The sequence below is a fragment of the Aulonocara sp. 'chitande type north' Nkhata Bay genome, linkage group LG9 (genome assembly GCF_057382095.1).
Source record: "Aulonocara sp. 'chitande type north' Nkhata Bay isolate Kocher_YH1m ecotype deep benthic linkage group LG9, A_spYH_male_GT1.1, whole genome shotgun sequence".
Taxonomy (NCBI): Eukaryota; Metazoa; Chordata; class Actinopteri; order Cichliformes; family Cichlidae; genus Aulonocara; species Aulonocara sp. 'chitande type north' Nkhata Bay.
The window spans coordinates 5,499,527-5,614,493 of record NC_141352.1 but is presented as its reverse complement, the minus strand read 5'-3'; the positions used below and the strand labels follow the sequence as shown (position 1 = coordinate 5,614,493).

Genomic DNA, 114,967 nt, shown 5'->3' with positions numbered 1-114,967 from the left:
TAGGAGCAGGCTAAAGTGATACCTGTTTTTATTTTCAGCCATTATCCATTGCCGAGGACAACACGTTTCAAGACTTATGACGACTTTGAAACCACGTATCGCTCTTACTCTCAACAAGCAGCGGGTGCTGCTGTGGGCACCTCGCCAAAGCGCTCACAGGCGGCAGATAGTCCCCCCAGGTCAGGGGTCTGCAACCTTTAACACCCAAACAGCCACTTGGACCCGGTTTCCACGCAAAAGAAAACACTGGGAGCCGCAAATACTTTTTGAAATCTAAAATGAAGATACCACTGTATATATTGTTTGTTTTTTTTTACCTTTATGCTTTGTGTGAACAACTAAGTAAGTAAAGTTATTTATTAAGCGCTTTTCACAGACAGGCAGTCACAAAGCGCTGTACACAAATATTAAAATAAACAATACGATCAATAGACATTATACACAATGTAAAATATCAAATGTAAATAATGTAAAGAATATAAAATACGTAGATCAACAAAAGGCTTGTTTGAACAGAAAAGTTTTTAACTGCTTTTTAAAAGAATCCACAGAACAACTTAGGTGTGTTGCTTATGAAATCCATGAAGTGCTACAGAGGAAATTACATTTTATTCATGTAATTAACACATTTTGAACTCTTAAAGAAATATAACAAAAGGAAAGACACCCAGCTGAACTAAAATGATCCATGTAGCAAACAAAACTGTTGTGAGCCGCCACCCTTATATCGTCTTTGGGCTTTTGGAGCCTTGACCTGACTTTTAAAAAATAATTGGAAAAAAAGCACGACGATGCTAAAAAAAAATAGATATTTGCAAAATTCTGCCTAAATATGTATTTTACCTGGTTAATGTGTGTGGCGGGGCGTGGTCTGCAGCGCCGCTGCAGGGGAGGCGGACGCACCTGAGCGGGACCCGCAATCACGCCTCGCTGCCTTAAAGTCTGTGCCCTCTCTGCTGTTGAAAAGCTACAGCTGGCTGTATGCTACAGCAACCGTGTGTGAAAAGGGGTCAATAAAGAGATGCTGAAAAGCATGCTCATGAAATCATCGATATGTTTACAGTAAGACTTATGGTCCCGAACCTCTGTTCACAGCGTCTGCAAATCGGGGCTTTCATCTTTACGCAGGACATCTGTGAGGCGTGAGCGGTGTTTGTTTTTAACATAGTTCACAGTGGAGAATGGCTGCTGACATAATGAGGATCCGAAGATCCATAATTGGCCTACCTGGGGTTGAAAGTCTCGATAAATGCACGGCGTTTCGGCGGGTACACCGGCTTCCGCGAGTGTGACGCTTATTTTGAGCGATGAAAAAATAATAAGATATAATTTTATTTTTATATTTCAAAATCACAATAATCTTCCAATTTAGAACTACAAGTTAAAAAAAGAACTAAACACAAATAAAATACACTTCAGCTAAATACTTCTAATTTATTTTCCCAAACCACCCGGAGCCGCAAAATAAAGACTAAAGAGCCGCATGCGGCTCCGGAGCCGCGGGTTGCCGACCCCTGCCCCAGGTGCTGTCAGAGCAGGAGGAGATGTTCACACCTACGCGTCCAAACTGGCAAATGAATCGCGCATGAGCGAAGCCGCTGCTCCCGCCCTGACTGTAACGCAGTCAGTTCTTTTACTGTTACTTTTTGTGGCTCACATAGTTTAAAACTACTTAAAACACACACACACACACACACACACACACGTATCTATTTCGGGTCACTTTTGCCGGTCCCAGGCCCGGACAAAGGAAGACGGTTGGAAGTGTGACATAAAAAAAAACAATAATTGCTAAAATAAATTTAATGTGTAGTTCTAAATATATTCTAAATGCATTTAGAGTGGGATTTTTTTTAAACTCACTTCATGTCTCCTTCACGATGTTATTTCTGTATCCAACAGTAGGTTACAATTACATAAGCATAACCAATTAGGCAACTTAGGGATGACGTCATCTTGCGATTTCTAGCAACTTTTAGGACAGCCAATAGGGATTTTTCTTACTGAGGAGTTGGCAACACTGCAGTTGTTTGTGACACAACCCCCCTGCTGACAGCAAACAGCTACAACATGTAAACAATATTCTGCAAAGTGTAGGCTCTGCACAGGACTAATGCAAGACTGCATATCAGGGGGAGTGATCTGTATATAACACGAAACAAAGAGAACAATGATCAGTGGGGATCTCTCAGTATGGTATTTCTGTAATGCCAGATTCACATGGGTGAATCTCACATGTCCTGGTTCTGCCCTGACCCGGTTAGCAATGAATTTGTCAAACTTCTCCATTGCTGCACCAATCAGTCTGTCTGTCTTCCTCCTTACTCATGAACAGGACCCAAAGATACTTTAATTCCTCCACTTGGCAACAAGTCATCCCTGACCTGTTGTGGGTACTTCAAACGTCTGTGGGTCAACTTTGGAGATGTTAATGCTGCCGTCCATTTACCTCTGAAGTTGGATGTCAGAGCCAAGAGTGACACGACTCCTGAGTCGACAGCGCTTGGAAGCTGCTCCAGTAGTAAAAGTGAGGAAAGATAGAATTTGTTTTGCTCTTGGTAAGCAATCTTGCATAACACCTGTTGTTGGTTTATTTTTATTTGTAGAGTCAGTTCTCTGTGCAAGACAACAGTGGTAGTACAGAGTAAAAGTTTAAGTTTTACTCCTGTTTATGTGCACTGCTACCATCCTGAAGCAAGATTCCAGTTGGAAAATCTGACTAAGAAAATGAAAAATACTGCAGGTTTTTTTCATCACTGCAGCCAGGCAGACAAAGTTGTTGAGCCAAGCATTCCTTTAACATTAATAATCATGAATTTCTTCATAAATAAAAGTTTACCCATTAGAGTAAACTGTATAACATCCCAAAGACATGTCATTATACAGCTACTTTAAATCCTATTGATATTTATTTAAACTGTTCTCTCCAGTTGATCTTTCTGAGTAATTTCAGTTACTGCTTCATTCAAGCCATTCAAGCTGTTCAAGTTCTATTAGACCAAAATGTCCAACAATTAATTAATGCTTTAATATTAAATATGATCAAAAACCTATGTATGCCTTTAGGGTGGCTTTAATTGAAAACATTCCTGAAAAAGCCATCACCTGTCTTAGGCCAATCTCCAACCTTCCTTTTATCTCAGACATTCTTCACAGAGTAGTTGTAAAACACTGATCGGATGGAAAGGAACGTTTTTTCTTTTGAAGAGTTTCAATCTGAATTCCAAATTCATCACAGTACAAAAACAGCACTTGTGAAGGTTACAAAAGATGCTCTGTTAGCCTCTGTTTCTTCACTTCTTTACATTTCTCACTCTCTGTGTCATCCTTATACACCTCTCTGCATTTAATCATTAGTTATTTGTAATCTCTGGTTCTCTTCCACAGCGTGTCTTTGGCCTGTGTTCCTCCCCTCATCCCCACCCAGTCGCAGCAGATGGCCACCCCTCCTTGACCCTGGTTCTGCCAGATGTTTCATGTTGTTAAATGGGGGGTTTTCCCTCCCACTGTTGCCAATGCAATTGCTCATAGGGGGTCACAGCTGGTTGTTAGGATTTCTCTGTTTTCTAATATTGTAGGGTCTTTACCTCCCTGTGGAAGACAAGGTCATTGAGGCAACTGATTTAGTGCTATATATAAAAAAAAAAGGAAAAAAGTGAATGGCTTGTTTTGGCAACATAGTGTATGTCATAAAAGAGAAACCCGTGTCTCCATTGTGGTCCCTCATTTGCGTCTTTATTTCTGGTTGACAGGGTCCAGATGCCAGACGTCAATACACAGCTGAAGCTCGGTGAAATTTCCCTGCTTTGCAATAGTGTTGTCTAATTTAAAGAAAATGACTACACGGATCCATGTTATGGTTTTGCTGTTATGGTTATACCTGATGTTTTTAGATTCACATTATGTTTCAATAATGTATTTCACAGTATTTCAATATTTAATATTGAGCTCATTTTCAACGTTTTACAGTATAAGCTATAACAAGCTATAACGAGTTTCACAGCATGAGCAGTGCCATTGGCCGACCTTAGCTTTCACAACTTTTAAACGATGCAATAGGAAACCTTTCTTTGGTTCACCATTTCTGATCTATGGAGACTGCATCATTTGTATACAGTATCATTTGAAGGATTTAGCCGCTGAATTGGGACACGTCTGTCTCTTATACGTTGGTAAACTTTCACAAAGAGGTGATGGTCAGTTTGATACCAGGGAAGCAGAAGTCTCTAATGCAACAGAGAAAGTAGTCGGTAATCAGGGGCTGTGATCAGTTTGTAATTTAATAAATAAATGGATACAGAAATCAAAAACACACACACATGAATGATTCATCGTCATTTTCGTGGAAGGTTTAGCGAATGGCACATTACTATTGCATTATGGGTAAATTCAAAGCAGAGTTTTAGCTGTTTTTTCTTGTTAGACAGGAAACTGTTTTGATCAGCTGGTGATAGTACGCATCAAGTTTCTCAACAGGTAAAGCTCGAAGCACTATCTTTCAGATGTCAGGCTAAATGTTTTGAAAAGCTGCTGTCTCCCAACAATAGAGGAGCAAGCACACCTGAGTCAGCTAGCCAATCAGATGCCCACCTTAGAGTGTTGGGGAATGAGATGTGGGGGAAGGCTTATATAAGTAAATGCTTCAGAAGCTGATTCATAGTGAAGGTCCAGTGTAGGTTGTCTGTTGCTATGGAAACACGTCTTTCTCTCCCATCTCTGCGCTGCATGTGAAACTTTCAGTTAAATCTACTCATCTAGTCACACTATCGAACTAATGCTAACTCAGCCATTGGTTCCACCCCCTGTGAGATAGGCAGGCGATGCTGTATATATGTGTGTCCATGCATGAATGTGTGTCCAAATCCTCAGTTCATCCATGCTCGGTGGATGCTGCAGCCAACAGTTTTGTTTCTGGCAATGCACTCTATACTAAACCCCTTGGGCGTCCAGATTCAGTCCTGAAAATGAGACAGAAGGAGCAGTGAGACACACTGTAGTTCAAAGATTCCATGGCATTATTCTCAGAACAGACCCTGAGACTGATATTTACAGTGTGGAGACATTTTTATTCTTAGATTATCACTCTGATCATGTCTATGCTAAGCTAGTTAAGAAAAGAGCAGACTGATGTTAAGTGCATGCTTGCATAGCTTAGTATGTTAGGAAAGTGTAGCTCTGTAGCATTGTGCTGTGTGATCAAACTGCATATTTCAGAGTGGCCTTTTATTGTGGGCAGTCTAAGGAAGCGGTCTCCAACCTTTTTTGTGCCACGGACCGGTTTATGCCCGACAATATTTTCATGGACCGGCCTTTAAGGTGTCGCGGATAAATACAACAAAATAAAACTAGTACCGGTACCAGAAAAAAGAAAATTTATTCATAACACACGTGAAAAGACCCAGGAAAACCGAGTTAACGATAAAAACGATAACAAAATCACACTGAAAACCGATAAAAACCCTGAAAACTATACATTTCACACCTGAGCCTCAACTCTCGCGGCCCGGTACCAAACGACTCACGGACCGGTACCAGTCCGAGGCCCGGGGGTTGGGGACCGCTGGTCTAAGGCACACGATATTCATGCTGTCTAATCAGCACCTTGACATGCCACACCTGTGAGGTGGGATGGATTATCTCGGCAAACGAGAAGTTCTCACTAACACAGATTTAGACAGATTTGTGAACAATATTTGATAGTAATGGGTCCTTTGTGTATGTAGAAAATGTTTCAGATCTTTAAGTTCAGCTCGTGAAAAATCGGAGCAAAAACAAAAGTGTTGCGTTTATATTTTTGTTCAGTGTAAGACATGCATGTTAGGTGATTCCAAATTGGTTGCAAATGTTGTGGTTAATTGCTTAAAGTGCATAAAATAAAATGCTCTGTGTATGAGTGAATGAAGCTTGCCGTTTTTTTTTTACTTTTTAACAACCCTTCTGTCCTCATCCCTTGAACACACCATTACAGAAACAACAACATTCAAGCTACCTGGTTGTGGTCAACTTCTGTATCTCCAGAAATCACAATCCTCTTTTCTATTCTGGTTTCAGAAATCCCCCCTTTTGCCATCTGAAGAAGAAAAGGGAGAAACATCCGAATTCAGTCAAGCGTCTTTATCTTTCATATATGTCTTCTATGCCTTTTCTCAGCTTTTTAATGCGGTTTGTAAACCCTTAATAGTTTCAACAAACCTTTTCAGCCATGACAATATTACCATGGTTTGCAGTGGGATTTCTTAGGTTATGGTTTTACCATGGTGACATGTGTGGGGCTCATGTAGTAGCAGTAGTGCTCCCATAGTTATCATGTCATTTTGTTGATGGGTGTGTGGTGGTATTGCCATGGCAGTAATGTAAATCTTGCGTATTATGGTGGTACCTTGGTCCTGTGTTACCTTGGTGATGTGAGTGGTGGTAGTGGTGTTGGAGGTCTCGGTAGTGTAGCTGTGTGAGCTCAGCAGCAGACCAGCAGGAGTATCAGATTCTACTTGGCTCTGAAACAAGTATGAACATCAGCCAATGAGGAAGAGTAATAACCAAATACCAGCACATTTTTGTACTGATGAAAAATAAATGTTGAGGATAAAACACAGGATGTCAGTCTGGGGAAAAATATTTATGTATCCATCTATTTCTGGTACTACTCATATTAACTACACATCTTTTGATTGATTAAACTACGCAGTAAACTTTTACATCACTTCAAAGTAATCCTCTGAATTCTTTTCACCTAATTAAATAGTACAAACTGACCTCTTAAACTAAACACTTAGTCTTCCTCATTCCCAGAGTGTTTATCTTCCTAATCAATGTTGCCTCTTAAAAGAGGCAAAATTGAACCCTTTACAGCCAGCACCAGCACTGGTTAAGACATCCTGAGGTCTCAAACTGAGTGTTCTTGCCTTTATCATCTTAATATTCTGAAACAGGTAATGCTGAGCTAAAAGGGGGTCTAGTTCTTAGCCAATGGTCATACTCTAGTTTACAAATTAATGAATTTTGTCTTCACAAACTAGCCACTGAGCCCATAAAGTCACCAGGAATAAATAAAATTACTAACATTAAGAAGCAAGAGAGCCGAGGGAGGTTTTCCCACAAACCTCTTTAAAACCACTCATAAACCTTTTGCAGTCGAATGAGATGTTGCTTGGTCTCCATATTGACTTCCCTTTCAAGACTCAGAAGCTATGCCCATCTGATATACAATCTATGTTTTAAGCAAAATTAGGAAAACGGGAAAGTCGGCCTAGAGTTTGAAAATATATCAAACTCTCGTCTGACTGACATAATATTTCGATGTATTCATGTGAACAGAGGGTAGATTAGATTTTAAGGAAGAAATGGGCCAAAGGTCACTGGGTCAGGTGGGGTAGGTGCAGTTTCAGGGTGGTGAAATGGGGCAAGGGTAACTAGTATAGGAGTCGCAGATGCCATTTGGGCAAGTGTCTCAGGTGTTACCTCCTGTAGTGGTTTGAACTCATCGTCATCCCTGTGGGCAGATGGTTGCATCTGATGGGCCAAGTGCCTGGATGTGGGATGGAGTAAAGAGGGCGGAGGGGAGTTTTCTTCAAACTGCCACCCTCCTTCATCTTCCTGTGAGTCGTCTGAGTCTTCGTTGTCAGTGTAATGCAGAGTCCCAGGTGTTTGAGAGTCCAGGACAGAGCTAGCTTGCTCCTGTTCACAAAAGCTAACTGCTATCTTGTTGTTAATGTTATCCTGATTAGTGTCATTAGCGTTGGGGGCCTGAGTCTCTCTGACTGCAGCTTCGATGGCCTCCTCCACTGCTGCCTGTACCAGCACACTGACGGCATCCTCACTAGTCTCACTAGCATTGTCATCGCTAGCCTGGCTGCTGGGCTCGTAGCTAATATCATCATCATCATCATCATCATCACTTGTTGGACTATTAGCCCGACCATCATTAAAACTGTCACAGGCCCATTGCTGTGTGCTATCGTCAACACCTGCTGGGTTGGCTGGTAGATTACTAAAGGGCATGCCCACATGACTTTCTTTTGCTACCTTTTGCTGGTCCACCATTGCCTCGTCCTCGTCATGTGGCTCTGTCACCAGCATTATTGTCTCCACCTTCTCTGAAGTCTGAAAAACGAAGTGAAATCACAGAACATTAGGTGATTATTTTAACAAGTGATGTCTCCTTGATGAGAGTGCTGCACATGTGTGTCATTCTGCTGCAAACCGATTTGAAGGACTGATGTAAATGGCAGTTCTTTGTGAATTGAATTGAACTGACCTTCTCGAAATACAGAGGTTAAGCAATATTTGGTGATTATTCATAGAGTAGGAAATGGAAATGACCCCACCAGAGTCCAAATGCTGGTGGTGCTGGAGATGGCATGACATGGACATAACAGGTTAGCTATGGCATAATATATGAAAAGAGTATCGACATAACTAACTGAAAGGAGTATGGTGTAGAAAGGACGGAAAGCTGTTGAAGGCCAGGAAATAGAACAGAAAGCCTACGATGAAGGTTTGGTAAACAACTGCCTGCCAGTTACCCCAGTACCCCTCAAAACATGTCCACAGCACTATATGTGTGTAGAATTTCACCAGCTATAAAACAGCAAGGACCAGAACTTTAAATCTGTGCATAAACCTTTTTCAAATGAAACTGTGACCAGCAGATTGGGTACTGAGGAGCCTCGACTGAGTAAGTGACACACATGACTTTACTTGCTTACATTTAAATTATGTGCCTCTGATATTAGTTTTGAACAACCACGCGCCACTGCCAGCTAATTTTACCAGTGAGATGGACTGTACACTAAAGTGTGATGCAGTAAAAATCTGAATATGGGCAAGCTGGAAAAGATGACCTGTTAAACAGGGTTGTTGTTTGCAGTGTGGAAACACAAGTTTGTGAAAGTGAGATCAGAGAATGAGGCGATGTAGGATTTTGAAATTTACAACATAGGTCCATCTTCTAAAAGTCTCAGATGAATTTGAATTTTAGTGACCTCGACCTCATGGTGAAGGTTCTTTCAGGTACATGCACTAGAAATCTTAGACCAGTTCAAATCCTGGTGACCTTGTCACCTCAATTTACGTATTTCTTTCCCAGAGCTGTGAGACCATTTTATGGTCTTTAACAGCACAATTACAATTCTTACATAAAAATAAGTCATGCATGGTCTAATAACAACAAACCTTTGTCATAGTCCACGTATCAAAAGAGCTACAAACAGGTGATCTTTTAATTCATTTGCTGGAACGTGAACACTGAGATGAAAAATGTATTCTTGAATTCTTTATAATTAGACTCTTAATCAGTGCTAGTTATGTGTTAAGCTCGAACTAGTTAAACTGTGCACTTCAGGATCTGAGGATTTTAAATTAATTTATTTTACTTATAATATTTTTGTGAATATGTAGCCTTGAAAATGAAAGGACAGCTTAGAATAACCAGAAACCACTGAGGTGAGTATGATGGGTGAAGCAGCTGCTACAGGGTCATGGAGCAGATCGGTATCAGGGTTGTTCTTTATGATCTTGCTAGAGGATGCAGGGGAGTGTGGATGTCTTGCAGGGATGTCATAACAGCCTGGAGGACATGAATCAGATCAGTACTTTTGGTGAAGGGACAAGGAGAACCCATGCTCTGCTTATGTCCTTAGTGTTAGAACTCGGACCAATAATTGTGGCAATGGAGGGTTCTTGAGAAGCTGAGATGATTTGTTGCTCAGAATGCACAAACCTGGAGACTGAGACTAGCTTTTGAAACTGTAAAGCATTGAGATAGGATGCTGGATTTCTTTTACTGGCTGAGAGAAGCTGCAGTGAGGAGAACTGATTGTAGGTTTGACAAGATGCAGTGCTGGTTCTCATACATAAGAACACTGAGATTAAATCCACAGAGAAAAGAGACTTATTAACTCACAGAAGGCAGGCAATAAAATACCTGAAAGAGGAGTTAAAGAGAGCCAGACAAAAATACAACTGGACAACAAGGAAGACAGCTAGTGAAAAAGGCACCTTGAGCAGGTCGTGTTCTCTGAAGGTTTGTTGCTCTCTGGCTGATTTCAGCAGAGCTGTCAGCTCAGGAGACATATCATCAAATGTAGGTTTAGGCTGCACATATCAAACACACAAAAAACAACAGTTACAGTGAAAACAAAGAAGAAACTTGTAATTAAAAGTCTCAAAATAAAACTCCAGCCATGCAGGGGACACTGTGGAGCCATGGTGGGCTTATTTAAAATAGCCTTGAATTATGTTGATATTTTCCTATCTAAAGCCTCCTTGTCTTCCTGCCTCAGTTTCCAAAATGCATCCGGAGGAGAGGACCTTGATGGAGGAGCTTTGGGTAAGAATGTACAAGTATGTCTTTGTTAATTATAATACCACTGTTAGTGGTATTATAACAAGGTGGAAGCAGCTGGCAATGACAGCAACTCTGTTTTAAAGCAAAATCAGAGATTCTCATAGTGCACAGAGGTCTCCAACTCTCTGCAGAGACAACTAGTACAGACTTCCAAACTTTATGTGGCCTTCAGATTAGCTCAAGAACAGTTCATAGAGAGCTTAATGGACTCTCTAGAGTACCAGATGGAGTGGTGTAAAGTGCATGGTCTCTGGAGTTACAAATCACACTTCTCCATCTGACAATTTCAACTGATGAGTCTGAGTTTGGTGTTTGGCAGATGCGTTTATGGTGTGGGGTTGTTTTTCAGGTGTTGGGCTCGACCCCTCTTCTTAAGTAACTCTTCAGACATTTTGGACAATTTCATGTTCCCACCTTTATGGGAACAGTTTTTGGATGGCTTGTTCCAGCATGATTGTGTGATTGGCCACACAATGATCACCCTTGATGTGATCATTGTGTGGCCATAGCTCTCCATTTTGTGGTTGGTCACTAGTATGCTTGATTTACTGAACTTTTTGGATTAAAGTAACTTGTTGTGGTATAGGGCCGCTTGTATGTGACTGTTTGTGTGGTGGAGACACGCCCACACAGGCACCTTCAGGAGGAGGCCCTGCTAGGGCCGTAACAACCAGTAAACAATGCAAGGTTCACAGAGCCATGGATGAGTGATTTTGGTGTGGAGGGACTTGAACGGCCTGCACAAAGTCCTGAGCTCAACACGACAGAACAACATGAATTAAAGTGGAGACTACAAGACAGTCTTTCTCATCCAGCATCAGTGTCTGACCTCACAAATGCACTTTTGGAATAATGGTGAGAAATTCCCATAAACACATTCCTAAATCTTTTGGAAATCCCTTTTAGAAGCCAGGCTGACACAATGTCAGAACTCTGCTGAGCCAAGTATTCCTTTAGCCTTAACTCATGTAAAACAGCTAACTCATATGCAGAGGAATTTTATTTGAAGAGTTACAGTTTCAGAGCTCATCACAGCACAGAAACAGCTTTAGTGAAGGTTAAAATGATCTTTTTGTGGCCTCTGACAGTGGACTCATCTCTGTGCTTGTCCTGCTAGACCTCAGTGCAGCATTTGATACTGCAGACCATAATATATCATTACAGCGATTAGAGCATACTGTAGTCAATATCTCTGAAATTAGAAACATCCTGTGTCAGAGTGATGTTAGGCAGTCTTTTAGGCTAGACTACTGTAATTGATTATTAACAGGATTTCTTAAAACATCCTTAAAAAGTCTTCAGTTGATTCAAAAAGCTTCAGCAAGAAAACTGACAGACTGGCTTACTTGTGGTTGCTATATTAAGGCTTATAGAAAATATTAAATTTCCTTTAAAAGAACATGAAACAGAGTTTGTCCTGAAGATCTATATTTCTTAATGATGCTCATTTGGTAAATAGACTGGTTCTTATATAGTGCTTTTCTACTCTTCTGAGCACTCAAAGCGCTGTACACAAGCACATTTTTTCTAGGTGCTTTCTAAGTAACATTCACACACACTCACACTCCGATGGATGCATCGGAGAGCAATTTGGGGTTAGTATTTTCCCCAAGGATTTTGGCATGCACACTAGGGGAAGCCAGGAATCGAACCACCAACCTTTCGATCAGTAGATTACCTGCTCTACCACCTGAGCTACAGCCACCCCTTTGGGAAAGTTCACAATATAGTAAACTGTAATGTCAACTAGACACTGGGGTGGTGTAGCTCAGATGTAGAGCAAGCCATCTATTAATTGAAAAGCTGGTGGCAAATATCCTTGGGTAAGTTATTAACACCAAGTTGCTCTTATTCATCCATTAAAGTGTGAATTGGTAAATGTAAATGTTAGAACTTATACATAAAAACAAATGCTGTTGTGAATGGGTGAATGAGGGATGTTGTACAAAGTGCTTTGAGTGCTCAGGTAGAGTAGAAAAGAGCTGCATAACAACCAGTCCAATCATTATTTACATTAATAAACAATGAAACAAAAACAAGACAATCCCCACCTAACTAGTTCTTTCTCTTCCAGTCTTCATCATCTCCCCTCAGTTCTAAGCACTCCTCATGAGGCTTCTTAAACAACAACGTTACAGGATTAACAATTAGTTTTGACTTTTTAAATAAAAGGATTACGGGTAACTTCAGAATCCCTAAGTTTGCTTAAGAATAAGTCCAATTTGCTCTCAGAGAAAAGTGTCTTTGGCTCAGGGTTGGATACTTTTTTTGTTCCAACTGAATTAATTGATCAGTAGTGGTTCTCTTATCAAAGTGTGCCATGGCAACATCAGTGGAACTGAGCCACTTTGGTGACAAGGTTAAACTTGCATTTACCTTGCTAAACTTCTAATCCTGCTTTGTGGTACAGGCCTCATGAAGTACTGAGACAACTTATTATGAAATCTCTCATTGTGGTGGATTTGTGACTTGCTGTCTCTTTGCTTACACCTCGCATGGACAGGAATGTTAATAAAAAGGCAGCAGCTTCCAACAAAGTAAAAAAGCATTACAAAGTCAAAGTAACCAACCAAAACAGAAGTGAAAAATAGCAGTAAAATGGAGTTAAGCCACACCCCCAAGCTCACGAAGGATAAATAAACAACAACAAACAGAAGAAAACAACTTGAAAGATCAGCTTCCTGTTTTCCATTTTGATCAAAGGAGAAGACACAAAATGGTTTCTGGGAGGAGGTGAAGCAAGAAGCTGGGCAGAGTTTAAACTGAACACTGCAGCTCACAGGTGCCGCTTCCTGGAGAAGAAGGAAACCCAATCAAAAACAGAGAAGGACCAGCACCACTAGATTGGATAAGCTCTGTTGTGATTGATTGCTACATACTCACTGACCATCTATGGCAGACAATGAAATAGGATGAAAGCACTATAAAAACAGTAATATCAACAAGTCACACTTTTCCATTTAAGTTTTATAATTTAGAAGATTTGTCAGCATCAGGACACCGTCGCACATTTCTTTTAGATGGGTAGATGAACCTGCTGGAATCATGTAATCTTTAAATAAGAAAAACTTTTGGTTTTTTAAAACTACCTGTCAGCAACAAGACCGTCTAAGACACACATTACGTGGAAATCAGCTAATGCCACAAAAGATGCAAAACAACCAGTCACAACAGAGCAGAACATCCATTATGATCTAATCCAGCATCAATTGTGATTAAAATCCTGTAATCAATTTTTTCTGATGGAAAATCAACTTTTCTGCAGCATCTCCTTTTCAGACCACCAGGAGACCTAGTTCACCAGGTGGAGATCCTGGTCTCCTGATACTCTGGTCCCTCAGATATCTACAGTCTTTTGGAGCTCAAGACATTCAGTTTGAACTAGCTCAGACGAGCCAGTGTTAAGCCACGCTTCCTGTGTCAGTGCTGCAGAGGTTAACATTTTGCTGCCAGGTTGTTGTTTTCATGCTTGTTTTCATGCTGACCACCAACCAACCAATCAGCATACCACTGCTGCCATGAAAGGTGATTTCCTGCCAGAGACGGGGCTTAGCTTGTCCAGTGAGGATGTAGGGGTGGCAGGGAAGGACTTCACAGAGACTCTGGCCCCACAGAAGTCGAGACCTTCAGCCACACTAATCATTTGTCTGTTGTCAACAGCTGGCAGGTCCGAAGGTGAAGTCGGAGTCTTTACCTCAGGGATGGCAATCAGCGGTCCCTCTGTGATGTCATCGTCAGCAGTGAGCTGTGAAATGTGTTGAACTTGTTGGCAGGGTTTGACACTTGCTGTTGTCATGGTAGCATCAGAGCTGTCATCCATGATCGTCATGGTAAAAACCCTGCCAGAGACTGTGCAGTAAGTCTGCCCCACTGTGTAGCTCTTCTTTTTGAATGGCCGAGGAGGAGCTTGGTTTGTCATGAACCCGCCCTCCTGGAGCGCACAGGTAAGCAATATTAAATAAGCACAGACTCAGCAAGAAATCATGTGACATACGAGACCAGTTTCCTGAGCGCAAAAGAAAGATATAGCCATCATGACAGCAATAATCCAGTCATAACACCTGATTTGGTTGCTGCCATATTTCTTTGTTTTTCCTTTGTTTGATTGTTGCTAGAAGTTACTATGTTTTGTTGAGAGGATGTAGTGGTTAGATGTAGTGTTATAAACAAATAATATAAACAATACAAGCTTCATACATACTGTAAATGGCATGAGTGCTACTGGCTAACTAGTGCTAAATTACAGACTAATAAAACAGTAGAATTTCATTCTCTGAAACTATAGTGAAACTGGTTGGGCTGTAACACAATACACAAATCCAGTGGGAAGGCCCAGTTTCATGACTCAAAGTAGCAGCGGTGAAGCCAGACAGATGCAGATCAGCTCTGTCTGCCTGTGTGAATGTTGACGGGCAAGATACTGAACGCTATCTTTCTCACCAAGGCTTATTCAAAGTTTATTTGATATTACATTGAGGTTTTATTCAAGTTCCACCAGTTTCAGCTTAAATTCTACTGTTGTTGAGCTGAAGAGCAACTAAACTTCTAGGAAGTTTCTACTGATCGTAAGGGTCATAAATTAATCAGCTTTGAGATACAGATCAATATTTCCCGTTTATAACTGTCAACAGGAGGTAACAACAAGCACATAGACATGTGACCTGTAGATCTATTTTCACCTCCTGCTATTGGGGGTTTTCCTCGGGGCTGGTTAACTTGGGCCCATGAAGAATTTTCAAAACTATTGAGACAGTCTAAATGTCTGCAACCCCGACATCTGAAAGATAAGATTGGGATTCGTTTTCTTATCAACATGCTAACAGCAAATTGGGATAATGGCACCGGCTCCTGTAGTGCAACACTTTTATGCAAGTGAGCACAGCTTTACACACACATTACCAAAAAAAAGGTACCTGAAAAAAAAAAACAGTTTAACTTCAAAGATGTGTATTGTAAATATTCAACCCACAAACTGTGGCAATGTACTACATCACAATTAATGGAAAAAATTCCAAGTCACAGCACTGAAACAACATTTACCAACTGCAGGTGTCTGTGAACCCAATGCCACAAGATAACCCATCCATGACTGTCTCACCTCATCGGGCTCCAGAGGTTCAATCATTGGGGAGTCATCGACCCTTCGGAGAGGTGACGAGGCCAGACGCTTCTCCCACTCTGTCATTCCTCCTCCTTCTCCTTCTCCTCCCTCTAAAAAGGAGCGTCTGAGGGCGCTGATGGTGCTCTGAGGTTTCTGCATCTCCTCAGGACTACCCTAAAGACAGGGCAGAGAGGGGGGGGGGGGGGGGGGGTGTAAGATGAGACAGAAGACATCAGTGAGGACAGAAGAGGGATCAACACATATGAAGAAAAAATAGTTCAGGTGTTACCTGAGTTTTCAAATCTTCATCTTGGTCAGACTGTCAGATAGATAGGTAGGCAGAGAGACAGGTTATGTTAACAAGTCTTTCCACAATGGAATTATTAACCATACGATCACAGATGTGTACCTCAGTAGCTGTCAGGTCTTCGTCCACAGCAGTATCAGTTAGCTCAGTCTGAACAAGAAAAAGTAAGTAAGCAAAAAAACCCAAAAACGTTTAAGTTGAATTATCAGTGCAAATATAACCTCCAGATCAAAACCAGTTAGTTCGCCTTCTGCTGTGAAATGAAGTGTGGTAGGATCTGAAATAGTTTCAAAGAGCAACTTGCAGGTTTGGGACCTCAGAGGGAAAATTAAGCAATGAGGCAAAAATGCACATATTGAAATAATCCTTTTAAAGTTGTTTTTGTAGCAGAGTTTCTGTCCACCTCTAAAATCAGCTTGACTGCAACAGGAGAGAGAGTAGCTGATGAGGTCGATATCAGCAATAGGAAATGGGTTTTTGTTAAACTGTGTCTCTCACCCACCCATGACACTAGTGAAAGAACTACACCAGCTATTAGTATCATACAGTTCTGGCTTCTAAATTCTAATCAAGGCTTCTTACATCCAGGAACTTAAATTAACCGCGCATGTATTTCTTTCATGACTGAAAGAAAGTCCTTTCTTCCCCTGCACAAACCACCAAATAACTCTCTTGCAAACCATGTAAAATGCATGTGTTCACTTCCAAACTGATTCCTAACAAATATTATATGCAAATAAAGAGAATCTTTTGCCTGCAAGCTGCTCTTTAACCGAGGATTCAAATGGTAAAAACATCTACTTTTGTAAAAACTAAATATAAAGTTGAGCACATAGAGAACTTCAGTAGGAATGTCAGATTATTATTACGTTTGTATTATATGTATTTTTCTGATTTTACCAGCTGCTGGGAGTAACACAAACTTGATTTAATGAGAAGGATGGCACCTGTATGGGGTTAACACACCATTTTAAATGTTTGTGGGCCTTCATGGTTTCATGGTTCTGGATGATTTTGACCCAGCATTTTTAGTTTCTTGGATTTTGCTACTATTCTGTATCCTATGTTTCAGTTTAATTCTGGTTAAGAGTTTAGTGTAGGTTTTGTTCAGTGTCTGTGCCTGTTGTGCTTCCTGTTTTACTTTGAAAGTCCGTGTCTCATGTCAGTGTGTCTAGTTTTGCTTCCCTTGCCTCGTTAAGTTTGATTTCTCCCAGCTGTATTTAAGCCCTGTGTTGCGTTGCACTCACATTATTGTTTCTGTTTGTTTCCCAGTTTCTAAGTTCCTGTCCCCAGTTTAGTGTTTGAAGGTTTTGGTTTATTTTGTAAAGATTATTTCCCATGAAGAATTAGTTTTCCCAGGATTAAAGCTGTGTTTAAGGTGGATCGGGGTGTAGGTGGGTCCTACACCCTACCTGCCACACAGCACAACATCAAACATGGGGCCCAAAATCTAGTTTTTCACACAGCAATAGAAAACTGGTCAGATTGGGTTGACAGGTGAGACAATTACTTTGGTGTCTATTTTCTGAGGAGTGAGAGTACTCTGCTGTGAAATCTCTGTTTCTTTGTTTTCCTCTTCCTCTTCCTCCTCCTCTTGCTCCATTTCATTCACATTCTCCACTTCCTGCACCTCCTCAACTAGGGTGACATAGGAAAAAAAGAGAAGTTTGTGCAAGGTCTTAGATAATTTGACAGATTAAGTATCTGGTTCAAGATCAACCACAGACATTGTTTCTTACCTTGAACTTCACTGCTCTCTTCCATTCTCTTCTCAGGTGTTACTGTTGTGATGAGGTCACTGATGGCGATGGCTTTAGATGCTCCATACAGCCCAGAACCCATATCTATATACACACACAGAAGTGCACCAGCCCTAATGTCATCACAATAACATCAACAGGTACAACAGTAAAGACAGCAACCACTATGATGCTCATTCAAGCTGTGTTTGTTCTCATCAGCAGCAAAGCATCACGACTTCTCTGTCAGAGTAATGGCACACTCAGCCAATTAACAGCTCAGGGTGCATGCACAGTAGCCTGGGCCAATCAGCATTCAGAACCACCACCAAGCCATGACCGCATATTATTTTGAATATCATGGCTCATTGAGCTCTGTTAGCTGTGTGGTTAATGGGGCTAATAACTAGTGTCAACATAACCGTGCACTGAGACTGATAAATTCTGTCAGATAATTATCTGGACATCAAAATATTGGCAACAGGTTTATTTGAGCGATGTGGTTGTTTAACCTTACATGTGACAAACATGTAATAGTCTTGCATTCTGCTGAAAACAGGATGCAAGTCTGAGGGCATGTGAGCAGAATGAACAGAAATGTACAGCTGTTATCAGGTGTATCGGAGTGAAGCAGAGTAACCAAGTACACGGCATTCCTGAACAAGCTGAATAAAGCGATCGGAGCCCAGTCACAGAGCAGTACCACAGCAGCCAGTAGCAGTGCAACTGCAGTATTGAGCACTACCTGTGTGAGTGCCACCATTGACTTTTGGGGAAGCTGTGATGGCTTGAGAGACAATCGGAGAGGAGGTAGGTCCAGTCTGTGAAGCTGAGAACCAATCACAAACTGGTCAAATACTGAGGAAGAATGAACTAATCAGTCAGTGCTGAACCTAAACATAAGGCTAATGGGTTAGTGAGGTATGCTAAACCTAGAGTCAGAGTTCTTAGCATCAGGATGGTTGCTTGTTTTCAACCTGGCTAGAACTGTAGAGTAACCTATGCTGAACAAGTTTATCTTTATGCAGGTTTATAATGGCTCTTTTTTCGTTGTTGTTGGGAGTATATAGGAAACAAAAACAGGATATAAATACAATAATATACCCCCATTTAAACCAAAAAAAAGCAAAAAAGATTTTCTCCTGGACTGTACATACAAATTACACTTAAAATTATGCAGTAGGCATAGAGCCAGCACCTAACAGTCTTCTTCATATAATTCATTTCAGTCTGATTGAAAGAGCGCCAATTCACAGCAGCTGTTGACTCAATGTCCCACAATACTGGAGAGAAAACTCCAAAGAACAGACAATCCTATGTGAGCAAGTACTTGGTGACAGTGTGGAGGACGAACTCCCTTTTAACTGTCCGAACCAGGAAGGGCAGCCATTTGTCACAAACAGTTGTGAGGTAAGGGGAAAGTTAAGAGGGGGGAAAAGTATAGGTAGTAAGCATAAAACAGAGTTTATGGTAGAGAGAAGACAAACTCACAATACAATGCAACAATGAAACCCATTATTCCAAATGACTTGTGCTGGTCATGAGCAGTTTGCTACTGGATTGAGCAAAGGATGTGTTCACATGGTGAAATTTGACTGTGGCTCACTGCATTTGTGCGACAATTGGAAAGAAAGAATGACATGGAGCATACACACATAGAAAACATAGACACAAACCTTGGTTCAGTTACTTAACCAGCTGTCAGCACAGTGCATACTACTCCACACAGAACTTTGATAATACTGCTCAAGTCATTTTGACTTTGCTGAGCTAGCTAACACAAAAACATATCCATATGTTTTTGTTATGTGGCTTCACAAAAATCCAGTAACCAAGATTACAATTAATACTTATAAAACAGCGAGTACCATATTCATATAAATGGACAATGTTGGTACAACATTAAAAAATATGGACTGACCTAGTTGGCCTTGGAAAGAAAAACAAACTCATAGTTCAAATTCCCCATTCCTCCTTTGTAGTACAGGTCTAGTACTCGGAATATTCCAGTAAATACAAGGAAAAATTTGACTTCCAAACTTGGTACAGTTGGATGCACTATTGCCACTAGTATTACTACTTGGACCAGTATGATACAGCTAGAGCTATAGTGACCAGTTCTCTCATTGCAAACTGTTTACAATGCGCAATACTAATAACCCATATTAACCCTGTTAGCACTCTGGGAAACATAACTGATGCAGAATTCACGAGTACCTCCATCTAAACTGCGGCTCAACATGCTCCTCTTGCTGATACATCGTGGGAAATGCGGTGCTGGTCTGGATATCTGAGCACTGGCTCTGCGACTCTGAATCTGAGTCCGACCGCTGTAACGAAACTTTGAACCCAGAGTCAGGAACTTCTTAGGAGTTTCTTCTGGTGATAATAGCCTGAGAGAGGAGAGACACACAGGGAAGAGAATAAGATGGAGATGAGCAAGGGGAGATGAGATGAGGAGAATTTGAAAAACAAGCACACAGACAGGGTGGAGGGCAGACCAGAGAGAAGTAAGGAGACAAAAGATGGCTGTCACAAAACTGATCGCATGATTTCTGAAACAAACCACACGTTGTGACATGATCTTGACTGACCTGAAAAAGGAGTGATGTTCCACACACACCTTCCAGAGTCTCTTAGCAGCTCTATGGTTGAACAGCTTAAAACCAATGGTGGACTCAAACTGCTCGAACTGAAGACGGGGAGAGACAGATTATTTATCAACATCTTAGCTTTAAAATAAACCCATCAGTAGGTGTCACTCTCGCACATCCTATACCAATATCACTAAACTAAATTCAGACACATTTTGAATGTGATGTCTGAATAAGGTGGGGTGTTTCTGGTTTACAAGCCTCTACAACATTCTTGCAGGTCTGGAGCAGTAACTCTGGACGGGGAGACTGGAGGCGGGGTTCCTCTTTTCAGGAAAGAGGCCCAGAGAATGTGTTCCAAATTTCAGGGGATCATACGTCTTAGTCTCCCTGGAATAATCTGTGCCAGGGTCTCAGGGAGGAGTGTCCGTCCATCAGTTGTAGTGATTAAGAGCAATGGGTGTGGACCAGCTCTTGACCTTACTCAAGTGTGCACGGGAGTTCAGCAGTGGCTGATGGACTCTGCCAGAGCTGCTCTTTGTCAAAGATTCTCTTTGTAATTTTTATGGAAAGAATTTCTGTGTCCAGCCAAGCAGCAGAGGATGGTCTTAACCATGGTCTGTGGTCTAGTCTTCATATGATGAACTTCAATTAGCAGTGAAGTGGTGTGTATCTGAATATAAACCACACTGGTGAGAAACATCCAAGATTAAGGCCCTGGTCCTCAGATAGAAAACGGTTCCACGCCCACTCTGGGTTTGGAGTGAGTGGAAGAGTTTTATCATTTTCAGCTCTTTTTTTTGTGAGGTGGGAAGAGTGGAGGGCGGTATTGACAGACAGAAGGATCTGCAGTAATGTGAACACTCTAATCTGCTGTTGTGGTGTGTGACCTGGCGTCCACATATGTGGACATCACATTTTGGGTTATTTAGACCAAAATACTCAATTTTGCTCTGCAAGGGCCTGATATCCTTTTACGAGGACATTATACTGCTACTGTTCTATCAAAATTTTAAACGAATATCCTCATATGTGGCTCTTATTTTTCTTAAAAACAAAAATAAGGTAAAAAAAAAAAAAAAAGCTGGTAATTCTTTGTTTTTGCATTCATCGGGCCTCAATATGCCCAAATATCAAAGAGAAATTAAAAATGCATGCTGTGGAAAAGTTCAGGTCTTAGGAGGTTAAATCAAAACTTTTGATTTACTGGTTGATCTACGTTCCAGTGTTCACCTATGGTGACAAACCAATAAGCTGATACAAGCAATGTAAACAAGTTTTCTTTGAAGTGTGTCTGTGCTTAGCAATAGGATGAGCAGCTCAGCCACACTTGTTTATTTGTAACCAGGTTAAAAGTGACTCCCACATTGCGCACTGTGCAAACAGTTTCACTCAGGATTTAGAGTCCACTGTAATACAGACACAGCACTAGAGAAGTTTATGAATGACCTAATTCTTTTTAAGCAGGAATACGCAGCATGTTTATTTTGCCACTCCCTGAATTTTTTCAATCTTTGAAAATTATGTTTTTTGCTCATTAATAATAATAATAAGTTTTATTTGAAAGCGCCTTTCAAAACACTCAAATTATTATGTTTATGTTTTTTGCTAATTATGAGACGTAACCAAATGCTATCAACTCAAGACCATTTATTTTAGAAAACTGTTGTAAAATAATGAGGAAACAGTCTACACCTGGATATGAAATGGCTTCTCATTCAGTGGTCAAACTATGCTTGAGCATTTTGCAGGGACTAAGTAACATTACAGAAACATTACGCTGCTGAAGTATAGCATAAGGGTCAGTGTAACATAGATATATCAACATAGATGTATCATAATACTCTTTAACAGTGAGTGAAATAAAGCCACCTTGTGGCCAGTCATCAATGTGTGTTCTTACCTCTCCTGGTCGGATCTTGATGTAGAAGTTGTTTCTTTTGTACGAAATCTTCAGGATCTTTGGCCACGAGAACCTGTTGATCCTCAGTCTATCTCTGTAGACCAGCAGACCACTATTGCACACACCCAGCATAATGGCCACACCCTCTGAGTCCTGCACAAATACACAAAAACACCCAAACTAACACAGAACTCTCCAGTCATGTTTATCATTGTAGATGGCTCCTAAAACCAAGAAAGGGTTTTAAAATATTTTCGGGCACTTAAATTGGGATTGAAATAACACTTTTGGGAGAAATGAATCGTGCTTATTTGGGAAGCTATTTGAAGCAGTAGCTAAACATCTTTCTAAGTCAATTCCAGCAGTCTGTATTACATGAAGATGCAGCATCACCAGTTTGATTAAAAAAAAAAAAACAAAGCTTAGAAAATTTGCTTATTTGGTTTTTTCAATGTTTTTAGAGGTTCTTATGAAGCCGCTGTTATTTTCCTTTTCGGTGCAGGTCTGAATCTGAGTTGAGCTGTTGAAATCTGCGGTTCTCAGTTTCTGTTGAAACTATATCGCTCAAAACTTCTTTAGACTGCAGTTCTATCTGGACACATGAGAGATTTAAACTGTGATTACAGCTCTGAGAGAATCAGAATATCAAGTGTTACATTAGACAAGCAGCCTCAGTTTTCTCAGTTGCGTCTTTTAATCAGCACTACTTGATGCTTAAAATGGGAGCATGGGGGTGGATTTAAGGCTTACTGTGAAGTCAGGAGCTGTTTATGAATAACTAACTCTACACAAAAACAGTAACATCCAGATGGAAATGTTTGGATTAACACACACATACACATTTAAAATACAACCACATATAAACACGCCTACACACAGGAAAGAGTCTTACCTCTGACTTAGCTGAAGACAGGCAAACAAAGCCGCTTCCTATCATCTACTCCATTCAGACAGACAGACAGATGACAAACAAATAAAAAAACAAACAAACCAAAAAACCGAGCAACAACAGAACAGCTGGTCTAAAGTTATACCAGTTTTATACCATTACAACACCATTGTACATAAAAACATTAAAGGGTAATGCTACCGTCCCTGCAAGCGCTAACCATCAGTGTTTAGCTTACTGTCATTCAGTGCAAGCAAGTTTCTTCATCTTTGTGGTGCTCTTTGTTTAAATGAAGCTGCTCACTGATCACATGTACATGCGCCACTTATAGCATGTTTCCATCAAACAGGATATCTTAGACAGGTGCACCTATCTCCTACGGAGCATAATAACACCACGGCAGCAAAGATTTAAGTAATGACTTCAATGATATTTAACAGCTGGAAAAATACAACAGCGCGGGAGTGACGACTTTGTCTCTTACAGCCCGCAAAATTCTGATTTTGTGAAGCACGTCATTTCATTTTACACGTTATAAATTTACAAAAGAGAATTCACAGACGTTGCAGCCTTGCTGGAGAAAAAAGTGGTTCTCTCTGTTTGTCAAATGGTTAATAACTGAATACAGCAAAAAGGTAAAATGAATTATCAGCATGTGCATGGACTTCTGTGCAAATTCACATCCAGTCTGCAACACGATTTTATTAACAACCAGTCACACAATTTCTTACTTAACTTACCAAACAACGTACTAAGCCTAAAGGCCCTTCCACAATTCAATTCAATTCAATTCAATTTTATTTATATAGCGCCAAATCACAACAAGAGTCGCCTCAAGTAGAGTTACTGGGAGAGTTTTCTTAAGTTTTTTTTAGAAATGTATAGACTAAAACTCTCTGAGAAGATTCTTTGAATGTTTGTGTACACAGATACATTTGAGCCATAGACCTTGGCCAGTATGTCCAGTCATTTTGCAGTTTTTTGCCTCATCTTCATATTTGAATCCACTAATTCTCCACCCTCAGCTTCAGAAGTGTGCTCTTGTTCAGATGCTCTGCCTTTACTTCTATGCAATATTAGGCAGTGTCAGTGTTTAGCAGTCATTGGCTACTAAATTTTTATTTATTTTCCTATAAGTGTTTGCAACATATGAGATCCTTGCTATCGTTCTCCATTATATCAAAGAAACATGTAAAAAATAAAATAAAATAATGTAAATGGTAAAGTGGTAAAGTCAAGGGGAAAAAAGGCCTGTTGTTCTTGCATCAAGATTGGCTGGACACCCATTGAGTGGAATAGGTCCCAGCCCCTCTGCAATCCTGAAATAGATAAGCAACTATGAAAATGGATTGATGTATGAATGACTCAGGAGAACTAAGTAAGTCGAGATGGATTCAATCATCCAAGATAAGTGCACATGCTCGTGTCTTATAATAAATCCTGGAAACCATGATCAACAATTCTGTGATTGCAGGATTTGAGCTTTGCCTCAGCAAAGCACAAACTCCGTGGGAAATAGGATGAATCATGGTAAAGGTGGCATAAAAAACAAAGGCAAAAACGAGAAAATTGGGGTGACAAAAAGTAACAATAAGATGAAAACATAGTCATTATATAATTGGAATTAATTACATTTAATGGCATTTTCCTCTATAGCACAACAAGTATAAACTGCTGAAAGAAAGGGAATGTCATAAGTTTTTTTTTTTTTCTGGTAACATGGTGAGGATATTACAGCTCAAGCACCTGGTTTTTTTTTTTGTTTTCATATGAAGTTGGCTTGTGTTTTTCCTTTACACATACAAAGTGATGAAAAATCTGCACAGGCCGACAGTTGTTCTGCCTGGAGCAAGGCCTGTTGTCCCAAAGGAGCTATGGAGGAGACAAAAGCTGGAGCTAAATGGAGAGCTAAGAGGAGCATATGTCATCATGGGGATTGTACACTCACATTTCCTGCACTGTGGTGTGACCTTTTTTTTTTTTAACAGAGAGTTAATCTGAAGAAATGTGGAGGGATGGCACTAGCAGATAAACGTGGTATAATTCCAGACAAGTGCGGCAAAGTGATTACTCTGTGGCCTGAATATTGAACTGCTAGCTGTAGGATGCAGCCATATTACTTGCTGTGGGAATTTTCTCCTGTCATTGCTCTGGCTGTTTGAATTCAGTTTGAATCAATATACTGGTTAGATTCCTCCATCAACTGGACATAGAGGTCATCTCCAAAATCCTCCAAAACTGTAGCTGCACTAAATGGTAACACACACGCACACACACGGCAAAATGACACAAAATGCAGAGAATGACATCCATTCTTCAAAAATGTCATTCTGTGATGTGTGTTTCATACACAGTGAATCAGTGGAAAACAGCCTTGATGGAAAAACCATTACTGTCAACAAATATGCACACACATGCATACAAACACACTCACATGTAATTGACTCTTGACAGGAACTGGGCCATCCATATTGATCAGATTGTTGGGTCCAGAAACCAAAACACACTGTGTGCTTTCATATGTTCATTCAAGGACGAACACAGTCTGAGCACATTTAATAATCGTGGGGTCAGGATAAAGAAGACGAACAGCGCTTTAATCTAGTCGAGTCTGACAACTGACATCAGTTAAAATTAACGGTCGAAGCCTCTGGATCCTAGCTTGGCTACCAGTAGTTAAATCTGTCATTTTCTTTCACATATACATGTTTTGTTCAGTGAAATCAATAAGTGCTTTGCACCTGACCTGGGAATCAGCTGATTCTACACTGCTTAAAACATTAAATAACCACTTTGAAAACATATCAAATCTCAATATAAAAAATAAAGCATGCTGGTTGTCAGTTACTGATAAGGCCTGGGTAATGTGTTGGGAATGAAAGGATCAGCCTGCAGAGGCCTGAATTCAAAGACACCAGGAAAATCAAATTCTGTCACATAAGCTCAGGATGAACCAGCTCTCATCTGTGAAAAGCTAATACCAGCGGTGGCCCTGCCAGTTCTGGTATTCTGTGGGAAATGCCAGTCTCCATGGTACCGGGCAGTGAGGACTAGAGGACGTCGGGCCGCCCTCGTGACAGCCTCACCCTTTAAGAAAATGCTTTCTAAAGACCTGAACGAATCATGAATTGCTGTATCACTACAACATCTATTAAGAATATAATGTTGACACCTGTGTATTTATGAACTGCTGGAGTCGTTCCATTTCATTTGTAAATGCTTCATAATGCATAGCTAGTCCTTGTCACACTAAATAACTGGTAGCTGCCTGAATTATCTATGACTTGCAATATTGCTAAGTATTTAAAATGCCTCAATTTTATCTGTGTGCAGGTGGAAACATGCAGGTTTGGTATAGATAACCGATCACTATTGTGATGATTTAGGGTAGAAACTAAGTTGTTGCTATTTTTTAAATAACAGGGCTTACTGTCAACAGTGTCTTTACCTTTGCATGATGGAGGTCGACTCCATACATGGAAAGTTTCTTTACATTTTCCAGGAAATGCATCTCTGCTTCAGCTGGAGTCATTCCTCTAAAAACACAGTCATACACTTAAAAAATTTTGCTGCTCTGAATATTGACACCGTTTAGAAAAAAATATGTGCGGTGAACAACCTGTAGGTTTTGTGCAGCTCTGTGATCTTCTCTTCCATTTCTTTAGTTTGATTCGGAGCAAAGCACAATTCACTGATGTAGTCTGCACCACAGTCATCTGAAATATGTAAACAGACGCACGAGCGGTCAGAGTGAGAGAGAAATGTGGACAGAGAGGTCACAGTAGTATAATAGGGCAGAGTGAGTACCGGGATCATAGTCTCCAAGCTCTGATTGGACTGTGTAGGAGCCGAGGATGGTGTGAGTTGCAAACGAACAAGGAAGACGACCAGAAACTATATCCTGTCTGAGCTGGAGACACAGGAAGTACCTGAAGGCAGAAAAAATTATCAGCGTCATCATACATGGAAACAAGTGAGACATGCACTATAAAGCTTTGATTGACAGGTGTGTGAGCCTACCTGGTGATGTCCTCAGACAGCTGTGCAGGATCAGGAGGGTAAAACTTCACATTAAAAGAGAAGTTCCAGGGAACACCTGTGAGACACACAGCGATGAGTTGTATAACACACAGGGTTAACCTGCCCAACTTGCTGTGGGACCATACTGACCTCTGACCTGCTTCTTCATCTCCTTTCCTGGATCCAACCAGTTCTGCAATGAAAAGGTCAGAGGTTAGAAAGACAGGTGGAAGACAGTAAACAGATGGACGGGTGGACAGGTACCTTGTTATTGTCAGCATCTCTGAAGGACAAAGCGAAGTAGTCTCTCTCTAGCAGGTTTATGTGTTCACAAACCTTCTCAAACAGCTGCAGACCTCGAGCTCGTTTCTAAGCACAGACAGAAATAGGTCAGTGATTTTACTGTTTGTCATTTTGGGCTCTCTCCCTCCTGATTGTTATTTCTGTTGTGATTTATATCTTTTATCGGTACTCCATCTGTCTTCACTCTTTCCTCATCTCCATGCCCCTTTACACGAACAAGCCATCTCACCTCCACGGTGCAGGTGAACATGGAGCCATCTAGCAGGGTCACTCTGGCCTGCATTGTTCTAAAGCTCAGTGGGTTTCTAGCAGGAGAGCGAGCAATCCAGCTGCTTGACGACAGGTTACTGGATGAGTCCTCTGCCAAGGAGCCCTGAGCTTGGGACACCCCACCCTTCTCACCCTAAGGAAGCAGGAAGTGATGTCACAGCAGTATTGATCTCATGATGTTTACTGATCCTTCTATCCTTTGTGTTTTTACCTGTTTCGGTGTGGAGTGGTTGGCAGCTTCAGGGAAAGACTCCGCCTCTGTGGGCTGGGCTTCACCTAGCTCTGTCGTCATGGTGAGTCACCTGCCATATATTAATAACATGGTTACCATAGAGTTTTGTGGTGTTAAAGCACGAGAAAACACTGTCTGAATGTCACATAAACGCTGGGTTCAGATATAGTAGTAATAAACATTATAATGTGGTTGAAAGGAGTAGAAAAGGACCAAATAACTGCTGGCTCAATTTTTTTTTAAAAAAGGTAAATGATAAGCTGTGTATGTGACACACTGCATTTAGCAGTATTTTCACACTTTAACAATAAAGCATCGGTCACTGCCGGTCAAAACGTCACAAGTTCAAATATTGGTGATGTAGGATAACCAGTCAGTGTTTTCACCAAAGATATTTTATTTACAGTCACAAGAGAAACAAGTAAACCTGATTCAAACACAAAGTTTGAATTTGATTGAATAATACCCGATTATTCTGTCTCATCAAACTGAACAGCCTGACCCCCATCCAGCTGTCAGGTGATGGTTTGCCATGGCAACATGAGGGAGCGGAGGGAGGGATTAAGGCTAAAATACAAGCTGATGTAATGTGGTTTGGAGTCTGACAGACAATGGCGATGATGTTGTTGTTTTTTTTTATTCATTGCTTTTATCAAATCCATAGAGTCCATAAAATTACTGTGTTAACTGGCTTGCACAGAGTGCATGAAACTGTGTCCTAAATCAATATTCAAACTTAATAATAACTTGAACCAAACTAAACCAGAATTAGTTCAGACTGGATTGAGGTTATTACTGAACTGTTCAGGGTCAAGTTGTTCTTCAGTACGATAACAGAAATTACACACATCATGTTTCCTGTAGGTACTCTGTATTCTGCACTGGGAGCAGGCACCGCTCAAGCTCCTGCCCTTTTGGCCTCTTATTTCATAAGCGCCTTTTTTGTGACACAGATTTTTTTTAGTTTCTATTTCAATGTTTTGATATTAAATTTGGCTCATGGAATCAGTTTCTAAACAAAATGTCTGTTTTTGCATCTTCTGAAGTCCTTGTGGATCCTCTTCACTATATCACACAAATGTAGAAAATAATATTTGAATGTAATTACATGAAAAACTAACTTTGTTCCATGGTCAAAACATTTGGCCCCCGATGATGTGCAAATACTTGGACGTTAGAAATGTTGTGATCAGTGGCAGGTGCAAGAATACATCAAAGTCCATCAGAAATGAACGGCAGCATGTATTAAAACGTGAGTATTAATTAAATACAATGATAAACATTTCTGAAGCTAGACAGAAATGCATCAGTTTGTGCAATGATGCACCAACTACTTTGGATCATTTGTGAATATTACCACACATGCATAAGGACAGTCTGAACATTGAGTGAGTATATAAAGCTAGCTCCAAGTACTCGTCATTTAATATGTTCACATATTCGCTTTCTGCTGTTTATCTGGGAAGCAGCTCCCAAATGACCAAGCTCCTCACGTTACCTCTAATCCTGAGCCCAGGCACTCTTTCAGCCCTTCTCATTATTTCGATTACTACACAGAGCTTGTTGAGAGTAAGAATGTAAATCAACGGGTAAATTGACAGTCTCACTTTTGTACCTAGCTTGCTCTTCACCACAACAAACAGATACAGAGTCTGCACCACTGCGCGTTAGTCTTCTGTCATCTGCCACTCAAATCTCCCCACACTTGTAGCCAAACTTCTCTACCCTTTTCCAACTGAGAAACCTTGCCAAAGACTTCTCCCTAATAATCACCCAAGTCACTTCTAATTTAGATGCAAATGACCCAAGTGCAAGCTGGAGGTTATTGCTTGATGAAGCCAACAAAACCACATCATTGGCAAAAAACAGAGATGAGATCCTGAGGCCACCTTTGAAAAACTCAGGACGAAATCTCATCCAACCACAGGCACTGCCACTAAGGAGTTGTTTAACTACCTCAGGGATCTTTGGGAGGCTGTGGATTAGATGATAGTGAGTCATCTACTATTTGGAAGGTCAGTAAATTGATTTGAGTTGACTCAATTCGAGTTGTGCTAAATGACAAAGACTCATTCGGTCTAATGAAAACATGTTGGAAATCTGTCTGCATTTACAAATTACATAGCAGTTGTTTCCAAACCTTCAACAGTCTCTCTGAGAGTGAGTGCAGTCTGTCAGTCAGGCTGCAGCTGAGAGGTTGCCTCCTATCGCCTTACAATCAGAGGTGCTTGTTAGTTTTGCATTAGTTATGCAAAACATTGCCCACAACAATGACATAAGCCCAAACATGTCTGAGACCAAGAGCAGCAGGTCTCAAGGTAAAAAGGTCATGTTAGTAATGTTTTTCATACAAAGCTTTTCTGCACTTTTCTCTATACTTCGTCTACATAAGAGAGCACCTTAAGGTTCAGTATTGTGCCCAAGGGTACTTTGGCATGGAGACTGAAGCAACCAGCGATCAGGGTCAGTACATGACAGCCACCCACCAAAAAAAAGGGGTTGGTCTAAAAATACTATGCAAGAACAAGGTAACATGGTGGGAAAGGTGGTTTTAAAGTAACCGTTTAAAAAGAAAATAAACCTAGATGCAACATCTCAGGTAGAAAATATTCTTCAGTTTCTGAAGAGTTAAGTTACTTTATGTATTGTTAATGTGTTAAAATAGTTATGGTACATTTTTACTTAAATTTTCCAGCACCTGGGATATTTTAGTGCTTACATTTGACCTGCGCTTTATTGCACCTGCATCCTGACAAATTTACTCATCGAGTTAGGTAGTCTGTCATCAGTGAACTTATTGGAAAAGACAGAAAATGCCCTTCTTTTTGTTTGCACTGATCCTGCTGCCTGCACTCACTGATAAGACATGTTTCAGTTTTTCTTTTTCTATATTATCAAAAATATCATTACATCAAATTTACCTGAATATCATGATAAAACTTTACAGCCATAACTAAGTAACATTAGTTAATAAATAAAATAGTTTCTGAAGCTAATGAGCAAGGCTCATTCCCCATGACACATTAGAAAAACTAAACAGTCTCGAGTATAATGATTTACTTTATAATGCATACCTGCACACCTTATCTAAATTGCAGAGTTGGGGGTGTAGCAGCTATTGTATGGTGACAGCTGTCTTTAATATTGACGTTGGTCCCTGACACAAAGAGAAGAGAATTTTTTTTTTTAAAGCACTTCAGTCCAACACAGTCATTAACCATGACCTCGCAAATAAATACATCATTTAGTTTACTGGGTTCATTAGAGGTCACCTTTATAGCAGAGCTGTTGCACTAAATTCGAATAGTTTACACAGACCGGTGTACCTAATAAAGTGACAGATTTTCACAATATCAGCTGATTCATCGAATCTGCTGCCAGCATCCACAGACCCACAGACACAGAGCCTAAACCGGGTTTGTTTAATATATCACATTCATTCTGGATCAATTACTGGTGTAATTTCATATAAAAAGATTTTTTATATCCTACGGCGGTTTTTCCGGTGGACGAGACTGTCCCGGCGTGTTTGAGTCTTTGTGGTCCTGCAGCAGGAAACAAACACACACCCTGAGCTGCAGTGTGATGAAGTACTAATGATGCTCCTTCGCGCCGTCTCTCTTATCATCGATAACAAACTGCTCATGGCTTCAGTCACTGATCACTGAACAGTAATCGCTATTCTTTCTCCCGCTCTTAAGTAAATCATCCCGTCATCTTTACCTGTCCTGAGCAGGACGCTTGCCCTCTTCCTCCCGGTAACGGACAGCTTTTTTTCCTGATCACGTCATCTCTCACTACGACACACCGTGTCGCCGTGGCGAACCGCTGACGTCAGGACGCAAGGTGCTTTCAGATGTAATTTGTTTTTTAAATAAAGATGAAAACAGTGTTACGCTGAAGAGTACGGACCCCCAAGAGTGCCAAAATAAAATAACTAAATACACCATTAGCCCTTTATTTTCCAAGATTCATACAATCCTAATATCATCCATTTTAACCATTTTAATTTTCTATATAACCCGAAATGGTAAATAAAAGGTTAAGAAATTGGTTAAACGTGTTGTTAATTAATTAAAATTGAAAATGAATAACTAATTGATTAAAAGCATCATTTTTATTTTAAAAAGATGTAAAATTATTTCGCCTTTTAATTCTTATATATGGTCCCCGTGCTGCAGCGCTTCTTGGATTTATTTTTATCTGACAACCTCACCCATCGCTCTGCAGTTGCTCTTCCTTGGGTGTTTCTCAATACCAGCTACAAAGAGTTTGTACTCGCTACTTCCTGCTTGGAAAGTGCACTCAGGAGTGCAGACATCTGATTATAGGGGGACTGTGAGACAGTAGTATACTAGAGGACATCAGCTCAGCTTTACTATGTGCTTTACTAGTTATTTAAAGTTTTCCAAAGCCCCACAAAGCCAAGCTGGCAGCACCCACCAGCCCCCAGTCATTCCCCGGTTGCACCGCTGCCAACACCCAGCACCACATCCGCCCCACCTAGAACCAAGAGACGACACAACAGATGCAAATATGGAGCCACAGCACCTACCCAACCACAGCAAGCTAACCCTCATGGAGACACCAGGAGGCACACCAGGCCAGCCCCCACCCCCAACACCCACAGAGGTCCAACCCCCAGAAGGACTGGGAAGCGAACAGCAAGAGTAAAAGAGTTAGAGACGCAGGGGGCCGACGGCACAGTTCCACCTGATTGTGTGGAGGGATTGGTGAGTTGCATTATCATGGCAGTTGGGGTAGAGGAGAGCAGGCAGTCAATACACATTATTGCCAGTCAGACAGTCAGATGGTAGGGTCTGTGCTGCAGTGACAGTTCAAATAATTTCATGATGGACTGAAGCACAGGAAGCATGAAACAATTCAAATAGCGTAACAATCAAATATGCCTTAAAATAAGTTGATCGTTGAATAAGTTAATGCTAAACTTAAAAATTGTGTTTTTAATAAAATGTTATTTATTTATTTCTACTGTAATTGCAATTAACACAACAACACATTTAATTAACTATTTGATTATGCTTTTGTATGTTGCATTTAAACAGGAGGAGTTATATAAAATGTATAATTAATAACCTATGTGATGAATGATTTAACAACGCCATGTGTTCTGTGCATAGACTGTAAATAAAAGACTCTGTAAAATTCAGTCCCTGAAACCTGCATTCTTTCCCGTCTCATCGCAAAATGTATGGTTGTATAGAACTTGATGAGAAAACAATGCAAATGCTGGTCTATTTATTACTATTGATTTTTAAAATAAACATTTTATTTATACAAAGCTTGGCTCTGCAAGATGTTTGCATGAATTCAAATGTGCATGTACTACTCTATATCTGTCCAAATCTTAATTCAATAAAATCTGAATATGTAAAATAATCTATAAATTAAAACGAGATAATAGGTTAGAATAGTTTTTAAAAAATAAATAATACTCATGCGTGTAACAGCCAGGTCTGTCTGCACAGCTGCTATGGTGTGTGTGTGTGTGTGTTTACTTACCAATACAGTTGAAACAGGAGGTGATCCATCCAGAAAAAAGAAAAGGAAAAAAAAATTATATTATTGAGTATTGATCAGTGAAACATCATATCATAGTTACGTGCAAACTTTAAAGTAAATTCAGAAAAAAACAAATGTAATGTGTCGCAAAACCATTCCTCTGAAACCACACTGCTGAATTCCAAGACAGAATAAAAACGCATAAATAATACGCTGCTTCAGTTCAGCACCATCCTGAAATGTGTTCCCATAACAATATGTAAATGAGACAATTTGATATATGGTAAAAGAAAAAATCACTAGTTACTCAGTTATGCATCAAAGAGGTGTGTAAAAACCTTGTCATGACACGATTTAACATAATTGTCCAAAACACAGTGAGAAAGTTATGAATATAATCAACTAGGGTAGACTAATATATTCATGTATTTACATAGTCACCTACCCATTATAATGGCAATCAGTCATTCGTCCCACCAGAACACACAAATCTCATTTCATATTATGAGTACAGCTACAAAGATGAACTGTACAGATCTAAATGTCATGAACGTCTGTTGAGTCAATGCACTGATTCAACAGCAGAATGTTTCCTGGTTGAGCTGCTGTTGGGGACAGGAGAATTACTATCAATATGAAATTCTCCTACATATGTCAATGCAAACATTTTTCAGTCTCATTACATTTTTCATTCTTCGTACAAGAGAATGGTTTACTCAACCTTCCCTCGTACTGCTCTATCTTACCTGTGCTTACAGTCTCTCTTCTGAATCATGCTCAACTCTTGCTGAACATTTCAATGTTTCTGTCATTCCTTGAAAGTCTCCTAAACGATTCTGCTCATACTAATCCAGTTTGTTTAGCTCCTCAATGACACTGGATACTTCGTTTAGCCAAACTGGATTCCGTCTTCCTAGGTGACCATCTGCTTTTTGGTTTGATTCCTGGCTGCTCTAGTCTACATGGCAAATATCCTTGGGCAAGATACTAACCCCAAGTTGCTCACTGACACATCCATCAGAGTGTGAATGTTAGATAGAGAGCACTTAAGCATGAAAAAAGGTGCTGGTGTGAACGTGTGAATGGGGCATGTTGCATAAAGCACTTTGAGTGCTCAGGAAGAGTAGAAAAGCACTATATAAGAGCCAATCCGTTTACACCTTGGACTAACACAGCAGATGGTTAGAAAGAACATAAGTGGTGCCTTTCAACAACCACTGTCTGCCATCTACAATGCAGTCTTGAGATCTCTTACCAGACACCTCAACTCCCCTTTGGACTTTGTCAGGTGAAATTCAGTAGGTGACAGGTGACGGGTTGGGTAAGGTCTCATAGCAGTTTCACCCAAAACCTCAGGTTGTAATGGCCCACAACCTTTTTTAAATACCTGGAACTTTCTGCCTTTTGGATGAGAGAAACAAGTTATAAAAACCTTAAAGAAGTCCAGCTGTCTTTGTCCAGCTCTTAAGACTATCACCCTCCCTTAGTTATGCTGCAATAGGTGTGGGTTCCTGGGGGATTCCCATGATGCATTGAGTGTTTCTTCTTCAATCACCTGTCTCACTCACTATGTGTTAATAGACCTCTCTGCATTGAATCATGCTTGTTATGATTGTGATTTGGCCCTGTATAAATAAAATTGAATTGAACTGAATTGAATCATGATCTGGATGACTGAGAACTTCAACAGAAATATGTGAATTCATAAACTGTTTTGGAAAAAAGATTGGAAGTAAAGCAGGTGAAAATTTCAAATAGGAGAGTCTGTAATTGACATATTCATTTACTCCTAGCAAATTTTTGTCCTAGAAACACCAAACAGGATTTTTATTATCAGAAGTTTTGAGGGTTCTGCTCATTGTGTTAGCTGTTCCTAGACAGAGACCATGGATGTTGAGCCACTCTCCTAGTTTTGTATCAACGAGGAGATTTCCATGGAGTTACTAACCCAAAACCTGGCATATCTCTGCATGGTGTGTCCTTAAAGCTTTGAGGAAACTAAAAATGGAAAATGATTCCCTTGGGAAAAGGCTGAAGTTTGCCAAATTTCACTAGAACTGGATTGAAAATCATAACTGTGCTCATTGCTGTTGTAAGAGTATGTGACCTGTTGAAATTGTGTCTACTGTAACCCAAAGTTGAGGCTCTGTCATGGTTTGAAGATGCACTTAACTCTCTGAGGTCTAAGCCATCGTTGGTAGTAACCGTTACGCTACAGAACCCCCTCCTACCAGCACATCACCCCTGTTCTTCAGGAACTTCACTGGCTCCCTGTGAAATTCCGGATAATTTTCAAACTTCTTCTGCTCACCTTCAAGGCCATTCATAACCTCGCTCCTTCTTACCTTTCTGACCTGTTAACCACCACTTGTTCTGCCCGTTCACTTCGTTCTTCTTCTTCTGTCCAACTTACTGTACCTTCCTTCCGCCTCACCACCATGGGAAGCAGAGCTTTCAGCTGCTCTGCTCCCAGGTTGTGGAATTCTCTGCCCCCTGAAATAAGAAATATTGGTTCTCTCCCCCAGTTTAAATCCCAACTCAAAACTCATCTGTTCAAATCTGCATATTCACTGTGAATCCACTGTTTGTTCATTTTATCTTGTGCTTTATTTTATTGTTCTTATTCTGCCATTGTTTTACTAAGTGTTTTATCCTATTGTAAAGTGTCCTTGGGTGACTTGAAAGGCGCTCATAAATAAAATTTATTATTATTATTATTATTACACTAACCCTGTATCTTGGAGAAAAGCACCTGCTCACCTGACTACCACAGGACTCAGAGCCTCTAGTTGTTCTGCCCTGAGACTTTGGAAAGCACTTCCACCACATCTCCGAACTACAAACTCTCTCTACCTTTAATTCATGTCTTAAAACCCATCTATTCAGAATTGCCTTCCCTTCATCATGACTTTGGTCTATTTTTTACCATGATTAGCTTTTGTAGTTGGTTTTTATTTTGTTGTACTAATGTGAGGTGACCTTGAGCCTCTTTAAAAGTGCCTATGAATAAAATTTATTATTATTATTATTATTAATAATAATAATAATAAAAGCAAAACAGACATTTTTTTCTGTGATTGTCAAGACTTAGGAGAACAATGAAAAAAACATCTACAATTCTGACTGTCTGTGGTTAACGTAAGGTAAGTAAGTCAGTGCTTAAAGAAATAAATATGGCTAAACATTATCACCAAAATGTCAGCTTAAGGCTGACACACACACACACACACACACACACACACACACACACACACACACACACACACACACACACACCTTTAAAATGTCCTATTTTTGTCTTTTTTGTTACACTGCATTTAAAAAACAGGAGGCATTATAGAGCAAATTATAGAGCAAGCTGTGGAATATTTAATCATTTTGCTGAACGCATACTCTTGATATCACAGATGATAGTGACAAAGAAAAACAGATCACTCATGAAACAGATGACTTCTATGCTTTTGTGGGTTGTATCATACAGTAAATAAGAACAACATGTGTTTTACCTGTGCAGGTAAGTCCTGTTAATGAAGCTGGTGAAGATAAAATTCCTTTAAATGGTTTTTGTAGATTGTTTTCTTCTTTCTCTTGCTCTTTAGAACTGTCTGTTGTTTGGATGGATTATTGGTTTTTACTCTGATACATCAGGCCACGCCCACACAGATTAACCCCCCCTCCCCCTCCTTACAGCTGTCAACCTCAGAATGGGGGGAAAGGCTTACAGCTGTTTTGGATTTACCCATGGTGATGGGCTCCTGTGAGATTGGGGATTTGTTGTGTGTGTGGAATGCATCCTGGGAATAGTAGTTTCCCAGGATAACTGACTTTTTAAAATCACAGAAAAGGTTATTTTCGAACACTGCACAAGAGCTTTTGTCTGTCAAGGGTTATGAAAAGTGTAACAGCATGTACTGTGCAAGCAAACAGAAAGCAAACCAAAGCCAGCAGAAATGCCCCTCAGAGTAGTTTCTTTTATTATGAAGGTGTACTACAAAGCAGGATATTCAGGTAACTTCAGGTTAACTCTGGGTTTTCTGTACTACAAATGTTGATTCATTTCTTGCCTTATCACCATGGTAACTTGTACTACAAACCTAACCTGCTCTGGGTCAGGTAAAAGCACACTTATACAGTACTTTTAAATTAATGCTTATCTTCAGACACACACACACACACACACGGTTCACTGTTTTTTCTGGAGGTAACTACTAATGGCTACCTAGAACTCAGTCTGTATGGTACACTTTTAACTTCCTTTCTAAAATAAGCCTTTATGCTGACAGTACAGTTACCAATCAGGTGCTGCCGATACCAGCCTTTTCCTTGCCTGGCAGGAGGAAAACAGGAAGACCACGGTTAAACTTTACGGATGTAGTGAAGCAGCACATGCAGAAGGTTAATGTGATGGAAGAAGGTGCAAGTGATAAGGTGAAATAGAGGCAGTTAGACAGAGGCAACTGAAAGTGAACATTTCAAAGCTCTTTTCTGCACTTATTAACAACAGAGGGCAGAAGCGAGGGGGGAGACAGGACAAAAGACCTCCTGTTGAAGAGAGCCAGAGATTAATAACTGGTAATGATTTAATGCAGACAGTAGATTATTAGTAGTAAATTCATACATATTCATAAATTCAGCTGAAGTATATTATTAAAGCTGCAAGCAGCAGTGACAGTGAGAGTCCTTGCACACTCAGCACATGTTCAAGCAAGCTGTGGCATGCTGTAAGTGAGGAATGCCATGTGCTCAAGCGGATGTTTTCAGCCCAGGATGCTAATTGGGTGTTCTGTAAATCAGCTGCATAACAACTCCTATCCCCATTAGGTGGCAATGAAGAATACTGGGTACCTATATGTCACGGTGTTAAATATTATTAATGGGCCCACCAAGGAAAATATGATTTTCATAGAATAATAATTGTCACCTGAATATGAATATGAATATGAATATTCTTTATTGTCATTGTCACAGGTACAATGAAATTGAAAGATGTCTCTGGTCAGTGCAACATCACAAAAGATAAATACTTAAAAACTATAATTAAATACTTAAAAACTATAATGATAGGATATAAAAGATAGAAATACATATAAAATACAGTATTCTCATACCGTAGATACACCCAAGCAATCCAGGCCTAAGGCCCCATACAGACACTCAACATACGACCTAGTTGATATATCACTCAAACAATCAATCACTCAATCAATTTGTTAGCGCATCCAACAAAACATGTCTGAAAGCATTCCAACATCAAGGGCACAAATGACAACAGGGGCAATGAAAGTCATCTACTTTTAGTAGCATTGAGACATGATATTGCAATTGGGTAGAAACTGTGTTTGAGTCTGTTAGTCCTTGTGTATGTTGTTCTATACCGTTTACCTGAAGGCAGCAGTTCGAACATGGAGTGTCCAGGGTGTGAGGTGTCCTTTATGATGTTATGGGCTCTTTTGAGGCAGCGGGAACTGTGTAGGTCTTTCAGTTTGAGGAGAGGGCAGCCGATTGTCCTTTGGGCAGCGTTGATTACTCCCTGGAGTGCTTTCCTCTGAGCCACTGTGCAGCTAGCGTACCATATGCCTATGCAGTATGTTAGTATGCTTTCGATGGAGGCTCTGTAGAAAGACACCAGCAGTCTCTGTGTGATGTTGTTCTTCCTAAGCACTCTCAGAAAGTACAGTCTCTGTTGTGTCTTTTTCAGTAGCTCAGAGGTATTCACACTCCAGGATAGGTTTCCCTCTATGCTGACTCCCAAGAAGCGGAAGTCTGCCACCCTCTCCACATAGTCGCCGCTGATGATTAGTGGTTGGATTTCTGTCTTGTGTCTTCTGTAGTCAATTATGAGTTCTTTGGTCTTTTTCGTGTTTAGGAGAAGGTTGTTATCCTTGCACCATGAAGACAGCCGCTCCACCTCATCTCTGTAGGCAGACTCATCTCCCCCAGATATGAGCCCCACCACAGTAGTGTCATCTGCGAACTTTACAATGGCGTTGCTCTGGTGGGCGGGGGTGCAGTCGTGTGTATAAAGCGAGTAGAGCAGTGGACTAAGCACGCAGCCCTGTGGCGACCCAGTGCTTAGATTTAGGGCTGGAGATGTGTAACATCCCACTCTCACTCTCTGTCTGCGGTCGGTGAGGAAGCTATTGATCCACTTACAGGTGCTGTGAGGAAGCCCTAGGTCTTTTAGCTTGGCGTCCAGTTTGTATGGAAGAATGGTATTAAATGCCGAGCTATAATCCACAAAGAGCATACGCACATAGCTTCCTTGCCTCTCCAGATGTGTTAATGCTACATTGAGTGCTGTTGCTATGGCGTCCTCTGTCGATCGGTTTGCTCTGTAGGCAAACTGGTGTGGGTCAAGGCTGCTGGGTAGGGCTGCTGTAATGTGGTAACGCACAAGTTTCTCAAAGCACTTCATCACCACCGGGGTTAGTGCCACTGGTCTATAGTCATTTAGGCTAGAGATATGAGATTTCTTGGGCAAGGGTATTATGGTGGAGGTCTTGAGGCAGGGTGGGACGTTTGACTGTTCAAGGGATTGGTTACTGCATATTCCCTGTTACCACTAGGTGGCGCCGTAAGTGTTGGGTTTATATGGCTCCAAGAGACTTGTTTGCATGTCTCATAACATTACATGACACCGCACAATATGAGACACGCAGATGAAGCATAGTGTCAGAGCTGCTTCTGTAGAACATTTATAGATGGTGCTACAGAGCCAGTTTGCAACACTAATAAATAAGTCCCGTAAAAATTTAAAGCCTATTCACCTTGAAGGTGTGTGCCAAGTCTCATGGTTTTTAAAGCTTTCCAAGCCCCTGAAAAGTACGTTTCTGTTTCACAGTGTGCTGTTGGGTGAAAACTCATAATTTTCACAGCATCAGCAAGGTCTGAGGTGTATTCAGACTGCTTTTGAGGTGGATGCAGTTAACATGGGTGAAGAACTCTAAAACATTTTGGAAAACATAATTTAATCGTACAAACTGTTTCCCAAATTGTCTTTTCCATTGCTGCTGTTCAGCAATCCAGTCGTCCAACTTCAAGGACAAACCTGTTTGACGCGTAGGGGTGGCTGTAGCGCTGGAGGTAGAGCAGGTCACCTACTGATCAGAAGGTTGGTGGTTTGATCCCTGGTTTCTCCAGTCTGCATATCAAGTATCTTTGACATGCAGACATCCAAGTTGGTCTCCAATGCATCCATTGGAGCGTGAATGTAGTTAACGAAAGCTCTAAGTATAGAGCAAGTGCTTGTCAGAATGAGTGTGTTTGGGTGAATGTGGCATGTTGTATAGAGTGCTTTGAGTACTCTGGGAGAGTAGATCAGTCCATTTACACTTGAAATGTTAATTTGGACCCAGATTTTAAATCAGATCAACTGTGTAATCTTGTTGTTTTTCATCTGTTTATCAGAGTCTGAGTTGTTGCTGTTGTCAGTTTGAATATTGAAATCACCTGAAATAATACCATCAAATTTTAGTGCAATTTTGGAAAGAAATTCAACCATTTCCTCCAGGGAAGAAATGTCTCAGCTCCTGGGAATGATATATACAGCAGGAGAATTCATTGCCAACCTTGGTGATGAATTGTTGTTTTTTTTTAAGGCTTAAGACATAAGGGCCTGAATGACGTTGAATTTTAAATCCTTCTTCTCACATACAAAGGTCTCAGTGATTATTCCAATGAAGATATAATAGAAGCATTTTATCCCAATAGAGCATTCTCAAAATGCAGTAATTGTGATACCTAGAGTTTCTAAAAGTAGACTGGAGGAAGATCTTCACTTATCTTGTGATAACCATTTGGGCGCTCGTGGCTCAAGAGTTGGGAGTTCGTCTTGTAATCAGAAGGTTGCCGGTTCGAGCCCTGGCTTGGACAGTCTCGGTCGTTGTGTCCTTAGGCAAGACACTTCACCCGTTGCCTACTGGTGGTGGTCAGAGGGCCCGGTGGCGCCAGTGTCCGGCAGCCTCCTGTCTGTCAGTGCGCCCCACTGTGGCTACAATGTAGCTGCCATCACCAGTGTGTGAATGTGTGCGTGGATGACTGGATATGTAAAGCGCTTTGGGGTCCTTAGGGACTAGTAAAGCGCTATATAAATACAGGCCATTTATCAGGCCCCTCTCTTGTGGAACCAGTTCCCAGTTCTAGGCTGGGAGACTGACACTCTTGATTTTCATGCTTAAGTTTCCTTGTGATAAAGCTTATTGTTAGGGCTGATCCGTGAATGATCCATTTTTTAAGCTTGTTAAGCTATTATATGCTCAGGTTTCTCAGCCTTATTTCATGCAATGAGCAAACATTTTAACTTCACTTCTTTTTTTTCTCTACATTTGAATTTGCGTACCATTCATTTTCTTCATCAGTGTTCCATAGTTTGCATTTTGTCCTTGTTTTCTCTTTGCTCTTCTTTTTTTCACTCCTGTGTATGCCCAGGACAGAAAAAATATTCAGCTTATTTTACATTATTTTACCCAGTATCATGGCAAAACATTGACATGCCGCTCCATTGGGTCCGTTTATATACATGCAGAAGTTGCAGTAAATTGCATTACCAGCAGAGGGGGATATTTTATTTCATGAACATGAAAATAATCAGGAAAGTGTTTAAACAGACATTATTAGCAGATTTACATGTAAATACATATTAGCCACTTAGCTTAACTGTTTCTGGCGATTAAGGACACTTTCTTGCTCACTAGCAACTTCTCGCTTTTAAATATATTATCTCCCCTTGCTGGTACTACAACTTCTACATGCATATCCATTTCACACTTTGCCTCTCCAAACCATGAAAGGAACAAGTTGGACTGACGTGTGTAATCTATGCTTTGCTGTGATATTGGGTTTTGTAGCCAGGGTGTACCTCAAACATACGTTACGTACATCCAACATTGAGCTATACATGTTAGCTCAATGTTAGCCTTAAGCATTGAGGCTTATCTTCTGCCAGATAGATGTTTATCTATTGCTCACCATCTATTCCACTTCACATTGGCTGCAGTTGAGGTGGATGTGCAGAAGGGAGACCTTGCATCTAGTCCTCTGTAAATAGAAATTAACTATACTAGAGCTAAATGGCTAAAAAATATGCTTCATATCCAGAACAATATCTTAGTTTTTACAGTTATTTGTCCTTAACAACAAAAATATCCAAACAGAGAAATGAAACAACTTTAGTTGTTTTATTTTGAACTGGCAAACACCAACATGTTGACAGACCAGAGCTGGAAAATCTGGGGCTCGTTGTCTTTGGTTCTACCTGCTGAACAACACGTGACTGGTAATCCCAAGTTTAAAAGAATTAGCAATAAATACATTTAGAATAAGACAAAGATGAAAAAAGGTTTAACATAATGTGCTTTATTTTCAGTGATATTGTGCTTAGATTAAACTTAGGTTAAGCAGGTTAGATTTTCAGTGGAAGACTCCATGAAGCTACAACTTTGTAGTTTAGGATCAGTCAAATCTAAGAAGTCATGCTTCGTCTCGGCAAGTCAACAACAACTGGGAAAAGTGAGTACATTTCTTTTTAGGTTAACATGTACACTTGATAGAAAGTAATGAACCCAGCTTACAGGTATTCCAGGGTACAAATGATAAACTAATAGAAATAATTAAAGACATTGGGCATCCTCCCAACAATTTAAATTAAGGTTTTGTAGTGAGATTGCTTAATGCTGACTTATCCTGATTCATTTTGATATGCAGTCAAAACTAACTCACAGCAAAGGTCGTAGAAACAAAATGGGAAATCCTCACTACAGTGAGTAACTTATATGAACAACAGGTATGTGTTACCTGTACATTTAATTTTTTACTTCAAGCAATTTTCCATAATACTGACAAAAACTGAAGCTATTTTACAGAAGTGCACTGCATTCACAAAAATAAAAATAATACAGGTCTTCTGGAAATAACATCGAACCTCATACACAAAACACTTACATTCAGCTTGACTTCAGATTCCTCAGGATATCATTACCTGGGCATCCATAATAATAACCAGCATGAAAAGGCTGAGGCACAAAACACTTTGGTGGATACAGTGCTCTTCTGCAGTTATGTGGTCATGTAGTAATGCAGAAGACTAAAGTGATGGATGAGTCTGCACTTTTTCATTTGGAACCCAGAATACCGTACATTGAAAGTCATTCCACACATTTTCCAGATGATGGCTAATATCCCCTTATTTGAGAGCTACCACATTAACACAGAAACATTTTGTTGCACATTCTCTGCCGGCAAAAGGTTCCATACAAACTTTTCCAGTGAGAGTTTAGAGAGCTGATCAACACAGCTAAACAGCAGGTTCTTGAATATTGTGCTGTTGCTTCTCTGGAAGACTCCTTATTGCTAATTCAGAAACCAACAGAGCCACATTCGCACACCATTTCGACGTCTTCACACAGTCAGTGTTTACACAGTCTTTGAATGTGGCCCTAATGTTTCTCGGTCATATACTGAGTTGTGCTGTCAGTCTCTGAGTCAAGTCCTGATTGGTCTTTCTTCTGCGTCAGACCAGAATATTTCTGTGAGATCATCCTCAACTTCTCCTTGTTAGAGTACTTTCTTTGTGATTTCACTTCCTCTGACATTTGATGCCTACCCTGTGATATCACTTTGTGTGATGATGGGGAACATGAATCGTTGTCTCTGTGTTTTAATTTGCTATAACCTGTGATGTTGATGCTGGTCGACAGGCTGTGCCTCCTGCAGGGCGGCAGTGGTGTGGATGAAAATGAGGAGAGGGACAGGTGGGAGGGGGTGAGGGAGGAAGAGGAGAGGAGGAGCAGGGCCTGGGAGCCTCCCGGTGCTTCCTTGTAGAGGCCGGAGGAGCTGCAAGAAGCTGTTAATGAATCCTGAAGGGGTCTATTTAGGGGGGGACTAGAGTAGCGCTGAGGAGGTGGGGGGCATCCATAACCCTCCTCCCCTGGTTTGTCGTCTCCTATGTCCCTCCTCTGCTGTTCCTCTTCTCCTTTGTCCCCTCTCCAGCCCTGGTTGGTCCTGGCTCGAGCCGAGTGCCTTCTCTGCAGCGCAGGGGGTTTTGGGCGGCGCAGAGGTAAGGTGAAAGAGCTTAGCATATTCTTTGTGGTCCAGCAGGTGGAGGGGTGGGTGGGGCTAAAACTTTGGGGGAGGGAAAGTCTCTGCGAGGTAGAGGGAGGAGGAGCATCTGTTTGTTCCTGGTATATACTGAAGACTGCGTGTCCTCCTCCATCATTGCCCCAACCTTCCCCTGCTCCTTTACTGCTGCCAGGTTGCATGGTTAACAGCCCACCTCCCACCCCACTGTCTCCCACACCTTCTCCTCCCCCCTTTCTGTTTATCAGGGAGTCAGGGTATGCCCTGGGTTTGGCTTCCAGGCTCTTTGATTGGATATAGTTAACAATGCTGTTGGGGGGATTGGCTGAGCAGCAGGAGGAAGTGTTGGGTTTCCGGAGGCTGTGGAGGTCAATAACAGTGGAATAAATGTCCCTCAGGTTTATGACTTTTGTCTTCTTGTCACGGTTTTCATGCAGAACAGCATTGGCACAGATGAAGAGGAAAATGCCAATCCCCATGATGAGTGGGCCAAAGACCTTCAGTCTATCAGAGTACAAATACCTGAAGAGACAATCAGAAAACAGACCAATCCTTAGGAGAGCTACTTAAAAACACCCTGAAGTACTTTTAGGACCATGCTGAGTTTTAGAAATTCCAAATAGACTGCCAAAGCTCACTAGTATCAACTTTAATCTCCACCAGCACAGTCAAGAAGCATTCATACAAGAAGAAATTAGCTATTGATCTAACAAAATGAAATGTTTATGATGAATGAAATAGCCATTGGTGGCATGTGTGCAGTACTGATTACAGTATTGAGCAGGGATGAAAAACCTATCGAGGATGTTAAAGAAATGCATGAACGTAACAGCAGACTATACACTATGTGGACATCTGCAGAAAACCCATTCCTTGAAGCTTATAGCACAGTTTTTGTGCTGAGGCAACCTTTATATTGGGGTATATTGGGGCGATCGTGGCTCAAGAGTTGGGAGTTCGCCTTGTAATCGGAAGGTTGCTGGTTCAAGCCCCGGCTTGGACAGTCTCGGTCGTTGTGTCCTTGGGCAAGACACTTCACCCGTTGCCTACTGGTGGTGGTCAGAGGGCCCGGTGGCGCCAGTGTCCGGCAGCCTCGCCTCTGTCAGTGCGCCCCAGGGTGGCTGTGGCTACAGTGTAGCTGCCATCACCTGTGTGTGAATGGGTGGATGACTGGATGTGTAAAGTGCTTTGGGGTCCTTAGGGACTAGTAAAGCGCTATGCAAATACAGGCCATTTACCATTTATGAACTATGCCCCACAGCACTTGGCACTTGCATTACGTAACTTCATGTGGACTGCCGCTGGGTGCTTGTGGTTCCTGAGCACTTCCACTTTGCAATAATGCCATTGATTGTGGAATATGTTGGAGGAAGGTATTGAAGGAATTTCCCCAACTGGCCTGTTGGAAATGTTTCATCTTCTTACAATACTATGCTTGAATCCAGTGAATTTCAGAAACAATGTCCCCTTTTTTCACAAAGAAGATTGCTGGGTGCTTGATTTTCAATACTTGTGGCATTGGGACTGACAACACCTGAATTTAAAGGTTTGGGGCCACATCTTCTCCATATGCAACCACAATCTGCAAAGCAGTCGTGAGGCAGTGAATTGTTCCATATTTACACAGAGCTTTAGAGTAGGAACTAAACTTCTTTCAAAGCAATTTCAATTTCCTACTAATTTCTAACTGATTGCAGTGACATGGTATGAATGTTACCCTGCTATCTCATCCACAATATGAAGAGATATTTCCCCTGCAAGTCCAGAACTTCCCAAAGGGCCTTTACAGCTGTTCTGGCAGCCTCGGCTAAAGCAGACAGGCTAGTTTGTTTACCTGTCCAGAAAGTCCTGTAGAAAACCTTGTGAAAGATGTCTGGTCGTCCCATTTATGGTTTCTGTCTGGTTAAAACCATCATCGCTTCCTCCATTATCCTGCACGTCATCTGATTGCAGTACACCTTCTCTCATTTCTCGCTGGAAACAGTCAGACAGATGTTCAACTTGACTTAAGATAAGAAACACTTCATGACAAAATGTGAAAAATGACTGCATTACAACAGTCAAAATATGAAAACCACCTTTGCCCAGTAAAATACACACAGTGTCAGTGGTGTAGTGTCTCACTTGGGCATCAGCAGGTGCAGTTGTTGGGGTGTCTGAGGAGACAGAAGCCATGGCGGTGCCCTCCTGTGGCTGAGAGCTGAAGAACAATCCATCACGAGGCCAATAGCCCAGAGCTGCCATGACCACACCCACAACCAGAACCAGAATGCCAAGTGCAGCCACGAGACCCGAGACTGAACACAACTTCAGCTTCCCCTTTACCACCACTACCTCACTCCTCCTAGGGTTTGGGAGGCGGGGACATTGGTTAATTGCGTCATCGTATCACTAACCCCCAGGTGTGTCGAAAAACACACGCAGCCAGGTTACATCACCTCTGAATGCGTGTCTGTTTGTGAGTGTGCATTACCTCTTCTTCTTCTTCTTCTTCTGTGCGTGTGGTTTATGTGGTCTGGATAGCGAGTCCTGTCGGCGTGCGTTGATTCTCAGCAATCCACCTGTTGCGATCATCACCACCCACCAATCAGATGGTGGCCCAGCAGGTTAAGCCCCGCTGACCTCTATCTCAGCTGGACTGTGTCACACCAAGTTCTTGTCAGAGAGACACAGAGTGTCAGATAAAGAGATGTGTTATGATATCACACGCTGCCTGTGTTGTTTGGAGGGACAGACATAAACTAGTTTGATATCAGTTCTGTTCATCTGTGCACAATCGATACTGAAACTCAGCAAACAGTACAAAGTTTGGTATTCTTAAGTGAGTTTTCACCACTAATATTCTCATAGTGACAGACACGTGATGGATATTAAACCCATTTGCCTGTTCAATTTTTTATTTAAGAGTGCAGGAACTACACCTCCCAGCATGCACTACTGCTCCATAGCAGAACCTTTACACCGTGTGATTGACTCTCCTAATTCTGACTCCTACACCCAGCCATACTAATACTGAAGGCAAATACTGGCTGGTACATGTTACTGTCTAATAATGACTGATACAGATCAGTATGAATGATACCTACTGATGAGTGCTATCAAATCAGTACTGTTCAACACCAATCAGTAACAAATCAAAACAATTTGTTCTTAATAAATGAATCTATTGTTGAAGGTAAAAATCATGAACACTGTTCTTTGTAATCACTACTACTGTGACATATGATCACTACTGCAGCAAATCAGTCACCACTTCAAAAATACAAATCAATAATCAATCAGCAAATATAACACTGATACATATGATTTAATATTCTGACTGATCTGATCACACTGCTCAAGCCTTAATGAATCACTGCTTGTTACTAATCAATAACAAAACACACATATACACAAAAGGAGAACTCACACACAGCATAGCCCTACAGTATTGATCACTGGTGTTGAATATCAATTGAGCACTACCTGTCAGTACTGATCAGGGTTGGTTAGTTCACATAAATCAGTCATGAGAGCAAAACCGACACAGATAAGTACTGATCAGAAACACTGTGCAAACACTTAGATACACGTAAAATAAAGCGTAAGGTGTGTTTGTTCTCACAGACACCGCTGCTGTCGGTTCTGTTCTCCTGCGCTTCGTGCTGCTGCAGTCTCTAAATCTCTCCTTGTCTCATCGCCTCCTGCTATCGTCTCTCCGGCTCTTTTCTCTCTCTCCCTCTGCTCCGCCCTCTCTCTGTTTCTGCAGTGATGCTAAGAGTCGTTGAATCTCCTCCCCCAAAGAACGAAAGGCACAGTGAGAGTGAGCGATAGAGCACCAGAGGAACGAGTGTCTCTCGCTCACTCTCTCTCCTGCTGCTGTAATTCAGTCCATAAGTCTTTCATGGCATGAAACCTGATTAAATATCATTACAGCCAATTATAATTGTATAATTTTATACAGTTATTACAATAACAACATATGTTGCTGTGTCTGGATGAATGCATGTGTTTATGTACTTTAAACAAAGATTTTAGCAAATTCTATCAAATCAGTACTTAAATTATTTGTTACAATAAATGATCCTTATGTGCTGATAATATTACACTACTAGAGTCTCATTGCTTCAGCACAAACCATGGTTTGTTTTCTGTTGGGTATTTTTTCAGTTTATGGTCATTGGTTCTTGATTAGAATCTGTCTCTGCTTCAGATGTTCTCTGTCAAGAGGAAATAACTTTCTTAAATTATACTACTTTTTAAAAAAGTAAAGGAACACTTTTTTCATCAGTTTTAGCACCTTTGGTGTTTGGCATCAACAGGTGCACTAGAGGGGCAACAAGTTTTCACTAGTTTTGCATTTGGCTAAGGCCAGTGTCACTACTGGTAACATGAGGCGATATGTGGACCCTACAAAGAACAACGAGGTGGAAGTTCATCCAACTCCTCCAGGGTGGCACATCAATACGTGCCATTGCCAGAAGACTTGCTGTGTCTCCTAGCACGCCTGACGCCTTAACGCCCACTCACATCCTGGGCCATTTGACCTCAGTAAATCACATGATAGGGTGGGGCTAGGTTTCACCCGAAGCCTTGGCTGATTGTGACCTACACCCGTTTTCACACTCTCTCTCGTGTGATTAGGTAGAGGATCACTAAGGGGTCCATGACCCTCTTGGGGACACTACCATATTGCTCTTAAAACTGAAGAAGCTTCTCGGATTAGAGGTGAAACGTCTTCAAGGAAACTCAAAGAAGTCCAGATGCTTTTCTTTTCCAGATCCTTAGACTATGATGACCTGGATGACTGAGAACCTCCACAGACGCTTGTATGAGTATTTACTGATCTACTGAGAGTTTCCTAAACAACCATCTACAAGGTTGGCAGAGAATGGTCCAAAAAATAGAAAATTTCGATGTAGCATGCTTTGATGGGACTGTCGATGTGATTTGGCACTATGTAAATAAAATGGGTTATAATGCCCGTGAGATTTGCCACACTGCTTTTCCCCACTTTTGATGAGAAGGTCAGAAATTGGTTAAAAGTAAATCAGAGCTGCAGTCATATAATTAATGATACAATAAACCCACAGTTATTCATATTTTATCATTTTTTTGATGGATCTTGATCTTATTAACCTCTTCTTTCTTACACTATACATTGTATTTTTCTTTAGTTATGCGTATTTATGATAGTGTGTGCAGAGAGGCACACATCACACACACTGTCTATAACACATAAAAACATTGGCTGGTCTGAAGAGTCTTGATTCCTGCTGCGATATTGGTCGGGTCAGAATTTGGCATAAATATGAAAGCATGAACCACACACTTCGGGCACACTGGGCACAGTTTAAACATCACAGCTTACTTGGGTACCGTTGCTGACCATGCCCATCCCTCCAGCTGTCAGAAGATAATGCATCATATCACAAACCTCAAATCAATTCATGATCTCCATAGTAACCAGATCTCAATCCAATAAAGCACCTTTGATATTTGGTATAATGGGAAAATTGTATCACACATGATCCTGAAGAAAGCCTAGTGTTTTCCTGTTCTTGCTGGATACAGGATTTAAGGAGCTCTACTCCTACAAAGTCAATCAGTGAAAGATGACGAAAATGCAACTTGCTGAAATATATATATATGGGTTCTTCCTTGTGCAAATGAGAGATCACAGCACACAGACCAGATCAGAAGCTTTATTGGTCTCAACAAATACTGACAAACAGCAAAGAGAAGTTAGACAAAGGCCCTAATATCAGCCCACTGTTGGAAACATGAAAATACCCGCCTGGACCTGTTACAGTGAAAACCTGAGGAAAGCTGTTGTGTAAACTAGAATTTGCAAACTCAAAGTGTGCAACAGACCACTGCAGGCCAGGATATGCTGATCTGAGTTAAGGTCTACAGCTCAGCTCCTGCTGCGCCATCACAGAGGAGAAGAGGTCAGAGAGAAGCGAGACGAACTGAAGTACAAATCTATAGATCTATGGTTACTCTAAAATAAAACTCTATACAAACACGGTAGATAACAAAACAGACTGTAACACGAGAGAATAAAATTATAAATATAGACTTTGCAATTATTCCAAAGTTAAAAAATTTCTTCTGAAAATTCAGAGTTATTGAACAGTTATTTTATTGATTGTTTAAGAGACGCAGCCAATTACACATTTCCACAACCTGACAGATCCCAGCAGAGGTGGCAGGATGATGTTAAAAGTTAACAGGATTAGTAATGTAATGAGGAGAGAGCACATAGTACTGTGATCATGGTAGAAATCTGACTGATGAGGCCTGAATGAAGACAATGGTTTTGTTCATCTCAGCATGGTGTTGCATCTCATCAAGACACTGCGAAGTCAAGAAGAAGTCTAATAAAGTTCACCCCAAAATTAAATGGACATGGACCTTTGGTCTCTAGGGCTACGTGTGCACGCAGATGCAACTTACCCAGTTTTGGAGACCTATGCAAACATCTCCATGAATAATATCTGTTTATGTAATTTTGGGACTTTTGATGATGTATTTGATGTATTTTGTGTAATACTATTTTAGAATGTTCATTTTTCTCTTTTTTGAAATTCTAATGCCATTCTGTAATTAGGAGAGTTTTCTCATAACACTGTAATGATGTTTAAGATTTTCTAGGAATTACAGGTTTTGATTTTTACACACTCAACACAATGATGAGACTCGTGTTAATTATGGAAACCTTTTCAGTAAACCGGACTTTTGTCACTGTGAGACCGAAATGCAGTTGTGAATATTTCAAATAAATGTCTGAATTTTTCTTTTCTTCATGTGAGGAATAATTTCTGTCATGTTTTTAACTCTCTTTCGTGGAACCACTGCTTTACTAAAATCAATGCAACACTTTTTGTTCACAGAACCCTTTTCTTACAATAAAAATCTGTTGATAACTTACGTTTGCATTAGAGGACAAATAAAAGGACTTGACTCTGAGTAGCGCAGTCTGTTTAATGTTCTGATGGGGCCTTTTTTAATTTGACATGCGTGTTTTGATTTTTTTCCCTGATATCTTAACATTACAAGTAAATATGATCAAATAAAGCAACTTGGATCAGATAACGGTGAAACTACTTCCCAGGACTGATTTACAGATAAAATAACAAAACTGAGAAATCTATCTCAAGATGTTTTGATGCAGATTTTTTTTGAACATCTCAGACAATCGACTGAGCACAGCCATGTTTCCTGGCAGAACTGCCACTGCTGATCATACAAGTTGTAAGTCCCACTTAAAGCTTTGCCTCCAGTTTTTAGTTCACCTGAATAAAGCTGTGCCCCATCCAAAGGGCAGTTTCCCTAAGTGACGGTTGGTTGTTTTCACATGAAGTGATAATGATGACAGTAACTGAATGTCGAAATGACGTCACAGGACCTGCCAACAGAAAGGTCACTGTAACGTCAAACAAATTCAGGTGACAACAGGATGGAAAACATGGCTCGTCCAGATCAGAGAATAAGGGGTAGATGCCATGGTAATGGGGTCTATCAGGTTTGGATTTGGTCAGTTACGAGCTGCAAATGTCAAGTATTGGTATGCTCAACATGTGATTGGCTCCTATCCTTAGCATGTGATCGGCTTCTGTCCTCAGCGTGTTTGAACATCAGGATGGAATTGTAGATCTTGAGGGCAGGGCCGAGTTTGATTGACATAATCCGGATGATGTCCCGCTGGGTGAGCAGGAGGAAGGCCCGTCCATCAATTTGCTAGAACAGAAGCAGGAACAGATCAGATCATTGCCACTGTCACGTCATTAGCTCTACACCACCAGATCATCTCGTCCGGTCATCTCACCTCGTCTCTGAACTGTTTGGCCTGTTCCTCACAGCCGGGGAGAGACTCTATGAAATCTGACACCTTAGAGGGAAAGAGCGAAAAAAATCCATTTGTCATACATACAGTCAGTAAAATGTGTGCAACGCAATGTACGTTAATACAAATAAATTGAATGAGCACTCTTATTTACTATTAGTGAACTACATAGCTGCAGCATCTCTTTGCTCTCTGACCTGTTGGACGCTCCAGTGTTGGACAGTCTCAGCGTGGACTCCTGCAACACCTGGCAACAATTTGCGGTGTTGCTCCCAGCATAGTGACAGGTCGCGGCTGGGCTGTGCTGACATGGCTGAGAGGAAGACAGACTGGTGGAGGGCGGCCTGCAGACTGGATTCTAGAGGTCAGAAACACCAGTCAATGACAACCACACGGCAAAACCTCAACAACAAAAATGACAACACCTTAGTACCAAACAGCAGTGGCTTCATAAACAAACACAACCAATAACAGTGAGAACAATTTTAAACTCCCCAAATATAGAAATTTCTATTCAGTGGTGAAAGCAACCAACAGGGGAGTGAACAGCAACATTGATTTACAATATGAAATGTTAATGTGGTGAGACGTCATCCACAAACACTGTTTTTCACAGTAAAACACTGCGAGACCAGCAGAAACCCCGCAGAGACCTGCCACATACCAAATATGAACTTATTTAATATGTGAAGAGTCAGCAGGTCTCACCACTAAACACTAAGATGGGCATCACGTGATCCTGATCAATCAGCCGATTGGTAATTGGAAAGACTCGGATGTCCTTTACAGGATTAAGCACACAGAGAACAACTAAAACAGCAGCTACCATGGTGAAATGTTTCCATAGAAACAGCCACCTTATCTGCCTGCTGTTTCCATGGAAACAGTGAAGAGAGCAATGTTGTTTCCAGAGTGTGGATGAGTTTATATGTCAGTGACCGCTTCCACCATCACAAACAGCAGCGTTGTAGTTTCACCTTTTTTATGCCACAAAACAGCTGGAACACATCCTGTGATGCTGCAGCTGCAGATATGTCACACCTCACTTTTATTTCTGAAACATATGTATCTGCTTTCTGTCTTATATGTAAGCTCCCATTCAAAAAGAGGGGCTGATGCATCTCAAGCTGTGTGCTAACGGACCCTGACCTGAAGAAGTTCAACACATAAAAATCAGGTATTATCAATGACAGATTGCATTTTATACAGGCTTAGGCTGATTTTAATCTAATTTCAGGTTTATTTTAAGCTTGATTATAATAATAATAATAATAATAATAATAATAATATATAGTATGAGGCTAATTTTAGGGGTAGACCAACTGTGGGTGTAGGGAGAAATTGATAGGTTACACTGCAGAACATGTTAGAGTACTGCTACACTTTAAACTGCTTATGTCTGTAGTATGTTTCTGCATACAGCAGTTCAAACATGAATATCTGTGTTTGTATTCAGTAGTTTAGCTGCTGTTGTCTCTCTGAAACCTGACGTCAGCGGTTTGGTGAATTCTGCAGTATAATGCAGAACAGTGAACAGTGAAGGAGCAACTCTCCACTTTAAACAGCCCACCACCACCCTCCCCTCTCTCCCAACTTAGTACCTGGGCTGAGGACTCTGAGATGAGGCTCCTCCTCTTCCTGTTTCACACGAAGGAATGTGGTTGGCTGGGGCATTCGGGTGGTTCTAGCCATAAAGGAGAATACAAGACAACCATTATGAGTGGAAAAAAAACAAAGGAAATAAAACAGCATTCTACTGTGAGTCCACTGTATTTTCACTCTACTGTGAGTCTATATTAAACTTAACTATTCAGAATCACTTGTGTATTTGAACAGGTTTTACTCACTGTGGGATCTCACCCTGTTCTCAAGACAGAACTTATTAAGCCAATTATTCTAAGTCATCTAAAGTGATGGAAACCTTCAATTCAATTCAGTCTTATTTATACAGCGCCAAATCACAACAAGAGTCACCTCAAGGTGTTTTATACTCTAAGGTAGACCCTACAATAATACATACAGAGAAAAACCCAACAATCATATGAGCCAATATGAGCAAGCACTTTGGTGACAGTGGGAAGGAAAAACTCCCTTTTGACAGAAAGAAACCTCCAGCAGAACCAGGCTCTGGGAGGGGCGGCCATAAGCCGCGACCTGTTGGGGTGAGGGGAGGATGACAGGACAAAAGCCATGCTGTGGAAGCTTGAAACTTGAATTACAAGTATGATTCAATGCAGAGAGCTCTATTAACACATAGTAAGTGAGAAAGGTCACTGAAGAAGAAACACCCAGTGCATCATGGGAATCACCCTACACCTATTGCAGCATAACTAAGGGAGGATACAGGGTCACCTGGTCCAGCCCTAACTATATGCTTTACCAAAAAGGAAAGTTTTAAGTCTAATCTTGAAAGTAGAGATAGTGTCTGTCTCCTGAATCCAAACTGGAAGCTGGTTCCACAGAAGAGGAGCCTGAAAACTGAAGGCTCTGCCTCCCATTCTACTTTTAATTACTCTAGGAACAACAAGTAAGCCTGCAGTCTGTAAGCTAAGAGCTCTAATGGGGTGATGTGGTACTATAAGGTCATTAAGATAAGATGGGGCCTGATTATTTAAGACCTTGTATGTGAGGAGCAGGATTTTGAAGTCAGTTCTGAATTTAACAGGGAGCCAATGAAGGGAAGCCAATACAGGAGAAATCTGCTCTCTCTTTCTAGTCCCCTCCAGCACTCTTGCTGCAGCATTTTGGATTAGCTGAAGGCTTTTCAGGGAGTTTTAAAGACATCCTGATAATAACGAATAACAGTAGTCCAGCCTTACTGTTTGAATGTGGTCAAGTGTGTTTTTAGGTTATATAATCTATCTTATATAACATCTACTCAACTATCACCCACACACACTGCAAAATATGAACTTTATTCTGAAAATGAGAAAGTTCCTGAAGAAATTTTATTATGCCAGTGCATCATCAGTAGCCAAAAGGAGCTGAGGATTCCTTTCTGGAGGTTGGAAGAAGTATTGGCAGCATAATGTGGGTACTTTGAAACAACCCAAATAAAGCCAGCTAAAAAGAGGTGACTCAGGCTTGAAATGTCAAAATTATTTTAAAAGGCCAAAGTATTTACAGCCATCCTGTTTACACAGCAATAACCATAAATCAAGTCAATGAGGCAGCCATAGGGCAATAATTTGTAGAGAAAAAAAATCATGAACTTTCATGAACACTGATAATTAACTGTAATATTGTTGAGCTTTTATTTTGAAAGTCAAGTATTACTTGTTGAAATAATTATATGTATGCTGTAATTATATGTATGCTAAAATAATTAGAAAGCTGAATTTGTGTTTCAGTGTGAAAGAGGCAACTATAAAAGTTATTTTATTATTGAATTTTACTTTGAAAGGTCAACACATTTAAACACTTCCTGTTTGTAAAGTAGTACTCATAAAAGAAGCAGTATGGCGTCTTTAGAATGGTGGCAGTTATTAATGTGCAGAGGTAGCACCGCAGAGAGAACACCATGTGACAATTTATTTGCAATGCCAGATGTAGATGTGATAAAAACACACAGCGTACGAAGCCACCTAATCCTAAATTTGCTCAGTGAATTCAGAGATGACCTGGAATTTCCAGCTAAAAGGAGACATGGAATTCCAGCATAAACAAAGCTTCTTCAAACGTTTCCATTTTTGGTGTTTTTTACTGTAGCCTTTGTGGCCAAAATGTTACTGTTAAAGGGGTTGATGTGAAGTACTTAAAGAAGGGACAAACCAGGGTGGAGACAGGAACCTATCCTGCAAGTAATCAGGCCTTGGTGGACATCAGGCATGGGATGTGTGAACAGCAGCACATTTTTCCTTTTGATGTTTGGAATTGATTCGACAGATTGAAGGTGCCGTTTGGTTTTGTTAATAAATTCTATAACGTATAGCAAAAATTGTCATAATTTCAGGACCATGGGCAGTGCACACCATTTTCAAAGTCAAAGTCAATTTTATTTATATAGCACATTTAAAATAACTGTTGACCAAAGTGCTGTACATTTCAAATAATCAAAAGAGATAAAAGCATAGGAAGACATGACAACATTTTAAAAAGAAGATTTGAGTAAGAAATAAGACAAATAAAAGTAGTAAAAAGTCATTCTGATTTAAACGCGAAGGAATAAAAGTGGGTTTTCAGACAGGATTTGAAAGTGTCTAATGTTGGGGAGGTCCTGATGTGAAGGGGCAGTCACAGCAAAGGCTCGATCTCCTCTGGGCTTTAATCTGGAGCATTTGGAGCATTTGATCTGCAGACCTCAATGATCTTGCAGGACTGTACCAGTTCAAAAGATCAGAAAGGTATGAGGGTGCTAACCTGTGCAATACCTTAAAAACAAATAATAAATCTTAAAATCAATTCGAAAACTAACTGGCAGCCAGTGTAAGGATCCTAGTATGGGGGATGTGTGGTCTCACTTGCGTGTGCCAGTTAGTAACCCTGAAGCCTTTTGGACCAGCTGAAGTTAGCTAACTGATGACAGACTAACACCTGAGTAAAGACTATTACAAAAGTTGAATAGCTCTCTCAAAGTCTCTGGAACAGAGGAATGGCTTCACTTTTGTTAGTAGCCGGAGATGAAAGAAACTGGTTTTGATTACAGCCTTGATCTGTTTATCAACCATTGATAAACAGTTAGAGTTCTTAATGATATTCTTGTAATTACTGATACTGGACGCTCTATGGTCCCTGTTTTATTGGACCTCTCTTGATATGGTGGACCATAACATCTTATTATTAAGACTTGAGCACACTGTGATACCCACAGAGGCACTGCCCTTGACTGGTTTAAATCATACCTCGCTGACAGGTCCTTTTTGGTTAACTTGGGCACCTTCCTCTGCACTGGCCTGTTGCAGTGTGCCTCAAGGATCAGTTTTAGGCCCTATTCTTTTTCATTGTATTTGCTCCCTTTAGGCGCAATCTTTGAAAATACAATATTAGAGCAGGGCGATATGGCCAAAAATATTTGAAAATTTGTGATAACGATATAACTGACGATATAATTGATGCGAGACAAAATACAACTCCACAACTTTACTAGCGCAAAAAACCCCCATCCATTTATTTTAACTTAAACAAGCAGCTGTTTTTTATATGTATTAAAGCTATCTAAAAATGTAACAGTGCAAATGCAAATTCCTTGCTGAAAGTTTAACCAAAAGGCATTTCCAGTAGAAATGGGCTGACATATCCTCAGCATAACCATGTATAATATCCACTGAAGATAAAAAGAGGTGCTTTGCAACATTAAACTGCTTTGTGCCAAATAAAAAAGTCAAATATGTATTTTTCGGGCCATAAGGTGCACGGGATTATAAGACACATTAAGCAAAACAGTCAGATAAATCAAACTTTATTCAACTCATTCTTCCCATGTTGTTGCAGTATATTAATGACTAACCTTGTATTGTGGATGGATTATCTCAGTTGTTCTCCTGACTGAAGTTTGGTCCGTTTACAGCATCCTGCCATGCGATTGCATTTGTCCCTAACCATCAGGAACCCTCACGTTAACTTTTATCGAGGGGAAAAGTGTTAGCTTAAATCCTCCAGCTTCACTGTTTATGTTATGCCAACATAGCTGTGTCACTAGCGATCACGTAGCACATCATTATATACCAGCTAGCCCAACATCAGTAATCCTACAAACGTCACTGCTGTTTAGTTTTCTGTCTTCATTTATGTTGGAAGTGATAGCAGAGCTGTACGTTTGAATGCTTTCAGAAATCTCTCAGTCAGAACATGCTACATCATGCTTAGGTAGCTAGCGAAACTAGCGAGCTAACATCCGCTAGCTTCCTGCTAACTTCTAACTCCGTTAAATGTAATAAATTCTGTTTTCATGGATGCCTGGATGTTATACTTCATAGTTACACCTGGTAAAGCAGCAATGCTGATCATTTTATTAAAGATGTTCCACATGAGGACCTGGAGAAGCTTATTCACGCTTTTGTGACCTCCAGGTTGGATTATTGCAATTCCCTGTACTTCAGTCTTCCCTCCTCCTTAGACTGCAAACAGTCCAAAATGCGGCGGCCCGCCTCCTGACTGGTACCAGGAAATTCTGCTCTATTACTCCTGTTCTAGCTGGCTTGCACTGGCTGCCCATTAAGTACCGTATTCAATTTAAAATATTACTGCTCATGTCCAAAACCATTAATAAATTAGTGCCGAGTTATCTTAGTGAACTTCTTAAGCCACATAATCCTGCTAGAACACTTAGATCTGCTACTCAACTACTTCTGACACAACCTAGATCTCGGCTGAAGTCTTGGGGTGACCGTGCGTTTGCTGTGGCTGCCCCGGTACCGTGGAATAACCTCCCCCTCGCTATCCGCGCCTCTGATTCTATTGCACTGTTTAAATCACGACTAAAGACCCACTTATTCAATCTTGCCTTTCCTTCTAGTTAACATTTCACTTATGATTTCACATTATGTACTTTTATGCTTATTTTAATTCTTTGTTTGATATGTATCTGCTGCTTCTCCTATGTATCTGTGACAGTGATCTGCTTGCATACCTAGTACTTGCTTTGGTCCTACTTCTATTTACCTTTCTTTTATTCTCTATGTTTACTTGTTAAGCACCTTGGTATACCCTTGGTTTATAATTCGTGTCAAAAATCACTCCTAGGTTCCTTGCAAAAGGTTTTCTTTTTTTCTATAAATTTCTAAAGGGCCAAAGTCGTAGTGGTCACAGGGACCAAACGCAATGACCTCTGTTTTTTGTTCATTTAAATTAAGAGAGTTTAAAGCCATCCATGCCTTAACTTCTTTCAAACAATCTAATAAAACCTTTAGAGGACACACAGATTTAGATTTCAGTGGCAGGTAAATCTGTGAGTCGTCTGCATAACAATGACATGATTTTTTTTTTTTTTTTAATTGAGCCCATTGGGAGCATATAAATCGAAAAAAGGACTGGGCCAAGAATGGACCCCTGCGGAACCCCACAAGAAAGTGAGGTTTCTACACTCATGAGCTGCACTACATTTTTTATTTGCGGGCCTACACAAATTCAGCCGCATGCATTATGACAATATATAATATATAGATCACAAATGTACACACGCACAACTCCCTCGTGAAATCTCTCAAATTCACTTTTTTCACTAGATTACAAGGTTCTTGTGAGATTGGGCATGTCCAACTCAAACTTTTGTAAATCACCCATAAAACTACTCACACCAGTGCTATTTGGGGAATGTACTCACATGCTATTTCGCCTCATTTAGGTAATCTGGCTCTTTGTATCAATCATAAGACTGGGATTATTCTTTCTATGTCTGCAACCCTGCTAGGGTCCACTCAGGTTAGAGTGACAAAAATTTCATTATCACATAGTGAGCATCAGAGTCCGTGCGGATGTCTGTGTGCCTCCCTGATTTTGTGAGTGCACAGACTCATCTGCGGAAAATTTTAAAAGCCAGATAAAGAGACAGCTGGAAATAGGGGCTGAATAGTCTAATAAACCTGATTTATAATTGTGTGGCTCGATGCGATTCCATTAGCACAGTTAATGATGAGAATAAGAAATCTGAAAAATAATATATAGTGTGTCTCAGTGCGATTCATAGTTTTCAGTCACGTGACCAACTTGCTACTCTGGTGGGCAAAACATTATTCCATCATGATAGCCAATCGCGGACCATACTGCAGGACAGATGTGCGAGGAAAAACAAAGATGTGAAGAGAAACTGTGTCAAAACTATAATAACTATAATAAATCTGACGAATAATAAACAGTGCGCCTCAATGCTACTGCACTGGCAAATTCAATAGTTATAAACCTGACAAATAGTTGTGTGCATCAGTTATATCACACACACAATTATTGGCACACTCAATAATAATAATAATAATAACAAATCTGATGAGCCTTGCCACACTCAGAAGGTGACAGAGTGCGACAGGCAGTAGGAGATAGAGATATGTCTGAGTAATGTCCCTGATTATGGGCTAATTTTAGGGCCACTTCTCTTACAAACACTTAACAGGCAAACAGAATCTTGCCTCATCTGCTCACTCTCACCTGTCTGTCAGCCTTCTTCTCTTGCCAAGAGGAACCAGCAGCTCCTCGTCTCTGGGTTCTGCCTTCTGAAAGCTCGTGCTGTTTAACACAGAGAGAAACAGATACCATGTAAACATCACTTGTTTTTCAGAATTATTTGCAGGACAAAATAATGACCGGCTGTTATTCTTCTGGAATAATAGAAATAACAGAGATCCTCTTACTGTAGACGTCATTTCCCATTCTATGTTTGTTTACATGCTTGGAGAAGCTCTATTCTCAGATTTAACAGTACAAGATCCACAACAAAAGCATTTTCTCCACCAGTCTACAGTTACCTGTCTGACTGGTTGTCATGCTGGCGCACGGTGACAGGTATGAGGGTTATGACTCGTTCTCCGCCCAGCCTATCAGGAAGCACCATCTCCTTACGCATGTTAATGTCAGAATATGGACAGCCAAAGGCACTAGGTGACAGAGTTAGACAAACATTTAACAAAAGAGAAACACAAACACCGAGAAATTACAACCAAGCAAACACGAATCACCAACAACAGAAACAACGCAGCAAAACAAGTCAGCAAGCACAAGCATTACAGAAATATGACTCCTCTGTATTTAGTCATAGGCAGGTACGCAGTATTTTGAACAAGCTGGAGGCGTGACAAAACTGGCTAAGTCCAACAAAAAGTGTGTGACAGTAATCCAACTGACACGTGTATTACTGTCACAGTAGCTGCTGGGTCTAAAACCCAACATTTCAGTCTTCTTCTCATTCAAATGTAAACAGTTCAAGGCTATCTGAGCTTTAATTTTCAGCAAGACATTCAATAAGTGGTGTAATTGAGATCCTTCTCCTTAAAGGTATGCTTTCTAAAAATGGATCCCAAAGGAAGGAAATAAAGTGAGAAAAGCAGTGGGTCTAAAATTTATCAATGAAAAAAGTACAGAAATGTATTGCACATATCAGACGAGGCTTCCAAACATAAAGACTGTGAGGCATCAGGAACAGAGTCAATGGTCTTACGTGGGTTATGACAGTCAGATGCAATAATTCTCGATAAAGTCTTTAAGCAGTGCAGTGTTACAGATGGTCTTTTAAGATTTGAACTGACACCTGGAACTTGTCCTTCTTTGACCTGTGTTCAGCTCTGCGACACTCCCGTCTGATTGTACGAGTTCTATCGTTATCTATCAAATTTTGGGTCAGGGATCTGTGGGGCGGGTGAGAAAGGTACTTGTGATTTCTTTGTGTAACAGGTATCTGTGGTTTGTGAGACCGGTTTCTGTCACACTTAAAAGGGTAAATGTTCCTGCGATGGTTGTATGAGGTATTGTATATGTATATGTAAGGGAATTAACTGTAGTGTTTTGTATGAGACAGGTACCTGTGGTGTCCAGTGTATTTGGCTCCTTTGATGTGTCCGACTCCTCTGCAGCCTGCAGTAGGACATACTCCCTGAGAGGGGGAGGGCAGGTGGGACAAACCTGTCTCACACACATGATAACAATGAGTGAATCTGTCCTGCTATAACTTTCCTTCTGAACTGTAACACTGTCTGACCTGTCTGTCTGACTAGTCTGTCTCTCTCTGACCTGTATGTCTGACCTGGGGGGGGTTCCAGTGGATGTCCAGTGCGCTGACACCAGCCAACAGGATGCAGGTCGCAGAGGTCGCTGTCACACCACACATCGAACTGTGTCGACCACCCATCGTAATGAATCTGTAGACACACACCTTGTTAAATACTTCCTGGCATCAAACGTTTTGAGGTATCTCATGTCACGTCATGGGCGTGAGAGGTGCTTGGATGTGTGCTAGGGAAAAATGTGTACTCCCTGACTGGCTGCCAGTGGTTCTGGGAGGTTGCTGGCTACTTCTGGGTGAAATTGGGTACAAAGAAAGTGCTGCAGCAAAAACCTAATAGCGATTGCTCTTGGTGTTAGCAAATTGCCAGTTTGCCTGCATCTTGATGCATAAACTTTTCTGGACGGTCATCTGTAGTTTTTCATGCAAATATTAACTGCTAGCCAAGCAATAGTACCACTTGAAAAAATGCAACACAAACTGAAAATGGAGAAGATAAAATCTGTGTTTTAACAGGGGGTTATATGACTGGTTTATAAGCCTGGTTCGCTTGAATTTAGCAACTGTTTTCACAGTAATTCAACCTCCAGCAACCACTTACAACAAGTCAAGGAATACTTATTTTTCTCATGACTGGTTGTTGTCAGACATTCTGGTCTGGTCTCTGTGACTGGAGCCTTATTCACTAGGTCCTATATTCTGTCACATGTCCAAAATGGTAGATGAGTTAACGATTATCACTACATCACACACACAGATACACATTACCTTCACCCTGTAGTCCTCTGTGTCTGTTACTGTGGCAACGCGTATTAGCATAGGGTTTCTCCTGTCAACTGCCTCAAGCTTATGGTTCACCTGGAAACCATGTGGCGCTCTCTGTTGGACAAAAGTACAGGGAAAGCTCTAAGTTACCAGAAACAGCTTCCTGATTGGCTTCATGTTTGCATGAGCCTCCTCAATCCTCACCAGAGTAAAGGCTGAAATAGGAGCAGCAGTAGAACCGGTCTCCTGAAGGTATTCCTCCCAAACAAAGTTTTCAGGGTTGGGGTGACCTGCAAAATAAAGTACTACAGAGTTTTACAGAGGAATACTATATGGAAAATTATTATGTGTTTAAATTACTGTATAGGGTGTGTCGTCAATTAGCAGCTGGTTCATTTGTGCTTTGTCCTTCTCCCATATGCTCTTCCAGTATTGCTCAGTCTCCAACCTTGGTGATGCTGTTCTCATGTTGTTCCCCTGCCACTGAGAGTACACCTTGGATGGTTCTGCCTCCGATAGTTGGTCAACCTCACTCCGTGCTACCTTGATCTTGGCCCCTAGTCTCCTTCTCCACCGAGGGTACTGCTTTTTTTGGCTATTCAAATGGTAACTTAGCATCTCACTGATCACTGTTACCAGAGTGCAGATCAGCTGGTTGGTCTCAGTAATGGTCGCGGTAGGTATTGTCCGTAGTGCTGCATTCACATCACCTAGTAGATCTTCAGAGGGTTCCGAGGGTACTTCACATAATCTTGGTAACAGGCTACGGAGTGTCCAGGTTTCAAGCTTCATCGTGATCCTATCTTTCAGGTCAGTTCCTCCTGAACGCACCGCTTCCTTCCTCCATTACACTTGGGGCTTAGTACCCAATCTCAGGTACCCAACCTGGCGTCCAGGCTCCCCCTTGCCGTAGCATTTGTGTTGCACCTCATCAATCCCTAGCTGTCAGAGCTGTTCCTTCTTTCGAATTTTGGAACACTGAGCTACTAGTTGTTTCGCCATCAGTCTGGATGCTGGGTATCGATGTGTGAGTGTGTTTGTTATTTGCCTGTCATTCTATGGTAATGTAAGTTTGTAAGCATAGAGTTCAGAAGGACTGCATACCCTGTGGCGCAGTAAGAGGTCGTCCCTGTTCTTCACACCAGCCCACCGGATGGATGTATGGACTGCTACTGTCACACCTGGTGGATCAGTACAACCATCAATCCATATACCCGGTTTAAAACACGTTAAATAATAAATATCAAGTGACATGAAACAGCTCCAACACTACAACCTAAAAATACTGAAAACAGAAAAAGTCTGTCGTCCTTCTGTCTCACCAGTAATCATATGTGTCATCCCAGTTGTCAAAGTGAACAAGGAAGCAGTCATCGATGACATCAGCAACAGAGGCGACACAGACAAGTCCAGGATTCTTTCTGTCGACTGCCTCCAATTTCATCCCCACCCTGAACCCACATCCCTAAAAGACAGGCAGGGGATAGACAGATACGTGGGTCAGACTGACAAGAGTGCAACAGGTGAACAGAAAGGTTCGACAGACAGACTGTATACTGACTCCAGTGCAACACGTGAACAGGGCTGCTGGTGCAGACTGAGAGTCTGTGGACTGAAGGTACTGCTGCCAGTCAAACTCTGTCTCACTGTGACCTGCAGACAAACAGACAGGTGTGGTAACCCATGCCATGTAGTTACCTCTGAAGGGACTGGTCCACTTGTTTTTTACCTTTAGGTGGATGAAGCTTGTGGTTGTGCTCTTTACACCAGCCTGCCGGTCTAATATTGGGTGAATCTGCATTTACCCAGAAGTCATAACACTCTGAGTACCCATCAATATGAAGGCGTAGCCGACAGCCAATCGCCTGATAGAGACAGGAGGCCAATGAGACTAGATCCAAGCAGGAATGCGTATGTGGATGTGAGTGACAATTTTACCTCTGCAATGGTCACCACACAAAACATGGAGGGGTGCATTGGGTCAATGCCTTCCAACTTCATCCCAACTTTAAAACCAGTTTTTCTACTAGGAAAGGTCTGGGACTGAGTCAGGTAAAAGAGACAGAAACAGGTCAGAGAGAGTCAGGCAGAGATCAGACACATGTTTTCTTTTTTTTACTTTTAAATACTTTAAAGATAGTAAAAGTATTTGCACAACAATTCAGACAGCATAACAAACTTGCTAACCATTATTTAAAGATAAAAATTGTTCTTTAACATTTTGTGTTTGAGTTCCAGCAGTTACAGTGATGCAGATTGCAGTGCAAAATCACACTGGGTTTTCAGCAGGAAATACATCTTTTTTATTTTCACTATTTTTGGAACCCTATCTATACCTGAAAGACTAATACCCAAATCTATTATTTATCATTCTAATTTGAACAAATCAAACACCTTGGAACTGTTAAGTCTATAAAAAGGCTAAAAGGTTGAGTGTGTTTTTGTAGCTAGAGGGTGGTGGGGCATTCGGTGGATCTTTGAGCCAAAGACAAAAAAGGTTGTCACTTAAAGTATTGGCTGGGGATTGGCAGCACAGTGGTGCAGTGGCTAACAGTGTTGCCTCACAGCAAGAAGGTCTTCAGTTCACCTCCATCACCTGGGCTGGGCCACGTGCAACCAATTTGGTCGCACATGCGACCTAATCTGTCAATCGTGCAACAAAAGAAAATCCTAGGTCACACTAGTGCGACCAGCCATTCGAAAAAAAAATGTGTGTCTCTGTGTGGTCAACAACAGACACACATTATGCTGATATCGTGGTCTAAACCAATCAGAGATAGTCAAGGGCAGGACTCTGATTGGCCGTGGTCCAGATATTCCTGTAGGCCTACACGTGTGTGCGTTTGAAAGAGTAGGCAGATAGAGAGAGTTGAGCAGCCTAGGCCCAATAGAAGTGGATGTAGCTGTGGGTAATAAGAAAAGATGAAAAGAACAATTGATAACTTTTTCGTTAAGTTAAACCCTGATCCGTTCGAAATTCATAGCCAGTGCTCTGACACGGAGCCATCAACCTCTCAGGTTATGTCGAGCACTGGTCCGGAGACAGCATCAGATAACGAGCCACATACCATCGACTCCGAAGAGAGCCAGTTTCCCTGGCTGAGATACAGTAAAGCTGACAACATGATGCACTGTATTTACTGTGGTGATTGTGGAAAGACCATGGCCGGCAATACTGCATTTGTGACTGGTGCTAATACGTTTCAAATTGAAATGCTGAAAAAGCACGGTGTATCCAGACAACACATTATACGCCGCGATAAATGCACTGCAGGCAGCAGCAAACAGGTCGTCAGAGGAGACCGAGATAATGATTACGTTTAACATTGCCTACGATACTCCCAAAGAAGAAGTTCCGTTCACTAAGTTCAAGTCTGAAATACGTTCAAGCCCTTTTTCTTCACAAGAAAAAGGGCTTGAACATAAACCCCACGTACAGAAATGATGTGGTGTATGCCCAGTTTATAGATAAGATATCGAGCTGTTCAGATATTCAGAGGTTAGGTTTGAAGACTGAGACACTTTGAGGCACTTCTAATTTAGATTTTCTTTTTATTTAACATATTTTGAGATGTTATAAGTTTAAATTTCAGCTCAGTGAAGCACTTTAAGCACAAGCACTTTTTCAGTAACGTGTTTCTCTTGTAGAACTGTGCTCCAAATAAAGAACTTTGTGCTGACAAGATTGTTAGTAAATCCTTTACACATCAATATCGTCTGTATGGACAGCAATGTTCAAAAAAAAGTGAACATGTAAAACTGCGGTGTTAAGCAATGCAGTTGAAAAATTTGGGTGCTCCTAGGAAAAAACGTTAGGCGCACCAGTGCAACAGTGTGTTGCACACTGTGTTTTCCCTGGCTTCCTCCCACAGCCTCTCTCTCTGTGTTAGCCCTGCGACAGACCTGGGTGTACCCTGCTTCTTGCCCTATGTTAGCTGGGATAGGTTCCAGGCTCTCCCTGATGAGGAAAAGAAGAAGAAAAAGGACGGATGGATTTTCTGGTGATTGTGTTTTTTATTTTGAATTTTCAGTTGCGTTCAGGTATTCTAGCAATTATCAGCTGGTCTCTCATGCTGTGTATTAGGAATTACAACACGGTTAACTTAATTTGCAAGTTTTCTTATTGACAGTTTCAGTTTGTTCAGTTAAAGGTTCAACAGTTGACTACAGTAATACTTGGATTTTCTACGATTTGAATTTGGATCCGTGGAAATTCTAGATTATTGCAGAATTCTTTGCATTTTTCATGTATTAGTATTAATAAATCCAGTTTTCTGTCAATGCTTGTTGAGAGACTGACTTCTGTTTCAGCAGTCTGTAGGTTCTTGGTGTATGTTTACAGCTCCAGCTTCAATTGTTTTAGATGTTTTGGCTCTGTAATGTTATTTTATCTGTTTTAGTAGCAGCCAATAAAATCCTCTCGGTCTGTTAAATTCCCCACTGTGCTATTTAATTTGTCACTGTTCTCTAATTGTTTTTACGTGTAGTATTGCCTGAGTTAATGGAATGAAGTTGACGCTGTTGTTGCTGCTGTCCCAAAAACAGCACATTCTCCCTCTTTCTCCCTCCTCTTTGCTCTGGCTTCCTCTCACAGTCTAAAGACATGTACATTAGCTTTATTAGTGATTCTAAATTGGCAATGGACAGGAGGCAGAGAGTGAGGTAGATAGTTACCTCGGTAAAGACTGTGAGCGGAGCAGCTTCAGCCTTCTGCTCAGTTAGGTACTGCTGCCAGGACCAGGACCGCCTCTTCACATTCACTGAGGATCACAGATAATCACATCACTGCTCCAATTACTCTGTTTCATTTCTGCTTCAGTAACAGCTGTGACATACCTGCTGAAGTCACTGAAGGCCAAAAGCAGGCAACCTCGCAAAAATAAATGTGTGTATATATATATATATATATATATATATATATATATACACACATACCTAAACCTAATAACTGGTTGGGCAACCCTTAGCAGCAAGTATGAACCACCTTTTTAAAGTCACGCCACAGCATCTCAATTGGATTTAGGTCAGGATAGGCCACTCGTTTTGTTTTTCTTAAGCTATTCAGAGGTGGACTTGCTGGTACGTTTTGGTTAATTTGTGCTGCAGTACCCAACAGCGTCTAAGCTTCAGGTCATGAACAGATGTCCCAACATTCTCCTTTATGTTGTTTTGATAGACAGCAGAAGTCACTGTTTCATTTACCACAGCGAGTCTTTCAGGTCCTGAGGCCGGAATCATTTTTCCACACAGGGCCATGTAAGTTTGGAATTTTTTCCCCTTGAAAATGAACACTTTCATTAAAGAAACTGCATTTTGTGTTTACTTTTGTTATTTTTGTCTAAAAGTACATCTGTTTGATGATCTGAAACATTTAAGTGTGACAAACATACAAAAATCCCGAAGGGGGCAAACACTTTTTCATACCACCATGTATATTTATATATATGTATATAGAGAAATAACACCTACATTTAGATACTGCATTTTATGTTTCCTTGTGTTATTTTTGTCTAATATTTAAATCTATTTGATGAGCATTTAAGTGTGACAAACACTTTTTCACACCACTGCATACACGTGTGTCTGTGTGTGTATATATATATATATACATATATATATACACACACACAGACACACACACGACCAATACAAGGTTGTGTGGCTGTGTAAACATGACAATGTTTAACATCCTATATATGGCAATGAGGTATTTTCTTTAAGGGCAACACACACTGACAGTGACTCTTCTAATGTTTAATGTTAAGTTGAATGCTTTCTCAATAGCTCAATAACATATTAATGAAAATGCCAAGACTTTCATTAATAAGTTATTAGTGCAAAAGTCAAACGTTATTATAAAGATAAACTGTAATCCATTTTTATAAGAACTGTTAATTACTTATTAATTAAAAGCTAAACTTTTAACAGTCTAAGAAGCTATGGCACCCTGCATATGCTCATCAATACAGTTTTTGTTTACTACTAGCACCTTTTGAGCAGTTTTTGTCAGGCCTACATCGATACAAATACATGGATACAAACTCTAGTGAATATTAATTTAAATATGGGCGACATACATTAAATGTACATATGGACATATATAAATACATAAGCTACACATATATTCATCATCTTACTATAATACGATATACCACAATCGTGTACCAAGCTGTTATATATCACAAATGCCTGCACAAATATGTAAAACAGTTTGCAGACATTCACAAATTGTTACACCTTGCAGACTGAAAGGGATCTGGGTCCTAGCAGGTGAACTGTCAGTTTAAACAATAGGAAAAGATTATGTACATCAAAACAAATGAAAGTGGACACAAACAACAGTGAATATCTGGAACAGAATTGTAAAAAACCCTGAAAGAAATGTTCTCATTGGTTAGGAATAAGTAGGTCTGATGATGATTAAGTTTCAGGATAAGAAGTGATCTTGCTACACAGCAAAGAGTCTGAAAGCTTTTCTTTAGATAAGACTCACATCTGTGACATCAACTGGAAAGTGAAAAAAGATCCATGAAAACAAAGCTGATCTGCTAACAACTCGTTAATAAAGTTGGAACCATCTTGATGAACAATAATAATAATAATAATATTCTACACAATCTGAAAATGTGACATTCAAGAAAGTAATCTAACTTGTTTGAGTTATGTTTCATGAACCCAGAACGTTCAACTATTAACATCTGTGCTTTTTTATCTACTGCACAGTAAAAAAAAAAAGGCTGAATTGGGATCCTTCATGTGTAGTAAGTCCACAGGTTTTGCAGGAGTTGTAAAATAAACCTTTAGCATCTGACTAAAATGCAATCTTAACGCTAACAACGGTGGATTTTACAGAAAGAGTTTACCCAGGTGAGTCAGGAGCTGAGTGTGTTACCTTGAGCGCTGCTGATTTTGCTCTTCATCTCTTGTCTTCTTCTTTGGTTCCTATCTGCTCAAACAGAAAAACAAACACAGAAGTAAAGTTTGAAATGATGTTGTTCAGTTAAAGTTCTAGCAGTTTATTATCTGAACCAGTCAGGTAATCAATGAATAAATCATTCAGTACATACTTAATAATCCAAGTGGGTGCAGCAAAAATCACACCAAGAACACAACACATAATCCTCAACGAGATGAAAAGGAGTGACAGCAACACATCTGCAAAAATTACTATTCGTTAATGATCTATTAAGGTAAGGACAACTGCTCTCCAAAATAAACAATAAAATATGTCTCCAGTTTGTGAAGACCACCTAAATGTTTCACAGTACCACTTTACTCTGTTACCCAGTGTTTCTGCTTCAGGCTCAGTCACATAAAAAAGAGCTATGTCATAAGTCATGGGTCACCTATTCTAATCAGAGACGTTATCAAACGATGATAAAATTGTTATTAAATATCTATAAAGAACATAAAAATCTAACTAAAAATGTGATGCAAGTGCAAAAAGGACGAGATTAAAGCTGCAGAAAACATTGTTGAAACAGTGTCAATAGGGAGCAAACAGCAGTCAAAATCTAAATAACAACTTTGGAATGTTCTTCAAGAAGCCTAAAATACTATTCCTGAAGACTTACTAAAGAAAGCTGCCTAAGACAGTTCAAGCTGTGTTGAAACATAAAGATGAAAAGCTCATAGAAAAGTATAAACTCTGTGTTTGCCTTATACACTGTATTTCCATTTATGTTTGCACATCTGAATAAATTGCTGCACCTTTTCCCCCATTTCCCCAGCAAAATATAAAGTAAATAGGTGTGGTTCACGACTTTTGCACAGTACTGTATGAAGTAAAACAAAATATATCTTGCATCCAAAAAACTAAAATCATTAATATTTATAAATGTTAATCCATTTGCACTGTCAAGTGCAAGTGGATTAAATGTATGAACTTTTTCATAGTCACGTTAGAATTTCAGTTTCAGCAAATAAAAAGTGAAAGATTTAAGATTAGAATAGTCTTTTAAAGGAGCACAGAGACAAACATGTGATCTAAACTCCAAACTCACACAACAGCTATAACATCAACTACAAAAACCTCAACATCAACACCAGCATTTTGACTCTGAATCAACTAAATCACCAATGAGCTAATTGTCAATGATTTTTGACAAAAACATTGTGACTACACTTGTCATCATCTTTATCATGGCAGGAAGCAACGCCATTAAAACACACAGGAAGTCAACACACATTCACCTTCAAAATAAAATCCTACATGTATTTCGGGGCAACTGCATCACCTCTGACAAAATGAAACCCATCAGATTCTCAAAAACATTTGTGGCTGTCAGAAATATAAATGTAACAGATAATATATTGAAGATATTAATTAATCTTATATAATAACTATAAGATATTAATTATTTTTCATCTAAGGGAGTATTTTCATTTATACATCAGTTTGAAATGGTTAAAGTACTGAAACACTGAGTGAGTAAATATAACTGAGTGAGCATACTCAGTTATATTTATTCTTAATATACAGAGTAAAACAATCTCTCTGTAGCTGCTGTACCTTTGATTAAATTGTTATATGTGACTCAGTTAGCTTATAACACATTCTGTTTAAAATGTACAAAGTAAAGTTAAAGTTATGAAAGCACCCGAGGTGTACTTCTCCTGTTCTATAAATCTACACAGATCTCGTTTGGTTTACTGATAATTATTGTTTGGATCTCAAAATGTAGCTCAAAAAACTTTAGGAGTTTATTTTGATAGAATATTTTTGTTTTCAATTCAATTTATTTTTAAGAAAAGCATGATTTAAAAAATAAAGTCTAATTACGTCCCCCTGTCGGGTTTTTCCAACTCTCTATTGCGGTTTCTGGACTTTTATTGCAAAAAAAGACGACTAAAGATTTTGTTCTGCAGCAAAAGCTCTTATTATGAAGGCGCGATCGGAAGCGCGCCAAATGAGTGTGTCCCGACAGCTTCTTTCAGGAAACAAACAGCGGAATGAGGCGGCGGTCCGCGTCTCTCCCCGTCGCCCTGAGCGCCCCAGTGAACGGCAGCAACAGTGACAAATAGGCAGCTAAAGTAGCTACAGGGCCAGACAGAGAGGGACGAGGCGAACCGACCCAAGTACCGGAGCGCAGTATGAGACTTACCAACCGCGATGAGCCGTCTCAATCTGCTGACACACGAAACAACACGGAAACGCCGAGAAACGGAGCCTCTGCGCATGCTCGTGTAGGAGTGAGAGAGCGAGCGAAAGAGAGAGAGAGAGGTCAATATTCAGTAACTGATCCCGTTTGTGGCACAAACACTCCCACCCATTGTACTGCTCAGTAGTCAGAACACCTATTACAAATATTTAAAGAAATAAAAACTTTGATGTAATTTGCAGGACTTTATTATTTGGAGTCTTTCCTTTCCTTACTTAGTTCTTTACATTTAGTAAAAATAACAAATACATTTTTAAAAAGCGTGCTTCCCCAGTGGGAAATTACTCCAGTACAGGCAAAAGCTCTGCATTCCGAACTTCAGCAAATGTACATTTCATTCAAAACTGATTTTTGTTTTTCCTTTTGTTTGATGGCTTACCACAAACCAATGGACCAAAAGAATGACACTATTTTGACATAGGTTTGATCTTAAGGATCTACTAGTTTGTGTTTGTGCATGACATTGCAGCACAAACATGTATTTGCAAGATAGACTGGAATAAATGATGACGCATCAAACATTACATAGGCTGCAGTGAATTTCTGTTGATGCAGGCTATTGAGCTTTGAGGTTCCCAGTCAAACTTAGTTTTGAAGCACATGTTAAAAGCACTTTTACTCTTGTATTTTTCAAAAAAAAAAAAAGATACCATACCCAAAATATTAACTCTCAAAAAAATAAAAGAAACAATCATAGGACATTTTGCAGAATTCAAATAAACAACAACAAACACTGTTTGTAATACCGGTAATACCGGTATAATGCTGGGCAACGATAAGAAAATGAAATATCGCAATAGAATATGGGGAAAACGCGCATGTGCAGTGTCTTTGTTTTCATATGCACATGGCGGAAAAAGCATGGCGGCGACGGAGAATGAGAAGGGCGAAAGCAGATTGTTGAATGAAACAGATGAACCAGAATTGGTTTGTAAAAATGCTGCAACTTCAGTGGTGTGGAACTGGTTTAGCTTTCGACCGTCAGATACACAACAAAGCACTATTTTTGGTAGCGCATGCTAGCATGCATGTAAGAGGTGTAGTGCTATTAATTTATGCTTAAGCACTGATCACATTGATCATACACGTGATGTAGTGCATCCAAAGTGACAGTTTGAGTACATTAGAGAGCTATTATTAGAAGATCAAATATTAGAAAGATTTCATAAATGGATCAGAAAGCCAGCTGTGAATAGTTTCATTTCCATCTGTCTCAGCATCATTGTTATGGATGAGTCTTGGGGGTCCAAGCCCATTACTGTGGTTACTCTGCCCCATCAGCTGAATTCTACCGATACACTTCTGCAGCTTAAATTAAGTCCAGACTTATAGTTTAAAGTTCCAAACCTGCTCTGACATTAACATCAGCACAGGTTTAGTTTTCCATGGCGGACAAACTGGCCCAATACTTTTGTCTGCTTAGAGAACTACCAAGGGGTCTTTTTGACCCCTGTGGCATTTTAACTACATGTATTGTCTGGGCTGGCATCACCGGAAGAACTCTCAAATGGTTTGCATCACACTTATCTGATGGATATTTCGCAATTCATATCTCCTTATGTGTGCCACAAGTACATGGAGTCCTCCAGGGCTCAATCCTTGGACTAATTCTGTTTTCATTTTACATGTTACCACTGGGTCATCTACTTCACAGCTTCAAAGTTACCTTCTTCCATTGCTATGCGGATGATACACAGCTGTAACTTGTCTTTCTATTACAGCCTGTCTTACCACTCCTTACACAATCCTTCTGTTCAGCCCTTACAGCTTCTGTAAAGAGGTCAGTCATTACATCAGCTGGCATTGTCATATGCTCTGCTAAGAACCATGGTATTAGTTTATTAATAACATATAAAGCTCAACCTGGTCTGGCTCTGTGCAGCCTGTAGAACAGAGCTATTGTCTGATTATTTGATCAGGGTCTCTTAACTGTTCCAAGCTTTTATTTTAAATACAGAGGCGACCTGGCTTTTTGAGATTAAAGTGTTAAACTTTGGAACAGCCTTCCTCCGTCTATTAGGTTGACTGAATGAGTTTATTTTAACCCACAGCTGAAAAAAAATTTGTAGGTTAACTTTTCCTTAATCTTTTTCCCATTATAAGACCACATGTCTCTGAATGTTAAAATACAGTACATTTATCTTTAATGTGCAGTTTTATTAAAAATGTGAAGCATTTAGTACTTTTTGTTTTAAAAGAGGTGAGTACTTACATTTTGGTATTGAGGCTGCTATAACACGAGCCAAAGCAAGCTAGATTGATAAGGGATTGATAGATAAATATTTTGTTAGATAGAAGATAAATAGTTTTTGCAGGGCTGAATGGGTCACGGGTGGATCGTTGAGCTGGGGCAGAGCACGGGAGTGTTTGACCAAATGGACGGAGAACCAGCTGGGTTGCTGACGTTGTAGAGCGCTGTGGGAACTGTAGCTGAACTGAGCAGAGAGCTCAATCTGTGGAGTACTAATAGACAGAAAACCCCCAACAATCAGATGATCACTCCCAAGAGCGGGCGCTTGGTGGTGGTGGGAAAAAAAGTACGCTTTGTTTAGTTTTTACTTGTAATTAGAAAACACACCTGGGGCCTCCCTCCCTGTTCTGCTGGGGTGGGCACATTGAGATGTGTAGTCTCGGGTCGTCAGTACTTTTGGGGGCTGCAGATGACGGGGATCTCCTTGATTCTCTGTCTGCCTCTGGCTCTTGGGGGGCTGCTTTGTGACCAAGACACATACAAGGCACGCTTTTACATTCCTTACCTTTACATTTGTTGTGCCAGTCTGGTTCATATGTTCTAGTGCCAACCTCACTAGACCCTTCGTTAAACTCCTCATATTTTTCTACTTTGCTTCTTTGATGTGTCATCTCACTGTCTTTCCTGCTCTCTCCCTGTGGGGTTGCCTTCTCTCTCTCCCACCTAGAATAATGTGTGAATTAATAAACGGTTGTCAGATGGTGAATGCCAGAGCCACATTGTTGTTTTGTGTTTTTTGAGTTTGTGTTCTCCACAACAAGTTCCTACATGGTACTTTTAGCTCCTTCTTTATTTTCCCAAGGGGCTGCCACAGTGGCTAGTTCTACACATTTGATTTGACCAAGACCACCACTAAAAATACACAAGCTTGTGACCCTCTGAGATTGGGTTTGTGTCTTCTCCCGATCTCAAACCAGGGATGTTTTGCATATAAGGTGAATGTGTTAACCTCTACACTACGGAGGAAAAAATGTTTCAGTATAAGCATATGATTAAGAAACAAAGGGTTTTGTCCATGAAATTGGTTGAGAGCTTTTAATTTGAAATAAACACATTAAACATTGAGTTTGTGTAACCAGGCACACTTTGCATAAATTACCCCCCCCTTTAAAGTCAACGACGTAATTCAACAACAACAACAACAATTCAACAGAGGTCCAGATAGCTGATTCCTGCAGTGTCATATTAGTAATGAGAGATCACCTGAGTGCAGTTGATGTTTGTCAAATGATTTTAGTATGAAAACACGTGTATGTGAGGTCCAGTCTCTGGTTCATCAGTATTCCTGCCACAATTGTAACATGGTGACAAAAGAACATCCCAAGCATCACAGAGAACGAATCAATGAAAACAGATGGCTACAAAAGATTTCCAACTCACTGGACATCCCACAAAGTTCAGGTAAATCCATCATTAAAAAATGGAAGCACTGGGGTACTTGTCTGAATCTGCCTAGAGCCAGCCATCCTCATATACTGAGTGAGAAGTGTAAGAAAAAGATTGGTGAGGTAGGGCCACCAACACAGCTATGACCACTCGGAAGGAGTTAAAAGCTTCAGGGGTTCCAGTGGGACTGGTTATACATATATAAGTATTATTTATTTCATTATTATTGTATTATTGTTATAAGGAGAAATGTTTTGTTATTTTAAGAAATTACCTCTGTTTCTGTATTGTTTACAGCTCAGACCATAACTCATCAGATTCCTTGTTGCCTCAGTGTAAAGGCCTCAAACCCAATAACATTTAAATGTGGACTCGGGTCAAGTTCTTTGCAAAATCCCATGGAAGTGAGGTTTATATTTGCTGCACACAACTGCAGTGGCTCACTTCTGTACTGGCAACAGCAATAAACACAGCTTAATGATGGAGTTTAAAAGCCTCAGCAAGGTGCAGCTTCTGAGGATCTTCTCTAACAGACTGATTCAGCCCCACTGTCACAAGGACAGACACAGAAAATCTCTCATATCTCATCCACTGACTCTCTACAATGCAGTACATCTGTCTAGCAGAGTGTAATGTTCTTTTCTTTTGCACCCTTGGAAAAATGGACATGTCATATGATATTTCTTACTACATTTAGTAAGCTATTACTTCTTGTTTACCAAATAAGATGTCTCTTTTTATATATGTAAGGATTGCTGCAATAACAGGAATGACTGAAAACCAGTTTCAACCAGTCATAAGAAAGTAATCAATTATAATGGTAATTCTAGTAACCCTGTAGGCACAGATGGCTTGTTATTATTATTTAGCTGGCATTAGAAAACCATGCCCTGTACTAATTCACTAGCTGACCGTGTTTTCTTTTAATAAAGACTATTCAATTCTGTGATAAGTTAGTCAGCCCAGGACAGCTGACTGTGTCTCTTATAACAAAGAAAAATCAACATATTTACTCTGATACCGGTACTATAAAGTTGTGATACCATCATAATAGTCCGAGTTGGCGTCCAGCAGCTGGTCTAAACTGGGAAGCTCCAGCCCGCCCATATTCCTATGCTCTTACCAAGCACACGTACAGGCCCCTCCTATCGCCTCTTCTCATGTCTCCACGCAGAGAGGATCGGGAAGCATACTGATCCGAGGTGAGTCTCTTTTTTCCTGTTTTTGCTCTTGATGCCTGACAGTGATAGGGAACGGTGTGATTATTGATAGAAAATGTACTGGTCGTTTAAGATAGTCGGCCTGATATAAAACAGATCCAGTCTGAGGAACAGTTCCACTTCAGTTCCAGTGCCACTTGAAATTTAGAAATATTGAAATAGATAGAAAGTAGAACTCTGGTGAGTGTTTTGGACTCTGGGCCTATTTATATTATTATTAATATCAAAGCTATGACAGAAGTCATAATCGAAACTGAGTCGAAACTGAGAACAAATGACAGCAAACTGCACTAGCTTGTACTCAGCCCATCGAAGTCCATATTTTTTATCACTCTGCACGCGGAGTAATCAGGTCAAATTGTCTTATGACCTGAGTGAAAACACTTAGTTCTTGATGCTGTGATTGGTCAGCAGCATCCATTTCCTCTGTCCTAATGGACACACAACAGTTTTAGCTTTAGCACCCCACCCTGTTGTCCCTCGAGAACCAAAACCATTAGCCCAAGGTACCCCTGACACACAATGAAGGCCCCTCAACCCCATCATACACACACACACACACACACACACACACACACACACACACACACACACACACACACACACACACACACACACACACAAAGATCAATATATGGAAAGAGGCTGACTTCCTTCTTCCTTTCTTCATACACTTCATAAATATACAATGTGAGCTCAGCTTCATTCCACCAGCAGCCACAAACTCTGATATGATATAAATACAGATATAACATATATAACTGTCTTATGTTATATGTCTTATAATTAACTAAAATAAACTTATTAAACTATAAAATGTGTGTTGTTACAAATTCTGTAACATACAGAAAAAATACAGTCACAGGTCTTTTTGTCAAGTATACAGGGAGTGCAGAATTATCAGGCAAATGAGTATTTTGTCCACATCATCCTCTTCATGCATGTTGTCTTACTCCAAGCTGTATAGGCTCGAAAACCTACTACCAATTAAGCATATTAGGTGATGTGCATCTCTGTAATGAGAAGGGGTGTGGTCTAATGACATCAACACCCTATATCAGGTGTGCATAATTATTAGGCAACTTCCTTTCCTTTGGCAAAATGGGTCAAAAGAAGGACTTGACAGGCTCAGAAAAGTCAAAAATAGTGAGATATCTTGCAGAGGGATGCAGCAGTCTCAAAATTGCAAAGCTTCTGAAGCGTGATCATCGAACAATCAAGCGTTTCATTCAAAATAGTCAACAGGGTCGCAAGAAGCGTGTGGAAAAACCAAGGCGCAAAATAACTGCCCATGAACTGAGAAAAGTCAAGCGTGCAGCTGCCAAGATGCCACTTGCCACCAGTTTGGCCATATTTCAGAGCTGCAACATCACTGGAGTGCCCAAAAACACAAGGTGTGCAATACTCAGAGACATGGCCAAGGTAAGAAAGGCTGAAAGACGACCACCACTGAACAAGACACGCAAGCTGAAACGTCAAGACTGGGCCAAGAAATATCTCAAGACTGGTTTTTCTAAGGTTTTATGGACTGATGAAATGAGAGTGAGTCTTGATGGGCCAGATAGAATAGAATAGAATAGAATTCAACTTTATTGTCATTGCACATGCACAGGTACAGGGCAACGAAATGCAGTTTGCATCCATCCAGAAGTGCTTTAGTGATATAGATATATTACAATATATATTAGCAATAATATAGATATGTGAGTATATTACGTATATGTGAGTAAATGGGTCTATTATGGTATGTTATAATGTACACGGTATGAAGTATGTTGTGAATATTCTATAACTATAAGTATGTACAGGCTGTAGTGAGTACAAGCTATGTACAGGATATGAACTTATTAATAATAAATATGAAAAACTATACAGAATATGAAATAAATAACTTTACAGAATCTGAGATATACAGCTATACAGAAATGGGAACTGTGCAAGTTGTAAACAGTTGTAGGATTAAAGATTATCGAATGTACAGAATGATTATTTACACAGAGCTATACAGTAGTGCAGTTAAGATAAGTGAGATATGTGGATAATTTCTACAGAGGCTATATAAAGTGCTAGTGGTTGTGAGTGGTGGTTCAGTCCATGTTATTATTGTGTGTTTGAGGGTACAGTTGTCCATTGTGGGTGTGTGTATGTTCAGTCCATGAGTTTAACGTGGGTCAGATGTCAGGAGGCAGAGTTCAGGAGTCTGACAGCTGTGGGGAAGAAGCTGTTCCGGTACCTGGTGGTCTTAGTCCGGAGGCTCCTGTGACGCCTCCCAGAGGGCAGGAGGGTGAAGAGTCCATGTGATGGGTGACTGGGGTCTTTGATGATTTTCCCAGCCCTTTTCAGACACCGCTTCCTGTAGATGTCCTTTATGGCAGGAAGTGGTGCTCCGGCGATGCGCTGGGCAGTTTTCACGACCCTCTGCAACGCCTTCCGGTCCAAGGCAGAGCAGTTCCCGTACCAGACTGTTATACAGTTGGTCAGGATGCTCTCGATGGTGCAGCGATAGAAGTTCACCAGGATGTCTGAGGACAGGTGGTTCTTCCTCAGAGTCCTCAAGAAGAAGAGGCGCTGGTGAGCCTTCTTGACCAGCTTGGAGCAGTTGGTCGTCCAGGTGAGATCCTCGGAGATGTGGACTCCCAGGAACTTGAAGCTGCTCACACGCTCCACAGCCGTCCCCTTAATGTGGATGGGTGGATGTGGGTCAGCATTCCTCCTGTAGTCCACGATGAGCTCCTTGGTCTTCTCGGTGTTAAGCAGCAGGTTGTTTCTGTCGCACCACTCAGCCAGACGATCCACCTCCTCCCTGTAGGCGGCCTCATCGTTGTCACTGATGAGGCCAATCACCGTGGTGTCATCTGCAAACTTAATGATGGTGTTGGAACCATCAGCAGGTCTGCAGTCGTGGGTGAAGAGGGAGTAGAGGAAAGGGCTCATCACACAGCCTTGTGGTACACCGGTGTTCACTGTGATTGTAGATGAGCAGCGGTTATCCAGCTGGACATGTTGGGGGCGGTTGGTCAGGAAGTCCAGTAACCATTTGCACATGAGGGAACTGATGCCCAGGTCTGTCAGTTTCCTGATGAGTTGTGAGGGGTGGATTGTATTGAATGCTGAACTGAAGTCTATAAACAGCATTCTGGCGTAGGTGTTGTTGTTGTCCAGGTGTGAGAGGACAGAGTGCAGTGCGATGGAGACTGCATCCTCTGTGCTCCTGTTCTGGCGGCATGCGAATTGGTGGGGGTCCAGGGTGGGGGGAGACAGGATTTGAAGTGTGCTAGGACCAGTTGCTCTAAGCACTTAGTGATGATGGGGGTGAGTGCTACTGGGCGGTAATCATTGAGGCAAGATGGGTTGGAGTTTTTGGGTATCGGGACGATGGAGGTGGATTTGAAGCAGGCCGGTACCACAGCGTGGGCCAAGGACAGATTGAATATGTCTGTGAGCACTCCTGCAAGCTCCCCAGAACACGCTCTGAGAACACGCCCGGGGATGCCATCAGGACCTGCAGCCTTGTGGACATTGATCCTGCTCAGCACCGCTCCTACATCGGTGGGGGAGAGAGTCAGATGGATGGGCCCGTGGCTGGATTGGTAAAGGGCAGAGAGCTCCAGTCCGACTCAGATGCCAGCAAGGTGGAGGTGGAGTACTGGTTTGGGCTGGTATCATCAAAGATGAGCTTGTGGGGCCTTTCCGGGTTGAGGATGGAGTCAAGCTCAACTCCCAGTCCTACTGCCAGTTTCTGGAAGACACCTTCTTCAAGCAGTGGTACAGGAAGAAGTCTGCATCCTTCAAGAAAAACATGATTTTCATGCAGGACAATGCTCCATCACACGCGTCCAAGTACTCCACAGCGTGGCTGGCAAGAAAGGGTATAAAAGAAGAACAACTAATGACATGGCCTCCTTGTTCACCTGATCTGAACCCCATTGAGAACCTGTGGTCCATCATCAAATGTGAGATTTACAAGGAGGGAAAACAGTACACCTCTCTGAACAGTGTCTGGGAGGCTGTGGTTGCTGCTGCACGCAATGTTGATGGTGAACAGATCAAAACACTGACAGAATCCATGGATGGCAGGCTTTTGAGTGTCCTTGCAAAGAAAGGTGGCTATATTGGTCGCTGATTTGTTTTTGTTTTGTTTTTGAATGTCAGAAATGTATATTTGTGAATGTGGAGATGTTATATTGGTTTCACTGGTAAAAATAAATAATTGAAATGGGTATATATTTGTTTTTTGTTAAGTTGCCTAATAATTATGCACAGTAATAGTCACCTGCACACACAGATATCCCCCTAAAATAGCTAAAACTAAAAACAAACTAAAAACTAATTCCAAAAACATTCAGCTTTGATATTAATGAGTTTTTTGGGTTCATTGAGAACATGGTTGTTGTTCAATAATAAAATTATTCCTCAAAAATACAACTTGCCTAATAATTCTGCACTCCCTGTACTTGTTCAGCTGTTCTTCAATGCAAATAACTAAACAATCAATCACGTGGCAGTAGCTCGATGCATTTAGTCACAAAGTCGTGAAAACCCTGCAGAATTTAAAAACTAAGGATCAAAATGAGGAAGAAAGGGGATTTAAGTGGCTCCCATTGTCACTTAATGGTTGTCGGTGCAGGATATACTGATTTGAGAATTTCAGATACATCTGATCTCCTATAGGATTTTTTTCACACAATCTCTATGGTTAATGGGGACAACATGCCAAACCTTAAAGCAGACTGGTTACAGCAGCAGAAGGCCACATCGTCTGACGTCTGTCAGCCATAACACAGGCTCACCAAAATCAAATATCAGAAGATTGGAGAAATGTTGCCTGGATGAGTCTTGATTTCCGCTGGGACATTCAGATGATATGATAAGAATCTGGTGAAAACACATGAAAGCACTGATCCGTCCTGCCTTGTATCAACAGCTGAGGCTGGTGATTATGGGCGATATTTTCAGAGCACAGTTGATGTTGAACCGAGTATGATTTAAATGTCCCACCATGTTATTACTTTTTTCAAGTAATGAGTAAAGTAAGGGATTACTATTGCAAAAAAGTAATTTGTTTACTGTTACTTTCCCATAGGAACGCTGCGTTACTAAACTGTGATTTTGTTTGTGGGAGTGTCTCATGATCAATGTTCCCTCTAAGCTGCGCACGTGCGCAATTGCGCACTGCTGGCACGTCTCTGCGCACAGAAAATCTGCGTTGCGCACAAAAAAAAAAATCTAACCTGAATTGAAATTAAAATAAATACTTCAACAATTCTGTTTTGCAGTCAGTAAGTGACTGGATGCTCCCGTATGGGATTAGAACGATGTCACCGTATCCCATAGTCCAGCCAATGATGCGATTCACATTCGTATATACGTCCTTATTCGTCCTTTTGTGCCGACACCAATGTTTTAGCTAGCAAAGCGGCGTGGTTGATGTGGAGTGAAGCCACGTTAATGACAACGTGTACAACCATTGGAGATGTGAGCAGGACAGACGGAACAACTGATGGACAAAGTGTGGACTTTATACCAGTTTTTAAATTGTGTTGATCGGCCACATAAAACCAGAGTTATGATAAAAAATATCTGCAATGTTTGTTTTTCTTCCTGAATACTGTCGTCGTTTATATTTACTGCGGGAAGAAACGGTAAAAATGGCGTTTTATAAGGAAAACGCTCAAAAACACTCTCAGTAAAAACAACGCCAAAAAACCCCACCTTTTCCTATTGGTCGAAAAATGAAACCTGGTTGACCAATCAAAAAATGATATGGCAAAATGTCATTTAGTTGTTTAGGAAGGGGGAAGTTTTAGGAGTGACAGCGGTGTTTTGAGATGTGAGAGATTTGTGATGTTTAGCGCAAATCTTGTGTAGTTAGTGTGTAGTGTAGTCAATAGTTTTGTTGTGTGTGTCAGAACAGGAGTTACAGCAGTGATACATCTGCTGTTGTCAGGCCTGCAGGTATCAGGCTGTAGTTCTCCTTTATCTCATAGTGGACAGAAATGATTTTTTGGAGTGGCACAAATAATTTTTGTGCCACTCCAAAAAAATTTTGTGGCATCAAATTTGATGCAGAACAGCTGATTGTTCTGTAAATAGTTTGAAATGTTTATTTTTAAAAAATGGCTTGGCTGCATTTTTAGGTAAACAGCTGCAAAAAACTTTGTTGTTTTCATAACTCAGTTACTTTTTTGAAGAAGTAACTATATAATTAATTGCCCAATATTGGTCATTATTTACTGTATTTTGCAGACATAGAGTTACAGGACTCTCTCCCAGACCACAGACTCATAATACAAGTCAGAGCTTTATACAAAAAAAGAAGAAGAAGAAGAAGAAGAAACTTTGTTTTCAAAATTGGAGTTCAAGTTATTTTTTACTTCCAGTAGTGTTAACATACTACACAGGTCATGAACAAGATTTTTTTTAATTTTCATTGTAAGTGGGCTAAAGCAGTTAATTAAAAGTAGTCTAACATAAATGTAAATGCTGTAATTTGATTATTTTAATAAACCATGTAACTTGGATGGATTGGATGCTGGCGTGACCACAGTGCACACGTCTGCTGTTGCTCACAGTGGTCCAAGGGACGCTCAGGGAGTTTGTGTGTTCACTCAGACACATGAAAAATTAGAGGGAACATTGCTCATGACAATGACTTACGAGCTTGCGACGTCCGTGGCAGCTACAGACGTGTGCAGATCAACAATAGATAATGTGGAGCTGAGGAGAGAGTACGACTATGCAGCATTTAAATCTTGGAACTACTGACATTACTTTGAGTTTTATTCTGTAAAACATGACAAACATTAGTGTCCACTGGGGAAGAAAACTTCTTTTTACAGCATAAAAATTAAACTTCAAGTCTGAGGAAGCACCTAGCACATCTGATTTCCACTATTTCCATGTGTTTTTTTTTTATGTGTAATGTCTTTACTCATATTGGTAAATAGACTTTAAAAAGGATTTACAAATATAAATAATATATAATATATAAAATTACCAAGTATCTTTATGTGTTATTGTACCTACATTATAACCAGTTGGGTTTTTGGCCACGTAAAATATGTTAACAAACTATTCTTATATTTGTTGCATTTTTTCTGCTGGCCCATGGCCAGATTACTCTAGAATTTGGCCAAGATGTCTTGTTTGATGTCTTGGTTGCAGTTTCTACCTTGTGACAGAAATGTTGTTTGTAGCCCAAAATGACTTAATATCACTCATGAAGGATGCATTTGACATATATTTCACATATTATAGACTAACAACTTATTTATAGTAGCTTAAATACAAGTAATCAGTTTTTGGCAGACGATCACTTTTTGGCACAACATGGGAATGTGAAATTCACAGAGAAACCCACGGATCACCCCGAGTGACATGACCTCTGCGGTACCGGGCAAAACTCCGACTGCCCCACTTCTGCTAAACAGGTGAAAATAGACTCAGAGCAACAGGACTTAGTGCTGCTAAAAGTTTGATTTTATTTATTTTTTTCTGTTTTACTTGCATCTATTTGAAAGAGTGAGTGTAAACACAAAAGAATATTTTATTGTATAGCTGGAATATACAGAAAATTCAGTGTTAAATGTTAAACAAATGTCTTCAAGTCAGAGACTGCTGCATATAATTACATTTTTGCTTGATGCAATGTACATAAAGTTGAAAGATTAAAATTAATAGAACAATTTTTAAGAAGCAACTTTTTCATTTGATTCAATTCAAAAAATAGAATTGGGCTGAAATGTCTGTTGCTTTATTACGTATTCAGGTTGTGTATCATGTTTTTATAAAGTAACTAAGTAATAAAGCAACTAATTACTTTTGAAGATAAGTAATCCATAAAGTAACAAGATTACTTTCTTGGAGAAGTAATCTGTAATTAGTAACTAATTACTTTGTTCAAATGGTCACAGGCTATCTGAGTATTGTTTCCATCCATTTATGTGGCGTTCTTCTGATCACTGCTTTTCAGCAGGACAACATACCAGAATCACAAAGCTTAAAATATCTCAAACTGGGTTTTGGAACATGTCAATAAATTCTGTTGGCAGCGTGGGAAAGTTGGAGTGATAAAGCTTTGATAAGTTTTTAACAAGATAATACTTTACTTATGTCATATTTTGAAATTCTAATAGTCGTAAAATAAAAAATTATCTCTGTCTGGCTGGCACTTTTTTTTTTACAAGATGTTGTCTTCGTCTACCACCTCTAACTCCACCACCTCTGACCCCAAACATGTTGCCCTGGAGACCTACTGGAGGGAAGTACACAGCATTGAGGAAGAGAAGGATGGGGAAGAAGAAGAGGAGGAAGATGAGAGAAAGAGTATGGATGGTATGTCAAACTGACAGCTGAGTCAGATGTCATCTTACTGTTCGGATCCTACGTGATTTGTTCCTTTTAGAGGTGGAGCTTGAGGAGGCGTGGCTGACAGATGCGGGGTTGGCTTCCCTGGTGACGGGCTTGCCATTGGCAGATGAGGTGCCACCGCCAGCTGAGGTGCTGCTGTCCACTTTGACACATCAACAAGCAACCACTGTGAGGAAGAGGCTGGATAACTATAACGAGACACTGAAGAAGAGAAACAGACAGCCAATCAGAGATGTCCGGGATATCTTCACTGAGGTGGGACACAAACATAGAAATGCATTTTATATTAAATGCAAAACAAATGTGCAACACAGATGTAGAGACATTTTATGAAATTGTATAGTCGACCATACGTTTTAGAATATCACAGCAATTTAGATTATAGTCATTGTAAGAAGCTGTGTGTCTTAAAATAATTCCTGGGAAATGAATAGAAAAAGGCTGTGATCTGCATTTTTTCCCCAACTTTTTGTTCCAGCCTGACGACCCAGCAGACAGATGTGTGTACCCCCACTCCCATCATGCTGAACCACCACCAAGTCGATACCACACCACCACCAAGACCATTCGCCGAAATACTTCCAGAGGTGCGTGTCTGCTCACCTATAAGTGATTCCTGTGGTCCTTTGCAGAGGTTGGTTCTTTATATATCTTTATTTATGCTAGATGCCACCCAGGGCATAGCAGATGATTTATGGTTTTATGGTCCTTAGTACCTCTGATAGACACTGCACTGTTGTGTGTGGGTTTGGTCTATTTTTTTTTTTTGGTCTATTTAGTCACATTTCTAAACAGTATGAATACAGAGTAACCTGAAGAATATTAGGTTTGTCTCAGACTGCAGGCTTACATGTGGAGTATTTAAAAGTAGAATGGGAGACAGAGCTTTCAGTTTTCAGGCCCCCTTCTGTGAAACCAGCTTCCAGTTGGGATTCAGGAGACAGACACTATATAGATATATATATATATATACACACACACACACACACACACACACACACATATATATATATATATATATATATATATATATATATATATACACATATATATATATATACATATATATATATATACATATATACATACATAGATATAGATATATGTACATAACTGAACATTTAGGAAGATCTCCTGAAAATCATCTTTTGTCTCACAGTTTCTTAATTACATGCAAATTTACAATAATGGATGACACTGCGTCAGAGTGTCTCTGAGAAATAACTGTAACTAATGTAACTAATTATAATTTCACTACTATTTCATTCAGTGCCTAGTCCCAACATGCAGAGTAGCTGCTTACACTTACTCCCACAGAGGTCACTTATATTAATAGTGCTGTGAAACAAATCAGAGACATTTGACTCCTTGTGTAATTCACACATGAATTATAGCATGTAAGCTGGACAGGAAGAGTCATTTTATATAGTGTATGATGTCGTCTAGCATGGAAACATGTCGGTTACTGTATAAAAAGCTCTCAGGAAAAATAGGACTACTCATTTTTTTGTATGTATATATTCTCTGTTTTCCTCCACAAATTTTTATATTATTTACAGGGAGTGCAGAATTATTAGGCAAATGAGTATTTTGTCCACATCATCCTCTTCATGCATGTTGTCTTACTCCAAGCTGTATAGGCTCGAAAGCCTACTACCAATTAAGCATATTAGGTGATGTGCATCTCTGTAATGAGAAGGGGTGTGGTCTAATGACATCAACACCCTATATCAGGTGTGCATAATTATTAGGCAACGTCCTTTCCTTTGGCAAAATGGGTCAAAAGAAGGACTTGACAGGCTCAGAAAAGTCAAAAATAGTGAGATATCTTGCAGAGGGATGCAGCAGTCTCAAAATTGCAAAGCTTCTGAAGCGTGATCATCGAACAATCAAGCGTTTCATTCAAAATAGTCAACAGGGTCGCAAGAAGCGTGTGGAAAAACCAAGGCGCAAAATAACTGCCCATGAACTGAGAAAAGTCAAGCGTGCAGCTGCCAAGATGCCACTTGCCACCAGTTTGGCCATATTTCAGAGCTGCAACATCACTGGAGTGCCCAAAAGCACAAGGTGTGCAATACTCAGAGACATGGCCAAGGTAAGAAAGGCTGAAAGACGACCACCACTGAACAAGACACACAAGCTGAAACGTCAAGACTGGGCCAAGAAATATCTCAAGACTGGTTTTTCTAAGGTTTTATGGACTGATGAAATGAGAGTGAGTCTTGATGGGCCAGATGGATGGGCCCGTGGCTGGATTGGTAAAGGGCAGAGAGCTCCAGTCCGACTCAGACGCCAGCAAGGTGGAGGTGGAGTACTGGTTTGGGCTGGTATCATCAAAGATGAGCTTGTGGGGCCTTTTCGGGTTGAGGATGGAGTCAAGCTCAACTCCCAGTCCTACTGCCAGTTTCTGGAAGACACCTTCTTCAAGCAGTGGTACATGAAGAAGTCTGCATCCTTCAAGAAAAACATGATTTGGAGTCTTCTCTCACCCCCATTCTCTGCGACCTGCTGGAGCGGGGGGGCTAGGAGGAGGAGTTGGCTGTCCGACTGCGGTCTGGAGTGCGGGGCCTCCCTGCTGCTGCGGAGTCGGGGCGGTCTGCCTCTCCCCACCGCAGGGAAAAGGGTAACACCACCTGGGTCTGGGTGCAGTTCCCCCCTCCAGGGGCGGGGGCACCTAGACCCGGTTTGTAGAGTACGCTTGGGGAGTGTGATCGTGTGTACAGCGTCTCTTTATGTCTGTCTCCACGTTGGTTGAGTGTGGAGTAAGTGCATATGAGAGCATGAGGGTGGGAATGGATGTTTGTATCTGTGTGTGCCTGTATGTCTGTGTCTATATGTCAGGTTGGGTATCAGGCGCCACCTCTCTGGGGACATCTCAGGCCCTCCAAGGTTTGGAGGTCTATCTCCCCCTACCACCACTTCCCCTGCCAGTGGCGGACTCCCTCAGGTATCGGTGCGTTGGTGGTTCTTTGTGTCTGGGGATGGGCGTCCAGGTACACACCGGCTCACTCCTTGGCGGCCGCTTATCAGGGCCTGGATCCTGGGGCTCGCTCGGGCCACTTCAGAGGTGGGGTGCCCCCGGCCTCTCGGCCTGGGGCTCGGTCACTCAGGCACGGCTGGCTGCCGGCGGAGCTCACGGGCGCGTCACTGCAACCCCCCCTGGCTTCTGCTCCGCGGTTGCTGAGTGAGCCCTCATCTGGGACTCTCCTCAGCTCTTTCCGGGACAGTGGCGCGGCTGCCCCTCTGTTGGTCTTCCTTGGTCTCTTGTGTTCTGGGGGCCTCTGGATGTCTGGAGTTTTGATCTCCTCCACACCTGCTTCACGCCCTGGAGGACGGGGCTGTGGCCCCCCCACACTCCCTAGCAGATCATTACATGAAGGAACCTTTTAAAAAAACAAGCGCGTCCATGCTCACAGGTGTACACACGGGTGATCACACCCACAAACTACACCCTTTTTGGCTCCTACCTCAAAGCACACTGTGTTCTGTTGATCTTATGTGCTGCACAATAATGTTTAATATTTAGTATTTACTGTCATATTCCCATATATCATTGTGATGTTGTTTATTCTATTACTCTTGTTCTCTTCTGCTTGTTTTCTTTTTTCTTTCTCAGCAGGTGATCCAGGTGATTGATATATGCATTTTTTTTTTTTTTTTTCTGCTCATTCTGTTGGTTTATGTTTTTTGCCCTTCTCCCCCGTCCCTCTTCTCAGCTGTTTCTCTTTCCCTCTTTCTTTCTCCCCTTCTTTCCCCCAGTCAAGTCTGTCCCGTATTCAGCAAGTGAAAATAAAATAAACAATAAAAGGTGAATCAAATGGACCATTACGGCAAGGCTGGGATGGTCAATTTGGTAAAGTAAATCCATTGGGCATCTTTCTTTGCCTTTAGACAACAATTCTGATGCAAAAGAGCCAAATGGGACAGGCAGAAAGAAAAAAAAAAAGAAAAAGAAAAAAGAAAAACATGATTTTCATGCAGGACAATGCTCCATCACACGCGTCCAAGTACTCCACAGCGTGGCTGGCAAGAAAGGGTATAAAAGAAGAAAAACTAATGACATGGCCACCTTGTTCACCTGATCTGAACCCCATTGAGAACCTGTGGTCCATCATCAAATGTGAGATTTACAAGGAGGGGAAACAGTACACCTCTCTGAACAGTGTCTGGGAGGCTGTGGTTGCTGCTGCACGCAATGTTGATGGTGAACAGATCAAAACACTGACAGAATCCATGGATGGCAGGTGTGGAATACACCAGGCACAAACACACGCACACGCAGGTATGTACTGCCAAATTCCACATTTATTTGTTTGTTTACACAGCTGACTCAGTCGCACAGCCTGACAGCTCACGAGCCCAGCTGATCTCTCGCCGCTCCTCCCCGTCTCACTATAAACACAGCGGAGGGAGACCATCATTAGTACATAAACACCATCAGCTGTTCTTACCGGCCTCGCAGCGCCGCCCTGTTGAGCCTTCTGCTCCACTCCTCCCCGGCAGCTGCGCCCGGGGCCACGCCTCCGCCACAGCAGGCTTTTGAGTGTCCTTGCAAAGAAAGGTGGCTATATTGAGATGAGAGATGAGATAGCCTTTATTTGTCAGTTGCAGGTCTTTTGCCCACAACCGAGATGACAGACCTTGCCGACCGTACATACAATACAAACATCACATTGGGGAGACAGGTCAGGCCAGGTAGCGAGAGGAAAAAAAACATTGAAATGTGCAACACAAAAGGATAATACAGGAATGCACAGGTATCAACACACCATAACACATTAAACACAGACAAGCAACATGGGAAAGAGTTCCAGTGTGTACATCTGATCTGGGACCGCTGCAATCTTTCGACTGCGCCTCCAACTGACCCGATGTCCACATCATGGGGGAGGTAAGCATTGGAGGTGGCGTTGGATCCGGGGTAGGGAGGGTGATGCGTCAGTGAGTGCTTATCAGTATCAGTATATGTATGTGTGTGCGTGTCCATAGTTCAGCTGAGACAGTGTCCTTCGCCCTGCCAGGCTAAGTAAACAGTCTTCCAGCCAACCCAGGTGGCCTTGCATGGAATGGGAAGGAACAGACTCAACACAGTCGTTATCAGGGAGTTGTTGTTCAGCTCCAGCCTTGAGCTGGCGCCGAAGGGGTAGCCGGGTTATGATGGTAATTGAGAATTTCAAGCTGTTTTTTAACACTCCGACACTGGTCTCTCAGTCTCCCGTTAATAGCTGCGAGCTTCTCCGTGATGTTATTAGCCGTCGATTCTGTGGTCTTGTCACTCTTTTTGCTCACATAGCAGATTCTGAGACCTCACGACCGCAGCCAATATTGGTCGCTGATTTGTTTTTGTTTTGTTTTTGAATGTCAGAAATGTATATTTGTGAATGTGGAGATGTTATATTGGTTTCACTGGTAAAAATAAATAATTGAAATGGGTATATATTTGTTTTTTGTTAAGTTGCCTAATAATTATGCACAGTAATAGTCACCTGCACACACAGATATCCCCCTAAAATAGCTCAAACTAAAAACAAACTAAAAACTGCTTCCAAAAACATTCAGCTTTGATATTAATGAGTTTTTTGGGTTCATTGAGAACATGGTTGTTGTTCAATAATAAAATTATTCCTCAAAAATACAACTTGCCTAATAATTCTGCACTCCCTGTATAAAAGAAGTTCCATAGTAAGTGGGACTCTACATCCATGCTTGCCACCAGGCAGTTGAAACTTTCATTCAACTTTCATTGGATCAGGTGACTGAAGCATCCCTTAGTTATGCTGCTATTGCCACGGGCTTCAGGGGGACCTTCTATGATGCAGTGAACATTTTGTTTTTGTGTTCTGTTGTGTTTACATTTCACTTTTGCATGTCATTAACTTTTGTCTTCTCTCCCATAGCATGTGTTCTGTCCTCGTCTTTCAATGCTCTCCTCTTCCTCACACGCCCCAGGTCGGTCGGTCACAGCAGATGTCTGTCGCTAAGCCTGGTTGTTCTTGTTAAAAAGGAATCTTCCTTCTCACCATCTCTTCATCATCCTCCAGATGGCTGTTGTGTCAATGCACTATATAAATAACTCTAGCTGTGTGATTTGAACAGATCTGAAAAAGGTTTTTAATGATTTGCAATTTGCTAGTTTTATTTGCTTTTGACATCCGAGCATCCCAGTGTTTTTGGAAACAGGATTCTATTTCTGCAAGAGATTTTGTTTGTTTTTTCTCTGTACCTGCTGAGAGCTTTATGCTTTGTGTCTTTTACAGTACGACCAACTCTACCCGTGTTGGCTGTTGAAGATCAACTACCAGAGCACCCCTCACCCCCCTCAAACACAGACTCTCTGCATCACGCAAACTCTCCAGGAAACAAATGCTCTCCGACACATGTCATCGACACAACTGTTCTGACACACGCACATTCTCCAACACACACTGACTCTCACAAATATACCTCTTCCCCTCCTCACACACACTCGTCCCCCGTCAGTCAATTGATGCAACCTGACTGGGTGCTGCGGGACTCTCCATACTCAGAAGGTGTGGCTGAGCACAAAAGGGGCAAGGCTTGTTGGGACTGTTTACGTTTCCATAGAGACAACAACAGTGAGCTGCAGGTGAGTTTGACCTGCTGCATGCTGAGAGAGGTCTTCCAGTCAAATCTGATTGCTTACAACACAGGAGGCTGCTAACGGATGCAAAAAAGAGTGTGTGTGTGTGTGTGTGTGTGTGTGTGTGTGTGTGTGTGTGTGTGTGTGTGTGTGTGTGTGTGTGTGTGTGTGTGTGTGTGCGCGTGCAGTTTGCATCTATCCCTCCCTCTCAGGGTCTTAGCTGTGCAGGCGACCTGTCGTCACGTGACCTCACACAGCTGTGTTTCATCTCACACATTGAGCTCACAACCTTCCTGATGACTCTGGGGATCCACACCAAACGCACACGTCCTCCACGCTGCAGGAACCGGGGTGAGTTTCTTTTTTACATAATGATCTGCATTCAGCTTCACAGCAAAGACTTTATAGCATTAGGATATTAGAAAGCTATAGCGAGTGATGTTAACACTTTTACTGATTAACTTAAGTTTCGCCAATGTAATTATGCATTTTTAACATAAACACAAAAAGTAATGTGGAACTAAAAACGGTATCTAACCAAAAAAACAAGATCCAGATCCACATAACAAAGAACATCTCTTCAAACCATTTTTCCTGGATTTCCAAATAGTTGTTATTTTTACAGTAGATGGTGTGTCATCATTTGTCTTACACCATGGCTCCTTATTGTTTGCAGACAATTTTCAGAGTGGATACAGCAACATTACATTTCCAGTGTAATCAGTGAGAGAGGCAGACATGAAACCGATGTGGAAGTGGAGTGCATCTACTCCACAAGCATAAAAATAGATAAGTTTACTACTATTTTTATTTTTTTCACGTAAGGTGTATGTATGTATTTTGCCCACAGAAAAGGGTCATAAAGTCCCCTTACCCCCAACCAGTCACAGCAGATGACCGTCCTCCGTGAGCCTGGTTCTGCTGGAGGTTTCTTCCTGTTAAAATGGGGTTTTTCCTTCCCACTGCCACCAAAGTAGTTGCTCAGAGGGGTCCACTGACTGGGTTTTCCGTGTGTTCTCTGTATTATTGTAGGATCTTTATCTAACAATATAAAGTTCCTTGAGGCAACAGATGTTGTTGTTTGGCCCTATATAAATAAAATTAAAATATTTGTGTTTTATTTTTTATTTAAATGACAGCAACAGTCATAATTCTTTGTGATGTATACACTATCAGTGGAAAGTTTGGACAGACTTCCTCATTTAATGGTTTTTCTTTAGTTTCATGACTATTTACATTTTAAATTCTCACTGAAGGCATCAAAACTATGAATGAACACATACGGAATTATGTAGTAAACAAAAAAGTGTGAAATGACTCAAAACGTGTTTTATATTTTCGATTCTTCAAAATAGCCACCGTTTGCTTTGATTACTGCTTTGCACATCCTTGGCATTGTCTCGATGAGATTCATGAGGTCATCACCTGAAATGGTTTCCAACAGTCTTGAAGGAGTTCCCAGAGATGCTGACTGTGGAGGCCCGGCCATCTGGCACAGCACTCTGTTGCTCTCTGTCTTGGTCAAATAGCCCTTACACAGCCTGGAGGTGTGTTTGTGGTCATTGTCCTGTTAAAAGATAAATGATTGTCCAACTAACCGGATCGGATTGCCCAAACAAATCTCTTCTGCTTGTTGCTTTTCCTTAGTAGTGGTTTCTTCTACTTTGAGGAATCTATAATATAAGATATATTTAGAGTTATTTATCATTTTTTCTTTGCTGTATAACCCCATATATCTTTCTTCATATATATCTACAATGTAGAAAGTAGTAAAAATAGATAAAACATTGAATGAGAAGGCATGTCCAAACTTTTGACTGGTAGTGTATTGTCATAGGGTTTTCTTGAAGAAGTGAATTTACCAAACTTAAACTTTTCTCTCCCTTTTTTAAGATTTAGAGCTTACATCTTAATGCTTGCTGCTTGAAGCAGTATTGCTGTTCCTGTAGTATAAATGTAAAAGAAATGTCGTGTTAATTTTCATGTAATCTATAAATTACTGATCGTCCAACTTTATGTACTGAAATTGCCATCTGGGAGTTTCTAGAACTTGCCACCCTCATAAACTAACCAATATAAATCTGAAATTACACTATCATAACTACAAATACTCCAGAATTTAGAGTTAGAGAAAGCACTCTAGGTGAAAGTATCTTATGAATGTACTAGAATAACATGAATGACTCTTACCATCTTATCTTCTGTCCACACGTAAAAAACAAATCTGGGTCATCTACATTTCTCTAAATTGGCTACAACATCCTACTCCACTTATCCAAACATAATTTACATTTTTAAGCAACTTTTTCATATTAAATTGTACAATAAATGTACCCTGAAATGTTTAACAACAAAAATCATCTTCCCACTTACATGAAGCAGTACAGAATTATACCGCTCTGCAAGATTTAATGTAACTCCCACGCAAAGATGTGTGTAGAAAATCAGCGGTCCTTAACCTGTTTTACCTCTGGGTAGGGATGCACCGATACCGATATCGGGTATCGGGGCCGATACTGTAAAATGTGTGTGTACTCATACTCGTAAAAGTTAACCGATACCATGAACCGATACTAACTTATTTCATTAATCAGAGGGTGGCTTGTCATTTTTGTTGTAGTTTTTTAGATTGGCCACTAGGGGAACATCCCGCGCTAAACAGGCACAGGGTTAGACGAGTCAGACTGGCAGCTCCAGATAAAAAAAGAGAAACTGGAGGCTGCTGTAGCTAGGCTAAACAAAATGTCAGCAGTGTGGACCGGAACAGCCAACTTTAACTCAGGTTTTGGAAAAGCGATGAAAAATGTCAAGAGAAAATCCACGGGCAGTTAAAATAACAGAGGCTCTGACTCGTTTTATCGCTCTGGATGACCAGCCAATGCCAGTCATGGAAAACATAGGATTCTTCTCAGCATACTCGAGCTGCGATATGAAATTCCCAGCCGCCCACACATCAGGGAGATAATGGTGACAAAACTTTCTAAAGAGGTAAAGACGAGCAGTGTGTGCGCGATGTCAGTCTTTGGTTTAACGGCACAGTGGACTGATGATCCACGGGCAGATGGGGAGTTCGTTCGTCAATGCCAAATACTTTCGTTATTTTGTTTGTTTGTTTACATTATGAACACTCTGCAACAATTTAAAAGTTTATTTTATTCTCAAACCTAATTTGTATTTATTATATTCCAAACAGAAGTGTTTATTTATTATTCCGAAAGCTCGAGACAGTGCCAATAGTTCAGTGATATTTTGCTAAATTACAATGTGGAGACTCTGCAATAATTTAGCAGAAGTGCTTATTTTTCACTTGAAATTTTTTTGTGGTCATTTTTATTAAGATTTTATTTTTTATCGGCAGAGAATAAAATAAAATCTGTCTTCCGATTCATTGCATTTGTGTGTGTGTGTGTGTGTGTGTGGTAGAAGTATCGGTTTTTGTACTCTGTATCGGCAAGTACTCAGATCCAAGTATCGGTATCGTATCGGTTTGAAAAAATTGGTATCGTTGCATCCCTACCTCTGGGTCTAATGTTTTCACTACAAAGTTGCCCGGGGCCCGACACTGTATTGAATAAATTGATGTTGCTTTTGGTTTTATATATATTTAATAACTAAATCAAATCTACATCATTTTAATGGCTAAAACCTCGTCAAATAAACATGATGATGACATGATGCAATCTAATAATCCCAAAGAACCTGTACATAAAACAAAATGCCAGCAATTCATGGAACAAATCAAACTGCAAAGTTAAAAGGCTCAAGTCAGGATTAAAAACACAAAATAATTAATAATTCAATTTTACTAAAAGAGACAAGAAAAAAGAAAAAATAGAATAATGTGCTCATAAAACAAATACATTCAAAATAATTTTCTAATTAAATGAATAAATAAATAAACTGTTATAAAATTTAAATAAAGGGCAAATGAAAATATAGCCTTATAATCTGTGAGTGAATCTGAAAGGTTTTTTCATTGGCAGAACCAGAAGTTATTCTTCAACAAACAGTCACAATAGGCAACTCCCCTTTTATGTTCAGCTGTTAATGAGACACGGGTCTGGGTGGAATGGGGGAAAGGCTCACTCTCAGAGCAGCTTCCAGTGTTGCTCTGAGTCTGGTTCAGGCTTTGGTCTTGGTTGTGGCCACAATGGAAAATCCTGATTTACACAGATATGCAGTTGTGAGTGGGACAACCTCATCAAGTCAAATCAAAATTTATTTATATAGCACATATTAAAAACAACAATGTTCACCATAATGCTTCACAGTCAGTAAAAGCATGAGACAATTAAGACAAAACAATAAAACAGGACAACAAACAATACGTGACAACACAACAAGCAAGAACAACCAACTAGTTAGAATCAAAAGCCAAAGTAAAAAGATGTGATTTAAAAGACTGGATAGACTCGGCTGTACGAATATGAACAGGGAGGTTATTCCAGAGTCTAGGTGCCACGGTTGCAACGGCCCGGTCACCTCTGGACTTCAGTCGAGACCTAGGTTGTGCTAGGAGCCTGTGAAGTAGTTCAGAAAGATAGCTGGGCGCTAAATTATTCCGATATTTTAAAAGTGAACAAAAGAATTTTAAAATCGATACGACATTTAACTGGGAGCCAATGTAATTTGGCTAAAATTGGAGTTATGTGTTCACAGATTCTCGTACCTGGTAAAAGATGCGCAGCTGCATTCTGAACTAACTGAAGCTGTTAAAGAGAAGAGTGTTGGAGGCCCGAGTAGAGGCAGTTACAGTCGTCCAATCTGGATGTGATAAATGTGTGGATAAGCGTTTCAAGGTCCTTTAAAGGAAGGAACGGCTTTGCTTTGAATATCTGACGCAACTGGTAAAAGCTGTTTTTGTAGAGACCCGTTTCTCAAGTTTAAAAGAGCCATCCAGGAACACTCCAAGGTTCCTTACAGTGAGCGAGAGATGGCTAGCAAGAGGGCCAAGGGCAGAGTGTGACCATCAAAAACTACGATTTCGGTCTTATTCTCGTTCAGTGTATGAAAATTATGTGATAACCAAATTTTAACTTCATGCAAACAGTTGAACAGAGGTTGCAAAGAAGCAGACACATCTGATTTCAAAGGTGAATAAATCTGGATATCATCGGCATAACAATGAAAGGAGATGTTATATTTTTAAGAAATTAATCCCAACGGCAACATGTACAAAGAGCAGGACCGAGCACGGACCCTTGAGGCACACCACAATAAATAGGGGCAGAAGCCGAGGAGTGTTGCCCTATAGCAACAGAGAACGACCTCTCTGAGAGGTAGGATTTAAACCGTATACCTTTGAGACCAACAACATGTTCCAGTCTTGATAGAAGAATGTTGTGGTTAACCATGTCAAAAGCAGCAGTCAAGTCAAGTAAAACTAAAACCACGGAATAGCCAGAGTCAACCGTTAAAAGAAGATCATTAAAAACTCTAAGTAAGGCTGTCTCTGTGCTGTGGCGACGTTTCAAACCAGACTGAAACTTTTCATTAATACCATTTGCATCTAAAAAGGCCTGAAGTTGTTTAGAACTACCGTTTCCAATATTTTGGAAATAAAAGGGAGTTTGGAGATCCGCCTGTAGTTAGTGAGAGCATTAGGGTCAAGATTTTTCTTTTTCATAATAGGTTGCACAACAGCATGCTTAAAGACAGACGGTACACAACCTGATGACAATGATGCATTCAGCAGAAGTAAGATACAAGGACCAATAATATGTAAAGATTCCTTAAAGAAACGAGAAGGACGAATATCGTGCGGGGAACCAGAGATTTTGAGATGATCAATTATGTCTTTTAAAGCAGAATAAGACACTGGCTCAAACTGTTGAAAGACAGTCAAGCACTCAAAGGCTGGAACTGGGTCTAACCTTATAAACTGAAACTCTTCAAATAAGCCATAAAGTTGTGTCTCTCCTTTTTGCAGAGTCGAAGAGCGTGTCAGGTCACATTTCACTGCGTGTTATATCTGTATAACCATGCACATGACAAATAAAGAATCTTCCTCTGCAGATGATCAGTTAGCTGTTTGACAACTACTCTTTCAAGAATTTACGAGATAAAAGGAACGTTGGAGATTGGCCTATAATTAGATGGGTCAAGGGATGCCACATAGCGATTATTAGAGATAGTTTGGAGGAAGACATTACTGAAATTAACTCAGAAAGATCAATAGGAGAAAAAGACTAAATGGTACTGAAAGCAGCGGTACATGTTGTTACATCTGTGAGATGATCATGAGTAATTTTTTCTCTAATGGTTAAAATGTTATTTGTGAAGAAGTTCATGAAGTCATTACTAGTTAACGTTAAAGGGATGGTTGGCTCAACCGAGCTCTGACTGTTTGTCAGCCTGGCTACAGTGCTGAAGAGAAACCTGGGGTTGTTCTTATTTTCTTCAATCAGTGATGAATAGTAAGATCTTCTAGCTTTACAGAGGGCTTTTTTTATAAAGCAACAAACTATTTCTCCAGGCTAAATGATGATCTTCTAAATCTGATCTTCTAAATTTGTGACACGCCATTTCCTCTCCAGCTTAAGAGGTATCTACTTTAGGGTACGTGTTTGAGAATTATACCAGGGAGTCAAGTACTTCTGATTTGAGGCTCTCTTTTTCACAGGAGCTACAGTATCCAGAGTTGTGCATAGTGAAAGTTAAAACAATTAACAAGATAATCGACCTCTGTTTGAGTAGCCTTCAGGTACCTGCTCTGCTCTCTTTTGGTACAGGCTATTGAAGATGATAAAAGTGGGTGAACTGTATTCTTAAACCTAATTACAGCACTTTCAAAAAGACATCTACTTTGATGAAATCTATTTCCCACTAAACAAGAGAGGCTTTTCAGGAAACACTGTTTCAGTTTCAATTCAATTCAGTTTTATTTATACAGTGCCAAATTACAAGAACAGTCAAGGCACTTTATTTTCTAAGGTAGACCGTACAATAATACATACAGAGAAAAGCCCAACAATCACATGACCTGGTATGAGCAAGCATTTTAGTGATAGCGGGAAGGAAAAACTCTGTTTTAACAGAAAGAAACCTCCAGCAGAACGGTTTAATGGAGAACGATTAAAAACACTGTCCTCACTGCTGGATCATAAAAAATATTTATAACAGTGTTCTGTAATTATTAAGTTATTTAAACATTAATTAATACTTGGAACACAAAACCTTAAAAACTGCTTATTCCAGTATTGAATCAGGTTGGATGGACACATCTGGAAAACAAGAAACAGCTGAAATGAATAAACTGCACTGATACAAAAGGAGGTAAACCTAAACAGAAGACATGAGTTAAATGACTTTCAAAGTAAAACAGGAAGCAAGGTAGCAGGAAATGACTAAAGAGAAACAAACAAGCAGATATTACGGAGATTAAGATAATCTCTACTATAGTAATTAAAAATGTAAAATTAACAATGAAGACAAACTTTTAAAAAAAATCTCAAAAACAGGAAAACTCAGAATAAACCAACAAAACCAAAGACCAATTTCTGATAAACACAAAGACTTCTTAATGTGAGATGTCCTTAACACCTTTATAAAGATCAGTACTTTGCCTTCCACCCGGCACTACCACTAAACCAATAAGGTATGCATTTTAATACCCCAGAGCACCACAAGATGGGAGATCATGTCGTGCTTCAACATTAGGAAGTAAATTCAAGATTGTCCAGCTATATCGTTTTCGTTCGACCACTGCCCCGTTTCAACTACTAGTATCACCTCCTTCCTCATTTAGTATTTTTTTTCCTGTTTGTCACACATTTGTTTCAGATCATCAAACAGTTTTCATTATTAGACAAAGATAACTCAAGTATATATAAGATTGACTGGTTCTGCAATTCTTGGCAGCAAGAACTGCAATCCAAAATTTGTCATAACTGCTCATGATTTTTTTCGCCTCTGTGGATGAAATGTTTATTCTGTTTTTTATTCTTGGTATGATGTTCTCTTTGTGAAATGCTATGTTACACAAACACAAAGACTTTAACTTTTCTCAGATATTTTCTCAAATTTTTTGGAGATCATCAAGATGTGGCAAATTTGAGACAAGCCTTTGTATTGTTTTTGGTCAGCAGTTATTTTCATCTTAGAACTTTTCCATAGATGCGTTCTACCTGATCTTTCTTATTGGTGAATCATGAACGCGCATCTTAACTGAGGCAAGTGAGGCCTGCGTTTCTGTAGATCTTGTTCTGTTTTGTTTTTTGTGACCTTCTGGATGAGTGATTGATTGCACTTGGACTAATTCTGGTAGGCCACTCACTCCCAGGAAGGTTCACTATGTTGTTATTATGTTTTTAAACAGGACCAGGTAGGTTTGGATTAAAATTAGTTTGAGCTGAAACCTGCAAATGTGACTATATGCAAAAACACAGAAGAAATCCAGAAGACTCAAACACTTTCATAGCACTGTGTCGCATTACAACGGTTTAACTGTTTATGCATAATAATTTTGATAATCATCCAGAACCCACAACAGTTTTGCCCTTTGCAGCTACCTTATGAGTAAGTGTTCACAGTAAACCCATGTTGGGCTAGCCCATAGCAGTTTAGCCTTTTGGGCCCCAAAAAACGCGGGCAGCCCATTGTGGGTTTACCATAGGAAAACCCATACTGGTCCTCTTTTGGGTTAGCCCATTAAGGCCCCACAGTAGTTTGATCCCAAGAGGTCCCCTGATTGTCATGGTTTTCAATGGGCAACCCACAGTGGGATTGCTCACCGTGGGTGTGGTTTGCCCACCATGGGACCGAAAGAGCCAAACTGCCGTTGGCTCTAACACAGTTAACTTGGGACTGGATGGGATAAGCGATAAGGGCAGACCTGAAACTATTTTGCTGCTGAAAAAGCCCCATTAGTAAAACCCTGTACTAAAGGATGTATAAATTGTCTCTCAGAACACTCACTGTATGATTGTTTGTGTCTTCCTGTCCATTAGACAGTGGTGTGTTTGGCGTTCCTCTGAACACGCTGTTGGAGAAAGACAGGAAGAAGTTTCCTGGGGTCAAAGTTCCTGTCGTGTTCCAGAAGGTGAAGAACGTGTCCTTCTCTATGTCTAATCAAGTTTCAGACAGGGGATAGATTGCTGGCTTCATTACTCTAAAACTTATGATACTATAGTTTAAGGCACAATCATAATCTTATGTGTCTTTGGGAAGTTCATGAGCAAAAGTGGGTTACTGTTTGGTCAGTAGTTCGATTCTTCAAGTAAGCAAATATTGAACCCCAAGCTGAAGCATCTCTTTACGGGCGACCGTGGCTCAGGGGGTTGGGAAGCGTATCTGTAACCGGAAGGTCGCCGGTTCGATCCCTGGGCTCTCTGTCCTGGTCGTTGTGTCCTTGGGCAAGACACTTTACCCTACTTGCCTACTGGTGCTGGCCAGAGGGGCCGATGGCGCGATATGGCAGCCTCGCTTCTGTCAGTCTGCCCCAGGGCAGCTGTGGCTACAACCGTAGCTGCCTCCACCAGTGTATGAATGTGAGAGTGAATGAATAGTGGCATTGTAAAGCGCTTTGGGTGCCTTGAAAAGCGCTATATAAATCCAATCCATTATTATTTACGTGCATGATGTAAAATGTTTAATGCTTATAGTAAACAGTGCTCAGAGTAGATAAGTGCTGTATAAGTATGAGCCCATTAGCATATGATCTTGGTGACCTAAAGTAGTTGTTTAACTAACAGCTAGCAAAGTTAGTTTACCTTTGTTTACATCTTGTTTAGAAATTTAGTGAAAATAAACAAACAACAGTAACCAGTCACACCTTCCTTTATGTGTGTGTATGCATGCAGTTGTTGTGTATCTTAGAGCAAACAGGCCTGTTGACTGAGGGGATTCTCAGAGTACCAGCATCAGCTGCTAGAGTCAAGGTAACGCACGCACGCACGCACGCACGCACGCACGCACGCACGCACACACACACACACACACACACACACACACACACACACACACACACACACTGCTGTTTGTTTCCATACAGAATAGCTGTTGCCACTCAACAATAGTGCCACATCAGCAGTGGAGTAGGAGGAGAAGTGGAAATCAGAAGTACTGTACTATTATATTATTAAAAACTGTGGTAAAAGCTGGCGAGCCAGCTGTGGTGCAGCGACACAACACACCATGTAACAAAAATGGGGAGGTGCGTGACCTGCAGAAACGTTCAACTTTGGCACACTATACCATTCATGAGGCACGTCATGCACTGAAAGTCTACCTGCAAAAAGCATCTGTTGTTGGTTGAAGGGAGTGTCAAAAACATGTGGTACAACCAGTCTGTGGGCTACTATCCATTATCCATTTGAAGAGCAAAGTTATAACACACAACAAGCTGAAGTGAAACCGAGTGTGAAAGATTACCACTGCAGCCAGTCTGTAATTTTTATCTTTGGTTATCTTTCCACATCTCTTTCATTCGCAGTGAACTGCCTGTCACTCCCTTCCCTGTTCCGTCACATTTGTCAACCAATCAACATTTGAACAGTGCATAGGTTCCCTGCCTTCAGCAATGCATAGTTAGGATATTGGATGACTGGAGGTGCATCATCATGGGCAAAGCAAGGTCAACATTCCCAGATCCTCAACCATGAACCTTAACCTAGCTCTAACCCGAAAGCCAACCCAACACTAGTCCTAGTTTTTAGGTAACAAACGAATGGTTATTTTCTACATCAAGTTGTTTTTCTCTTTAGATGATGCTTTAACATAGCATAGTACTAAGGTCAAGACAGCAGCTAAGTGGTGTTTGTTTCTAGATTTTGAGATTGTCTAAACTCAACATTGGTCCTCACAAAAGATGGACACACACCCTGACACACTTTAAAATGACTTTTTGCATTCTGGAAAACTGAGTATGTCTGCCTGTGTGTATCTATGTCTCTCTGTGTGTAATACCTACCTGTTTTTGTCTGATTCTCTGTCTGTATCTTTCTCCCTGCTGTCTCTCTGTCCACCTCTCTGTTTGCTTGCAGTGCCTTCGTAGAGAATTAGACAGGTGCTATGAGGGATTTGACTGGTCTGCGCTGAGACAGGTGGACGCTTCCAGTCTGTTGAAGCTTTTCATCAGAGAGCTGCCAACCCCTCTGCTGACACACACACACCTGTCCACCTACCGCTCTGTACTGAGTATGTGTGCACACATACAAACACACATTTTCATCATTTAAATGTGTTTGCATTACATGAAGTGTTTCTGTGTGTCCCTGCAGGTATCCCCTCTGAGCTCCATCAGGTTCAGGCCCTGCAGCTGCTGACGTTGCTTCTTCCAGAAGCCAACAGAGAAATTCTGAGAGTAAAGCTTCACCCAGACATTGTCTACACACACAAATGAGAGAGAATTGGGCAAACAGTGAGAAGCAGAAAGAGGGCAGTAAACACACAGTATACATATGTCACAGCCTAAAAGAGCATGGGACAGCACGTTATAGGGAATCTTTTAGTTTTACAGAAAATTTAATATCATTAAAATATACTCTTGTAAACTCATTTAAGTCTTCACTTAACCTTCATTTATCGACAGACAGACAGACGATCAGCTAGGTGAGTGACTCCAGCAGATCCCAGGAACAACATTGGAGATCTCTGTCCAGATGAGTGCAGTCCTACGAACAGCTAAGAAAATGCACAGGGCCCTCAAGCTCCCAGGCCTCATGTAGAAGACCTGAGCTTGACAGATAGACCGCCCGCAGATGCGAGAGGTCCCCCACGCTATCCAAACCTACACACACAAACACAGACACACACTATATTGCCAAAAGTATTCACTCACTCATCGAATCATTGAGTTCAGGTGTTCCAATCACTTCCTTGGTCATAGGTGAATAAAGTCAAGCACCTATGCATGCAGACTGCTTCTACAAACACTTGTTGAAGAAAAAGGCTCTCAAGAGGTCAGTGAATTCTAGCATGGTACCATGATCAGATGCCACCTGTGCCCACAAGCCCAGTCATAAAATTTACATAAAAAACAGCAGATTTAGATTAGGTATATCCCTAGTCTTTTCACTAAAATATAATTTAGTTTTAGTCCAGATTTAGCCACCTAATTTTTGTTTTTGTCTTGCTTTAGTTGAGTATATATCTTTAGATTATGGTAGACTAAATCTGAAGTTGATTTAGGTCACCAGATTTTAAGGTGTCATTGTGTTGGTACAAGTGAGAGTTGCTCTACATGTCTCCATATGTCCACAATTCTCTTCCTCCAAAACATTGACATTTTGTCATATTTTCATGAGAAACAGGGTGCATAGGTGTTAGCTGAACCCCTGTCTCTATCCCTGTTTGTCAGCGGCAGATCAATTGTGCATGTCTAACCTTACTGCACAAGATTATTACTTCTGGCTCACTTCCTGCCTTGTCTCAGAAGAAACATTTTCATCTCGTTTTTATTCGTGGACGAACGTTTCGATGCCTTTCATTCATTTTTATTCAGTTATTGTCTTGTTTTTGCTAGAAAAAAAGTTTGATGAAAAATATAATAAAAATTAGTCAACAAAATTAATACTGCTACTAAATATTCCATAGTCAACTGTGCAGCGTCAATGGATGCTGAGGGACGTTGCCAATTTTCTAGTGAATCACTGCAGAGCTAAAGCGATTGTTATGGTTTTCTATTATGAATACATTATGGATTTATGAGATTTGTAAATCATTGCATTCTGGACCAATGTGCAGTACTCACAGAAAAACAACTCATCAAAGAAGAGAACTTCACAAAACAAAACAAAACCCCTAACGTAAACCTAAACTAAACTGACACTGAAAACTAGATACTAGGAAACACGGCTTGAAACATGACGGGAGAAAACACAGTACAAAGAGAGAGTAGGTTAAGTTAACCATCCAACAACAAGCAAGGGTAGGCTGAGGACTAAAATACACAGGTAGGATCACGAGAGGATTAGGAAACAGGAAGAAACACAGCTGGGACAAATCAGACATGATGCGATGAAGGAAGGCAAAACTAGATACACTGGGGTAGGAGACAGACTATCAAAATAAAACAGGAAATGCACCACGCACACACAGACACGGACTCAGAGACACGAGCTTAACATCCCAATAATACTGACACAGTACAGAGGGAACATAAGGACAGGGCCTAGACAGGAGACATGACTGACTGGGGAACAAGAGAATAAACATGAAGACCTAGAAATCACAAACCCAGAAGAACTAGAGATCTAGAAATAAAAAACAGAAACCAAACCCTAATAGTCATGAACCCTGATGAAATCAAAAAGAAAAGTACAAAACCTAAAACACTGGGTCACCAACCCAGGACCATGACAGACTTTTTTTTTTTTTAGAAATCGCACATGGTTGCAAGAAAACCTGTTTTTTGTGGTTCCAGGCTCTGCTGGTCTTCCTCCGTATGGTGGTCTCTCATCAGGATCAGAACCGTATGTCTCTGTGGAATGTGTCCATGGTGATGGCACCCAACCTGTTCCGTCGTCACCATGGAAACAAGCGCTCAATTGCTAAACGAGATGAGATGGAGGAGGCAGTGGGTGGAGCTCAGCTGATCCGGTTGATGATCATTCACCAGGACTTGATTTGGACCGTAGGTTTCAGGACACACCTGCACAGTCTCGGTGCCCCTAACCCCCGATGACTTCTCGTTCTCTTTGATAGGTCCCCAAGTTTCTACTGTCTCAGGTGAGACAGATGAACCAGGTGTCCATTCAGAAACAGCTTGGCCTGAGCTGGACCAGTAGACTTTTGAGGAAGAAGAATGACAAGAATGAAAGAGATCAGGTGAGACAGAGACCAGGGCCAAGGAAGACAGAGACTAGGACCTGGAAAGACCAAGAACTGCATGAGATGGGCACCAAAACAAGGTGAGACAGAGAACAGATAAGAAGAGAGAGAAATCAGGTTTGATACAGGTCAGGACCAAAGGAGATGGAGTCCAGAATCAACTAAGGCAAAAACAAGGTTAGTCAAAGACCACAGGCATGCGGGGCAGAGTCCGGGTTCAGCGTGCTGTCTGTTTGTGTCTCTCCAGATCACAGAGCTGTGTGAAGGTGTGATCAGAGTTCATGCTCCTCTACACACCAAGATTTCCATGGTGATACAACTTGAGGAACAGACAACAGCCAAGGACATAACGTCCCGCTTCGAGTGTGAGAACAGGTGACAAAATCTCTCTCTCACACATAGATGCACATTTATCCGACTTCTGTGAGGATCCATACCTATGGTCCCCACCTGTTCCCACACTGAAGGAAAATCTGACTTTTATTTACCATCCCTGTCTTTCTCCTTCTGTCTTTGTTTTTCTCTGATCAGTCCAGTTCAACATCTGTATGAAGTTGGAGGAAACATCTGTGAGTCACATTATAACATCATGATAAACACCTGACGGACTGGATGTTAAATATTAAAGCTGTCTCTCTGCCTGTCTCTCAGGTGAGCGTCGTCTTCATCCTGACTGTGTTCTGTTGGATGTTTACAGAGTTAATCCCCACTGTGATTGGCTAATTAAACCCTGACAACCTGTCTCAGAACCTGTTTCAAGTGTCTCACCACCTCTCTCATTAATGCCTCCCCACCGGTCGACACAAGCTCGTGTTTTTTGCTGTCACAAAAACACTGGCACCAGCCTCATCACATTTGTGACAATCTCTCCCACAAGTGGATCCAAACTTCCCTTTATCATGAACCACTTCCTTTGTGCATACAGCAGCTGTTGGCATGACATCACAGTAACATTGTCCTTTATCGAACAATTGTTCAGTCTGTTTTTTTTTTATCTTTCTGAATTTGGTTTGTCCTGGCAGATTAGTTACATCTTCTCCTGCTCCGGTCTTTATTTACTGCTGTTGTTTCTGTACATCAGAACAAATGTGTTTATTAATGATGCTCATATTAAAACTTGAATATGTACTGATGGCAAGCTGTCTCCACCTGCTGGTCAATGTGTGTAATTAAAGATGAAGTCTTCTCTCTGTTTATCTGGAAAGCAACAGAGATGAATGTAGAGAACAATGTATGAAAATAGAGGATACACCAATAACATCAAATAATTTAATGTGAATAATAAGCAGACCATACAGTATATAATGATACATAATGTATCACTGAAATCAGAGCAAACACTAGGTTCAAATTACCACCGTGGTTTGTGGGCTCAACCTAGTCATCGAGGTTACTAACCCAGTTGCTGTGAGCTTAAAGATTCTCAGAACTACATGCATTCATCTCTTTTAATTTCTTACTGCATGACTTAAACTGACTTAAAACAGCGTTTTACTCCTCATTTGTTTTTTATCGCTTTAGACCTTTCAAGTAGAAACCTCTATCACAAAATAATTTAGTATAGGCCCAACATTGTAATATTAGTATATACATACACTGGCATCCTCTTGCCCTGCCACCATCAAGTGGTTATCAGTCAACAGCTCTGTTCTCCTCTTCAATCAAGTGTACAAGATATGCTGTAGAGCTGGTCAAATGTGATTACTAAATTTAGTCACTGAATTGCAGCCTATGATGCAAGATAGACTTATGGTACAGGTATGGGCCTTTTTAGGCTGGCCATAGGCCTTCTTATCATCATCATCGGCTGAAAATCTCAAATCAGAGCGACAGCAAAAACTGTGGAGAATCCATAATCTGGTGCCTTGAAGACCATGAAAGGAGGCTAACGTGGATGACTGCAAAAATCTTTTCTTGGTTAAGATTTCCTTCACAACATCTAACCAAGTCCAGAACAATCTCAAGGAGGTCTACAATCAAGGCACAGCTTCATGAAATGGAGATGGAGAAAACTGAGTGTTTACAACAAGGTGAAAACCTCAAAACCAAAGAACGCATTGGGTTTATTTTTGTGACCTGGAAGCAAAGTCTGTGTTTTATACTGACTGTGAGAAAAAAACAAGTAAAGGTGATGATCACATTCAATGCAGCTCACTTCATGCCGGTTTATTTTTAAAGCAACAATTCACAACAACAGTTGCTTCAAGGTGCACTGAAGAGAGGTCCTCATACTCCACAATGCTGAGGGGGATGTCAGTGTTATGAAATGTCCAAGCTGGAGCTATGATCACAAGCCAGAGGTCATTAGCTTAGAGGCCAGAGGACTTTTTTCTCTGATTAATCTCTCTCTCTCTGTTAGTGTGTGTGTGTGTGTGTGTGTGTGTGTGTGTGTGTGTGTGTGTGTGTGTGTGTGTGTGTGTGTGTGTGTGTGTGTGTGTGTGCGCAACAGCAGCAGGGGTAGGATATAGCTGAGTTATCTAAGCCGGGTAAGTCAGCAGCATAAAAAAAAATAATCACATGCCATGTAACCATGGTGTCAGAGATGTTACCATAGTGATAATCTCACACATCTCATCTGGAAGCATTTTGTAGCATCACAGCACTTGTAGAAAATCGAGAGGCAGCATCGATCACCAAACCAGAACTAGATATGATGGGCTTGCTAAAAGTCTAGTTCCTTCAAATTCTTCACCATTTAAAACATTCGAGTGTAACAGCAACATTCATTAGGCCTTTAGAGGACCTGCTGTCCAAGCCAATATTAAGGTGGCTAGAGTTCAACCAGTATAAACGATACAGTATTACAGTCTAACACAGATTCACCAAAGCATCATTGTCAGTGGCCAGAGGTCTTTACTACTTAGACTTAGTTCCTCCTACGCCGGGCGGCGCATCGGGCAGCTAGTGATCTCCATCGATGTCGGTCAGCAGCGACTGCTTCAGCTTCGTCGACAGTTCTCAGATCGTCCATGAATGTTCGACGCCATGTGGTCTTTGGTCGGCCTTGCTTTCACTTGCCAGTGCGTGGACGCCATGTCATGGCAATCTTAGCTGGGCGATGAGGCGGTAGGCGTAAAATATGGCCCGCAAAGCGGAAGCGCCTTTCTGCAACAACATCGGCTAATGGGCGGGTGCCTGCTCTTCGTAGGACCTCCTCATTTGTTATTCGGTCCCGGTAGGAAATTCTCAGGATTCGCCGCAGGCCACGTTGTTGAAGCACGTTCAGGTGTTGAATAATTGCACTTGTTGAGCGCCAGGTTTCACTAGCGTAAAGTGCAGTAGGGAAGACGATAGAGTTCAGTAGTCTGATCTCGACCCTTACATTCAGGGAGGTCGAGTTCCAAATAGGTTGGAGTCTTCGCAGTACACCAACTGCCTTCCCTACTCTGGCGTCGACATCCCGATCAGAGACCCCGTCATTCGAGATGATGCTGCCAAGATATGTAAAATTCTCCACCTCTTCAGCACGTTGTTGGTTGATCATGACAGGAATGCGGGCACGTGCATAGCCAACTCGGAGTACCTTGGTTTTTTTGGCGCTGATTCTTAATCCAACTTTCGTCGCCTCCCTCTGCAGGGCCGCGGTCAACCTTTGGAGGTCTTCCTGAGTCGAGCCCAGCAGGGAGATGTCATCTGCGAAGTCCAAGTCAGTGAGATTACGCGCTTCGTGCCAGGGCACACCGATGCCAGCTTGGTCAACTGATCGTCGCATGATGAAGTCAATTACCAACAGGAAGAGGAAAGGGGATAGCACGCATCCTTGTCGGACGCCAGTATTGATCTTGAAGAAATCTGTGCAGCCGTCATCCGTCCGGACGCAGCAACGGGAGTTGGAGTAGAGACAACGAAAGGCATCTACAAACTGCTGAGGGACTTCATAGTGGCGTAGGATAGCCCATAGAGTCGGCCGGCGGACGCTGTCAAAAGCCTTCTTGAAGTCAATGAAATTAATAGAAATCTTCCTTTGGTATTCCAATGTTTGTTCAATGATCATGCGAGGGTGAAGATTTGCTCGACGCATGACCGGCCACTCCGAAACCCAGCCTGCTCTTCTCGCAATCGTTCGTTCACTGCGTGTCGTAGCCGATTCAAAAGAGCGAGGCAAAACACTTTCCCGGGTACCGACAGCAACGTGATGCCCCGCCAGTTGTTACAGTCACCCAAATCACCGTTAGCCGATAATGAGATTCACTTGCTGTTTCCGTAGCAGTTGGAGTTTTTACAGGGTGGGGTTGCTAGCCCCACGCCCAACCCTCCTCCTTTCTCATCTTGGGCTTGGGACCGGCAATGGCAGAGTTAGTCTTTATTGAGTCTTTATTGTTCCAATATTCTCATGAGATGCATTGTGCTCTGAATGCTCTGCATATGAGAAAGATGGGAAAACTCTCACATTGACAGTGGATCAAAAACATTGCAGAAATATATAAATTTAAGGCATATCCTAGTAGCAGACAGACAGGCAAAGCCATGTCCCATGGTTCCAAAACAGGGCACCAAGGTTGAAAAACAGCTTGCACTTAAAGATGGACAACTACTGACCCAAAGAGAGCACCATAAAAGACTGGAATGTCAGTTTGGGAAAGCACAGCGCAACCAATTCAGAGGGTGCAGTACTTAAGTTAAATATCAAAAGACCTAGAAGAGAGAAAGCCAGATCTCTCATTACCACCATTACATGTTCCAGTCCAATTAAACCACCTTTTGAAATTTGAATGTGAGATAAAAGTTTTAAAGGTCACCTCAAAATATTTACAAAAACTTGATCAATGTCCCAGAAATTTAAATAATATGTATTTTGTTGGTTTTTTTTAATCTATCAGCTAAACATCAGAAGTTTAAAAGAAGAAAAGCAAGAGTCTCCTAAAGTATTTTATTTCCCTTTTTTTATGGTAGTACTTGTATTCACTGAAGTGAAAAATTAAGTACAGAGTAATTTGGACACTGCAACTTAGTGTGACTGGGGACTAACGCTTTAGTGGGAAATTTACACCATAGCTACACTGTAACCGCAACCCCCTCTAAAACCCTGAGGCGAAACTTGACGTGGACCTCCCTGGAAATCTCCAAGTCTACAAATATAGTGACTGTGTAGTACCGTCTATTCCTCCTGTGTAGGTCTGACTACCTTCTCCCATGCAATTTATTGACATTTTAATAACATGCAAATATTTCATAAAGCTTAAATTTGAAATATGTTGGTGTTGGGAAAAATTATTTATTAGACGTTGTACATTTATTGCGAAGTGAAGCTCAATAAAAGCTTATTGTTGTTAGTTTTAGCAATATTCATTCACTCCTTCATTTTTTTTTATTTTGGTCTGGTCATAGCAAAACAAGGCATATTAAAATAGAAAAAACTGTATTTCAGGCAAAAAGGGTGTAGGCAGAAATTATGCTTACATGAGTTATGAGTCAGCATCACCTATTTTAACATAATGTCCACAACAACAGCACCCCCCAGCGGTCATAGTAAACACAGCAGAGAAAAATATCTTGAGTGTGTGACGCTGTAACGGTGCCATGAGGTAAGTCTGTAATTTACCTGATAAACCAGGATAAATTTCCTGTTTTTTGTTTGTTTTTTAAGATCACATAGTGACATTCTAGCCACTAATGGAACTTGTTTCTAATTAATTGTTATAGTGACAGATGGTAGCTCTGCCGTTTTTCTAGAGTAATTCAAATGAATGCTGTAAATAGAGGTGTAATTACTGTTTGGTGTCCATCCGTGCATTCTCTTCCAATTCAGGGTTGGAGCCTGTCCAGCTACCACACACACCCTGGACAGGACAGGGCTAATACATAGAGACTGACAACCATTCATACTCACACCTATGGGCAATTTAGAATCACCATTTAATCTAAACCCGTTAACTAATTGATATTTTCACCAAATGGTCTTTTCTGTCTGCCAGTGTGTCATGCAGTTTTCAAGATTAAAGACCTTTGCAAAGAAAAAAAGTTGCCTGCTCCAGCTCCTGGAAATGCATATAACCTTCTTATCAATAATATTTTCAGACAGCAATTAATTATTAAAATTTTTAATAAAAAGCCTTCTGCCTGGTTTTATACCTTTGTCTTTCTGTAACATAGGCCGCAAACCGACATTTTCCCCACAACTCCACCCATCAGCTCGTCTCAATCTGGAGTCGACCTGCATACATCCTGTTCAGTCTGTCAGTTCTTTCGCACTTACTGCTGTTGAGGAAACACTCCCAGGTTACCTGGTGATAGTCACAGTTTAGCGTGGGCAGCCGGATGCTCAATATAAGACAACATCATTATCTTATAATTACATTAATGTACTTTGTTTCCTTAGCTCAGAACTGCTGGAGATTGTGTTCACCCTCAGAGGGACATATCTGAATTAGAACTGATAAACGGGTTTTAAAAGGAGGGAGCGATGGACACTGAGCATCATATCAGTCAGTGTAGAAACAGGCCGTAAGTTTCAGGACCAGGGGTAATTATTTGCTTGTCATCATTTTTGATCTGACTCAGGGGTGCTGGCTTAACTTCTCTTCTGGATACATCTCTCCTTTACATGTAGGTCACAGGTGTAGAATTGAATCGAATCGAATTGAATCGAACTGAATTGAATTGAGTACTGTGGCTTTATTGTCTGATTGTCTGGGTGTCATAGCGGAGACAAAAACTGATGCCCAGATAAAGACACCCAAGGACCCAAAGGAAGGATGCAGCAGCAGGTCTCTCTCTTAAAGATCTAACACATGATGAGCTCATACAGTGGCAATTTAACGTTATTAAAACAGCAAATAGCTTTTATAGGTGTGGTTAATTTTAAGGTTGACTTTCAAAAATGGCACTCTTTTCTAAACACAGAAGAAGCTCATTTCAATATCAAGCAGAAAAAAAACGAAGACATACGTTTTGTTTTTTTATTTTATTTTAAAAATCAACACAGTTAGAACTAACCGTGTGTCGCAAACATTTATAGATCAGTTCACCTGCTTGTTTTAACTATTCTCCTTTCTGCCTTATAGGTAAGCCATAGGGACAGACAGAAAATCTCAGATTTCCCACCTCGTACACCTGCGTGACACGTTCATATTGACCCACAGCTGTAAAGTCTGAGTCTTTAATGAGGGTCTGTCCAGCTTTGGATTCTGTTAGTATGTGTTTGAACTGACCTGAACCTCCTCTCTGTGGGCAGAAGGTAAAAAGGGTGATAAAGTCGTGCGTGCATCAATCTTGCAGAGGGTCTGTGTAGCAAATAGTCAGCAAGAAGAGGTGAAAGAGGCTGATGGCAGTGAAGAGAACGTGGAAAATAAAGGTTTTCTACCACTTTTGTGTGAAAATGGTTTTAGGGTAAATGTAGAAGAGGGATGAATCATAAAACATTTAAATCAATAGCCCACATAGCAAGGAGGTCTGGCCCGGATCTGGTGTCAAACCGGCACAACACAGCTGGCTGACTTCTGGCATGATAAGACGTGTGTCATCAGGATATGGGCCAGGTGGCATTGATGGCACTGTTTATGTGATGGCATGCCATATCTGGCTCGATTGTGGTTTGGTGTATGTGGCCCAGGCTCATAGAAAACAGGTCTGGCCCGGATCCGGCATCAAGCTAGCACTTCTGACTGACTGGTGTCATGGCAGAGTGTATGTCAGCCAGATGTGGACCAGGTCTGGCATGATGGCACTATTTATGTTCCTATTTTCCTATTTTAGTTAGAAGATCCAAATGCCATGTTGCAATACTATACTGCTATGGTAGCCAACGTTTCAAATGCAGGTTTGACAGGTTTGTTAGTGTACACTTTATCCAAAACCTGGTGACGGTTTACTCATTGTTACCAGTGGGTGGCTGTAGCTCAGGAGGTGGAGCAGGTCACCTACTGATCGGAAGGTTAGTGGTTCCGATCCCTGGTCTGCATGTCAAGACTGTGAATGTGTTTGAATGTAGTTAGGAAGCACTCAATTTAGAGAAAGTATGTGATTGGATGAATGTGGCATGTTGTATAGAGCACTTTGAGTAATCTGTTAGACTAGAACAGGGTTATATAAGAGTCAGTCCATTCACTGTCTGAACAGAGTTTTCTTATGTTACTTTTGCACTGTTTTGCGTGTTCTGGCACATGTTGTTATTACATGGCTTGATTAAGGTACACATTAGGCTGACATCTGGGGCCAGAGCTGAAACTGTTCTGGGCCAGCACAGGGCCAGCAATGTGTCTACAACTGGCCCGTGGCTGCACACAACTTACACATGGCCCACATAACTCAAAGAATGATGGCCCTTTGGTGGCCCAGATCAGATTTGCCAGATGTGGCCCACACATGGGCCAGCACAGGATCACCAGTGTGTCTGCAACTGGCCTTGTGCTGGCCCATGTGTGGGCCACATCTGGCAAACCTGATCTGGGCCACCAAAGGGCCGTCATTCTTTGCGGTATGTGGAGAAGGACAGTCTGTCTGCAGAGCTCGCTCAGCTTCAGAGAAAACTAAATTTGTGTGCACTCTGCCAAAAAGTACAGTGGACGACCTTATTCATGTTAGGACAGCCTGCCTAAACACTGTGTGAAAATCAACTTTTGAAACAGGATGCAAAGACAGCCAGACAGCAAATCAAACAGCTGATGGCCCAAATTTCACTGATGCGCACCAAGTTGGACTAATGTGAGATCCAAGCTGGAGAACTCACTGACGAAACAGTGTCACACAAAGTGCAAACGAGCAGCGCCACCAAAGAATAAGGGCTTGTTCAGATCAGGAAAAGACCAGCAACTTTGAGATGAGCTGTCTGAAAGAGCAGCTTCAGCAGAGGGACAGCGAAATCCTGATCCTGAAATGGGAGAAGGACAGTCTGTCTGCCGAGCTCGCGCAGCTTCAGAAACATGAGGCCTCTCTGAAACAAACTATGTGGAATGAGAAAACACAGAGAGGGAATCTGGAGCAGGAGAATTAAGTCCTGGAAGAGCAGAAAGTGGTGAAGGGCACAAAAGAAATGCAGAAAAAACTGGATGAGCAGAGGAAACAATTAGCGGAGGCTAAGACAGAGACAGAAGAGGCGGCAACCCCAGATTCCTCCTCATCAGAAAGCCTCAAGTTGTGTTAGAGCGCAGAGAAGAGCAGTCTCAAAACACCACCAACAACAGATAACCACGTGAAAAAGGCACTCAAAGAAGAGACAAAATATATTGAACTCGCAAAGAAAGTACGAAAAGGCAAGACAACAACTGAATGAAGCGCAGACAGCACTGTCGAAGGAGAAAAAATATTTTAAAGACACAGAGAAGCAAATTCAACAGTCAAAACAAGTGTGAGAAGAAGTGCCGATAGTATTTAAAGGTGAGGTCAATCAAATACTGGAGACAAAGGCTGAAATATTAGGACTGGGGAAAACACTGAAAGTGGGGGGAAAGTTGTGTGTCAACAGAGTTATTCAGTTGGTACAAAATGTCCTTAGAGAACATTGAACAACTCAGCCTGACAGTATACAATGAACTCCATGACAGGTGGCCTCCTCCAATACTCTTAATGAAGTCAAGTGACCCAATGGTTGATTAAGTATCATCAAAACCTTTAAAAAACATGCCAAATTTGTCACGGTTCTGGGTCCGTTGGACCCAGTATTTTGAGTTCATTATGTTTTGGTACTTTTGCATCATGGATTTTCCTTTATGTTTCTCTGGTACTTGGTGTT

At 40.9% G+C, this 114,967-nt stretch overlaps 4 protein-coding genes across 14 annotated transcripts; 1 reads left to right on the top strand and 3 right to left on the bottom strand.

The window, feature by feature from the left end:
* Positions 1–4,262: 4,262 nt before the first annotated feature.
* LOC147321479 (band 4.1-like protein 3) lies at positions 4,263–36,853 on the bottom strand. 8 transcript variants are annotated; one of them, XM_086305408.1, is made up of 26 exons: positions 36,733–36,853; positions 33,227–35,719; positions 27,683–27,773; positions 27,431–27,604; positions 27,163–27,267; positions 27,049–27,091; positions 26,899–26,974; positions 26,686–26,807; positions 26,498–26,594; positions 26,327–26,414; positions 22,882–22,926; positions 21,990–22,142; positions 20,087–20,184; positions 19,710–19,885; positions 18,238–18,321; positions 17,493–17,597; positions 17,264–17,391; positions 15,856–15,903; positions 15,736–15,765; positions 15,444–15,620; positions 13,854–14,276; positions 9,997–10,092; positions 7,459–8,100; positions 6,396–6,494; positions 5,990–6,070; positions 4,263–4,958 (listed from the first exon to the last, which is right to left on the bottom strand). In XM_086305408.1, the coding sequence occupies exons 3-26, from the start codon at positions 27,761–27,763 to the stop codon at positions 4,953–4,955; spliced, it is 3,177 nt and encodes a 1,058-aa protein (XP_086161534.1). In that variant the 5' UTR covers positions 27,764–27,773; positions 33,227–35,719; positions 36,733–36,853; the 3' UTR covers positions 4,263–4,952. The 8 variants fall into 8 exon arrangements, with proteins under 8 accessions (XP_086161534.1, XP_086161535.1, XP_086161536.1 ...); XM_086305409.1 differs by lacking the exons at positions 22,882–22,926; positions 33,227–35,719; positions 36,733–36,853 and adding an exon at positions 31,427–31,595; XM_086305410.1 differs by lacking the exons at positions 18,238–18,321; positions 33,227–35,719; positions 36,733–36,853 and adding an exon at positions 31,427–31,593.
* Positions 36,854–42,452: 5,599 nt separating this feature from the next.
* LOC147321478 (uncharacterized) lies at positions 42,453–48,023 on the bottom strand. 3 transcript variants are annotated; one of them, XM_086305404.1, is made up of 4 exons: positions 47,904–48,023; positions 46,773–46,954; positions 46,134–46,643; positions 42,453–44,821 (listed from the first exon to the last, which is right to left on the bottom strand). In XM_086305404.1, exons 2-4 carry the CDS (start codon positions 46,871–46,873, stop codon positions 43,660–43,662), a joined length of 1,773 nt encoding a protein of 590 aa, XP_086161530.1. In that variant the 5' UTR covers positions 46,874–46,954; positions 47,904–48,023; the 3' UTR covers positions 42,453–43,659. The 3 variants fall into 3 exon arrangements, with proteins under 3 accessions (XP_086161530.1, XP_086161531.1, XP_086161533.1); XM_086305405.1 differs by having other exon boundaries at positions 46,134–46,273; positions 46,400–46,643; positions 46,773–47,999; XM_086305407.1 differs by having other exon boundaries at positions 46,134–46,273; positions 46,424–46,643; positions 46,773–47,998.
* Positions 48,024–49,969: 1,946 nt separating this feature from the next.
* l3mbtl4 (L3MBTL histone methyl-lysine binding protein 4) lies at positions 49,970–71,729 on the bottom strand. Of its 2 annotated transcripts, XM_086305403.1 has the most exons (19): positions 71,643–71,697; positions 69,606–69,693; positions 69,431–69,484; positions 67,213–67,298; positions 64,477–64,581; positions 64,268–64,403; positions 64,100–64,191; positions 63,861–64,003; positions 63,643–63,719; positions 62,743–62,828; positions 62,542–62,652; positions 61,795–61,909; positions 61,574–61,673; positions 60,524–60,652; positions 60,207–60,284; positions 53,729–53,811; positions 52,325–52,485; positions 52,110–52,172; positions 49,970–52,021 (listed from the first exon to the last, which is right to left on the bottom strand). In XM_086305403.1, the coding sequence occupies exons 3-19, from the start codon at positions 69,456–69,458 to the stop codon at positions 51,839–51,841; spliced, it is 1,776 nt and encodes a 591-aa protein (XP_086161529.1). In that variant the 5' UTR covers positions 69,459–69,484; positions 69,606–69,693; positions 71,643–71,697; the 3' UTR covers positions 49,970–51,838. The 2 variants fall into 2 exon arrangements, with proteins under 2 accessions (XP_086161529.1, XP_086161528.1); XM_086305402.1 differs by lacking the exon at positions 69,606–69,693 and having other exon boundaries at positions 71,643–71,729.
* Positions 71,730–76,510: 4,781 nt separating this feature from the next.
* On the top strand, positions 76,511–106,435 carry arhgap28 (Rho GTPase activating protein 28). The gene is made up of 15 exons (XM_086305401.1): positions 76,511–76,538; positions 84,743–84,890; positions 84,961–85,181; positions 85,405–85,513; positions 91,184–91,533; positions 91,716–91,878; positions 100,476–100,567; positions 101,328–101,405; positions 102,510–102,663; positions 102,747–102,829; positions 104,891–105,100; positions 105,172–105,294; positions 105,545–105,672; positions 105,829–105,866; positions 105,949–106,435. The coding sequence occupies exons 2-15, from the start codon at positions 84,743–84,745 to the stop codon at positions 106,029–106,031; spliced, it is 1,980 nt and encodes a 659-aa protein (XP_086161527.1). The 5' UTR covers positions 76,511–76,538; the 3' UTR covers positions 106,032–106,435.
* Positions 106,436–114,967: the final 8,532 nt, after the last annotated feature.

Excerpts from the sequence above, each read along its gene's own strand:
- LOC147321479 (XM_086305408.1), bottom strand. The coding sequence starts at position 27,763 with ATGACGACAGAGCTAGGTGAAGCCCAGCCCACAGAGGCGGAGTCTTTC. Across the intron at positions 6,495-7,458 it reads AGTTCAAACCACTACAGGAG|AGCCAAGTAGAATCTGATAC; the intron begins GTAACACCTGAG and ends TACTTGTTTCAG. Across the intron at positions 6,071-6,395 it reads CCACCACTCACATCACCAAG|ATGGCAAAAGGGGGGATTTC; the intron begins GTAACACAGGAC and ends TTTCTTCTTCAG.
- arhgap28 (XM_086305401.1), top strand. The coding sequence starts at position 84,743 with ATGTTGTCTTCGTCTACCACCTCTAACTCCACCACCTCTGACCCCAAA. Across the intron at positions 91,879-100,475 it reads TCCACGCTGCAGGAACCGGG|ACAGTGGTGTGTTTGGCGTT; the intron begins GTGAGTTTCTTT and ends CCTGTCCATTAG. Across the intron at positions 100,568-101,327 it reads TTCCTGTCGTGTTCCAGAAG|TTGTTGTGTATCTTAGAGCA; the intron begins GTGAAGAACGTG and ends GTATGCATGCAG.
- l3mbtl4 (XM_086305402.1), bottom strand. The coding sequence starts at position 71,718 with ATGCGCAGAGGCTCCGTTTCTCGGCGTTTCCGTGTTGTTTCGTGTGTC. Across the intron at positions 52,486-53,728 it reads TCTCAGAGTCCTCAGCCCAG|AATCCAGTCTGCAGGCCGCC; the intron begins GTACTAAGTTGG and ends TCTGACCTCTAG. Across the intron at positions 52,173-52,324 it reads AACACTGGAGCGTCCAACAG|GTGTCAGATTTCATAGAGTC; the intron begins GTCAGAGAGCAA and ends TTTCCCTCTAAG.
- LOC147321478 (XM_086305404.1), bottom strand. The coding sequence starts at position 46,873 with ATGATCGCAACAGGTGGATTGCTGAGAATCAACGCACGCCGACAGGAC. Across the intron at positions 46,644-46,772 it reads AAGAAGAAGAAGAAGAAGAG|GAGGAGTGAGGTAGTGGTGG; the intron begins GTAATGCACACT and ends CCCAAACCCTAG. Across the intron at positions 44,822-46,133 it reads CTACAGGACTTTCTGGACAG|GTATTTGTACTCTGATAGAC; the intron begins GTAAACAAACTA and ends TTGTCTCTTCAG.